At 36.8% G+C, this 127273-nt stretch overlaps 2 protein-coding genes across 3 annotated transcripts; one reads left to right on the top strand and one right to left on the bottom strand.

Annotated features, from left to right (window-relative positions):
* The first annotated feature begins 17346 nt into the window (after window positions 1-17346).
* Window positions 17347-68937, top strand: TSC22D2 (TSC22 domain family member 2). Of its 2 annotated transcripts, XM_037525809.2 has the most exons (4): window positions 17347-19617; window positions 30931-31002; window positions 60293-60344; window positions 61294-68937. In XM_037525809.2, exons 1-4 carry the CDS (start codon window positions 17648-17650, stop codon window positions 61552-61554), a joined length of 2355 nt encoding a protein of 784 aa, XP_037381706.1. In that variant the 5' UTR covers window positions 17347-17647; the 3' UTR covers window positions 61555-68937. The 2 variants fall into 2 exon arrangements, with proteins under 2 accessions (XP_037381706.1, XP_037381707.1); XM_037525810.2 differs by lacking the exon at window positions 30931-31002 and having other exon boundaries at window positions 61294-68936.
* Window positions 68938-72082: 3145 nt separating this feature from the next.
* On the bottom strand, window positions 72083-72576 carry LOC119256898 (60S acidic ribosomal protein P1-like). The gene has a single exon (XM_037524643.1). It carries the CDS (start codon window positions 72461-72463, stop codon window positions 72122-72124), a length of 342 nt encoding a protein of 113 aa, XP_037380540.1. The 5' UTR covers window positions 72464-72576; the 3' UTR covers window positions 72083-72121.
* Window positions 72577-127273: the final 54697 nt, after the last annotated feature.

The raw sequence follows: 127273 nt of genomic DNA, 5'->3' as shown, positions 1-127273 counted from the left end.
GTTGTTATACCTTTACAAAGTTATTTTTGGTTTGGTGACATATATAACTACATTTTTTAAATAAAAGTAATACATTCAGATTAAAAATTATATGTAATCATTGTACAAAATTTCAAAAATATATTTTTTTAAAATTCATGTACATTTACTAAGGTAATGAGTCAATTATACTTCAATGATTTTAGAGAATTTTACCAGAAAATTTCTAGATAATTTGTTTAAATTAACACAAAGTAAATGACAATGGTATTAAAGAATTTGAAAATAATGTCAAAATTTAACTTCTTCATATACATTTTTTTAATTAATAATAAATTTTATTTTTATATTCCCCATACAATTTCAACTCCCCCATTCTGACCCCAGTCCCTCCCCCCCTGCCCCTCACCCCCCAAAAAGTGTCTCTGGTTCATAGTTTTTTGTTGATTTTGATTTTCACTTTCTTACAGTTATTCATTTTCCTGGTCCCTTATTTAAGTTTTCTAGATTCCTGCTATGAGTGAGACCATCCGGTATTTTTCTTCAAAAATATTTTTAATCAAGCAAAAAAGTCTACAATTCCATCACCCAGAAATAGCCACTATTTATTAATTGATTAAACTTTTTTATTTTCTTACATTGTTGTTTATTTTTGTACAATATTTGATTTCTCCCCTCATGTGTAGTCCCCTTAAATTTCCCACCACCACATCACCCATGAACCGTCACCATAATCCCTTATGCTTGTTGCCCCTATTTTGACCCTGCCCCTCTCCCCTGCTGTATGCCTCAGATCTATAGTTTGCCTGCAAGTTTTGTCCCTTTTTTTTAATTTTTTATTTATTTTATTTTTTATTTCATTTCCCTATATTACCCTTATAAGTGAAACCATCTGATATTTTTATTTTTCCTTCTGACTTAATTGACTGATAATCCCTTCTTGCTCCATCAATGTTGCTATGAATGGCATTAGTTTATCTTTTTGAATGCTATATAGTATTCCATTGTATATATACCACATCTTCTTGATCCACTCATCTGTTTTGGGGCATTTAGGTTGTTTCATATCTTAGCTATTGTAAATAGTGCTGCAGTAAACATAGGTGGGATAGCCACTATTTAAATCCTGCTGTATTTTTCCCAAGGTACTTTTCCTATGATTACATATAATTTTCTTTCAAAATTGAGGCACAATTAATGATTTCTTACCTGATAATCTATCATATATGACATCTTTAAAAATATCATCAACTGATGACAATTGTTCATTTTCAAAGAGGTTTTGATTTTTAAAACTAAAAGTCGACTAGAAATAAAGTTCAGTAATAGGGTGGACTATAAAGTTTGTGTAAAATCTTTCTACCCCTAAGGCACTATGCTACAGTAATATGATTAATATTTATAAACTACATAATTACATTCTTAAATAATTTCATACTTCTAGAATAATATTTAACAAAACAAAACACCAGACAGGTGGACCACTTTGAAAAAATTTATAATACCTTAGAATGCTATCCTTTTCTCTTTTTAGTCTTAAGAATTATATAATCATACATTATAAAATGCCAAATCCCGTTAATAATTAATAGATTTTAGAAGTCTTAGAGAAGATCAACACATTTTCTTCTTCTTTTTGTTTATAATTTACACCAGCCCATTTACAATAGCATCAGTGTCTATTGTTTAAAAAAATTGTAGTGTTTATTCTATCATGTTTAACTGTAGATGAATTTTGTATGGTCCAGTGAAACAAATTATGTTCCATGTATCTATCTTTGCTGAAACTCTCAGACATGGTGGCACTGCTTGGAATTTACCTTGGTAAAAACAAATTTACCCATTATACACATAGACCTTGAACTGGGAGGGAGAAAAAGGAAAGAGTAAAGAAAGTGTCCAGGCCAGTTGTCACCATCAGTGCACCAGAGTATAACTAACATAGCATTCTCTTGCTAATAAAGAAGTAAACCAGAAACAGTAAAAATCACCCACTGCTCAATTGTACCTTACAAGGAAAAGAAATCTTTGTAGTCTACCTCTTCTAGAAATGTCCCCTCCTCTATAGTCCGTTGAGGATTAACTGAATTTTTTAAATTGTTCCTGGGTTTGTATATGTGTATCTCTATCTTACTGAAAAACAGTTTCACAGTTTCCTTACACTTAGCATTACTTGTTATGTTTTCTTTGTCAGTTGGTTCTATCGCACTTATCTAATAATTATATTTAATGAAATGATTTCATTTTCTCTGTTATTGTTTCTTTTGTATTTTTAACTGAGGCACTTGAAGTTCTTGAGCAATCAAAATCACAGCCTTAAGCTGGAGCAAGGGTTTCATTAAGAAAAACACTTCTTGGGCCTCCCCGGTGGCCCAGCGGTTGAGCTCTGGGTTGCAAAGCTGCCCGCAGCCTCTGCAGCGCCAGTTCGATCCCCAGCTGCTCCCCAGCCACCGGAGGAGGGTCCCACATGGCGTGCAGACCTCTCCTGCCGCCCGCTGCTCCCCTCAGCAGTGCACTTCGTTGCTTCTGCCTGCTCTGCTTGCTCTGCTTCCTGCTCTGGTGAATTCACTCACCCTCCCGCGCTTCTGACTGTACCCAGTGCTTGCATAAATAAATAGATAGATAGATAGATAGATAGATAGATAGATAGATAGATAGATAGATAGATAGATGAATGAATAAATAAATAAATCTTTAAAAAAAAAAGAAAGAAAAGAAAAACACTTCTCCCTTATAGGTATTCAATTAGTCACTTTGCTACAAAGATTATTAAATGTCCAGATTTTGATGAGCTCCTGGATGAATGCTGGAAGTAGACCCCACAGTAGGTCTTCACAGGTCTCAGTGAGCCTAAGAACAGGTCCTTGAAACAACCCTACTAGCAGTAGGCAGAATTCAGTGAGGCCCAGGAGGTCTTGGAAGCAGCCTTCACCAAAGTGCCCAGAGCAGACATCAGTGAGTCCCATGATGGGACTGAGAAGCAGGCCTACTGCAGTAGGCCCCCAGAGACCACAGCAAAACCCAAGGAAATTCCTGGGAAGCAACCAGACCTGGTAGGAGGTATCACAGTCCCAGACTGTACTATAAGAATAAAGTAATAAAACAGTATGGCATTGGAATAAAAATAGACACACATATCAGTGGGATCGAATTAAAAACCCAGAAATAACACCATATTTATATGGACATTTAATCTACAGAAAAGGAGCCAAGAATATATAATGAAGAAAAAAATTCTCTTCAACATACTGTGCTGGGAAAACTGGACAACCATATGCAGAAAAATGAAACTAGACCACTCTTTTACACCATGCACAAAAATGAACTCAAAATGGATTTAATACTGGAATATAAGACCAGAAATCATAAAACAGAAAAAAACATGCAAAACACTCCATAACAGTGGCTTCAGAAATGTGATGGGGATTTATCTCTAATGGCAAGACAAACAAAAGCAAATATAAAGAAATGGGATTCTATAAAACTAAAAAATTTTCTGAACAGTGAATGAAACTATCAGTAAAACAGAAAGACACCCTACTAAATGAGAGAAAATATTTGCACAAAATACATCTGACAAAAGGCCGATACCCAAATATATAAAGAACTCCTGCAACTCAACATAAAGAAAACAACCAACCCAATCAAAAAATGGGCATAAGAGCTAAATAGAGACTTCTCCAAAGAAGATGTGCAATTGGACAACTGGTATATGAAAAAAATGCTTATCATCAATTATAATCAGGAAATGCAAATCAAAACCACAATGAGATACCATCTCACACCCAGGAGAACAGCCCACCTCAAAACTACCAGAAACAAGTGTTTGTGACGATATGAGGGAAAAGGAATCCTTATACACTCGGTGGGATTGTAGACAGATCCAGTGCCTATGGAAAATTATAGAGGGTCCTCAAAATATTGATAAACCTATCTAATGCAAGCACGCATAGGGCAGGTTCACGATTGATTTAGGCAGAGAGATAAATGAGAGTCCCAGAGTCTTGGATTTTTCAGGCTTTGGATTTTTCAGGCTTTAATGCTCTCTCAGGGAACCAGATACACAGGTACACCAAGCAGGGCGGCTGGCACACAAAGAGACAGGCATAGGCCTGGCAGAGGGGGCTGGGAAGCAGGCAGGTAACCCATCCTCCCAGCCTCCCATGAATCTTTGTACTTTCTCTGGGCTTTCTCTGGCATTTTCTCATGGTCTTGCCTCTTCTATAGTCCTCTTGTAACTGTCATCCTGTAGCCATCCTTATGTCCCTGACCTTTAGGCTTAGGTGTGCACACTTATCCATGACCACACCCATGCTCTAGGTGTCCACAGATAGGCACATGTGCCCCACACCCACACTCTCAAGAACCTCCTGCATTAGTACAATCCAGACCACAGGTGATACCCACAGATGTTAGTGGCACACAAAGCCTGACTAATTCATTTAACCTACAACCTCCCATATGATCCAGTAATTCCATGTCTAGGTATCTATCCAAAGAATACAAAAACACTAATTTGAATGGATATATATATATATATATATGTGCTCTCATGTTCACTGCAGCCCTCTTTACAATAGCTATGTTATGGAAACAGTCTGATTGCCCAGAACAGATTAGTGGATCAGAAAAATGTGGTATATATAATGGAATACTATTCAACTATAAGAAAGGATGAACTTTTGCCATTTGAAACAACACGGACAGAATTGAGGTGATTATGCCATGTGAAATACATCAGAAGGAGAAGACAAATACCGGAAGCTTTCACTCACATATGAAATATTTTTTAAAGAAAATAAAAGAATTGTCAAAACTAATCCAAAACAAACCCTAGAAAAAACTGCCAAATTAAGGCTCCCAGAGGGGTAGAAAAGTTTGGTGTAGGAACAAAACAGGGAAAGGACCCAGTAGCTAGGGTCAAGCATAATGTATGCTTTGATGACCTATTCTTACAAATAATTTTAATGACTTCAAATTACAGGTATATTAAAATTTGAAATAATATTTCAAATGTAATAAGTAAAATATTTTAAACACAGTAGATAGGCATAGAGAAATTCAGTGGAGAATACTTGTATAATGTAAATGAATCATCACTAATAATGTATCTTTCTTGAAAATATGCATTTTTGTGGGATGGTTTGATTTTGATTTTTTTCACCAAAAGGGACAAAGCTGTAGTGTATTGATGGAGTATCTATAAAATAAGTAAGATTGGGGACTGCTTGTGGTGCAAGGGGTTAAGCGCCGCACTATGAAGCAATCCACAACCTCTGCAGCATGAGTTCTATCCCCGGCCAGCCAGGGAGCAACCCACATTGCACAGCAGACCTCTCCTGACTCGCCCGCTGCTCCCCTCAGCAGTGTACTTCGGTCGATTTGCCTGTTCTGTTCCCCACTCTGTCTCTGGTGGATCCTCTAACCCCCCACATCTTTGACCTGTGCCCCAGCTCTTGTATGCATAAATAAATAAATCTTTTAAAAAAATAAGTAAGATTGAATATTTATATCTAGTTAATTGAGTTTAAAAATTAAAGCTATAAAATAGATGTCACAGTAAAACTGCTATGATCATTCAAAATTTGATGGGCAATACAGGAACAACCCAAAAGTTAACATTTCTTTTTGATTTTGCATTTCTCCCCTATTTCTTCAATTTTCATTAGCTTTCTTCTTCTCCAAAAATCCAAGGTACAAATGGGGGATGGTAGTAGAAATTTGCAGAAGCAGTTCATTACGTGGCCATTTAAAGTAAATTTTTATACAAACATGGATCATGGCTTCAGCTTTCAATGAACATGAATGCTGTCAAAGTAGGATTTCAAGTATTCTAAAGTTAAATGCTAAAAGTATTTTTTGTTTTCAGCCACAAAAGAGCTAGCAATTTTGGAATTAAAATATAACTGAATACAAAGTAGTCAAGATTCTATCTGTATCTTTCAATCCCTTAGTTCCTATGAATTAAAAGTAACCCAATAAACTAGGTTAGAATTACCTTTAAATTATCAGTCAAAAATACTTAGACCGTTATTCAAGTCTAAAGTCTTGACAAGTGTCTCCAATTGAACACATTTTTTTTTGGGGGGGAAGGGGGACCCTCAGTGGTGGCCGGGGATCAAACTGGCACTGCAGAGGCTGCAGGCAGCCTCACAACCCAGCGCTCAACCGCTGCGCCACCAGGGGAGGCCCCGAACACGTTTTTTTTTTAAACTTTGTAGGTCAACAACAGTAAAATACAGAGGGAACTATATTCTTAAAATTACGGGTATATTAAAACTTGAAACAATAAATAATCACACCTGCATAAATATCCAAATTCATAAATACATGAAAGACTAGATGGTAACAATTTATCTCAACAAAGTATACACCATTAAATATGTGTAAATAATCAGTTCATCTATGACAGAATATGAATTCTTCATAAAGTCATGTATATGTAAGAACTGGTTTCTTTTTTAATTAATACACGATATTGGAAACATTACTGGCAGGCCTCCCTGGTGGCACAGGGGTTCAACTCTCAACGCTATCAAGCCATCACCAGCCACTGTGGCTTGAGTTAGATCCCCAGTCAGGAGCTAACACAAATGGCACAGCAGACATCTGTCTCACCTGCTGCTCCCCTCAGCAATGTATCTCAGTAGATATGCTCTTTCTCTGGTCAATTTTCTCACCCTTCTCTCTCCCCCACAGGTCTGGCCTATATTCCAGTTCTTGTACACATAAAATAAATGAAAAAATAAATCTTAAAAAAAAAATTACTGCTGATAGTATAATGTAGTTACTCCGTGGAGTGTTATGTAGTTTTTTAAAAAGATACAAAAATACTATCACATCTGTGATCTTTTCTTAGCCACTCTTTCAATGGAATTGGAAATGAATACCTACTGCTTCTTTTTAGTACCATAATGGGGAAACTGAGGGATTAATAGAACTGTTAGCAGTCACAAAACAAGTTTATGTCAAAACTGGAGCTTACTCTTGATTTTAAGTTTTGTTTTGTTTTTTTTTCCAACTAGGTGATATGGATTTCTTTAATTTTATCACAAGTAGTCATATACACTATTAAAAAAGTTAATTTTTAATAATCATTAATAATTTTTCTTAAAGTTGCACAATATCACAGCATTTACATTAGATTTTGAAACATGAACTAATGTTTTAGATTTAAATTAAGTTCTATAATAAAATTCTTTTAATTAGGACATTAATTCAAAATGCATCTTTTCATCCACCAAACTACTATGTTTTGCCTGAATCTTAGGATTCAAGAAAATCTTTACTATTATAAAGAAGACAAAGACTGAATCCCACCCACCAGCCCAGCAAGCTAGGGTCTGCTCCAGAGGAAGCCCCAACCACTGCCCCCACCACCTGGTGAACACTCAGAATAAAGGGAGAAGACCCATTTCCAACAGAAGCACCAATTATGGCAGAGCAAACTTGAAAACAAACAATAGGGAGAAAGAACAGTACAAATGGTCAAGCAAGTCCTCAGGGGAACAATACACAAAAGAAAGAAAACAAATACCTAGAATAAAACCACAATGATCTGAAGGAGCTTTACTTGTTATCAGATATTCTATGGGGACTACACCTGAGGGAGAGTAGGAAGAAACACTGTTTAAAAATGAACAGTGATGTAAAAGATAAATAGATAGATAGATAGATAGATAGATAGATAGATAGATAGATAGATAGAAACAAAGATAGATAGATAAAAAAAAGAATTCAAAATAACTAAGAAAATCAATGAATTGGAAAAACACAAGATAACTCAGAAAAACAGGTCAGAGATACACAAGAAAACTCAGGAAAAAATGCGATGATAAACACAATCAACAAACAGAAGATCAAAATTGGCAAGAAAATAACTGAATTGCATGATGTAAAAAGATCAATGAAGGGCCTCCCCGGTGGCGCAGCAGTTGAGCGCTGGGCTGTGAAGCAGCCCGCAGCCTCTGCAGCGCCAGTTCGATCCCCGGCTGCTCCCAGGTCACCAGAGGAGGGTCCCACATGGCGCCCAGACCTCTCCTGCCACCCGCTGCTCCCCTCAGCAGTGTACTTCGGTCCTTCTGCCTGCTCTGCTCCCCACTCTGGCTCAGGTGAATTCTCTCACCCTCCCATGCTTCCGACTGTACCCAGTGCTTGTATAAATAAATAAATAAATCTTTAAAAAAAAAAAAAAAAGAAACTCTTTAAAAAAAAAAATCAATGAAGGTAAAAATTTATGTAGAAAGACATGGAAATAGAAGAAATCAAATAGAAGAACAAATCAGTGATACTGAAGACACAAATTGGGAAAGAAGCAAGGTAGAAACAGACACAAAGGTAAATACAAAGTATTTAGAAATACTTCAAGAATTTTCAGATACCGTGAAGAAAGGAATATAAGAATCAGAGGAATCCCAGAAGGAGAAGAGAGAGAAAAGGTAATTGCAGAAAAAAAGAAATTAATAATGGAAGAAAACGTCCCAAACTTGAAGAAGTAACTGAACATACAAATATAGGAAGCTAGAAGAACACCAACCTGCCTAAATAAAAGGAGGCCCACAAGAAGACACATAGTAGTAAAGCTTCCAAGAATCTGAGACAAAGAAAAAATAATGAAATTGATGAGTGATAATGAAATCTTCAGATTTCTCTGAAGAAACATTACAGGCAGAAGGTAATAGAGTGACATATTCAAATACTCCAAGACAAAAAAATGCCAGTCAAGAATATTTTATCCTGCGAAATTCTCCTTCCCATATCAGGGAGAAATAAGGACATTCTCAGACAAACTTGGGGAGTTTGCAACAATTAAACCCACCATCCAAGAAATATTAAGAGGAGGTTTTGGTAACTAAACCAACCAGAGGAATGAACAGAAATAACGGAACAAGGAATTAAATAGAATCAAAAAACCTTGAAAAAAGTGGCAGTAACACATTCACATACCAATAATCACCCTAAATCTTGATAGAGTAAATTCTACAATAAAAAGACACAGAGTGCATGGATGGATTAGGAAACAGAATATAAATGTCTGCCTCCAGGAGATGCACCTAATTTTCAAGGATAAACTTAGAGTGAAAATAAAAGATTGGAAAACAACTCTACAAGAAAATGGCACTCAAAAGAAGGCAAAGACAGTCATCCTTATATCAGATAAAAGACTTCCAACTTAAAAAAAAAAGTGAAAAGAGACAGGGATGGACACTATCAATGATCAAAGGAACAATAAAACAGGATGACGTAACACTCATCAATATATACTCACCAAATGAAGGTACACCAAATTATATTAGACAAATGCTATCATATCTGAAGACAGACATTGGAGAAAATACATATGTGGTTGGAGACTACAAAAGCCCACTCTCACCAATGGAGATCAACAAGACAGAACACAACAAGGACACAATTGCCCTAAACAAAGATCTAAACCAAATGGGTTTAATAGACAAATATAGGGCAGTGCACACCCCAAAAACAATAAACACTGTTTTCACATGTGCATGGATCATTCTTTAGGATCCACAGACTCAGTCCTAAGACCAATATGAACAAGTACAGGAAAACTAAAATCATACAAAGTATCTTCTCTGACCATAAATTATCAGACTAGAAATCAACTACAAAAACAAAGCACAGAAATCCTCCAATATATACAGAATGGACAACACACTATTGAAGACAACTGGGTTAATGAGGAAAATCAAAGAAGGAATCAAAAAATACCTTGAGAAAAATGATAATCAGGACACAACTTTTCAGAACATATGGGAAACAGCAAAAGAGTACTAAAAGGAAAGTATACAGCAATGCAGGCCCACATCAAGAAACAAGAAATAGTCCAAAGTAACAACCTAATCTCTCATCTGAAGGAACTAGAAAAAGAAGAAAACTAAAGAGCCAGTAGAAAGAAGGAAATAATAAAAATTAAAGTATGAATAAGTCAAAAAGATCGTTCAAAAGATCAATGAAACCCAAAGCGGGTTCTTTGAAAAAATAAACATAGTTGACAAACCTTCAGCAAGGCTCACAAAGATAAAGAGGGAAAAAATTCCAATGAATAGGTTCAAAAATGAAAGAGAAGTTAGAAAGTTTCAACAGTGATGGCAGATATCCATAAAATAATAAGAGATTACAATGAACATTTATATGCAAACAAATTTAATCTAGATGAGATGGGCAAATTCTTAGAATTATATAATCATCCAAGGATTAATAAGGAAGAAATAGAAAATCTGAACAAACAAATCATAAGCAAAGGAATTGAAACAGTAATTAAAAGTTTCCAAAGATACAAAAGTCCAGAACCAGATGGTTTCACTGGTGAATTCTACCAAACATTCAAAGATGAAGTAATACCTACTCTGCTCAAACTCTTTCAAACAATTAAGAAAGAGGGAATACTTCCAAATACATTTTATGAGGTCGACATCACACTAATATCAAAACCAAACAAAGACATCACAAGAAAAGAAAACTAAAGGCCAATTTCCCTAATGAACACAGATGCTATGATCCTCAATAAAATCTTAGTAAATCAAATCCAGCAATGTATTAATTATTATACACATGGTCAAGTGGGATTTATTCCATGGACACAAGGATGGCTCAACATCCAAAATTCAATAAATGTATTTTACCACATCAACAAAGAGAAAAGTAGAAACCATCTGATCAGATCAATAGATGCCGAGAAAGCATGTAATAAAGTTCAACATCCAGTTTTGATGCAAGTGCTCAAAAAACTTGATGTAAAAGGAGCATAGCTCAATAAAAACCATATATGACAAACCTACATCATTCTTAATGGTGAAAAATTGAAATCTTATCCATTAAAATACAGTACAAGACAAATACATCCGCTTTCACCACTACTTCAACATAGTAATGGAAGTTCTGACTAGAGCAATTAGGCAAGAGAAAGACATAAAAAGAATCCAAATTGCGAAAGAAGAAGTTAAGCTGACTTTTTACAGATGATATGATAATATATAGAGAAAGCCATAAAAAATCCACAGAAGTTGGGCCTCCCTGGTGGCACAGGGGCTAAAGACACAGCACTATGAAGCTTTCGCCAGCCACTACAGCACAAGTTTGATGCCTGGTCTGCCAGGAAGCTAACCCTCATGTTACAGCAGACCTCTCCTGTGTTGCCTACTGCTCCCCTCAGTGTATTTCAGTGGATCTGCCTGTTCTGCCCCCCACTCTCTCTGGTGAGTCCTCTTACCCTCCACACCTACGGCCTACACTCCAGTTCTTGTATGCATAAATAAATAAATCCTTTTAAAAAAATCCACAGAAAAACTTATTAAAACAATTAAACCAGTTCAGTCAAAAGGCAGGTTACAAAATCAACACACAAAAATCAGTTGCCTTCTTATATGTAAGCAATCAGTCTAAAAAGAAATAAATTAAGAAAACCATCCCATTTACAATTGTCCATCCCAAAATTAAATATCTGGAAATAAACCTATCAAAGGAGGTAAAGGAACTATATAAGGGAAATTTCTTTTACACTGTTAAAGAAATTGAAGAAGAAACAAAGGAATGGAAAGATATTTCCTGCTCATGGACTGAAAGAATAAACATTATCAAAATGGCCACCCTACCCAAAGCAATTTATTGATTCAATGTAATCCCAATAAAAATCTCAATGTCATTCTTCAAAAAAATGGTACAAAATTGCTGAAATTCATATTAAAACACAAAAGAATCCAAATAGCCAAATTTCTCCTTACTGAAAAGAGGGAAAATTGGAATACTGCACTCCCAAACTTCAAATTATACTATAAAACTATAAGAATTAAAATAGCATGGTACTGAAACAAAAATAGACACATGCAAAAAAATGGAATAGAACTGAGATCTCAGAAATAAAATCACACACATATAAATAACTAATCTATGACAAAGGGGCAAAGAATATACAGTGGAACAAGGAAAGTCTCTTCAATGAATGGTGTTGGAAAAATTGGACTGCCACATGCAAAAGAATGAAACTAAACCACTCTCTCACACGATACAGGAAAATCAACTCAAAATGGATAAAATACTTGAATGTAAGACCAGAAACCATAAAATACACATTAAAAAAATAGGCAAAACACTCTATGACATAAACTTCAGAAACATCTCTGAAGACTCATCTCTAACAGAAATGAAAACAAAGGGAAAATAAAGAGCTGGGCCCACATCAAACTAAAAAACTTCTGCACAGTGAAATAGGTAGTAACCAAATTGAAGAGACATCCTATTGAATGGGAGACATCCTACTGATGATTGCATGCCATACATCTGATATGGGACTGTTACAGAGGATTGACAAAGAGCTCACGACTCAACAAAATCAAAGCAAACAACCAATTAAAAAAAATGGGCAGGAAACGTAAATAGGCACTTCTCCAAAGATATACAAATGGCCAGCAGGCATATGAAAAAATGTTCATCATCACTTATCATCTGGAAAATGTAAATCAAAACCATAATGAGATACCACCTCACACATAGGAGAATGGCCCCTACTAAAAAAAAAAAAAAAAACCAGAAACAAGTGCTGACAAGCTTGTAGAGAAAAATGGAACCCTCTTACAAAGCTCGTGGGAATGTAGACTGGTCTAGCCACTAAGGAAAGCTGTGTGGAGGTTCCTCAGAACACTAAAAATGGATGTGCCGTATGACCTACCATCCATTCTTAGGACTCTACTCCCAAAACACAAAAACACTAATTCAAAAGAAATTTGCACTATGTTTATTGCAGCACTATTTACAATAACCAAGATATGGAAATAACCTAAATGACCCCAAACACATGAATGGATCAAGAAGATATAATATATATACACAATGGAATAAAAAAAGATAAACTCATGTTATTTTTACCTATATGGATGGAGTTGGAAGGGATTAAATGAAGCAAAATAAGTCAGAAGGAGAAAGATAAAAATGGGTTTCACTTATTCTTAAATGTGAAAATGTTAAGCACTTCATTGTCAAGTAAATTTCGTGCATCTCAATTAGATTATATATTCTTTTATAAACTTATTCATGGAATTTCATTCCTTCTTCATTGTATTTTTTTTTTCCTTTTTGGATAACATTACAAAATGGTCTCAATGCAAGAGGTTATTAAGATATTCTTTCAGAAATGGAACACAAGAAAATCATAGAAATAGATCAAGTGTCACTTGTTTAGACAACTGATACTAATTTCAACAAATGCTTTTGGGAACCTGAAAACTATTCTTTCACTTTGTCTTTTTCCTAACAATTGGGTAACATAAACAGAGAAATGAGCATAAGCTATTTATAAATCCCAGAAAAACTTGTTGGCTGAGATAACAGGCTGTCCAATTCTTAATGGACACAATAAGCAATCTATAAATGTACTGTATTAATTCTAAAGGGTTAGTTCTCTCAGCCTAGGCAGTTGCTTGCTTTTTACTGAGTGTGATTTTCTTTTCTCTATCCCAGAATGCTTACATTAAAATACCACCCCTATTTTAAATGTTTTCATTGAAAAAGTAAGTCAGGTTTGTTGAGTATCTGCAGTTCACATTCCAGGATCTTGTGACTATGAAACAATTTACCATCTGATACTGATATGGTTAGATAACAATGTAGTAGAATTTGGAGGTATGTTCTCAAATGATGAGAAGATATTGCTGAAGTAGTTGCTTTTTTTTTTTAATCAGTGGAAACAGTTTTCAGTTTCTAAGTCATCTTTCCCCTTTTATTACTCTTTCTAAATGTACTCCCCATACATTGCTCAAAGTAAGTTTTTTTGTTTTTTTAAGATTTATTTATTTATTTATACAAGCACTGGCCACAGTCAGAAGCGCTGGAAGGTGAGAGAACCCACCAGAGCCAGAGTGGGGAGCAGAACAGGCAGACTGATGAAGTACACTGCTGAGGGGAGTAGCGGGCGGCAGGAGAGGTCTGTGTGCCATGTGGGACCCTCGCCTGGTGGCCTGGGATCGAACGGGTGCTCAACTGCTGCGCAACCCAGCTCTCAACCGCTGCGCCACCGGGGAGGCCCGCAAAGTAAGTTTTTGCTGGAAGTACTAGGTGTGAGGGACGTGCCAAGCTGGGTGACCTAAGAGTATAATCAAGGATTCCTGCTGTTTCTACCTAAGGTTTTTTGGGGCAGTCACAGAACCAAGACAGCTGTTTTAGGACCACTACTCTGGAAATTTGACAGTTCAGTGATCTCCCTAGCTTTAGTGAGTTAAGGTACTTGTTACGTATAACTCTACACAGGAAGCATATGTACTTGCAGGTACATCCTGCTTTTTATCATTTTTATTAGTTATGTGAAGGCTTTTAATCTATTCTGGACCAACCACGAATTATATAGCTTTTGGCAGTTAAATAATATGATTTTTTTGTCATATTATTTTTTTTGTCCTCAGTAAAATCATTTCAAAGCTATTTGGGTAACAACCAGAATTCTTATTTCTTCATAGCCGCTTTATGCAATAAATTCTCCACATTTTTGAAAGAACAAATGTGCAAAAGAAGCTGGGGCCTTTGAAACTTTGGGGAATTTCACTTTCAAGAGAATAATTTTTTTAGTTTTAAAAACACTCAAATCTTTCAGCACCTAAGTAACAATTTTTAACTTTATAAATCTTATTTTTTGCTGAGGTTTTTTTTTTAACACCTTTAATCAAACCCTTATCAGAAATATAGTCCATTTCTTGATCTCTTCTAAACTGTCTTTATCATCACTTGTATTTTATAACAAATCCTTTTCATGTTCTTTAGGAAGGAATGGTCTTACAAATTTTCCCGATTTTTTTCTTTAAATGTGTAAATTAAGAGTATCCTAACAGGTCCTCCCTGGTGGCTCAGCGGGTTGAGTACAGTGCTGTGAAGCTGTCTGCAGCCTCTGCAATGCAGGTTCAATTCCTGGCCAAGGAAATTCCCACATGGAGCAGCAGACCTCTCCCATTGCACCCGCTGCTCCCCTCAACAGTGCTTTCGGTCTCTGTCTCTGATGAATCCTCTCACCCTCCTGTACCCCTGGCCTGTACCCCAGCTATTGTATATACAAAAAATAAATTTTAAAAAAAGAGTATCATAACAAGTAATCAAGGTTTATGTAATAAGATAATGTAATGGGACAAGCAGCAAATGATATTTATTTTTCAAATAACCCTTCTACATGCAACATCACCCACTGATCACCACTTTTAGCAAAATTATTTCTTTATAAGTTCATAACGAATTTAACCAGTTGATCTAAGTTACTGGTGGAAAACTGTCTCTAACAATTACTGAAATTACAGATTTAGAAATGAACTATTCCATTAACTGTCTCTGCCACAATAGCAGAGATAATGTTACACTTCATTCCTTTACTCTTTCCCACCCGCTGAAGAAATGGGGGATGTTATTATGTGGTCTTATTTCACATCCTGACCTCAGTCACTTGGATTTGCAAGACAAGGCTTCTACTAAGGTTAAAAGACAGTATCTCTGTATATTATTTACAACTAAAGACCTAAAGTTATCTGTAAATTTTAATTATCAAACGATCCTTTATTCTTCAAAGATTATAGAACTGAGTAAAGTGATTAGCTGATTTCTAAAGTCACCAAAAAACGACTACTAAAGTTGTAATTAGATATATCTTAGATTTTACGTCAAATTTCAAACGCTGCCCTCCCCATTTTTAAGAACTGCTTAAAAGAATGGCCTCATCATTTCTTTGGCCATTGAAAGTAACTAATATATGATAAATTCTTCAATACTTTCATAGCTGCTCTCTGCCCTACGACAGGAAAGGGTGCTTTCTGACTTACTCTGGTTGTTCATGGCCCAATCCAAACCATATTACACTCTGCTCCAACCAAGAGTTTTAGTATAAACAAAAGAAAGAAATACAACTATTTAACGTAGTAGGTTCTACATTTATGGAGCCCATAAGCTGATTTCATGCTGAAAGTAAAAACAGTCTCAAGAGCTTAAATGAATTCTTCGGTGCTGGAATCATAGCAAATTCGGGAAAATTAGGAATATGTTGGTAACCTCTAATCTTTTTTAAACTGACCTCACCCTGGGCAAGTAACCATCTCCTGATGCCATTGTTGGAGACAGAACTTCTGGCTGAAAGATCATTTTTCTGACTCAATCTGACTTGCTGTTCTTGGTTAATCACCCCCATTTCTCTCAACAGTTCGCTCCTCTGACTACAGAGGTCAACACTTATTTACAGGAAATACTTTTTAAGTGATTGGGTGCCTCCTCTTTATCCTCTCGCAAATCTTCCCAACCCCCATTCCTATCGCCCTCGCTTCACTAAGGTTTTGCTAAACATTAGACACAGCCCGTGACCTCCAGCCCTCAGTGGCTGGGAACAGACCGATACGGAAACATCCCACGGGCGCGACCGACAGCGTCTCCACACTCGGGAGGTGAGCGTACTTTGCTCTCGAACTCTTCAAGACCCACAGCGCAAATTTCAAATTAAAACATTTTAAATACAAAAACCGCCCCCCTTTTTTTCACCTTTAGCCCCGCCCACCGCCTCCCCCTCCAGCCGCCTCCCCCTCCAGCCGCCTAGCAAAACGCCGCAGGAAACCGGAGGGGGCGGGACGCTGACGTCACGACGCCGGTGCGTCACGGAACGGCGGCGACTGCGGCGCTAGCTGTGGCTGCGGCAGCGGCGGCATTTTAGTCGGCAGCGGCGGCGGCAGCGGCGCGGCTGCTCCTCCCAGCATCCCTGGCGCGGCCATTTCAGCCCCATCTTGGCCGACGGGCGAGCGCTGCGGCCGCCGCTTCAGCAGTTTGAGTTTCAGTTTCTCCGGGGTCTGCGAACCGGGTGCACGGAGAGGAGCCGAAGACGCTACCGCCACTACCTCACCCCCGGAGCGCCTCCGCCCGCCCGCCCTCCGCCGCCCCTCTCTCCAGCGCCGCGAGGAGGCCGAGACAGCCGCCGCCGCCCGCCGCGGGGTGGCTCCCCCTGTCAGGGGAGGACGCGCCGCGCTCCCCGCCCCCGGAGCGGCTTCCGCCGAGACGGCCGACATGTCCCTGGGGCTGAGCTCCGGCTAGAACCGGGAGGGAGGGCCGCCTGCCGCGCCGGAGCCCCGCCGCCCGCCCGCGGCCCTTCGGCTCGCCCCGCCGCGCGGCTCCCGCCGAACCCCGACTCTCCGCCCGGAGTCGCCTCTCCTTCCCGGAGCGCCGGAGCGCCCGCGGCGGGCGCCGGCCCCGGCCTGAGGAGCCGGAGCGCGGCAGCACCGCCCCTCGCGCCGCCGCCGCCTCTCCGCCCTCCCACTCCCACCCCCGGCCTGGGCCTGCTGGCCGCGCCGCGCCGGCTGACCACGGCGGCCCCGCGGCGGGAGGAGGAGGCCGCCGGCCCGCCCCTGGGACTGCGCTCGCCCCGCCGCGGAGGGGATTGAATTGAGGCGCCGCGACTGCGGGAGGAGAAAAGGAAGGAGGAGCCGGCGCGGGAGCGGCCCGGGGGCAGGGACCGGCCCTGAGAAGGAAGCTGGAAGGAGGATGTCTCTCGGGGCGGCCGGCGCCGGCCCGTGACTCTCGCCGCGGCGGGCCCAGACCCTGCGCACGCTCGGACTTTGTCATCGGGGGCCCGTGCTCAGCCCTTCCTGGTTTCCGGCGACACCGCGGAGGAGCCGGCTCGCCTCTCTGCCCTCCCGCCTGCCTCGCCATGTCCAAGATGCCGGCCAAGAAGAAGAGCTGCTTCCAGATCACCAGTGTCACCACGGCCCAGGTGGCCACGAGCATCACCGAGGACACCGAGAGCCTGGACGACCCGGACGAGTCACGGACAGAAGACGTCTCCTCCGAGATATTCGACGTTTCTCGCGCCACGGATTACGGCCCCGAGGAGGTCTGCGAGCGCAGCTCCTCCGAAGAGACGCTCAACAATGTTGGGGATGCAGAGACTCCCGGGACGGTCTCCCCAAACCTGCTTCTCGACGGGCAGCTGGCGGCCGTCGCGGCTGCTCCCGCCAACGGAGGAGCGGTTTCGGCCCGGAACGTGGCCGGGGCGCTGGCCAATACCCTGGCGGCGGCCGCCACCTCGGCCCCCTCCGCGGGGACACCCGGCGGCCTACCGGCTGCGGGCTCGTCTGCGGGACCAGGACCTGCAACCCCCTCGCAGCCTCCCACCGCTTGTAGTTCGCGTTTCCGAGTGATCAAGCTGGACCACGGGAGCGGGGAGCCCTACAGACGGGGCCGATGGACGTGTATGGAGTACTATGAGCGGGATTCCGACAGCAGTGTCCTGACCCGGTCCGGGGATTGCATTAGGCACAGCAGTACTTTTGACCAGACTGCAGACCGCGATAGCGGCCTGGGCGCCACTGGAGGGTCGGTGGTGGTGGTGGTGGCCTCCATGCAGGGGGCGCACGGGCCCGACTCGGGAACTGACAGCTCCTTGACTGCTGTGTCACAGCTACCCCCATTGGAGAAAATGAGCCAGCCTGTTCCGGCCCCGCCGCTGGGTTTTGGCGTTGGGCAGCCACAGCCGCCGCCGCCCGTAGGTGGGGCTGTGGCTCAAAGCTCTGGTTCCCTGCCGCTGTTCCCGGGATCCGGGGCCGGGGCGCACCAGATGATGGCAGCCCAGCAGCCCAGCCAGCCCCAGGGAACTGGGCCCGGCGTCACCCCTGCGGGACCTAAGGGACAGGGCCTACCGCTGACGAATGTAACCCTGGCGCAGCCCGGCCTGTCCCTGCCTCCGCAGCCAGTCCCGGCGGTCGGCGCTTCAGTGTCCCAGCCGGCCCAGCAGTTCGCCTATCCCCAGCCTCCGATACCGCCCGGCCATTTGCTGCCGGTCCAGCCCTCTGGTCAGAGTGAGTACCTGCAGCAGCACGTGGCCGGCCTGCCGCCACCAACCCCTGTGAAGCCGGTGTCCACCGGCGCTGGAACGAGTCCCGCCACAGCGGCTAGCCTTCCTCTGGGAACCGGCCCGAGTGCCTCCGCGGTGGGCGCGCAGATACTGGGTGCCTCTTCCCTGCCCAACGAAGCGGTGGCCCCGGGGTCGGGACCCGCGCAGGGCGGGTCGGCGGCTCCTAGTCAGCCGGCTGGAGTGCCCCCAACTGCTGTGGGAGGCGCGGTGCAACCAGGCCTGGTTTCTGCCGGGGCTGGACAACCCCATTCTGTGCCTCCGCCGCAGATGGGTGGTAGCGGTCCGACGCCAGCCGTGCCTGGTGGCTCTCACGCCGTGGTGTCCGGAGTTCCAATCGTGCCTGCAGCCGTGCCCGCCCCAAGCGTGCCTAGCGTGTCTACCACTTCTGTTACTATGCCAAATGTACCCGCGCCTCTGGCCCAGTCGCAGCAGCTGAGCAGCCATACTCCAGTCAGCAGGAGCAGCAGCATAATCCAGCATGTGGGGCTGTCCTTGGCGCAAGGCACACCCAGTGCACCAACGAGTCTACCACAGTCAGACCTAAGCCAGTTTCAGACCCAGACCCAGCCTTTAGTGGGGCAAGTCGACGATACTAGAAGAAAATCAGAACCCCTACCTCAACCACCACTTTCTCTCATTGCTGAAAATAAGCCTATTGTGAAACCTGTTGCAGATGCCCTGGCAAACCCCCTTCAGTTAACACCTATGAACAGTCTCACCACCTCTGTATTCAGCATAGCTATTCCTGTTGATGGTGATGAAGACAGGTATGGAAATCTTATTTAAAATATTTGACGGGAATGCTTGGCTAAACATACTTTTAGAATGCAACTTTGGGAAAGGAGGTTGTTGTTGTTATTTCAGTTTGAGGCCCTTAGTGCACTAAAATATAAAAGTTGATTTGTGATTTATCAGGTCTTGAAAAGACATTAGTTTTACATTTTTGATGTAGAGGTGTGAAATGGGAGAATTTGGTCTTGTCACAGTAGTTTCAAAGTGCTAAAGTGGACAGGGATGCAGCATTGTTTATTTGAGCAGTTGGGTGTTAGCTTACTCCTCTATTTAAAGGTCATAGCCACTAGTTATGCCCCATAGATACTTGAACACTTACGGTAGAAAATTTCGTGAGTTTTGAGACAGGATAAAATTAGGAGTTTCCCAATTTCGGGAAGCCAGAAGACCCTCTAGTAGAGGATCGTGTGGGTAAGGCATGTCCTTCAGTGTATCTGGAAAGACTAGAGAGATATGGTGAAAAATGTCAGATTTGGCTTTGAAGATCATATCTTCATTCAGCCCTTTAATAGAAAAGGGTAGAAAGGTCAGGAGGCTTCCAGGGGTGACTGTAAGGTTTGTTGTTTTTTTTTTTTTAAGCAAGTGTATTGGAAAGATGTTCTAATCTTCCATCAGTCTTTACTGCTGAAAGGGGAATTATGAGAGACTTTGACAGACAAAAACTATTTCTTGAAATTAAGAGTAATGATAAAAATATGTGTTAATTATAGGCTTCCTCTATTAAAGGATGCTTTTTTAATACTTCAAGTGCAAATTGATGTATTGCCACACCAATTCTCCAATAGTTGATGTTTGGCTATGGTTTAATGAGAATTTTAAGTGGTTTTCAGGAAGTAACACTTGAAATTTGACATAATGCAAATTTCTGAAATCTGGCTTGTTGCAAAGCTTTAAAAGTACAGAGAAAGTTTAAGGTATCTAATAAGTAGACTTTTGCTGGGGGTTTTGTTTGAGAGATTAGTTTTAGATGTGTTAAAAAATCAAAACCTTTTATGGAGTTCCAGAATAATTAGTATGTAGAATACAGTGAGATCTGTTAAAGCCTTCTCTTTCTGTTTTATCCTGAGTTCCTTCACATTCTTAATTTTCTATTTCTAATTAGCCTTGTATTTTTGTTGTATACGTCTGTTGGTTTGAAAAATGCTCACTGAAATTCATCTTCTCTGATTTTTGTAATTCAAAGTTCATCTTTTTTTGTGGGTGACTTGCTTATGGGGGAGTCTTCCACTTGAGAACTCAGCGAAATCACATTTCCATAAGTGAGCTCAGCTAGCTAGTGGCTGAGAAATTTTATATGGATGGTACTACCAAAAAACTGTTTCCAATAGCCATTCTGAAAACAAAAAAATTCCTCTTTATACCTATATTTCACTTTTCATATACAAGGGCATATACCTGAAATGCAGTTTGAGTTCATTTGTTCACCTTTGGTTAATAGTCAGCATCTTCCCTTTTTAGCTACCGGAAACCAATCTTTTCTGATGAGTTGATTAAAAAACCAGTTACCTCTCCACCCATGTTGTTTCTGCCCCATATTTCTTCAAGAAATGATGATCGCCTTAACCAGTCTCTTCTGTTTCCTCCTCCTCCCTCCCCCACACACATATGCATACCTATGAATGAAGAATGTATTTTTCCTCCTGTTCACACCTATATACAAAATATATAATTATATTTCCCAGAATGTCAGTGTGATATGGTGTGAAGTAGAGAGATCTATTGACAGATGGAAACTCTGGGATTTGTATTCTCTGGGTGTGACCTCAAAAATGCATTTAATTCACCTCTACTGTATTAAAAGAGTTGATAATCTCAGGAGTCACATCTCCAAACATGTAAATGTTTGAACTACAGATACTACTGTATCAGTGTTCTTATCAATTGCAACAATTAATCCACTGTAGGGGTTTTGATCTGTGTGCAGTTTTATTTTAAATGTGACACTTTTCTCCCCACCCATTCTTTTAAAATCTGCTTTGCTCATCAAATGTGCATTTCTAAATTTTGTTATAGTCTTCCATTGATTTTTAATTTAACATGCTAATTTCCAAGATGTAATCTTACATACACATTTGACTATTTTATCACTGGACCGATATACCTGGTGAAGGAATAAATCCATTAAGTAGTAGTAGTTTTGAGGGTTTTTTTCTGATGGAAAATCTTTGTAAAAGAGAGGGCATTTTAAAGTTTTATGCTTGAAATTAAATAACATGGTTTTTCCAGGCCTTTGTTTAAGTTACTGAAATGAGTGCGTTTGAAGACATAGTACTAACAAAATCCTAATTTTAATACAGTGATTTTTTAACTGCTTTTTTAAATTAGAGTCTGCGTACAGTTTTATTAGCAGTCATTCATAATGTAAGCTGAAACATTGGAGTAAAAAGTCTTGAGTAATTATGATATAAACGTTATAAACAGATTGACAAATTTCAGCTCCTCAAAATGTAAGTACAGTTGTAGTAATGTTAAGATCTTAGTTAACAGTCTAGGAGAAAAAAGGAAGGAAAATGGAAGGTTAACATTATCTTGTGATTTTATTTGCTTTACCTAATACAAGATTCTCTTGGTTCATTTTGAAACCACTTACTTTAAAGAATCAAACATTATATTACTACACGTTACTAATACTGCCTTTCAACGGGACTAATAGTTGTGTATACAAAGTAAGAAATTTCTTGAAGTTCTCAGTTAACATTGCTTACTGCTATAAAGGGAATAATAATTACATTATTACTATAAAGTTTATATATCATTCTATACATTTTCATTAGTCTGACTATGGTTAGTTGTTGAGTTTCTTCAAATTGATTTTGTGTAAACTGGAGGATATGATGGCTGAAATATAGTTTATAGCAAAATGTATAGCCACTTTTATAGTGAATGTTAGAAATTTGCTTAAACTACCTACACATTTAACAGACGCCTTTTTGGTAAGTGGAGGGAGCCACAAAATATTATGACTGGCCCTTTTGGGAAAGCAACAGTGCAGATCATTTTCCATAGATAGCTCACCAATGTGAACTCTTTAGGCCACATTCCAAGGAACTCTTATGAATGACTGCGATTGTAAACTGTCAACTGCAACCAAGAGACTGTTGAAAACCTGATTATAAGGATTTCTTGGTGGAAAATACCTTGTTAATGGTTTTATTTTGTGTAGTTTACTAATGACTACTGATAAAGTATTATAAATTGCAAATGTTAATTGGTGTGTCCTGGTATGTACTCTTAAGTACAAATTTGGTTTGCCCAGTTACAGATAACACACACATACATGTTTTTATGCAGTTTTTTTTTTCCACTTGGAGTTTAAATGTTATAGATATCCTATTGTGTATCAGGAGGCAAAACTGTCTATCACTGGTACAAAATCTGTAATAAAAATTCTTAGAACCCCAATAGTCTGAACTGCCTTTAGACTTTCAAAATGAAAGCTTTCTTGAATCTCCTTTTTTGGGAAGTTTATGTTTCTTCCATATTGTGGAGGTAATTTAGCCCTTCTTCCTTTATTATAGATGAATATTTTATCTATAGTGCATTTATTAAATGGCACAGTGATTACTAAGAATATAGTTTAGTCATAAACATGGCTCTAAGGAAATTACTGTAGGTTTTCAGAAACCCAAACCAAGAGTTGTGCCAGTAGAAGTATGGCCTCTCTCATCTACAGCAGTATATTGTTTAAAATCTTCTATGTACAAAATGATATAGGCTAAACATTTACTTTTTAGAAAACATAAGGGCTTATATGTATGTGAATAACACACTCCAAATAACTAATTTAGTAACATTTGTTTTATCCTTGAAAAAAAACTTAAACTGAGTCACCTTTGTGAAAAATCATTTGATACAATACTAGTAGTGGGGTGTATGTGTTTTTTTTACTTAATGAGAATAAATGTGGTAATGTTATTCTCTGAAGATGCTAATGGCACTAATTTGGAAATAGTAAAATATACTAGCTTTGTGTATCTAGTACTTGGCTAATTTGAAATGAAGTTTAGTTCTCTGAACCAAAAAAAAAAGATTGGAAGCAAACATACTCTCTAGTGTGTACCAGTAAAAAAGAGAAGCCCCACTAATCAGGTGGCAAAGAAACCAAAATGAATCCCTTTCCTTAGGTATTCCTGATAGAAGAGTTCAGTTTGTACTCCACTATCTAAAAAGTCAGAAGTTGCCATTTGGGGTGATGTTAGAGTTGAGGGTAGTAGCAGAAAACCAAGACATAAGAAATTACATGAAGGAATAGGAGCTCCTGTTTCTAGGGAGGAACGGTGATATAATTCCTTTAAGTAATTGCTTTAGACCGAAATGTATTTTCTTTTCTGAATAGATTCTGTTTACTTCTTAATTGAATTATTCTTTAGTATTTCAGTATGAGGAAGAAAGGTAGATCTTGGTTAAATGCAGCCTGAATAATGATATTCTCTATTTAGTTTCTTAAGAATGGGAGTAGATTTTTAATAAGAAAACTTAGTAATTGAAAATGTTTAAAAGGTACGTCTAGCAAAATTCCTGAATGGGAGTCAGTCCTTTATGTGTATTATTTGCCTTTCATAGTAAAGCAGTGGACTTGTAATTTGAAGCTACTTTTTTAGATAGTGTAATACAAATTACTGCATCCACACAGAGTATGCATACCTGAATCATTGGTGTAATATAGGTCTTTCCTATAATTCTTGTATATACCAAATTATTTAATATTTGTTATATTCTTAATCTGGCATTGTTGAGGGCAAAAATAAGGACTCCTCTGTAAAAATTTAGGAATATACCAACTAGTTGTATCAATCCTCTACACTGTTACATGACTTTGCATAGTATATTTCAATGTATCTACACTTCAAATTTGACTAGTAATACTAAATATATGTTGATTATCTGCTTTATTTCTAAAAAGTATGTGTATAATTTCTACTTGTAAATCATAAATCTCATCTGTGTCACTTTGGATTGCTTAACTTCTCAAATTTAAAACCCCAAATCAAAATTAAATGTGTTTTTATTTCTTATGCTAACATTTGTTTATAAAGAGTGAACTGTCATCCTTTAAGTGGAAATTCTGCAGATAATTGCATTAATAATTTTAATAGTGTTCACTTAAAGCATAGACTATTAGAAAATGTCTTACTAATTTATACTAGTCAGAATAGGCAAGATACTGGAATGTTAAGTTACATAAGGCTTCCATTCTCATAAGCATGCACTAAAATTTGACTAAAGGGTATTGATACATAGAAGAGAAACTGATTAATATGTCAATTGTTGGTAAATAATGCTGGTGTGTTTTAAATGTTATTTTTAATGTTTTAGAATATTATTATTCATTATTACACAAGTAAATTGGTTACTCTGTGAATGAGAGATTTTCTAAAGTACTATTCCTAAATCTTTATAGAATTAGAATTCAGTATTACCAAATGGTTTTGTAAGTTAAACTAAAACATTTCCTTGCTTGATATGCGGCCATCCTAGCCAAGGGATAAGGGAGCTCTTGATCAAATGAAATCAACTGTGTTTAGTTAATGTATTTTAGTATATCATATAAGTAACCATTATAGATATAGAGTCATATATGCCTGGACTGAAATCCAACTGTGCTGTCAAGGTCAAATGCCTAAGCCTAGTTTTTAAACCTCTAAGCCTCTTGTTTACCCATATGAAAAATGGGGATAATACCCACTTTGGAGACTGAGAGGATTAAATGAGGTAAGTGCAAATAATTTGTGAACAATCCATAACAATGATATATTACAAGCATAAAATATAGCAATGTCAAATCCAGTGTCCAAACTGTGCTCCCAGATCTCCCTTTGATCTGCTAAAATCATACCAAGAGTCTTCAGCTTTGATCTGAATGTGTAATTGTATGGTATGGATGTAATTAGAGAAAAGAGACATTGTTTTAGGTCAGGAAAGTCAAATTAAATTCTAATCCTGACTCTTCTACCACTTAGTTGATTTCTTTGATCAGGTTACTTAACTTCTCTTTTCCTCATTAGTAAAATTAGAATTTGGGACTTGGTCAGATTTTAAGGTTCCCTAAATGATGAGTCCCTATATTTAAACATGTTTTTGGAGAGAGCTGCCAACTTAAAACCTTCCTCTTGTCAAACTCCTAGACTGCCACCAGACTTGTGGATTGAAAGTGGTATTGCAGATACTCGTTAAGTAAATTGAATGCCCAAGAAGACATTGAAAACAACCACTTCTCAATCATTCAATGTTGTGCTCTTTTAGTAATAATTACTGGAATATAGGAATAACACTATCCTGCCCTCCAAGATTTCATGCTATATGAAAATAGTTATCAGATGCATAGTTTGATGTACACTATAGGCTCTGAAAAGTAAATATAAGGTGCTAAAATAGGAAACAGTTTAAGATATCACATCAGATTGGTGTGGGAAGAAGTAGTTAGATTGACTTCTGTTTAAGAATTAATTTATTCTCTGCATTTATACAGTTCAAACTTTAATCAAGAGTATAAATTGAAAGTCTGTCTGACACATCTGTCCTCCGGCCACCCAGTTTTGTCCTCAGACTATTATTACCAGTGCACCCTTTTGAGCCTAACTCTTGAACTGAATCTTAAAAGGATCATTCAGACTAGATCATAGATTAGAGAAAAGGTTGGTTTCTCCAAGTAGGGAAGAAGGCAGTTTGTGTAACAATGTGGAAGAATGAGACTATGTCAGATTTGGAAAATGTGAATAATTGATAGGAACCAGAGTGAAGCTTCAATGTCATGGTAAGAAATTGAGATTTTCATCATAAGTTTATGGTTGCTATTAAAGGTTTTTCTTGAAACTCTTGTTAATATGTATCGTGGACCCATTTCCGTATCTTTTCAGTGATTGTTGTATTTGTGTGTGTGTGCACGCCTGATTGTTGTATTTTTAATTAGAATCCTGTGGTAAAGTTATGTATAGGGAATACCTGTGGGAGAGAGGGAGTACAGGCTTTGAGTCCCAAAAGCCAGGGTTCTCAAGCGTTAGAATGTAAGCGTTAGAATGTACTAGTTATTTTGGTATACCTAACTTTTGAGTTTAAGTATTCTGTTTTTCTTTCGGTATTCTATTTTTCTTTACTCTGCCTCTATATTACCTTACTAACAATGAAATATTTGATACATGTCAGTTAATAAGATACTGTACCAAAACTTGATTTTATTTACAGCATAATAAAATCTATAACCATATATTAAACACAAACCAAGCTTAATTGTGTCAGGTTTTATGTATATGTAATCTCATTTGATCTTCTTAGCAACCTGCAAGGAAGTGTTTTCCCCCTGGTTTTTATGGGTTAAGGGAACTGAGGCTTTGAGGAATTGACTCACAGCTGTTAAGTGGCAAAGAACTAAATTCAGACCCAGGTTTTCTGACACTAAAGCTGGTAGTTTTGGGTATCTCCAGACTTAGTTTTCTTTTATTACCTTGCTGACTGTAAGATAGGAGGGAAGGGTTAGTTTACCTGTAGACACTGATCTATTGCATTTACCGAAGGATATTTTTATAAACATTTAAAATCCGTGGATGATAACTTTGGAGATGGCCTTTGTTGTGCCCTCTGTTTATTATAGAGTTCTCTAGTTTCTGTTTAGAGATCACTGAAGTTGTTTTAACATAGAAGTACAAGGTATTCATTGACTTCAAGGCTCATGTACCTTGTCCCTTAAGCTTCAATAATTTTTGTAGCTTAGTTTTGAGGTGTAAAACTGTATGTATGTTTTTCTTATCAGTAATAGTTACTTTACAAAGATAGTATCTCAGTAAAGCAAGCAAATGCCACATACTTTGAATCACCTTTCATGTACTTGAAAATTAACATGGCAGGCTAGTATATAAACTCAAAGAATAAAAAATAACCTGTGGGTTTTGAAAAATGTCTGCAAATAGGAAAACAGCACCTTCATTTAGTGAGTAAAATAAATTCAGTTTAAACTACAGTTCATTCTTCCTAAAAGCTGTTTATTGGCTTTGTATTTAGATTTGTAATTTAACTTGACATCAAATAGGTTGTTAGAAAACTGGTTTCAAATTTTACTGAACAGGTCGAAGAGGATTTATAGCCAAAACTGCATAATGTATTTCTTTATAATAAAGTTTTAACATGTCAGTTACCTCTTAGTGCCTTCAAATTTCGTAAGCTATAGCCTTGAAATGGCCCCCAATAGCAAGTGTTTTCCTTGGGCTGTTAATTTCCTCAATTTTACTCCACCCAAAACCAAAGTCTTTGATGATTAGGCCTTTGGGTATTTAGAAAGGACTCTTTTGAAGTTCTTGATTGGAAAGATTTCACTGGCTTGACTTATTTAATCTATGCTTGTTAATCAATGTTTTGAGACTCATTATTGTTAATATTTGCTAAAAATCTCAGTTTCTGTATAACATCCCAGCGAAAGTATTCTGCAATAACCCTAGAAATCAGAAATTTCCACTTTTATAATAAGAATCTAAACATTTAGAATTTTCTGTAATACATAGATTATATAACCCTGTGTGGCTTCTTCATTTTGCATATATGGAGAAAGTGGTAACTGTCAACTTTTGCAAATGAAGTGTATTTGTTACATGTTCTAGACTTTTATCTGTTTACAGTGCTTTATTTCATAGGTTCTTTTCACATCCCAAAATATATAACTGTAGATATTTTTTTCACTTATACATTTGACTTACAAGAAACATTTTATTATTAAAGTCTGTGCTGTAAAATACTGAAATTTCCCACCTTATATCATCTAACTTCATTTAAAACCATTATGTGGCATATGAATTTTATTCAAATTATATATGTATAGATTTATACCTATTTTTCCAAAGTTGGTGGATCTAAACTTCTTTTAAAGAATTAGCCTTAAAAATACATTGTATAAATACTCTTTAATGAATTTTAAATTAATGACTTGCAGAATAACTTCTAAGTTTACTCTTTGTTATTCTCTTGTATTTGCTATCCATCTCTTTGAGTCACTATTTATTTTAAACCCAGGGTATCCAAACAGACCTGTGTGAATAGCAAACTGGTTCTGTGGTCCTGGGTAAGCCTGGTAATAAAAAAGCTGAATTGAGTTGCTACTTGGTTCAGTTGGCTTTCATTTAATTTGGCAAGCTGATTTCTAAGTACAGTGAAATGGGGGTTAGAGAGAGACCTGACAAATATATCTTGAAAGGTTGTAAACTTTAAACAGTAGTTAATAGTCTCTTAATCCTTTCCTGAAAATAGTAGACTAATCACTACCTTTGATTGCCTTAGACCTAGTCAGAAGAAAAGTAGAAAAAGGTTTGAATGAATAAAAAGGAGTTGAAGTAGGGCAAACAAATAGAAGTACATATTCTAAAGACTCCTAATTAATCAAATAGTTGCTTCAGTGACATTCTAGTGTCCACTGTCTGTCTGCCTTTCCTAATTTGTAATAATCTAAGAGATAGGCTACTGAGTAAAATTTAAATGTTTTCTAAAAAAAAATTTTAATACTGTAGATAACATAACTCAAGCCTTAATCTGAATTTTGAAATTCTATTATTAGTTTTGTTTCATGGTTGTAAAATATTTTTCTTGTTGTACTGGTAACACTGCAGAGACTTTTTTTTTTTTTTTTAGATTTTTTTATTTTTTATTTATTTATGAATACAAGGACTTGGGTGTAGGCCAGAGATGCGGGGGGGGGGGGGTGAGAGGATTCACCAGAGACAGTGATGAGCAGAACAGGAGAATCTATGGAAATGCACTGCTGAGGGTATTAGCAGGAGAGGCAGGAGAGGCCTGCTGAACCATTTAGGTTAGCTCCCTGGCTGGGGATCAAACTCAGGCCGCAGTGGCTGACGATAGCTTGATAACTGCGCCACCAGGGAGGCCCTGCAGAGACTCTTTAAAGGCACTCAGAATTGCCATACTAATCTGAACCTCATTTTGATGTTAAAATAATAGCTGTTTATTGGCTGTTGGCTTATGCTAGGAATTTTATGTATAGTCTCAATTCCTCAGTTGCCTTGCAGGCTAGATATGAATGCAATTTAAGTGATAAAGACAGATCTATAGAGGTTAAAATTTAGCTCTACTATATGTTCAGCATAATCGTTTAAGAGCATAAATTCCAGGAAAGATTGCCTCCTACTAGCTCTGTGACATCCAAGTTACTTTTTTCCCCCACATTTTACAAGGACAGGTTTATTAGGAAAAGGAGAAAGAAAAAGAGGCACCTTCATAGTCAGCATGCAGGAGAGCCGCCCGGGTTATTTTTTATCTGACCCAATTTTCTTTATGTGTGAGATAGATATACATCTATCTACATACATACGTCTACATCTTAGGGTTATTGCAGAATTGTCTAGTGTACAGTAAGTACTTGGGTTATCATATACTATATTATATACTGTATGTAATATTAAATACTGTATTGTACTATGCAATATACTGTTAAGGATAATATATTTTTAGCTTGCTCCTGTTAGTCTGATATAGCATGGGTTAAGAATTTTAGAAGCGATATGGCAAATTTTGTTGATTCCTTAATGTACCGGTTAGGGGTGAGGGAGACTGGAAATATGCTTAGGTGGAAGAAAGGAAGTTTCTTCCTGGAGTTTGACCAGAAGAGCCCTCCAGTTTTTTCTAGTTTATAGCCCAAGGGAATGTTCCCTCAGGAAGTGTTGAAAAGGATGGCGATTATAGTGAATATGCTTTTAACCACTTAAGAGGGTCACAGCTTTGATGTAAGAAAGTTGCCATATAGTTGCAAAACCCCAAAGAAACCACATATTAATAGATTATGACAGTGAAAATTGTTTCAAATCCAATCTAGAAGAGATCTTATTGTTCATCATCAAACCCTAGCAAATTGATCCTACGAAGAATTTTTTATATCATGAAAATGTAGCTTATTTGACAACAGTACTATACCTGAGGACAGCTTTGGGATTTACAAAGGCATCTGATAGAGAGGTGTTGATTGAACCATGGTCATTCATGTACATATTTGTATAAGCATGTACACACACACACACACACACACACACACCCCAATTGGATACCAGTTAGTATTTAATTTTGTTGGTATTAGGTTTAGAACTGTGATCCTGAATTGTCAGGGTCCTCTGGATTTTCTCCAGGTTTTTAATTTCTTTTAAAATGTTTTTAAACAAGCTTAGATGGGTTTCCCCCTCATTTTTGTTAAAGCAATTACACTGTATTAGAAATCTAAAATCTTCCACCTTTTTTTGAAAAGTAGTGATTTTTACTATACTTTCTCAACTTCATTTCCATTTGATTCTTGGATCTCACAGGAATCCTTCAACTGCTTTCTACCAAGCGTTCCATTTGAACACGTTTCAGGAATCAAAGAACCTCTGGGATAGGTATGAATACTTAAGTATAAAATGCATACATGCAAAAGTGTATGCATGAATTGCTTTGCACTGTACTGTTTTTTTCATCATTAACTGATCTTTATTATTTGTTGGGGGGAGGGGAGAGGGGAAATCATATGGTATCTAGCATGGTACAAAGCAGCAAAATAAACCAAAAGGACAATGTATTTTATATAGACTATATACATATTATTCTAACTGTACTTTTAAGAATATTCATATTTTATTGAATTTTATGTTAAATATCTACTTACCCATGTGTATTTTAATATAAAAACATAAACCTATCAAAGTCATTTCAATTTTGAGCTATTTTATGTGATTTTTCTGTAAAAACCTTAGTGAAATTGGAGGAGGGATAAGACTAGGGTATCAAAGTAGTTATTGATTAATTCTTGGACAGAGACTTTAGCGTCAAGTAAGTTTGCTAGAATTCACTAGATTTGTATTACTGTTTTGTAAGTCCCCAAAATGGTTTGTTTTTTTCCACAGAAATATTATATAGATTATTTCTAAGTGTTTTAAATAAAGAATGAAGTCTTGGCATTCATTTATGGCACAAGATGCTTTGGTTTATCTTTCTGCTTAATACACATTTTAAGTAGTGTTCGCTCTATTCAGTTATTTTGATAATTATTAGCATTCCATCATTCTGTGTCTAATTAATAGAAATTAAGCATAAGCGATGTTTTTAAAATTCACACAAAGCTTTGTTAGATTCTTTTAACTCTGCCTGGCAACATATTTGTGTCCTTCAGCATAGTTTGGATACCACTCATGGCCTCTACTCCACCTCTTTCATTAGTAAAGAGTATTGCTAATAAGTACACGTACATGCCATGTTAAGACATGGTCTACATAGCCTAGAGATGGTAACAATCTTTTAATTCTTAGGCTTGATTCTGTGTGTGTCACTTTAAAGAAATTTTTTAACAAAGTATCTTTTCAGTGATATGTTCCTTGCTTACCTAAAAATGTTTTAAAATAATTACTTGTGGAACCAAGAGGTTTTAAAATTTGTAGTACCACAGTTATAAAATAGAATGTTTACTTGTGCTATGGAAATGTAAATAAAGTCATAAAGGTAAATTACAACATGAAACAGCAGGAAGGTTTAATCATTCAAATGCTTTATGAAATGTAGCCAGGGTGAGTACTTTGGGGTGGATTTATAGTTTTCCCTCAGAAAAAGGAAAAACAGTAATATATCTAGAAATGTATTAAGAATAGTTTTCAGATGTATGTTATGTTAGTTTATTTCAAATAGCTAACTTTAGTGAGCTGCTACATCAGTATGAATGATAGCTGTTATTTTCATCAAACTATGTAGAAAGTTTTAGCTTTACATTTTATAATTTGGATCTAATATTAAAAGATTGTTTTGTTGCCTTATAAAACAATCGTAGAAGTTGCCTACTCATCATTTGTTGTTACAGCTAAATACTCCATATCTGTTTTCTTTTTTAGATACCAGAAACATTTAAGGTATCAGAAATGAGGCAAGTTGCTGTATTGTAGTTTCTGATAGGTTGAAATATTGTCTCTACTGGGAGCCTATTGTCCAGAACCAAAGAAGTTAGTGGATACTTCTCTGTAGTGTGTTAATGCCAAAACATTATCAGAATTTATATTCTAGATCAGCGATTCTTCACTTTAAGTTGACTTGTTGGTACTAAGGTAACAGGCCCATCTCAATAGAAATTAAGGATTTGTTTTAACTTTTCAGGTAACTTATTAAATTTACAATTTAAGAAGAGCAGTAGTGACTAGCTTTTTTTGTTCTAATTGTCTGTAACTTTTATTTGACCAAAAACTACAGACTTTTGTTGGTATATTAGCTATTTAAGTAGTGGGAATGTCCTTTTTAATTGAAGACAAAGTTGACAGTTCGTGTTAAACTTCAAAAATATATTAAATAAAACTTCTGGCCTTGTTTGTGTTGGCTGTTACCACATTGCCTTGTTCATTTTTGAATATTAGAAATTTGGGAGTTTTTTTGTTGTTGTTTTTTCTTTTTTTTACTAATTTGGTAAATAAGTATTTTGCAGGGATGATTCTGTCATATAGAATCATTCGGGCATTTAAAAAACTATAAATTTCTACTTTGTTATAAATTTGCTTTTGAGTATTGATGGATGCCATATTTCAGACTCCAGTTTATGAAATCTTAAAAATCATTTTCAGTAAGGGCAGCTTTTAAGCCCTGTGCCAGTTTTTTATCTGCCCTAGAAATCTGAAGATACCTAGTTCTTCCTTATTTGAAAGACCGGAATCTTTTTTTTCCCTCAGGATTCTTTTGGCCAAGTATCTTAACTAAAATATAAGTAACTAACATACATTTCTCATTTTGAGTTAGATTTTCGAATGACCCCTTTTGTTTTTTTCCTTTTTAGAGTTAGCAAATTGAGAAACTTTTCAAGTCTGTTTCTGTCTGTATTTAAATATTCTTTCTGTTGATATTCAGTGCTTTGTTCTGTTACTGGACTAGAGTTTAACATATTTTCAAGCCTTCCTTTCCTTTTTCCTATAGGTGCCATCATTGTTTTCTGTCTTCCCTTTTTGTCATTTACAGTGTCATCATGGGATCAGCCAAATATAAGAACAATGCATAATGATAGCATAAAAGTAAAAACTAAAACAACTCATAGGAAGCCCAAGCTGTTTACATTGACTATTAAAATTAATAATAATGTGGCTTCCATTGTACTCTTTCTGGAGAGTATCTTACTGTGAAGAAGTCAGTTTTTAGGAATAACCTAACCTATTGGCACTTTAGAATAATAAATTTAAAATTTGACCTCTTATTTTTCTTTTTTAAAGAACTTATTTGTTAGCATTGCTGTGTTTAATCAACAAAATTAGTTTAGAGACCTATCCTGGTGATCACTGGGGAGCAGATTCTCATTGGGAGTCCTTTGTTTCCAAAAGCGTAAACTAAAAATTCATAGCAAACAGTTTTGCCCTCTTGTAAATATTTTATCTGTAAAGCCAAAGAGTACTAGAGGGCAGAAACTCTAGCTTAGGTTCACTCAAAGAAAAAATCAGATAGCTTATAAGGGTTTTTTTAACCTTATTGATAAACATGCAATATTGATGCCTTAAGAAGAAATGTATAAATGTAGTTAACAAATAAGAATAACAGTTGCTAAATGCACCATCCCTTTGAGTTGGTTTTCCCTATGATAGCACCAGTATATAGAGAAATTAATAGGGAAAGTCATATACATGGGTTATTAAAGCGAACAAATGAGTATAATTATAATAGGTATTTTAAAAGATTCCTGTCAGTTTCAGTTTAGGGTTTTTTTTTTTTTAGCAGTATTTTTTTTTTTTTTACATCTGTTTAAATCTAATTTAAAAATTACTGCATTTTAAAAGTTCTCTTTTAAATAACCACAAGTATTTGTGTTAGAAAAGGATTCTGGCATTTTCTATCATTTTCCCCTATAAGATTTTATTTTTGAAATTAGGAGCAAAACCAGTTAAGCTGCTTATGTCATAATACCACATGTACTCTCTGAGCCAATTTTCTTTTGCTCATCTAAGAAGCTTGTATATATCATTAACACCCTCCAATACTTGTTAACCCAAAATTCAGCTAATCTGATTTTTGAATGCTCAGTGATAGGACTTTGTAAAAGTCTTTCTATTGAATTGGTAGTTTCTATCAGACAAATATACCATTCATAAATGTGCAGCTCAAACTGAACACCCCTGTGGAACTAGCACCCAGATTATGACACAGAATATTATAAATACTTTCATGATCTCTTCATCCCCCTTCATAGCCCCTGGCCTAGCTTAATTTGTGATAATCACATCTATGAATTTTGTCTGTTCTCTTTCACCCAGTAATATGTTTAGATCTGTATAGTTCTAGATCTAACGTACATACTTCTAAAGAATCACCAGGGTACGTTACTTGTTGGAGATCATTACTGTTTGAATATTCTCCAAATAGTTATATTGTAAGTACCTTGAGGATGTGAACCTAAACTATTTTGTTAACCACCACAAATGATATTCTCTAATAATTTGTGTTTAGTACTTATATAATTTATCATCTGATTACATTTTTACCTTTTTCAATTTAAAGATATAGAAGGTGGTAAAATTAGAGGATAAGTATTCAGTGACTTGTTACCTTAGATGATATCTTAAGGACATGCTTATTAAATGCTCAGATGGCATAAAAGCAGGAATTCATAGCTATTATTAACAACATTTATAAATTTATTGGTTTGTAGCATGTACAGTCATTAAGAAATTGAAAGAACTTGTTTGTACATTCAAGGAGGTTAAAACTTAAGTTGGTCTGGTAAACATTAAATGGAAGAATTAGTTGACTACATCTTATACTATTGATTAGCAAGTGGCAGGCCTGCCACAAATGCTAATGTAATTTTAGGCAGTGTTTACAAAACTAAAATTAAAAAATATGGTGATAAACCTCTAACACTTCATTTCTGTAGGATAGTCACTCTAAATATAAAGCTAATCTACTTTCCTTATACTCTCCCTGGATTCCCATATACTTTCTAAAAGTAGATGGAACCCTTTGAAAATAATCTCCTATCTCTCCAATTAATAAAGCTGTCTTCCTGGCTGTTAATCAGGGATGCTAACGTTGAGTGAGGCTCAGAATCAGTTATTTTTAACATCCCTACTCATTGGGAATGTTATTCCTATTCCCCTTTCTTCTAAAGGTAAAAGAGGTTAAAAATTTGGAGTTGAGCCCCTTCTGTTTTGTCACTTAATTGAAAGTGATAACTATCATTTAAAATTCAAGTACTGGGCCTCCCCGGTGGCCCAGCAGTTGAGCGCTGGGTTGCGAAGCTGCCCGCAGCCTCTACAGCGCTGGTTCGATCCCCAGCCATCCCCTGCCATCGGGTGAGGGTCCCACATGGCATGTAGACCTCTCCTGCCACGCCCACTGCTCCCCTCAGCAGTGTGTTTCGTCAGTCTGCCTGTTCTCTCCGCTCTGGCTCTGGTGAATTCTCTCACCCTCCTACTCTTCTAACTGTACCCAGTGCTTGTATAAATAAATAAATCTTAAAAATAAAATAAAATTCAAGTACTTTATGCCTCTCAAGTGCAGCTGGAGGTACTAATAAAGACTTCATTTGTAGTAGCTTTTTCTACCTAGTTGGTGGGTAGAATTTGATCATTCAGTTAAAGAACTGAGGGAAAAGAACTGTTCCAGTTAGCCAAAATATTGTGTACCACTGTGAAAGTATAAAGCATATGTAATAAGGATAGTTAAATTTGATTAGTGCATCGTACATTTGAAGATGACAGAAAAAATGTTGGATTGGATAGAAATGAAAGATATTAGAATGGTAATGAAGGCCTGAATTAGCCAGTGGCAATCAGAAGAAATGGTTATCAAAGGGTAGAAATTATACTATTGCTTATGATAGGAAGCAGTCAAATTTGACTCTGAAGTGTCAAATGTAAATAATGAAGGCATGATGCACTGTTAGGAAGCATTAGTGAAAGAATCAGTTATGAAAGGAGAAATGTTGATGAGGTGTTTTTGTTTTTAGCTTGCTTTTTGAATGAGTTCAAGAGCTGGTAGAAAGTTAATGTAGAAATACTCAGGGTACAGCTAGGGCTATAGATCTGAAGCTTGGTAGAGAAGATAAGCCTAAAAGAGATGGAAGAATCTTTTTATTTCATTATTGTTGCTATTTTAGAATTCAAGCTTTAGGAAAGGCTGACATTGCCAAGGAGCAGATAACTCTCAAAGGGTTGAGCCAGGACCTTGGGAAACACATGTACATTTAGAGAAGAACAGAAACTCTAAAAGATAAGTGTCAGAGACTAGAAGACTTTGAAAATATTCCCTAACCAAAAACAAGTGGAAAATGTTTGGAACTTTACTTTGAAGCAATTTTGAATTTACAGAAAAATTGCAAGAACAGTACAAAGAACTTCAATAATATTGCCAAGATTCAACATTTGTTAATATTTTTTTCATTAACAGTTCTTTATTGTCTTAACACTTTAGCATCTATTTAATTGTAAATTGCAGATAATCTTATCCCTTTAACTCAAATATATTTTAGCATACATTTCCTAAGGAAAAAATTCAGCAGCAAAATTACCAAATTACAAATTTGATACTCCTTATCCAATATGTAATATATAATTCATTATCAGATTTTGCCAGTTGTCCCAGTGTTCCTTTCATGACCATTTTTCACCCGATCCAAAAGCCAGTGCATGACAACAGGTTACATTTAGTTATCAAACACCAATTTTTCCTCATATCTTACATAAATACATTTGTCTCCATAGGATTATTTAAAGTTTAAATATTCACCAAATATTAGCACCAAAAGAAGTGCTAATGTTCTGATTAAAATAGAAGACAAAAATGCATATTCCTCTCTAGTCTGTATTACAGGGAATGTTGCTGCCTAAAATCCAACTAAAATAACATTCAGATTGAGAGATTTTATAAGAGGACACCTTTTATTTCTCAAAGTTTGGGAGTAGAGGTGGATGAGTGCTGGGAAGTGAAGAACTTGTGTATATTCATGTGGGGTAAATCCCTTAGATACAGGGATTGGGGTATTCAGTTCAGTACCACTTATTTTTTCTGATTTTTGTACATGTGCTAAGTTGTCACTTTAATTATCTTGAGTTGGAACAAGTGATGTAATTTGAAGATGCCTTTGCTCATTACTTGGATTTACTTACAAATTATGTAATTGTTATCCTTTGTTTACTACAACCTCAACCTCTTTCATTTTATTCTGTTAGTTGTGTCAGGTGGCATATATGCTGCCAGGCATCATCTGTGTCTTATTGTTTTAAGTATTTCAGTGGATCCTAAACATTTCTTCTCCTCTCTCAGCTTTTCTGTGGCTAGCTGAAATTGGACAACTTATGCACTGACATTTTCAGCACATGACTGAACTTCAGAATTGGTGATGAGAAATTAACTGCTCACCCATCATTACATACTTAAGTGTTGACCACCTCCTCTTAAGATGGTAAATTCTCTCAACATAAATTACCACAGCCTGTTCTGAGAGGACATGGTAATTATTTTCAGGATAAAATTTCACAAACAGTTGGAAAAGGTGAAAACAGTAGTTAATGTCTCTGGTTTTCATTTTCATTTCACCAAATGGGTTTTAAGTAAATCAAACGTTTGAATATAACAGAAACTTATTTGTGCGAAAGTGTGTAAACTGATTTCCTAAGCCTAATTTTTTCCACAGAATCTAGAACTCTGTTGCAAACCATTTAAAGAAAAAAAAACAACTCTCATTGAACTTGCTCAGAGAAGGAAATTTAAATAGAACCTGAAATTGTTGAACCAGAGCAAACACATCTGGATTTTTATTTTTTTCATTCTAGTCCTCAGCAATTTAAAAATTTCAATTCGTGCCTATACCTCTTCGATGTATTTAATCCTGCAGATAATTTGACAACTTTTGGGGGAAAAAAGAAATATTAAGTTAAATTATTTTAATTTTTTCTCTTCATTAAGATCTGGGTTGGTAGGTAGTGGAATGAGAGAACTGTCATCTGATATTTTCTGTGTGTGTATATGTGAATTCACGCAAGTGCTCCTGCGCATGCTTATACTGATATTCTAAGTTATTCAAATCAGGAAATATTTTAGATTCTGTTATTTATACATTTTAAATGTCTTAGTTTCTGTGTTTAGGTTTTAACTTGCAACTTCCAAAATAGTTTTCATATTTGAAGGAAATAAATGTACACAGGTGGTAATAATTTAGAATACATAAATACCCTCAAATAGCATTTTTATGCCAGTTGTTTCCTGGTTGTTTTCAGTTTGAAGATCTTTGGTTGTAAATACTAAACTATGTAGAGGATGGTCATTGTGTTTTTTTTCTTTTTTTAATTGTAATTTTTGGTTTAGAAATAGGGTATATAACCTGTCCTGGAAGCCAAAAATACCTTTCTGCATACATCTGGTGATATAAAGATAAAGATATTCTCTCCTTAGATCCTCCTATACCCTTTGAAGGGGAACTAGGAGAGAGAAGAGTTGTAGTATTTGACTTGTCCAACTCCTGTTCACAGTAACTAGTAACCATTCAACTGGAAATACCCGTTTGTTTATAGCTGCCTTTTCTCTTTTCCATGTTGCTAACTTGTCCAGGAAATACTGCTAAAATGTATATCTGGGATGGTTATACATAACTTTTCTTTCAAGAAATGAGATACCATCTCTTAAAATTATAATATGTGATGGTATCTTAAATTTTAAGAAAATTTGTGTTTCTTTTATGTTAACTGTTATAGTTAAATATGCTACTGTTAACAAACTCGTGAGGTCTTTACTACATACTTTTGAGTAATAACTGGGTTCCATCAGCTTTGTTTTTCAGTTTTTATCTTCTCCCAACTCCTAACTTTTATTTTTTTATTTTTCTATTTTTTATAAGCTGTTTCTACTCCTTTTGATAGTATGAGTACAAATTATTTGTGAGTAAGCATGATCTGTAAAAAGAATCTATCCTGTTAGATCTATTTTTAAAGCAATGTTAATGAAATTTTTTAAGCTATATACTTTGTATATCTTCCACTAATAGGTACATTTGATACAAAGCATAATATAGTACACACATTTAGTCTTCAGCATAACTAGTCATGACTAGTTCAACCTCAGGTATTTGAGGCCTGTAATCTTGTATGTCTTTTTTTATGTGAATTTCTTGGAACACATTGTCTAGACTTCTTTTAGCTACTTTAGGATTGCTTTCTTTAAATTTATCTTTAATATATCTAGCCTTATTTTCCCAATACATAATCTGTGGAAAGTCTGTAATTTATTGGAGACATGTAGGGTTGCCCCACTTTCCTCTTTTCACCGTTAGGAAAAAAAAGCATTTCTGACCTTTAGAGAAGAGAAGCATTTGATTTATTATGTCTATGATTTCTCAAGGCAGTGTAGTGTAAATTTATTAAAGAAATGTGGTTTGTATTTGAAAGTGAAATTTTCTATCAAATGAAACTTTTTTTTTTTTTTCATTCTAATAAGAAGTTCCTTTAGGAACCCTTATGATTTTGTTTCATTTTGCCTATAAATTTTCAAATAACAACTTGGAAATTGCAAATCATCTACCTTTTGGCATGTAATTTTATTCTATCGTTATAAATTTGCCATAAAGTTAAATAAATGATGGTAAAAAATTTAGCTATTCCTGGGACTATGATTCTAAGAACTTTTAGTAACCGTCTCAGTTAAATGGATTTTTCCTTATCAGTTGAAAAAGAATGAATGAAATGTCAACTATAGGAAAAGTGTTCAGGATTTGTTTTTGATAGCAGTCTTGCCAGAAATTCAAGCTTATGATTGATATATTAGAATCATTTTTAAGTAAATATTCATTTATAGGAGAATTCTAATTTTAAATTAATTTTTAAAGGATGTCTGATTAACCTTTCCATCTTTAAGTACTTCAGCTACCCAATTTTATTTTGGATTTTTTATGAAGATTTCCTATTTGTTTGAATTTACTGATGGAAACTCTTCAGTGTAGCCCCAGTCTTTGGTAGGAACTAATTTTGAAAATGCTTTTGTTGGAAAAAAAACTGATACTGAAATATTATATTTTTTAAAAAATGTATACAACTCATAATTCCTAAATTTACCCTATGTTTATATAGTGCACACACCCTTTATAGTTTTTTCTACAAGTTTCATAGTAAAATAAAGTAGTTTTATATGGCTAGTTTAATTCTAAGTTCTAAAGGCTTTCCAGGCATTTACCATAACATGCTTGTTGTTAGCAAGCCTTTAACAAAGAATCAGGTGGTCTGCCCTTTAGATTCAGTTCATCAAAGCCTTCTGGACCAGCAGTCTACCAGTATTACAGATGCATATATTTCAGGAAACATTTGTTTTACTAAATATGGCTAAGTATCAAATGGGACTTGTCTCACAAGGGAGTAAATCATTAAAATAACATTTTTTAAACTGTGATAGTATTTTGGTTGATAGAAGTCGAGTCAAATAAAAACTTTCTAAAATATTATGATGATCAGATGACCACAACTTTAAACTATATTTTGTCATTCTAAATAATGGATTTTTGCCTTCACCAGGTGATTACATTATAAAGCGGTGTTTTGAGAAGACAATAAAGTTGTATGATTTTATTGAAGTCAAATGTGTTGTGAGATTACATTTGGAAAGATCATATTTGTAAGTTGGAAAAGTCCTAATAGTCCTTTGAATTGTATGAGAAACTTTTAAATGATCATGTGCAATAGAAAATTTTCATTAAAAGTTAAAATCTGTAGCAGCATAACCCCAGCCTCTACATTGGGTCAAATATTTCTGGACATAATTGCAGAGTTTCTTGTACAGTGCTGCCTTTGTATTTTCTATAGCTTTGCACATACTGGTCTTCCTTCTTAATGGCTTCTCCTTTTCCTGACCCATTGACCCTCCCCCTTGGACATTATATTTATTTAGGGGGCTAATTAATGTATAAATATGTGGGGTTTTCTGGGTTATCTTTGGCTAAAATTATAAGTGAGCATTCTTACCAGACGGAAATCTTACTATATTACTCTTCAGCAATTAAAATAGATGCCCAAGTGAAAACTTTCTTGTTAAAAGTTTAATAAATTTAAGATTATATTTTAAACAAAGTTTTACCATTAGTAAATCTTCCTACCCCCCCTCCCCCGTTTTCTTCTATGTCCATATGCAGATAAGCAGTAGGACTGCTTCTGAATAGGATACATTGTTATGTCTATTATGTAAAATACATAATAAAATTTTATTCTTTCCATCATGTTGTCTAATCTTAAAATTGGGGGTATAGAGACAGACTAGGATTTGGGTCTAAAAATTGGATGCTGTTTTGAGCATTTAAATGATACAGATTTTACTGATTCCAGTTACCTGTGCTTTAAGTCCAGAAACTCACATATGGATGCGGACCAAACAGTAGAACTCAGGTGCCATTCTGCAGAACAACAAAGCTGTCTATAGCAGGTTATGGTGTTAAGTGATCATGATCATGATCTTAAACATTAATTGGTTCCATTTCTCCTTGACTCTTTACTAACAAGTATTCCTGATGGCCTGAGAGTCCATGTTGAAATTTAAAGTTTTAAGTGTCCAGATCAAATATGAAATTATTTTACATTAAAAAATACTTAAGTACAAAATATCAGTTGTGTAATCATGGTAAAAACATAAAACTTTGCTATAAAAGAATATTAAAGGCTATTTGATTAAAACACTTATTTACTTAAACTCTTTGCTAGAATTTTTTTTAGAATTCAGCATCGGAGGAGGAATGTGACATAATAATGATCGAAAGCCGAAAGTTTAAAAGTTGTGATGCCCTCACATGGTTGGAGGGTTATTCTAGCTTCTAAGGACTGAATGTTGTCCACAAGAGTGTCTCATCAGGTCATAAATTGGTAAGACTTAATGGATTAGATTTTATGTATTATACCTGATGTTATTGTATTGAGATGAATATTTATGAACAAAATGAGCACATTGTATAAGAGTATAGATTTAAATATAAGGTAAAAATTGGAATTTTAAATACTTGGAGTATGTAATCCATTTGAAGTCTCATGTGGCTGATGGCCATATCTTTGCAGTGGTGTTTAATAAATAGTGTTTTAAATAAAGTGAAATCCTGTATTACCATAAGATTATTTAAATATTGCTATTGCATCTGTTGTAGATGCTTATCATGTAGTTAACAGCCCCAAATACTTTGTAGTTATTATCCCAGGAGATTTTTGAGGAACAATATAATCTTTTATTTTAAAAAGAAGTTACATCCATTTTCCTCATAAAATACAGTCTGAATTTATTTTATTTCCTTGGGGACTTTATTTTCCCTAGTAAAAGACATTTTTCTTCTAAATGTTTCTAAAATAAAAAATTTTCCTGATTCTTAATTCTCTTCCCAATTCTCTGAGAACACTTAAGATTCCAATGTCAAATGAAAATATACTAGATAAACATTTTTGTATGCCCTAAAAATTGAAACATTTCCTTTCAGAATTTTATTTTGCATAGACAAGACTGAAATTTTGTTTACATTCTTATTTTGCTTTGTTTTGCACTGCTGTATTTTGTAGGAAGAATCTTAGAATAATACACTTTAAATCAGGATGTACCTTTAATCTTCAACCTGAAGACCATCATACTTTGCCGATGGAAGAAAAAACCCGTTATAAGTACAAGTTTGTAGAAAAGTGTGGTGCACATAGCCTGTAAATCTATCAAAGATTATTTGAAATTACCATCTAAACAGGCTACCATTATCTATTTCTGTTTTTATTCTTAATCAGAGAGATGATTTTCTCCCCTGCACACACAAGCACATACACTCACACCCATTCTCTTTTGAATACTAGTCTCAATTGCTTCTGATATGATATCCATGACTTTGTGTTAATATTCTATAACCTTACCTTTCTTAAACCAGTATTTGCAATCAATGGTAGTCTTAAAGGAAACACAGAAAAACTAATAGTCTTTCCCTTACTCCATTCTGATTTGTTTTATTATCTTATAATAAAGCTACATTACTTTGGTAATTAGGAAAATAAAATTTTCTTTATGATATCTGTGTGTAATAGTCAAGGGAAGGACTCCAAGAGATTATGAACCCTTTGTAATCTTGGGTAGAACTTTATGTTCAGTTTTCAATGAAAGGTTCAGAACATTTGTCATAGATCCTAAGATTGGTAAGGAACACTGCTAGTGAATATTTGTATTCAAAGAGTAAGGTTTTTTTAGAACCTAAGTCTGTGACTAATGAAAGAAACTTTTAATGAGTACATTGACTCTGCAACTCTTGCTATAAGAGGCTAATTTATTTTAAGTGACCATTACACTGATGGAACACATTAGAGCCTAGGCTACTTTCAGTTAGGAATTTCATACTGTCAGTCTCTGTGGTCAAGTGTTGATTAGATTTCTTCACATAGGTATTTTCTATTGAGTGGTTACTATGTGTCAGGCTCTGTACTAAGTATTTTGTGCATGTTACCTTGTTTAATTTTCACAGCCATGTTATATAGATACTATCAGTAGCCTCACTTTGTAGAGAAGGAAATTGAAAAATTATAGAGATTAAGTAACTTGCTCAGGTCACAGAACTAGGATTCAAATCTTGCTTTCTAACTGAATTCTCAATTGTTATGCGAGTGTGCAGAGTAACCCTAGAGAACTAGAAAGATAAAGTAAGGGAGAATTTTACCTTCTATGAATATGTGAATACAGAAATTTGATTCCCTTTGAACTTAAATAATAATGAATTACCATCTATCATAAAACAATCTTTTAAAGCACTTGCCACAAAATAAATTTGATTAGTTGCCTACCATATAAAATTGTTTATTGCATTAGAAAATAGCATCTATTCAAATTTAATGCTTATGACTATAAAGATGTATATATTAGATAAGTACTAATACTTAATTGATAGTATTGTACTATGTGTAACCATTAAGGACTCACTCTTTAATATTTAAGATTTATAAATAGCAAACACTGGAAAGCATTTTAATAGCTACTTTGGGCTGCAATTATTTCTTGGTGTAGGAAGATAAAGCACATCTAAAACCCCCTACTAAATGCTACATCAGTTTCCTGTTTGCTCTTAGTTTTAATTCTAGTAAAAAATCTCTTTTATGTCTGCTTATGAAACATTTCTGTGGCAAAATTTGTATTACGGATATGTGGGTTTTTTTTAATCAAGCATCTACTTTGTTTGCACAAAGAATTTGCTGCTTTTGGTTCATTTAATTTTATTCTCAGATGACTGCCAAACCTAATAACCTTTCCCTATTTTTAAGTGTTTATAACATAATTTCTGTGTCTAAACACGGTTTACAGTTAAATCCACAGTGATGATATTGGTTAGAACAAAAACAAGTAAAACCATAGCATTTATTTATTCTTAAATTGAAGTAATGTGTACATTAAGTACAAACTTAATTTCCTCAGGTCCTTGGTTAAAAATGTACATCTAAAAAAAAGAGATGAGTCCTGTCTTGAAAACCTTCTTTTAGACATTACATTTGTATCCTAGTTTCTTTAGTAGTAATTTATCTTCTCAAAATTAAAACTATGGAAAGTTTGAAAAATAGAATATGAAGATTCATACCTAAACTAAGTTTTTAACACAATTACTATCTCAGTGTTCACATACTCTCTTCCAGATATATCATGGATAGTAATAGTTGCAATAATGGTTAATAGCTTTTAAATAATTTTTACTATTTCAAATATTTACCCATTTGTACAAATACTGATATATAATAGGTTTTGAATTTTATATTGATATTATGACAGGAATGTGGTATCTTCCCTTCCAGTTTTTCTTAATTCTCTGCTTGTTTCTTCTCAGTCCTTTTGGCATGCATTTCCTTTGTCCTTTGGTTTTAAGTATTGTTGGTATTCTCAGGATGCTTTCCAGACCCTCTCTTTCACATTCCTTATCTTGTTAATAACATTATAGATGGCTTTGTGTGTCATCTGTTTGTCATATAAAGCCATTCACATGCTCTAAGTACTCAAATTTATTACCTTAGCATTTCTCTTTATATTCAAACTTCAATGATCTCTCATAAGCCAGGTAATTACAGAGTACTGCCATTTCTCTATCCTGTGTATTTCTTTATCATCTCCACTCAGGTCATAGTCTTTCTTCTGTGGAAATGTAGCAGTCTTTTTTTTTTTTTTAACTATTTTATTTTATATAATTCTTACATCATTTTTCATTTTTGCACAATATGCATTTTCATTTTGGTTATATTCCCCATACAATTGCACCCCCCCCCTTATTTTGACCCTAATCCTTCCTCTCCCCGTCCCCTACCCTCCACCCCCACCCCCATAGTGTGTCTCTGGTTTATAGTTGCTTGTTGATTTTGATTTTTACTTTGTATTAATTAGTCTTTTTCCTGGTCCCTTATTTAGGTTTTCTAAATTCCTGCTATGAGTGAGACCATCTGGTATTTTTCTTTTTCTTTCTAACTTATTTCACTGAGCATGAGCCCTTCTAGCTCCATCCATGTTGCTGCAAACTGCATGTGTTTATCTTTGTTGATTGCTGAGTAATAGTCCATTGTGTATATGTACCACATCTTCTTGATCCAGTCATCTATTTTTGGGCATTTGGGTTGTTTCCATAGCTTAGCTATTGTAAATAGTGCTGCTATTAACATAGGGGTGCAGGTGCTCTTTGGAATTAATGTTTCTGTGTCATTTGGGTACTGGCTATGTTATTTGAATTTCCTAATTTGGCAAAATGTACCTACAGTTCTTTTTACTTGGAACATTTGTGTGGCCTTTGCTTTACCTAACTGGCACTTCCTGTATTAAACATTCTTTTTTGACTCTACATCTAGTTTGTGCCCTCAAAATATCCTCAAAAATCTTTCCCTGACTTTGCATTTATCACACTTTTAACTTGTCTGTTTTCTATAATCTGTCAACTATTTAATCCTGAGATTGTGCTTCTTACTGTAGCCCCAGCATCTGATGTTTAAATACATTAAAGCCCCTCTGGAATGTGTCACCACAAACTATTTTATCTGGAAAAAATATTAGATATTATTGTATACAGTCAGAAATAAGAGTCAGATATAAAAGCCAGATCACATAATTCCTAAATCAGCGTCTCGTGTATTTCATATTTAAATTTGGATCACTATCCCTTACTAATACAAATTATATAATTAACATGTATTTAGCAACTTGTGCCAGATACTAATACATTATCTCAATGAATACTGATCCTGGTTCTATTATTATCTTCTGGAGAGGCTAAATAACTGTGAAATCTAAGATCTTAAGTCTAAGTCTAAATCTAAATCCACTTTAAAGACATGGCAATTTGTATTGTCTTTATCTGATGTCATTAAACCAGCAAGATTTTGGGCCTCCTCTTTCTGCCTTCAGAATTCTTTCACTTCGTCCCTTTAGACTCCATTGTAATTGTCTACAGAAAATGGTATTGGGCAATTGAGAGAACCCACAGGTACATAGTTATGAAGTATAATTATACAATTACGTCTTTGGCTGTATTTACAAAACAGTTTTTTCCTAAACCTATGATTCTAAGATGGAAAGGTCTTAGTTGAGGTTTTTATCCAGAAGATCCTTAAAAGTCTTTGAAGCCCATTTTATTTTCCACCATGACTTCTCTGACTTTGTCACTGCCATATCCATATATAAAACTGCTGAGTTTCACTCTCATGATTTCAGCAGAAGTAACCTGAAAGTCCACAGAGCACTAACTTTTCTATTCCTCAGATTTTTTTTTTTTACTTCAATTGACCATATTATATAGAAATGGTTATACTTTCTTCCTCCTCACTAAAAACCTGTCACAAGGAATATCACCAAGAGGTTTTGGTTTTTTGTTTAAACTGTCTTTATGAGGGAGAAAAAAAAATTTCTTATGAGGTCTGCTCATTTTTGCTGTGTTCCAGTGACACCCTTCAAATTAGTCCCTAATAGTTTAAATAGCAAGTAAATTTCTTTTTTGTCTCCACATGATAAACCCAACATAGTTTGTGGCGAGCTTACAAAATATATAATTAGGTAATATGTTGAAAAACGTAAGTTTATTTCATCTTTTTCTTTAAATATTTAATATCAGTTATATGCAGAATGTTGCAGTAAGAAGAACCTTAAGATGGACAAATTTCCCACCTTTAAGGTGTAATTCAAGGGGAAATAGTCAATACAGGCACCAAATCAAAATTTATTTTTCTAAGAATCAGAGAAGTGAGACTGATTGGCATGAAAGGAAGAGAGCAAAGTGAATGTAGGTGAGGCATCACACTTCAGGTGAGTCTTTTTACAATCTAAGTTGATTTAACAAATTTCAGGTCATGATATAATATAGATTTTATACAAATTGATGTATGTAAACTATTACAAAATACTGTCATTCACCAAATCTATATTATAAAATTGTTAGTACACATAATTCAAAGACATGGACCAAGATTGAACTGAGAAAATGTTGTTAGCTGTTAGAAACTTTCTGTCACTGAACATGTACCTATTTGAGTATAGTTCTGCTTGAGTGAAAGAAAACCTTACAGCTCTTTAATTTTTGTAGTAATGCTATTTAACTTTATTTTTCTTTTTTGTCCACCAGAATCCCTTTTTTGAATTAGGTGGCTCTAAAACTGATTCTCAATTAGAGTAACCCATGGTTTAGAAACAAAACAAGACTAAAACTAGCCCCATTGTTTGATTTATTTTATAGTAATATTTAAAATTAAAGAAAGGCAGAGTTAGTTTAGGCTAACCACTTTTTTGAAAGTGGTCATCAATTAAATTAATTCAATTCTAACTCAGGGTCCTTTTGAAAAATTTCCCACTGCTTAGATTATTTTTATTCTAAGCAGTGAGACACTGAGATCCTAAACCAGAACAGTAGAACTCTATTAATGTTCAAGCTACAGAAATGCTTTGCTTAATATTAATGTAAGTTTAAATCTCAAGTAAAACAATTTTTACTAGCATAAGTTTTTCGAGTGCATCATATCTTTACAATTTGAGTAATTGAGGATATCAAGTAAATTTAAGGAATAACTATGATTATTTCATTCCTTGGGGTAAAACAAATACAAATATTTGTTTTTTAATAATCATAATTGATTTTTATTTGTGCCTCACTGCTTTTATTGTAAATTTAAGGTATGCTGGGATAGTATAGTATACTTTATACAATGTCAAATTCCAAGTTGATCCAAATAACATAAAGATCTAAAATTTTTAAAGGGCTTAACTATTATAAGCAGCAATCCTTTGAAATATATCTATCTTTGACTCCATTTTATGGATGAACAAACTGATTTCAGTATGTTAAACTTGATAGGATCACCCCATGAGTAAGTAGTGGAATTGAGATTTAATACCAGATTGTCTAATTCTAAAACTTATGTTCTTAAACCATTCTATTATTCTCAAGAATTCTAATTTTTGCTAAGGCTGCTGCTAAGAGATAAGCTGTTTTATACCCAGAGTGTCTGCCCCCAGAATGAAATAAAGAGAAAAACAGTTACACCAGGTGTTAGTACTCTAAAAACCTAGACAACTTTCAACTCGGGCCTATTCACATACTTTCTTTGCATTAAAGATGAGCAATTCAATTATTTGCTCCCAAACCCAAGCCATTCTAAATTTTTAAGACTTCCTACATGGAAAACTTTCATTGATTTATTAAAAGTAATATACACCTGATTATTTTCCCTCATATGATATTCTGTTCATTTCATTCAGGGAGGATGACTGTCTTTGTATTGTCTCTAGTCTAAATCAGAACAAGGCATCTATCTCTTAAAATCTCACGAGACTCATTCTTCTCGGTTTATCCCTATTTTGAAACAGCTTCCTGATAAAGTCCTTTGTTACTATTATTGTTATCCCTGGACATCGGAGACAGATTAAGAAAGTAAACATAAGGTGGCAAGAACATTTAGTTAATAACCTAGGAAAAAAAACTGGGTTTTTTGGTCAAATAATTCTAAGAACTAACCCAGTATAATTCAGGTGTGTTAAATATGTTATCCATAGAATTATGCTTTTTCTATAAAACTTTTTAAACATTTCTGTGCCTTTTTAAGAAGTAGCCATAAATGAAAAGATTAGCTATAAGATGAACAAACTTACATCCTACTAACTAGTATTTAGCATTTCACATTCTGAAAGGAATAATCTTCATTTTCACTCATTTGGTTAAGCCTCATTGTGGGAATGGGAGGATTTGTTGTTCAAAAATAACTTTTGATAGGTAAAATAGTACATAGAATTCTTGAGAAAGAAGAGGCAAATATGAGGTTGTAAGAAATAATTAGCTTTCCCATGAATGGGAATTTCTTCCCAAATCCATCTTCTTTCCTAACTTTTTTCACATTGCTTTTCTCCAATGTTTGGACTCCATTTTTCTTCTCACTATCTAAGCAAGCTCATCTTCTCAGTTTGAGCTACATCCTACATTCTGACAACGCTGAAATCTAGACTCCTAGGAGAAAGATTACTCTTGAGTTCTAGAGGCCTATTTCCTGCTTTGTGTGTTTCTACACCAAGATCTATATTCCAGATACCTCAAAATTCAACAGTCTCAAGTGAAACTTAAATTTCTCATTTTGTCATCTTTATTCCAAGATTCCTCTGCCACTCCTTCTCCCAAAAATGTAGCCACCTTCCAGTGACACATTAACAATCTCCCCACTCAGATTAACCATCTACCCACTCTTAGTTGCTCCAAGCTAAAAACTCCAGTCATGCCTGGCATTTTCTTCATTATAGGTGAGTCCTTTATCATCACTCTGATCTCTTACGAATTCCCTATGCTTCAATTGTAAAAACTATTCCATTTTACCTTGCCTTTATGCCTCTGACCAAGCAGTGTCCTCTTTGCCTTTGCTTGCTTAGGAATTCCCTCTTTTCAAGACCTGTGCTGAAAGTTACGGTCTTTCCCGCATATAAGCCCACACATACAAAAATACATCTGGGTGGTTATACCAAGATATATAAAAGTCTTTGGAACTAAATGATGAAGCAGAAAGCCCAATGAAAGTAACTTCCCTAAAGACATAGTGAATCTGAGATGAGGCCAAGCTGCGACAGGTAACTAATTCCACATCTAGTGATCTTCCCACCAGTGGACACTGTCCAGCATCATATTCTTCCATCCAATATTTGTTAGGTTTGGGCATTGTTCAGTGAAGACAGATTGGAATTTATCATTTTTTACAAATGTCATCTGGATGGATAAATGTTACTGAGATATGACAATATAGGAAGATAATAAACATGAGATATTATGATCTAGGAGTCAAAGTGGGTTATAATTGCCTCCACAAGAATTTAGATAACCTCAATGTATGAATTAGGTACTAGGGAACAATAGCACAATGGCAGGCTTAATTTCAGACTGATACTGAGGAACAGATTAAAAAAATCTTTCCCAGCTTTTTTGAATTTAGTTTGATAGCATTACCAATTTCCATTAGATAGCAATGACTGCTTAGGAAAAGTCAGTTTTGCCGTTAAATGTAGAAAAATGGCTCCGAAGATCATCCGATACAGCTATCTTATGTTATAGATAGAAAAAAAAAGCCCCAAAGACAAAGTAACAAGTAATAAATATACCAGGACTGAGCCTCTAAGTATACAGTTTGAGAGTTCAGACTTCTTAAAGTATATACATTATTTAGTGGGTGGCTACCAGCCTCGTGGTACATTTTGCACAGCACATAGAAATTTGAAAGATGGTAGATTCAACTGTTAATCTGGTAAGTGTCACAATCTCTGTGGCTATTGCCATAATAGTAATGTGGTGTGTGTGTCTTCTGGAAGGATTAGAAAAGCATTTACAGAATAGAGAAATATTTAGCTGATACCTGTAAAAGAATGGGAGGATTTCCACAGATGTGTTTCGAGAGTGAAAAACAGTATGAGCGAAGACTGGAAGCAAACTGGAGTGTCTCAAGAAGTTTAGCATAACCTAGTTTAAAAATTGAAGGGGCATTTGGAATATGGAGAAGAAAGTAAAGATTAGCATTAGAAATAACTGTCCTCCATTAGTAAACTAGTTTCTGATTTTTTTCCCCCTTTGCCCTATTTTTATGCCACTGCTGAATAATTCTGAGTTAACTTTTAGAAATGTTACTTAATTTAACTTCATAAAAAAGGTTGTTTTCATAATAGAACCATTACAGGGTGAAAATGTATTCAGTGCTTATTGGTCTCTGAAATGAAACATAAATCTTAAAAAAGCCCTACATTTTATTTACCATAACATTCTTTTTCATTGTGTTCTTCTTCCAGTTTTGTTCATTTTCATACACTTACACCATGAAAATGTCCTTAGGTAGCAAAACTGCTATTATTTCCTTATAGTCAAAGGAAAAGAATTCTTTTTGTTAACCTTTTAAAGATGAATTATCTTTACTATAAAATGACTATTAAACATAGACCTTACGCTACAAGATCTTTTCTTAATCTTTATCCTTTTCCTAAAACAGCTCAAATAATTTGAACCGTTATGTGCTTTTAATATCTTGTCAAGTTGAAAATTTGCAATTTTTCTCTATTTAAATTTTGTGTTTTTAGGGAAGATAATACTTAAAATTAGCATGAGAAATACAGATCTATTACTAGATTAAATTATACTTTAATCACTAAATTCTGATATCTTTAGAAGTTAAACATTAGCTTTTATTAGACATCATTTGGCAAAATTTGAAATCCTTTCTAAATCCTCCCCTTACTTCTGAGGTGCCAGGGTATCTACAGTCCATTGTCAGCCCTAAATTTTTCCAGGTCTGCAGGAGGTAAATTAAAGTAACCAAGAGTATACTGTCAAATTTTTATTTGCCTTAAGCCCCTTTGCCTCTGTATCCTTTATTCCCCAGAAATGATGTATATAATCATCAAATTACCTCTTGCTGCTGTGTAAACAGTACAATGAAATCTCCTTCAAGAGCCTGCTATAAATGTAATCATCGGAGTATTGAGGAAAATGCCACCTTCTTCCTACCCCTTTCTCACACCCTTTTACCTATCAGTCTGACTCAGAAGAAGGAAAATTTTTTCATTCTGTCAAACCTTGCCTAATGTCAGCCTAGTAAGAAATAACTACCAAGTGCATAAACTCCTTTTTTACCTTAAGTAGATAGGATATTGTTAACATTTTTTGTATTTAACTTAAAATAGTGGAATAGTAATTACTTTCTTAATTTATTTTGAATATTTGGCTGACAGTGGTAAAATGGCTATGCATATCTTACTCTTGTATTCTCCAGTTTGTCAAGAATGAATTTTTACATCTTCTATCTTGAGTGTTTTAATAAATTTTTAGTTTAGTTAGTTTTAAAATTAAGTTTACTTAGAATAGCCCTTTTAAGAATTTTATAACCAGATACTAAATGATATCCCCAAAATGTAGTTTGGAATGGAAAACATCTGGAAAAAAGAAGGTAAATTTAGGGCCTCCCTGGTGGCACAAGGGGTTAAGCACCACACTATGAGGCAATCCGCAGCCTCTGCAGCACAAGTTCAGTCCCGCCGGCCAGGGAGAAACCCACATGGCACAGCAGACCTCTCCTGTCTTGCCTGCTGCTCCCCTCAGCAGTGTATTTCAGTCAGTCTGCCTGTTCTGTTCCCGCTCTGTCTCTGGTGAATCCTCTCACCCGCCCCCCCAGCATCTCTGGCCTGTACCCCAGCTCTTGTGTGCATAAATGAATAAATCTTTAAAAAAAAAAAAGTGATTAAAAAAAGGTAAATTTAATGCTGTCTATACCTTTGGAAAGCATTTTTAATATACATTGTTTACATAGCCTGTTGTATCATAGATGTTTACCACAAACGTCAACTATGCACTTACCAGAACCACAACCACTATTCTGTTTATAACTATACTAAGAGTTATAAACATTATGTACACTATATTTTGAGTGGTTATAATTCACCCTAAACCAAGGAACTAAGTTTTACAAATCACAAATATCACGTTGTGATGGTGCCTATTGCAACAGTCATTAATACCTTATCTTGCAGAATGAAATAGTTCTAAAGAAAGTGGAGTTGTTGGCTCTTCTGTTCCTTTCTTTCCCCTTTTTCTTGGTTCCTGTTGTTACTTTTCCTGCCTTTTGTTCATATCTTGGGTTAACACTGTACAGGGTAATAACTCCTTCATGAGTCGTTTTCATTTTGGAATGTGTCAGTCAGTATTCTCCAAAGTTCAGTGAAAGTAGTCTTGCTTCTATCCCTGCCCCCTAGCTACTTTCCTTCCTAAACAGATACACTTTCATAGATTGTGTGAATATACTTCCAGTTTCTTTATTCATATTTAAGCAAATATGTATTATCTCCCATCACACAAATAATTTACTCGTATCTGTACCTTTACTTTTAAAGATCTCCAAGATACATTGTTCTCTTATAGCACAGAGAAAAGTATCTTTGTGGGTTTTGGTGGGGTTTTTTTATTGTTAAGAGTTTTTTTGTTTTTTTTTTTAGTAAGTTGAATGGATGACTGTGCCATGATTTACAGTCAATTCCCCATTGATAAAAGCCTTGCAACACAGTGGTGTAATATGTAGCATTATAAACACATTACTTCCTATGTATGTAGAAATAACAATAGGATAAATCCCCAGGTGTAGGATGGCTGCCTCAAAGAATGAATAAGAGTGTGTGTGTGTGTGTGTGTGTGTGTGTGTGTGTGTGTGTGTGTGTAAAATTGTGTTAGGGATAAAACAAAATTGCTCTCTATAGGAATTATAACACTGCCACTTGTACCAGCAATGTATGCGAAGGCTCATTTTCTCACAGCCTCACTAACAAAATATTAAAATTTTATATGTCTGCCAGTCTGATTAGAGAGATGGTATTGATTACATTGTAGCTTTAATCTATATTTTTATTATGAACGAAATGTTGAGTATATTTTCATGCCTTTTTTTTTTCATCTTGGTTAACTGTCCATGTGAACTCTACCCATTTTTCCATTAAGCTTTGGATCTTACAGATTTCTAGAAGTACATTTTATTTCAGGAAAATTATTGAAAAGGTTTTCCATCTTCCTATATTTTTAGGCATACTAGAAAGGCCTCTCCCACTTAAAAAGCATATTTAAAAAATTCTCCATAAATGAGTTTTTTTTAAAGGTTATTAATACAAACAATAGGGTTGACTTGAACAGAGGTGGTCTGAGGTGGAGAAAGGAAGGCTTTGGTTAATCACCTACCTTTTTGTGTATATTTTTCACTTTTATTTTGAAATAGAGATAAGGAGTTGCGCCCCCCAAAAAACCAAGGGACCTTGGTTCCAGGTACTCTTCCCCCAGTGGTAACATTTTACATGACTATAGTACAACAGCAAAACCAGAAAATTGATGCTGATGCATTACATAGCAGGCAAACTTTTTAAAACATTTATTTTCTAGCCCAGGAATTTGACCTAAAATTAATTAGTAATAGATGAATTTAAAACATGCTGAGGGCATGGGTGAGCAAGGTTTTGTAGATGCTAAAAATAAATGTCAATCATGATATAAACATTTAATTTGGACTTTTAATAGTTCTTGGTAAAAGCTTTTTTTACACCATTGTAAAACTGGTTACTTGATAAAATTAATAACATTTAGTTTTGCAAACAGCCATTTTACATACTTGCCTGGCATGAATAATAACTTTTATGATCCACAAAAATTGCTTATTTTGCATTACTAATAATGAAACTCTCCATAGAGCATTTTTGTGAGTTTTTTAAATCACAAAATAGTCTTTACATGTGTTGAACTTATGAATCACTAATTAGAATATGTAAAATTTTGAGTTCTTAATTTACTATTAACTTCATCTGGTGATTTTATTCATAATCTTAAGAGTTTTGCACTTGGCCAGAGATTAAATCTACTTGAATTTTATTTGTGTAGGCTCTTTTTTGGAAGGATAATCATTATTTACTCTTAAATTATGTTAAACTATAAACTTTAAATTCCTCTTACAAAAGAGTGATATTTTTATTCTATTTATCCTTCTAAGACTTGAACCATAGATTCATTAGATGAATGTTATGTTGTTGTTATTTTTTTTTTTTGCAGTCAGTGACAACAGTTACTTTCTAAAACAAAACATGCATTGCTTAGTGAAGAGGCAAAACATTATTCAGATTAAAAGTAATGTACTTTAATAATGATGATGTTACTGTAGAACGTATTGTGGCATGTGAGAGGGGGATGACGGTTGTAGATAATTTACTAGAAACAGTACATTATTCTTAGACTGGCCTCCAAGAAAGGTTGTAGCTTCTGCTTGTGAGTTTATGAAGAATCATTTTTACCTGGTTTGGGTGAGGGAATTGAAGTATAAATATGTCAGATTTGCCAACTCAAAGAATTTTGTACTTAATACAAAATATTTGATTTTGTAATTTGGGAAATTCCTATAATTAGAAAATTTTGATTGTAACTCAACCCAGAAAGTATGCGTCTTTGAGTCAAGCCCTTGCTCTTTTTTTAAAAAAAAAGATATTTTTACAACACCTTGCATATAGAGGCATACAATTTTAAGGTATCATCAGCTTTCTAACAGACCAATAGAACATTTCAGTTGTTAATGAGTAGTAAACTATAAGGCCTGTCTAAAGATCAATGAGCTAAGTGTCTTTTCCAAGACGTTACCTCCCTTGTTCTCAGAGTGGTACCTCTTCTAGGAATGTGCTAGATAAGATAAATGGCATATTATGAACATAGTTTAATTTTTGGATCCATGCTTAATATTTGGTGCTTAAAGTTACTCTTCATAATATATACATATAGCTCTGAATTTCTTTTAGATCATTGTAGATACTTGCTTTTTTCCTTTCCTAGTCTTATTATTAGGATACAAAAAGCATGTGTTTTGATTTTAATTAGATTTTGTTTTGATAGGTTTGAATCCTGTTCCTAGCGTTGTGTCTTGGAGCAAGTTACTTGACCTTAGTTTCATCAGTGTAAACAGAGTGTAGCTCTGGCTTGTTGTAAGGACTCTAAGGTGATGTGTCTGCCATACAGTGGGGCAGTGATTAGTGTTCTTTTTGTCTACTTTGTCACTGTTAATTAGCATTTGTATTGGAAGAACAGAAGATAGTCAAAATGTGACCACTTTAAAATAGAGAAGAAATTTGCATTATTTATGTTTTAAACAAGTAGCCATGATATTGCTGTCCACATTATTAATACAGATAAAGAAAAGTTTGTCTCAAAAGATTTTTTAATAACTGTGAAACCAAGTTAGCCTAACTTTCCTTTCACTGATTTGAATTTTTAGGGAGGAAAGATGGGATGATTTGGATGATTTGCAGAATCGCTGAGCTTTGATGCTTGGATGAAGCAGTTAGCCTATTAAGAAGGATGAAAATGTAGAAAACGTGTGAAGCCAGAGGTTTATCTGACCTCTTGTCTTCTCATTGAGGTTGCAAGTAATCTATTGTGGTAAGAGTAAGGAGGCCTGGGAAGAAAAGCTGTGGTGGTAGCCAGTCAGGATAAAATGAAATGAACAGTATGGAACATCAAGCAGTCTTACTTGTATTGGGTGGTTGGGAAAATCATGATGTATTTTTGCTTCAAAAACATAAAAGATACATCATGACTTTTCTGACAACCCTATCTAGCATTGATACTTTGAGTTTTACTTTTCCTGTGAATGTGATTGTAATTTACTTAAACACTAAATTCAAGCTCATTTAGCTCTTCTGAGCATTGCACTTACAAGTAAATAAAAATTTGTCATAAAAATTAATGTAGCCATTCTTCTTGCCTTTTCCCCCACAGAAAATATATATTCCTGTCCATTCTTTCCATAGCCATAGTTTTTATTCATCTGGTAAGGGTTGATAATGGTATGATTTGACTCTAAAAGAGTAGCCCATTGTAAACAGCTTTTTTTAAAAACTGTCCCTTGCCTTTAGAATATATTAGCACAGTATAGTTTAATAGTGACAAAGTCTTGGGAAGCCTTCCCTTAAAGTTTTTAAATTCAAAAAAACTGGATAAAACCATCAAGATAATATATGGTTAATACAATAATAAAAATGAAAATAATATGTAATACTATAACGTAAGGACAAAGGAGCAAACCTGAAGAAAACATTCATTCTGCCTCAGTTGATCTTTCCTACTTTACAAGAGTGTGAAACGCAAACCATCATGTTGATTTTGAACACAATAGAAAATGTGTTGCCCTCTTTGAAAGATACTCTTTAGCCATGTTTTGGGTCTTGAAATAGAATATACTCTCTTAGTTGTTTATTTAAGACTACCAAATTGATATCTTTCTTATAAATCAGGCTATTTAAACCAGCGGTTCTCAAATTTAGTTTTTATCAGAATCAGTTTGGGGGAGTTATTAAACTAGATTTCCTGGGCCACACCTCAGTACTATGTAATGTAGTAGGTCTGGGTAGAACCAAATATTTACATTTCTAACAAGTTCCCAGGTGATACTTGTGCTAGATCCTCACCTTGAGAATAACTGATACAGTCAAACACAAAAATTTCTGGTAACTTCCTAGTATGAGCTTCTAATTGTTTCAGATCTAATTATCATCATGTTGACTATGCAATTGAGCTCCTGTTTGTCAAGCACTATGTTTACTTCCTCACAAAGGTGAAGAAGATTAGGTATGTCCCTAATGGAGCTTGGTCTAGTAGAGTAAATAATGGCAGTATTATTTAAACTCAAATTTCACAGGTGTTTTATGAATTGAGGCATATAAACATTGTTTTAGATGGAAAAAACTGAGGTCTACAAAGGTTAAATAGTTTTCCAGAATTCACTCAGTAAGTATATAGGGGAACCATAATTTGCTGTTCTGCCCTCCTGGTCATGTGCACTTACAAAAATTTGTGAAGATTAGTGGATCATTGGAGGAATGGAGTAATCAGCTCTGCCTTAGGAAATCAGATGCTATCACAAAAGAGTTGGCCCTGGAACATCTTAAAGAATAAGTAAAAGATAGCCAGATGAATTGGAACTGTGACCATTTCCAGCTGAGGGAGCAGTTTCTGCATAGCCATGGAAACCTGAGAGAGCATATGTTCTGCAGACTGCAAATAGTTACATAGGACACTAACACAATAGACCAGATGGAGTATGAGAGGAGGGAAGACCATTGAAGGCAAGGGTCAAGGTCATGCATGAAGGGTTTTGTATACCAGACTTTTAAATAATTAGGCTATTTTTAATTCTTTGTCTTATGGTTCTCAAAGCATGGTCAGGTTGTGGAATCAGAACACCTGGAAACTTGTTAGAAATGCAGATTCCTGGGCCCCACCCTACACCTGCTAAATCAGAAACTGAAGTGGAGCCCAGCAATCTGTTTTTAACAAGACCTCCAGGTGACTTTGGTACATACTAAAGTTTGAGAACCACTACAGTAGGTTCTAGAATTCTTAAACACCTTCAAAATAGCCAAAGGTCACTATAGTAGCAGTAAATGTTTCTCCAGCTGATTTCATTTTGTTAAATTGCAATGCTTAACAAAATTAAAATAGTAGTGCTTTTTAAGGGACACATAATTTCAACATGATCCATTTATTCTTTGCACCAGTTCCTCTGTTGCTGTAAAAGAGGTCTGAGTCAGGATTAGAGTTTATTAGGTCAGCATGCAAAGAATAGCAGTGTAGTTATTTTATTGTTCCTTAGCTAAGGGAATGCTCTGGAAACTTGCTGACTGATTTTATTTTAATTACCCAAAAAAAAGCAATAAACCCTTTTTGTGAGGCTTTGGGGTTTTTACAATTGTCTTGCATTGGTTGCTTGTTAAAGTTTTCCACATTGATCAAAATTTCAAAGATTTAGAAGTTGAAAGTCCATTGATGCATTGATACCAGCCACTTCATTTTACAAATGAGGAAACTAAGGTCCAGAGAAATTAAATAGTTGATTTGCTGATGACTGTAGTAGTAGTAAAACCACGATTATAACCAGATTGCTGTGAATTACATATAGGGACCACTACATTAGACAGGATATTTCACACCATCAATCTGACATAACATTGAGGGGTCAACACCATCTAAAGTAAGAGCTTTCAGATACATTAACACCTAAATTATTTTAAGTGGGATATTCTTTATGAATAGTATTTAAAGTTTTGTATAAAAAGTGTTTAAAAACCTCTTATGTATTGATACCTAAAGTATCAGATTTGTCTTTACAAAGGGAAAAAACCTAGTAATTGTTCTTCAGAGTTTACCAAACACCAAGGGACGACTATAGATCCTTACTACTCCTAATATTTAATATATGAGAGGAGAAAATTATTCAACCTTCTGTGTCAAATCTGTAGAGAAAAAAAATATCATCCGAATTTTAATGCAGTACGTGATCACTGGGATTTCCACATTAAAGGCAATTAGGATATATAGTTGGTAAGTGAAGAATTTAAGAGTATGCTCATTCAAAACTTATCCTTTTAAATAAAGTTCACTGAATTGAGAATTACCAAATAGAATTGGGAATTACTTTTAAAATAACATATTTGTGTCATAGGCAAATTAAAAATGTTGAAACTACAAAGGATTTTTAAAAGTCATCTATTTACTGAGAACCTCGTTTTCAAAATGAGAACTCTGGGTACTGAAATTACAAGAATAGACTTTTACTACTATATTAAATTACTTTCTGGTTTTAAGTAAAACAAATGTTTTTAATTACTTTTAGCTGGAAGGGAAGTTACATTTTTTAGAATAATTTAATGAAATACTCTAATTTTTTCCAGTGCATCTGGGGGAGGTGGTGTAGCCATTGACAACAAAATAGAACAAGCAATGGTAAGTAAAAGCTTATAGTTCCCAAATATCGTTGGTTCTGTGAAGTGCTTGCTTTATCATTTCTAAGAAATAGCTAATGTTTATTTAGGTGACCAAATTATGTTTTTTTAATAATGATGTTTAGTTGAAGATGCTAGAATATTGAGAATTTTTAGTCTTGAAATACCAATGCAGTAAATATTTTCCTGTTTATGCATCTCACGTTTCATGTAGTACCATTGTTAGGGCCCGGGGCGGGGAGGGGGGGGCCATGTAATTAAAGTATATTATGTCCCCCCAAATACTTTAGCATTAGAGATAGAGACAAGAGTTTTAAAATGAAAGGTCTAATTGAAAATTATCCTTTTTTTGCATCATTTATAGGCACTATTACTCAGATTCAGTAAATGCACTTATTTCTGATGATTCTGGTTCTGATTTCTGGTGTCAGTTTTTTGGTTCCCTTAAAGATACTCTGTTCATACTGTATAAAATATTCAATTCGAGTTTTTATAAACAAGATAGGTTGTAATAAGAGCTGCTAGTCTTAAACTGTTAAAAAAAATCTTTAATGGCAGCTTTTATCTCTTAAAGCAGTACTCTAACTTGGGGTAATATCAGACAGTTTAATACCCTTGTTCTCTTTTTCTAACAGATAAGCATGTGATTTTAAACTTTATATTCCAAACTTGTGACAATTTAAGGAGCTACTTAAATTTTAGTGATTTTTGGAAATTGCTCAAAACCTTAAAGGAAAATGCAGGGCTTGCGGCCCTAGTCAGAAACTGGATTTATTCCATTTCATCTTCTTTAGAGGCAAGATGCAGTAGAGACATTGGGGGGGGGAGGGGGGAACAAAAGCAGGAAAACTAACATATAACCACTTCATGCTTATCTAAGTAGGCTACAACTGAAGAGCAATACCTTTCCCTTTCACTGATTTTGACATTCCTAATTTTGTTTTTCACAGGATCTGGTGAAAAGCCATTTGATGTATGCAGTAAGAGAAGAAGTGGAAGTTCTAAAGGAACAAATAAAAGAATTAGTTGAAAGAAACTCTTTACTTGAACGAGAAAATGCACTGTTAAAATCTCTTTCAAACAATGATCAATTATCCCAACTCCCAACCCAACAGGCCAATCCTGGTAGCACTTCTCAACAGCAAGCAGTGATAGCACAGCCTCCGCAGCCAACGCAACCTCCACAGCAGCCGAATGTCTCCTCAGCATAAAGCTTTCTTGCCTCGTTAAGAAAAAACTGAAAGCAATCTATCCCTGTGTGCCACTGGTGTTCTTTCCACTTTATACGAAAGCAAGTAGCCATGCTTCGGTTGTGTGTTTGGCCTTTTCAGTATTAGACAATCATTCTACAAGAGCTTTTCCTCTCTTTGAGATGTCATGCAGCACTGTTGATGTCCAGTTCTATGTCATCAGTACACAAGGAGACTAATAGATGGTGGTTATCAAAGCAAGCAACATCTGCATTCTACCTGGTGCGCATGAGTGGGGTCTTTTAAGAGCTTGGTGGCTCTCCGTGTTTCCTATTACCCGTGGATTTTCCCTGACTCTTCCTATCACATAAATAACAGTTCATCTAAAGAGCCACTTTCTTTCAATATCAGTAACATTTGCCTATATAAGTTTTCATTTATTTGTGTTTTATTTATTTACAGGGCTGCTATTTTCATAATGTACATGAACAATGTCACAGAACTTTTTTAATTTTTTTGAATAATTATAAGTATCAGTAAAGAAACTGAAAGACAGGATTGCATTTAATAGCTAAAACATTTAGGCAATAATTGAACAAAAGAATCCTGGCATATTTCTAACACTAATGGCAATTTACCTTTGGTATTTATTTTCAGTAGTAAAGACCCAGCTTGAATGTAAATTTTGTATAGTGTAAGTATGAAGAACATAGTGCAACTGTACAGGTAGTCACCAGTTATTGTGGTATAATAAATAATTGGGCTATTTTGATGAAGAAAACTGTTCATTTGTTTCTACTTTCTAATAGAGAAATTGCCACGATTCCTCTGCTTTTTGACATTTCGTATGACTTTTTTTTTTTTTTTTTTTTTTTTTTTTTTTTTTTCCGGGTGGGAATAAAAAGCTGTGAAATTGTTCAACCTACTTTGTAACCAAAGAAGCAAAGCTGTGTAATAGAGTTTGTTGTTTTTTTTTTTTATAATGCACATTCTTTATGTATTTTTATTTAGTGTTTTCTCGGTCACAATTTTCTTTGCTGTCTAGCATGATCTGCATGACCTATAATCTTTGAACCACTTTCGTACCTCATGTTTTTATCCAGCACTCTTATTGTAATATGTACTAGTCTGTGAACAATGTTAAATAAAAAAAGAACGAACAGGTAGTACGGTGGAGCTGACCTAGTGTACTCTACACTAGTTATTAAAAAAAATGAAGTGAGCCATCTTTTTGTTCATTTAAAATGGTGTTTTGAATTTCGTATGCAGAAAATGTTTTGTTACATTGCAGATTTTAATGTATTTAATAAATGCAACATGGCAGATTAAGTGCAGTGTATACTGAGTATTTAAATTAAAATGTACATTTCATAAATACAGTTTCAAAAGAAAGCATCATTTTGTGTATACTAACACATTAAGTGTATGTCAGAAATTGATGTATAAATATATATTTTAACACATTTTCTGAAATTAAACTGCAGTTTTGTTGAAATATTTGGCTCTATATGTGTTCAAAATTTAATTTGACTAGATTTGTATCTTCACAGTTCAATTCCTTAAATGAAAACCTGTTACTAGTGACTTCATGACAGTTCTTAGATTTTCATAGTAAAATAACTTAAAGAATGCAAGAATGGTGAGCAATATTTGTACTCAATACTCATCTTATGTCACTGACATTTAAAGAGGAATCCTTGTCTACCAAAACTTTTACTTGAATTCAGAAAGGTGCCTGTAGTAATTAACATGCTCTGAATCTATAACTAGCTAGTGAATGAGGAATTAATGAGAACCAACAACAGCTAGCTCTTTGTGCTAAGAGTATAAATAAGTGTTCTTTATTAAAATAAAAACTATCAGATTAACCACAAACTAAATGCATAAAATCAGGGTTGTTTATGTGGGATTACCAAATATTTTTATTCTGGTTGTACTGCAGAATATATTCTATATAAATAATTTTAATGTTAATGAGTACCATTAAAAATAAAAAGTTCAGTTCATAGGTTTAAAGAAGCAATCCTAATGATGTGGAATAAGATTTTTAAGTGGAGCACCACAGGTGAGAGAGAGAGTGAAGCTTCCATGTCGAAATACTAACCAAATGGCTCATTAGGTGTGCCCTTCAGGTTCTAACTAGTAATACAAGCAGAGAAAAACTAGTCTTAGAAAAAAATGAGGGTTTTTTGATGAAAATGCAGAAATTTTGTTCTGGGGATTGAAACTATCAACATAAAAGTAATCATCACAAAGGAAATGGTGTTATTTTAAGATAATTAAAAGCAATTATTACTATGTTTACATTTAAAAGAGCCACAATAGAAAAGAGAACATGGATAGTACACAGAAGAAATAAATGGCAGTTTCTAAAGTTTCAACCTCTAATAATCAAAGAAGTGTAAATTAACACTTTTAACTAATTGTTGCATCTTAAATAGCAGAAAGGCAATTTAATGTGGAAAATTAAAACACTCCTGTGTACATCTTGTGATTTGGCAATATATATCAAGGACCCTAAATGTTAATAAATTTTTCATTTTAATAAAATGAGAAGATACTCAACTTACGGTGCAGAGTTCAAAAAGTGCAACAGTGCCTGTCCTCTTCTCTCCCATTCCCACCCCTGTTTTCCTGGATCCCTGGAGATCCAACCTTCCCCCATACATAAACCCCAAATGTGAAAGGAAGCCTTTATATCCAAATGTACTCTCGTGAGGCTCATCCCCATTCCAAAGTCGAGAAGAAATTTAAAGTTGAGGAAGCTGTTGTGCTTTTTAGCATGTATATGTTGTATTTGGAAACCACATCAAGCATTCCCCTAATTCAATTGTGTAGGATCATAAATTTCAGTTTTACCTTGGTGAACTAGGGTCACCAGCTCCACATAACAGGAATATTAATTTGAAATGCCAAGTTGAGACACAGCCTTACAGAAATGCCACCTATAATTGTCTCAATGCCCACAGACCAGAATGCCACATAAATTTTGTGTCAGTTTATTTTAGCCAGACAGAAAATGGCAGAAAATTTTCTCACATGGCAATATGTCTGAAAACTAACTACCCCCCCCAAAAAAAATCATTTTAGATCATTGATAAAATTTACAGCTTGCTTACAAAAGAAAAAGGATGACAGGTATTAAGTATGCAGTTTACTTCCATAATCCTAATGTCTGAAATAGCTGGATATTTTCTTCTGAGCTAAGTAGAAATATTAAGGATGCTTTATCATTAAGCTCCCCTCTTCCCCCACAGTTACAGATTTTATTATTCACAGGTCCACAGATGTCAGGTCAGAGATAGTTATTTCACTAAATTCCAAAATAATCACCCCAGGGCCTTTAAAAAGGGGGTAGAGGAGTTCTTAAAATTACCAAAATATCCGTTCTCCATGGAAATGTATCTTTGTAGAACCAGAAATTGCTAGTTTTCTAAAACAGACTTTTAAGATGATCTGCAGTGACGTGTTTAGTTTTGTTTTTTTTTTTTTAAAGAAGCTTTATAACTCAGTGGTAGGCACTTTATGACATGACAGTTCTCTTCAATAATCCAGTTTACAGTTTGAGGAAATACAACATATACAATGCAATAATAAAGACAGTCATAGATGGCTTGACAAAAGTTTACACCTGAGTCTTAAGTGTACATAAGAAAACTACTCAAAGGCTTAAGGCGAGCATACACAAAGCTCTGAGTAGCCACAGAATTGTGTCACAGAAGGCAGATGGACAATGACTGCCACTCCCAGCTTAGTAGTTGGGCATCTCTTCAGAAAGCAAGAATGATTTATTGAATGATTTTAAGAAAGGGGATTGTGGTCAGACTTAGATTTTTTTAAAACTTCTAGTGGCAGGTGGGAGGAAAATTACAGGACTAAAACTGGAAGCTGAGGAATAATTTCTGGGGGAGAACAATTATCCAGAATAGAAGTGAATATGCAGTTATATTAGATAATCTGGTGACTTTCATGAAGTTTTTCAGGTTTTTCTGTACCATTTTTTTCCTCCACAATGAATATTCTATCCCCAACATCTTTCTTGCTCCAAATCTTTAATTTTCTTCTAACAGCTATATCTCTCTGAAATCAAAGTCTGTTTTCTACTAAAGGAATTTCAAGAATTAGCAAAAGGATGAGGGTAGGAGGAATAGAGGAACGTGACTGTCACTCCATGTCTCTGTGTAAATTCAGCTCTGAAAAACTAAAAGTCCTTATATGGTGAGTAGGACTAGCATGACCCAGGAGCTTGAATTCAATGCCTATCCCTTGTTTCTCAAAAAAGACAATATGGATTCTGTCCCTGTCACAGATACTGACAGCACAAGTCACAGTAGGTTTTGCTAGGCTTCTGCCTTTCATTCTTTGACACAGGTTGATTCAGAAGCTGTTTTCCATATAAATCTGTCTAAGCAAAACAGGACTTTTCACCCATCTCTCCCACCACAAGCCAAGTAATCTGTGTTTCCACCCCAGTCCATGATTCTACTTTGCTGGTAATCCATGTTTCTATTTTCTAGCAATACTAATAGTTTATTGTTTAGTAGTGTGTATTGGTGCCCTATTTTCTTCTTTTTTGGATGTTCCAAAGTGCATCCTTGTTTCATGTATTTCTATAATAGGTCTGTTCTATAGCAAGACCTGTCTTTGAATGCACATACTTCTTCTGTTAGTGGTACAATTGGTGTTCACTGTTAAAAAATGCTTAAGTGAGATGCTATACACAGCAAATTAAAGGTCATAGATAACCTCTTTATAATAGAAGTATCATGAATAAAGTAAAGACAGCAATGTTCAGGATTTGGCATGGGGAAGTATGAAGCTGGTATTTTGCACAATCCTCTTGATTGTAGAACTTAACATACCTAGATGATACAGCTTTATTTTTCCTTCTCATCAGAGAAAATGATGGATTAGGGAATTCGGTGTCTGCTCTCATAGGTTAGTATAAAGAGACCGTCTAAGTTTATGAACTAAGTAAGACATTGCCCAGAGAAGCCAAAGTTCCCTTTGAAAGAGGGTAGGAAAAAATATGCTAATGTAGGTCATAAAATAACCAATATTTTTTAAACGAGGTAAATGCCACAGTCCAATGCTTACATTTGAAAAATTGAGTGCAGCTTTTCACTTTGCTTGTTTGCATGCCTAATACACTACTCTACATAACAATTTTACAGCATCCTTGCCCACTGCAATCCGAAATGTTTTCCAAGTCACAGTTCTGCTGTCACTTCACAGGCAAGCAGTGTATCCTAAGATAGATCATTCCCAAGGAAGTCCATGGACAGGGAGGGAACATTTACCCCAGACTTGAACGTGAAATAACATCAGAGCATTGTCCAGTTCTAGTGTCGCTATGTATATATTTTAATCAGGTGACAGATGGATAAAAATAAAGTATGTAAAGCTTTGTAAAACCCCTAAAGCGAAGGTTTTATTTTGAGAAATTTTGGATTTTATTTTTTATTTTATGAAAATATTACAATTCAATTCTATTTCACTTTTGGTGCTGTACCCTGTACTAGATATTTGGGGATAGGAAAATGAATGGGACATGATTTTTATGCTCTAGGATCTTATAGTTCAGTGTAAAAATAAAGTCTTAAGTGCCATATTGTTTATTCAAAGTACATGTCATAGTTTGTGGACCTGATAACATTTGTTGAATAAAAAATTCATGTAAAACAACACTAATATTGCCATGCTATATGAAGTCCTTAGACATTTCCAGGAAACAACTTTAAATCGCCAACAAGCATTAACATCGTCAACTAATAGTTCTAGAAGGAGGGGAACTGATAAAAACCCTCCCTTCTCTACGTTGGAACTGTGAGATGTCCCCTAAAAAAGAGTTCATCTGAGAGAGATTTATGCATATCTTTACTGTTCTGTGTTTGTATATATAATGGAGTGGATTTAAAACAAGCTTAACTAGAATAGGATATGTGTGTCGTAAATTATATCATCTATTGTCTTATTAGCAATACGCTGATTATCTTGGCTGACAACATCAGCTACCATTAAGTGAACTAAGTTAAGAATAACTCAGGTGACTTATGCCAAAAATAAATCTGTGATAAAACTGAGAATCTAGAAACAAACACAAATACATATTGAGCAAATTATAAAAGTGGCATTTCAAATCAGTAAGGGAAGAATGGATTATTTGACAAATAGTATTTGGGACAGCATAACCACAAAGGGAAAAAAAAAATAATTTTGTTCTCTAACTCACAAAAAAATTAATTCTGGCTAGACTAGAACTGAATGTTATACTTTTGAGTCATATATTCCTTTTAGAAATTGAGAAATTTTCCACCCTCTCCTGTGAAAATGTTCATAAGCAAAATGTTTCACAAAGAGATTATGGAGAGATATTCAACCTCAGCACAATGAGGGAAATGTGCATTAAAATGTAAGAAATCTCAGATTCAATTGGCAAATGTTTAAAATATATATAAACCAAGAGCTGGTAAGGAAATCCCATGTTGCTGGTGAGTGTATAAACTGGCCATTTTAAGACTTAAAATTCTCATGTCCTGTGACCTAACAATTTCAACTTTTAATGAAATACACTCTACATACTTGTGTTCACCAGGCAGCTTGTACAATGATGTCAATTGTACCTTTGTAAGAGTATAAAATTGGAAAAACAAAACCACCAAGAAGATGGAGCATGGTACATATTACGAAGTGCCTGGCATCACTAAAAAAGAATGAGAATCCTACATATACTGACATGAAAAGATATTTAAAATCTTAAGTTTTTTAAAAGTTTGGGAAAAAGTTGAATGACAATACATGTAATGCATATGCCACTGATGTTAAAAGACGTATCACACACATTCACACACAAACACTATATAGTACACTTTTTAAGTACCTGTTGGTGTATAATAAAAATGTAGAGGGAGGGTCTGGAAGGATACTAACCAAACTGTAAACTGTAGCTTGAAAGAGTGCATTAGCTTTAACTGTAATGTTTGATGTTTCTGAGTATGCATTCATGTATTGTTTATGTAATGACAAATTAATAAATAGAAATAAAATAAAATAGGTGTCTGTCTGCTAATGTTTCTTCTGGTGCTCTGGATCTCATGGTCTTCTGCTTTCTCCCCTCCCCTGCTTGTTTTTCTCTTTCTCCCCTATCTCTTCTACTTTGCGCTCTCCTCTGGCATCATCACTTCACTATTTGTATAGACTCAATCAATAAATGATCAATAAATAAGAAAGAATCCTGTTAGATCAGTTTAGCAAGAATCTCTCTACCCTTGGTATCTCCCCTTAATAATTTTCCATCCACCAATCCTTCCCTCAACTTGCTCCTTGACTACAAATTCCCACTTTTCCTTCCTGTATTTATAATAGAGCCAGTTCTTTGCTGAAGTCTATTTTGCCCTATTGCTAGTGTGCCTGAATAAAATTGACTTTTACCATTTTAAAAAGTAAGTAAATAAGTAATCCTCTTTTAGCTGGCAATGTGCCTCCTCCATTTGCTTTTTCTGCTACTTCTTTTCATTTCCAGTTACTACTTGTCACACCCAGTGTGACTGGGGTTCTAGCACTCCCCAAACTATTCTCATCAGTCACCAGTGATCACTTTGTTGTTAATCCTATCTGTTTCAGCTCTTAGGTTATTTAATGGTTTTACCTAATTTCTGTTTACTACCATTTGTTCAGTCTAGTAGATATTTTTGTATCTATCTTTCTGCTTTTTTTAATTTAAGGAATTTCTATTGTAAAAAAAAGTCATAATTTTTATTAAAAATTCAAATTGGATTGAAAAATCTTTTAGTAAATTAATCTGTACTGACTTGTTATTATTACTGTCATATAGATGCATTTCTACCATATTATTTTGTGTTTTCTCCTTAAAGTATTTTCTGGATTCTTCCCTTTTTCTGGCTTTTATTAAATTGATCATTTTCTCATTTGTTTTTATCCCTTTAATGGGTAGGAAGTTGTATATTCCATGTCCATTCTTTCAGTGGTTTATCTCACCAATTTTTTCAATTATCCCATTGTGGCAATTTTCAATCATGTACAAAAGTAAACAGTATAACGAATTCCTATGTAACTATTATCCCATGCAAACAAATACCTACTCATGACCGTTGTATTATTTACACTTGTACCCACTTTCTCCATGATCCTCTGGATTATTTTGAAAGAAATGCAAGATATAATATCATCCACCATTTACATATATTATATTTCAGTATGCCTGTGTAACAATTTTTTTCAATAATCATTACACCATTACTTTGAATTCAGGTCAAGATAAGGTCAATTACAATTATAATTACAATTTTTGTACAATATTTTATCCATATTCATGTACAGTAGTATATTCTTCCATCACATAATGTCTGGTTGTGTCTAATTTGTGATGTTAGCAGAATTGATAATCATTGCCTAGACCCATTAGCCTATTAATTCTATCATTTCTTCTCACTCATTAGTAAAGCATTTCTCAACAGAGAAACTTGTCCTGATCAACTGTTCAGTTACTTTGAGCTATAATTCATATAAAAAAGCAGGGGTTTAATTCTTTCATTTCTTGGTTGTCAAAATACTGAGTCAAATACCTAGAATGGAATAAAAATAAGTAGTGATTGAGGAAGACTTACTCTAATAGTTTGCTCTGAGAAGAAGGAAGAGAGAACTAAGTGAGTTGATTTACGATGCAATGTTTCAGGTATTGGTAGAAACCAGGAAATAATAGCCTCAAAAAGTATGAGGCCTGGACATTTCCTGGAGACCTGGCTGAGTTTGGAGTTACTTCTGAATCAAGAATAACTTGAGGGAATGCAGGTCAGAAGTCCATATATGGGTAGAGTGGGGGCTGGTTCAGAAGCAGCATCAGCAGCAAGAAAAAGAAGGTCAAAGTACCCTGAGGATGAAAAGTGTGAGAGTTCACAAATGAGCAGTGGACTTCTATGTGTTTACCTTCCGCCAGATGGAGACTGGACCCATTCTCTTTACAAGAGCAAGTCAGGATGTTTCCTAAGTAGTTCAGCCTGGCATCAGTAACATATAGCTTATGCAGCATGACTTCTAAGGTCAACCGTGAAGATCAGCAGCATAGTACCCATGTGTTCTATTGTCTTTGCCAACCTTGTGTTGACTCTCCATGAAAATCAATTTCTTGGGCCTCCCCGGTGGCACAGTGGGTTGTGCGCAGCGCTGTGAAGCTATCTGCAGACTCTGCAGTGCGGTTTCTATCCCTGATGGCTGGGTAGATACCCACATGGCGCAGCAGACCTCTCCTGCATCACCCGCTGCTCCCCTCATCAGTGTTTTCGGTCGTCTGCCTGTTCTGTTCTCTGCCTTGTCTCTGGTGAATTCTCTCACCCTCCCATGCCTCTGGCCTGTACCCCAGTTCTTGTATAAATAAATAAATCTAAAAAAAGAAAAAGAAAAAGAAAAAATTGCTTAAAAAAAAAAATCAGTTTCTTTACATTCCCATGATTCTTGCCCTGAACACAAGAGGCTTTCATGTTATGACATCAGCTTAAGAATTGAGATGGTTGGCACAAGAACCTACTGCTGTCAACCCTCCCAGTAGCCATTGGCTCACCCACTTTCCTCTAGCCAGCACTCTTTCCCTTTCTTCTCCCTTGTCCCATTCCATGATGTCCCTCCTTGACTGTCCTTGTTTAGTACTCATTGAGAAGAATTGAAAGGAACCCCTTCCCAGGAATATCAATTTCTTTTTAAATGGGACTCCTGAAGGCTGCCCTGTCCTTGTTCTCTGGAGAGAATGAACAAGTGATGACTTGGTATTAACTGCAGAAACAGAGCCAGCCCCTTTCTTCCAGCAACTTTCAGTTCCAAACCTGTAAGTCTTGGAGTTTTCACTGACTTCACCTCCTGAGCCCATCCCATTCAGCATTAAGTAATGGCTGTGCTGACAGCTGACTCCTCCAGGAATGCAACTTTCCTGGAGGTTTTCTCTGCTCAGATAATCATACCTTGGGAGGAAACACTGGTTGATACAAGCCTCTACCCCTGGATATTCAGGAATGTCAGCATGGGAGGTAGGGAGTCTCTCGTGGGCAGGAGGGGAAAGGGCGGTAGGTTTCTGGGAACTACAGGCAAGACTTAAAGTGAATAGGAAATAGGGGGCGGGAGGCAGGCTGAAAGCCAGAAGCTGCGTGGAGTGGTGTACACCTGGATGGGCCCCTGGTGCCCTTGATATCTGGGAAACTTCAAACCAGGTCACCCTCGAAGATAAATTCTGAGAGACAGGGACTAACATTTGCATTTCTGGCACCTAGTCATCTGTGAAGGAAGGAAGGAAGTCGAGTTCACATTTATATTCACATGCTTTATTCTTGAGTTTTCTGATGTGTAAATGTAATCTGAGAAAACTAAACCCTAGACTGCTTGTGAGGATTAAACAAATGAAATATGTCCTTGCCCATAGAAAGCTTGCTTAGACATCTGGCTGAGGCCATGCTCTATTTCCTCCTCACATTTTGACCAAAAGTTCTGGGAAATGATTAGACACATTTTATTCTTTTTTTATTTTTGTTTTTTGGTTTTTTTTAAGAGTTCAAATTTTTATTGAACGTGTTACAAAAGACCTTTAGTCAAAAAGACCAAAGCCCATGTCATCATCAGACTCCTCACATTCTTTCTTTGCCTCTACTTTTTTCTCCTCAGCTGGAACAGCAGCAGTGGAAGGAGCAGGACCACCTGCAGGGGCAGCCCCTGCAGCTGGGGCAGGCCCACCAGCCCCTACATTGCAGATGAGACTTCCAATGTTGACATTGGCCAGGGCCTTTGCAAACAAGCCAGGCCAGAAAGGTTCAACACTTGCACCCTCTGCTTTAATGAGCGCATTGATCTTACCCTCCGTGACTGTCACCTCGTTGACGTGCAAGATGAGAGCCGAGTAGATGCAGGCGAGCTCCGAGACCGAAGCCATGGTGCGGGCGAGGGCTGGACAGACGCTGCCGGGCGCGGTGCTAGTCGCCGGATGAAGTGAGGGGCTCACCCCAACGCGGCCTTAGCTTCCTCGGAAGGACCGAGCACCTTAGCGACAGCCGAGGAAAGCTGATTAGATACATTTTAGACCTTGGGATATGATAGTATCTATGATAATCCAGCTCATGTAATTTAAAACACCTTATCAAAATCTTTTTAGTATATTTTAATTGCATTTCCATTATTTTGCATCCTTGTTAGTATTTTGACAGTACAGGATTTCCCCCTCAAGTGTAGTCACTATAGCACTCTCTCCACCAAATCCCCGGTGAGTCCTCCACCACAGTCCATATTGCTCCCCATCTCTCTCTTCCCTCTCCTCCTCTGGAGGCCACAGATATGACCAGCTTTCAAGGGTTGGTTTTAATATTTGTTTTTATCTGAGCCTTTGTGTGATTTCTCTATATTCCACCTGTAAGAAACACCAACTGCTATTTATATTTCTATTTTTTCACTTCACCGGTTTTATTTTTTATTTATTTTATATATTTTTACATCATTTTTCATTTTTGCACAATGTATGCATTTTCATCTTTGTTATAGTCCCTGTAAAATTCCCACCACCCTTGTTTTGATCCTACTCCTTTCTCCCCATTCCCGCCTTCATAGTGTGTCTCTGGTTTATAGTTACCAGTTGATTTTTATCATAATTAGTCATTTTCCTGATTCCTTATTTGGGTCTTCTAAATTCCTGCTATGAGTGAGATCATCCGGTATTTTTCTTTTTCTTTCTGGTTCATTTCACAGAGCATGAGCCCTTTCAGCAATATCCATGTTGCTGCAAATGGCATGAGTTTATCTTTTTTGATTCCACAAAATCCCTTGAAATTCATGTAAATGAAATCATGCAGAATTAATGTTTTCAGCCTGGCATATTTTGATCAAAGCAATGTTTCTGAAGATTCATACATGTAGAACATCAGTAATTAATCGCATTGTATTGCTGAGTGGTATTTGGTTTTTTGTTGTTTTTTTATTTAAGATTTATCTATGCATACAAGACTTGGGGTGTAAGCCAGAGGAACGGAGGGTGAGAGGATTCACTAGAGACAGAGTAGGGATGAGAGCAGGCAGCTCTACTAAAATACACTGTTGCGGGGAGCAGCAGGTGAGACAGGAGAGGTCCGCTGCGCTATGTGGGTTAGCTCCTGGCAGGGGATTGAACTTGTGCGGCAGTGGCTGGCCGTAGCTTCATAGTGCTGAGACTTTAACCTCTGTGCCACCAGGGAGGCCATGCTGAGTGATATTTCATTGTAGAGATGTGCCACAGATTATCCATTCTTGTTGAAGTATATCTGGGCTGCTTTCTAGTGGGAATTATTACACACACGCACACGCACAAGCACAAGCACGATAAGCCTGCATGACATTTGTGGACATGTTGTTTTCATTTCTCTTGGATAAGTTACTAGTAATGGCTTATATGGTAAATGTATGGTAACTTGATTTTAAAGGCTGCCAAAATATTTTCCAAAGTATTCTTTTTTTGTGAATTGTCTCTCCAAATCTTTTGCTCATTTTAAATTAGATTGTTTGATTTCTTATATCTAATTATAATATCTTTGCATGTAAAATTTCTGTATATAAATGTTTATCAGATATAGATATTGAAAATATTTTTCTCCTAGCCTGTGACTTGCCTTTTCATTTTCAGCAGAATATTTTAATTTGAAAATTTTATTTTCTTTTTTTCAAAATTCTACTTAAAATGCTGATTCTTGTCTAATCTAAGAACTCTATGCCTACCCCAAAGTAATGAGGATTTTTCCTTTTGTTCTATCCTAGAAATTTTACATACTTAGCTTTAACATTTAGTTTTATGATCCATTTTGATTACTTTTGCCCTTGCATATGAATTTCTTTTGCCAGTACTATACTACCTTGATTTTTATAGTTTTATACTGCAGGTTTTGAAATAGGATAGTTTAAGTCCTCAAATTTGTTCTTTTCTTTCTAAATTGTTTTGACTGTTCTGAGTTATTTACCTATCCATTTAAAATTTAGAATCAGTTTATTGGGATTTTGTGGAATCTGTAGATAATTTAGGAAGAATTAAAAATTCTTCCATCATAAAAATAATGAGTCTTCTAATACATGAACATCAAATTCCTCCACATTTAACTCTTTAATTTCTCTCACCCATTAATTTGTAATTTTCTGTGTACAATTCTTACATTTCCCTTGTTAAATTTATTCTTAATTATTTTATTCTTTCTAAGCCTTTTGTGAATGAATTTTTTTCAATATTATTTCAGATTGTTCTTTACTAGTATATAGAAATGCAATTGATTTTTTAAATTGATCTTATACCCTATAAACTTGTTTATGGTTCTAGCAGGGTGTGTGTGTGTGTGTGTGTGAGGGGAGGGGTTGATGTTTGGGAGGGAGGGAGGTTCCTTAGGATTTTACACACACAGGACTATGTCATCTATGACTACATTTTACTTCTTCCTTTCCAATCTGAATGTTTTTAATTAATTAATAATTAATGAATGCTATTTTCTTTATTTCACTGACCAGAACCTCTAGTAAAATGTTGAATAGAAGAAGACACCTTGTCTTATTTCTGATCTTGGGAGGGGGCATAGTGGAAGGGGAAGCATTCAAGTATTCATTCAGTTTCCCACCATCAAGTATATCATTAACTATGTTTTTTTAATAGATGCCCTTTATTTCTTTCTAAAAATGCCCTTTCTCTTTTTTATTTCCCTCTTCATTATATTAATGTTCTCATTCAAACCCTTGTGAATATTTACAACAGCTCTTTTAAAATCCTTACCTGTTAATTCCATTGACTGTCCTTTCTGGGTTTGTTTCTATTTCCTTATTTTTCTCTGGATTAAGGTTTACCTTTTCTTGTATTTCACTTATCCAGTAATATTTGAGTGAGTGTTAGACACTGTAAATTTTACATTCTTGTTTAGTAGATTCCTATTACAAGAATCTAGTAATTTGTCCTCCTTAAAAGAATGTCAAACTCTGCTCTGACAACCAATTAAACAAATTAAAGATATGCTTGATCTTTATGAGGCTGATTTTTTTTTTTATTTATACAAGCACTGGGTACAGTCAGAAGCGTGGGAGGGTGAGAGAATTCACCAGAGCCAGAGCGGAGAGCAGAACAGGCAGGCTGACGAAGTATACTGCTGAGAGGAGAAGCGGGCGGGGCAGGAGAGGTCTGCTGTGCCATGTGGGACCCTCGCCGGTCACAGCCCAGCGCTCAAATGCTGTGCCACCAGGGAGGCCCCCTATGAGGCTGATTTTTTTTTAAAGATTTATTTATTTTTATACAAGAGCTGAGGTACAGGCCAGAGGTGTGGGAGGGTGAGAGGATTCACTGAAGACAGAGCAGGGAGCAGAACAGGCAGATGACAGAAATACACTGCTGAGGGGAGCAGTGGGGGAGACAGGAGAGGTCTGCCGCACCACGTGGGACCCTCGCTGGCCAGCCGGGATCAAACCTGCACTGAGGAGGCTATGGACAGCTTCAAAGCACGCTGCTCGATCTGCTGCACCACTGGGGAGGCTCTGAGACTGATTTTTAATGTGTTTAAAAATCAGGTAGACCTAGAGTAGCCTTTATGCTATAGCTAATTTAGCCCCACTTCTAAAATGTGACTTCTCTGTGATCTATAGAAGACCCAGATATTTAACGAGGATTTTACAATCTGATTGATTGGAATTCAAAATGAGCTCTGGGGTGTTTGTTTTTCATGTCCCTTGTCTAGTAATATATAATTTTTCCCACATACATATAATTCGGCATTAAGCAATATACTTGAGGAGACCCTTATGCAACTTGCTGAAATTATATCCCTATTTAGTTCCTACCTCACCAGCACTCTGGCCTATAAATTCCAACCACATTAGCTTTTCCTATTTTCATTCTCAGTCTTTTAATTCAGTGACACTGCTGTGCCCTTTTTAATTTTCCCTCTCCATGCAGTGATCTAGAAATTACCTCCGCACAAAATGTTAGTGTCCTTCTCATTTATGTTCCTTCTGTCAGGGGTCATAGTTCTGTATTGTCTTTTGTTCATTGATTGGAAAGAGGTGATTCATATATCTTCTCCAGTTTTCTAGTTGTTTATGATGGAAAGTTAAATCAGGTCTCAGTTACTCCAGCATTGACAGAGGTAGAAATTATATTTTTTTCATTCTGGAAATTTACAAACTAATTCAAAACTAAAACTTGTATATAGACCCATTACTCCAATTTATCAAATATCAGGATGAGTAAGTTCTGAGACTATAATGTATACAATGGTGATGATAGTTAATAACACAGAGTATATGCTTGAAAAATTACTGGATAGACCTAAAGCATTCTCATCACACACACACACAAAAAGGTTAACTTGATGCATATGTTAATTATTATGATCTTGGTAATCATTCCACTAACGTGTGTGTGTCCACATGCATGTAAGTGTGTGTGTGGTTGTCATGTTCTAGATTTTAATTATCTTTGTCAATTATTTTAATTATCTTTGTACAATTATCTTTGTCAATTATTCCTCAGTAAAGTTGGAAAAACATGCAAAGAGACAAGAGACAGGTAGTTGTGACAAAGAGGAGGAGGCAGTATGACCATGGAGGCTGAGATTGGAGTGATGTAGCCACAAGCCAAGGAATGCTGGAGTCAATGGAGGCTGGAAGGGTCAAGTAATAAATTTTTCCCCTAGTGTCTTTAAAGAGAGTGCAGCTTTACCAACACCTTGATTTTGGATTTCTCACCTCCAAAACAGAAAGAAAATAAACTTCAATTGGTTTAAGCCACAAAGTCTGTAGTAATTTATTATAGAAGTCACCAGAATATAATACATTCCTTTTAATTCTTTTTCCTTGCAGAAGTATTTTAAAGCAAATCTCCGCTCTACTATTATCATTTAACCTATTCTCTCTTTCCTTCCCCACTCTCTGTAAGTAGGCATTACCTCTGTAGTTCTGCATAGACTGACATTTCACATTATTGTCCAAAAGCTTCCCATATGGTGCCCTGAGCCCCATTATGTATAATTTAGCAGATGCACAGTCAGTGTCTGATTATACCTAAGTGCATTGTTAAAGAGGTCAATTTTCAAATAATTTACATAGTCCCTGCTTACAAACAATTTCCAGACCAAAAATTACTAAGATAAAGAAAAATTAATGATGCTGAAAAAGGGGAAGAAACAGATAACCTATAAAGGAAAACCAATTAGGCTAACATCATACTTCTCTTAAGAAACACTCTGGGGAGAAGAGAAAGGCATGACTTATTCAAAAAACTCCAAGATGAAAAATGCCAGCCAAGAATACTTTATCCTGCAAAGCTCTCCTTCTTATGTGAGTAAGCAATAAGGAATTTCTCAGACAAAAAAAACTTCAGAAATTTACTACTCCACTGCAAGAAATATTACAAGGAGTCTTAGGATCTAAACCAAGAGAGGAATGAACACAAATAACAGAACAAGGAATGAAATAGAGCCACAAAATGGCAGTAACAGACTTCCACATGTCAATAATCACCCTAAACATTATTGGGCTAAACTCACCAATGAAAAGGCACAGAGTAGCATACTGGAGAGAAAATAGAATCCAACCTTCTGCTGCCTTCAGGAAACCCCCTATATGATCAACTTACCTATGACAGAGGAGCAAAGAATATGCAAGTTATACACAAGGTATGCACAAGAATATGCAAAGTATACACAAGGTATACAAAAATGGTGCTTGGAAAACTGGACAGCCACATGAAAAGAATGAAACTAGATTACTATCTCACAACTTACACAAAAATCAACTCAAAATGGATAAAAGACTTGGATATAAGACTTGAGCCATAAAATATATAGAAGAAACATAAACAAAACACTCTATGACATAAACCTTAGAAACATCTGAGGATTCATATTCAGAAGAAAGGAAAAAAAGGAGAATATAAACAGCTTGGAGTATTTCAAACTAAAAAGCTTCTGTATAGCAAAGAGACAGCAACCAAAATGAATCAATGAGAGAAAATATTTGTATACCATACATCTGATAAGGGACTGATATCAAAGATCTACAGAGTTTACACAACTCAACAAAAACAAAGCAAACAACCCAATTTAAAAAAAAAATGGCAGAAGAGCTAAATAGACACTTCTCCAAAGAAGAAATGCAACTAGCCAACAAGCATATGAAAAAAATGTTGGATATCTCTTATCATCGAGGAACCGCAAATCAAAACCACAGTGAGATACCAATTCACACTGGTGAGAATGGCCCTTCTTTAAAAATCCAGAAACAAGAACTGTCAAGAATGACAGTATCTAGCTGGAATTTACAATTTATCACTGTCTTATTTTTATGGCAAGTATACTAGTTTATAAAGGTTTCTGTAACAAATTAATAAATTAGAAATTCAGTGTCTTACAGTTTAGAAGCTAGAAGTCCAAAATCAAGTGTTAATAAGGCCTGCTCCACTGAGACTCCAAGTAGAATCCTTCCTTCCCTCTTCCTAGTGCTTTGTGGAAACAAACAATCCTTGTTGTTCCTTGGTTTGCAGCTGAATCCAGTCCAATTTCTGTCTCTGTCATCATGGGCTGTTTTCACATCATCTTCCTTTTATCTATAGCTGTTAGTGTTCAAATTTCCTTCTTTTTATAAGGTCACCAGTCACACAGTATTAGGACTCACTGTAACAACCCCTTTTTAACTTGATTATCTCTGCATTGACTTGATTTCCATATATTTTCACATTCAGGGGTATTGGTGGCTAGAAGTTCAATGTCATTTGGGGGCACCATTCATCCATAACAGCAAGGAAAATTGGGTTCCACTTATTGGTGATATAGAGCAGTAGAATCTAATCCCATAGTGACCATTATCAATTGAAAATGTATAAGCTCTTCTTTAACATAGAGAAATTACACATGTTTCCTTTTCTTCTTGAATTTGTATTTTCTATTTCACTCCCTCACAGAATTATAACCAAATACAGTGGTTCTCAACCACAGATGATTTTGCTACATAAGGGCTTTTGGCACTATCTAGATACATTTATGGTTGTCATAATTTAGAAAGAAGGGGATACTACTGGTATCTACATGGTATAGATCAGAAAATCTGCTAATTATCCTTTAGAACACAAGGAAGTGCTCCCCCAAACAACACCAGAGAATTATCTGCCCCATAATGTATTGTGCTGAATAAACTCTGACTCCATGTATATAATCTTAAGCCTGAAAGACTTGATAGGCCTATTCTACTTACTGCAATAAAAATGCTTATAAAAAAAAACCACATTTTTGCTATAGATTGAATGGTTGTGTTATCCCCCATCCCAATTCATATATTGAATTTGTAATTCCCAGTGTGATGGTATTAGGAGGTGAGGTCTTTGAAAGGTGATTTGGTCTTGAGAGTAAAGTCTTTGTAAATGGGATTGGTTGTCTTGTGAAAAAGACTACAGAGAGCACTTTTATCCCTTCTACAATTTGAGGACACAACAAGAAGATAGCTGTAGGGCCTCCCCTGGTGGAGCAGCGGTTGAACGCTGGGCTGTGAAGCTGCCTGCAGCCTTTGCAGTGCCCTTTCGATCCCCGGCCAGGTGAGGGTCCCACATGGGGTGCAGACCTCTCCTGTCGCCCTCTGCTCCCCTCAGCAGTGTATTTCGTCAGCCTGCCTGCTCTGCTCCCCGCTCTGGTGAATTCTTTCACCCTCCCGCTCTTCTGACTGTACCCAGTGCTTGTATAAATAAATAAATAAATCTTTAAAAAAAAAGAAGAAGAAGAAGAAGATAGCTCTAGAAGCAAGCCCTCACCACACACTAAATCTACCAGCATCTTAGTTTTGGAATTCCCACTTTCCAGAGCTAAAGGAAGTAAATTTCTATAAATTATAAATCATCTACTCTAAGGTATTTGTAAAGGCCGGACTGGCCACAGTGCAGGTTTTCTGATCCCATGCAGACCAGGTAAAGGAGGAGTCAGTCCTCAGTAGTTTTGCAGGTTTTTTATTTGGGGTTCACCAGGCATATGGCAGGCAGGGGTGCTGGCTGGGGGGCTGGGAGGCTGGCAGGCCTCCCAGCCCCCAGCAAGTCTTCACTCTATCTGGACTCTCTGGCATTCGTTCTGCTGCTTCTCGGCTTCTCTCTCGGCTTCTGCTTCGGCTTCCACTGCTGCTACTGGTGCTGCTGGCGTCCCCCCTTGACGCCGCCCTTAAAAAGCAGTCTTAGCTCAGCTGAATCCCATCTACCTATGCCCACACCGTATTCCAGGTGCCCGCCATCAGGCATGCATTCAGGACAAGGATCCATCATCTATCCTGATGGCGGAAGGGCAGAAAAGCCTGATATTTTCTTTACCCTACGTCCACCCCCTCAGGGTTTTCTGCCATACAGTCTATACATAAATATATACACACAATTTTCTAAGCAAACAAACAATGCAGCCATGGCCCACAAAAGCAAATACATCGAATATAACAAAATACAATATAACAAAATACAACAGAACACAAATAAGTCCAGGCAGGGCACCAACCTAGTGCAAAAGACAATTATTGGTACCAGCAGATGAGCCACCACATCTGCTGCCAAAGGCACCGCTCATACGAGGGAGGGGAATCACTCACGGCATCTACTATATCACACCAGGAGCCGTCGGGCTTCCTGGCCTTCTCTAGCTGTCGTCTTGGCTACAAGCCACACACAGCATCCACCCCCAGGATGCACTAGCTCTGGGATTGGCGATTCTATTCTGTTGGGGGTAATCGCCAACCCTCAGGGTTTCTGTCTGCAGTCGCTCCAACATTCGACCTTCATGGCCACCAATGCGACTCACAGACCCCTGCACTCAAGCCAACCCACTGCACAAGCACATGGGTTGGGGATCCAAACTCTACATTGGGCTTGGGCTCCACCCCAAGCCACGTTCCCCACCCGTCCCCCAAGGACAGGTTCCTCAGCTCCTCACCCTCACTCAAGAACGAGCAGGGCATCACCCACAGGTGATTTTACGAGACTCACAGTTCTTCAGCATACTCAGGCTGCTTAACAGCCGCTTAGGGCTTCTCAACTTAGCATCAGTACCTGCTTTTGCCTTCTTAGTTGGCTTTTCTCCTCCACCTGGCTGCTGGGCATGCACAGGCTGCTTTTGGCCATCAAGGCCCACTGGCCACCCCCAGATTCTCAAAAAAAAAACCATAACCTGCCAAGGTCCTCCGCCTTCTAGCGGGATTGTCAGTCCAAGTTTATCAGTCCATGTCCATCAGTTGAAGTCCATTGGCCTCTCCTTCCGTCAGCAACGGCCTGCTACCTCAGGGGTCATTGGCTGGTCCTTTCCGGTGTCGTTGGCTGGTCCTCTCGGGCGTCTCCTCCATGCGAGGTCTCGTCCCACAGCTCCTGGACCGAATCCACCTTCTGTGCCGCCATGGCGCCTCCAGCGTCATCACAGGCAAGCAGCCTTATCCTTAGTCCCTCCAGGTCTTCGGAGGGCTCCAATACCCGTCTGCATGGATTGTAAAGGCCGGACTGGCCACAGTGCAGGTTTTCTGATCCCATGCAGACCGGGTAAAGGAGGAGTCAGAGTCCTCAGTAGTTTTGCAGGTTTTTTATTTGGGGTTCACCAGGCATATGGCAGGCAGGGGTGCTGGCTGGGGGGCTGGGAGGCTGGCAGGCCTCCCAGCCCCCAGCAAGTCTTCACTCTATCTGGACTCTCTGGCGTTCGTTCTGCTGCTTCTCGGCTTCTCTCTCGGCTTCTGCTTCGGCTTCCACTGCTGCTACTCGTGCTGCTGGCGTCCCCCCATGACGCTGCCCTTAAAAAGCACAGTCTTAGCTCAGCTGAATCCCATCTACCTATGCCCACACCGTATTCCAGGTGCCCGCCATCAGGCATGCATTCAGGACAAGGATCCATCATCTATCCTGATGGCGGAAGGGCAGAAAAGCCTGATATTTTCTTTACCCTACAGTATTTTTGTTATATTAGCCTGGATAGGCTAAGACAATTTTTATTACAGACAGCCATAAAATTTTAGATTATATTCTTTTCTCAAGTTGTCATTGTCATTCTATCAAGACCAAGTTTATTTTTTAAAAACAGACTTATGACAAAATGATCATCATCACTTACTACTATGAAAATGAAAATCAAAATTATAAAGAGATACCACCAGACACCTGTGAGAAAGGCCCTTATCAAAAAGACCAGAAACAGGAAGTGTTGGCAAGGATGTGGAGAAAAAGAAACTCACATATATACTCTCTGGTGGGGGGTGTGGAGTGATCTAACCCCTTGGAAAACAGTAAGGAGGCTTCTCAAAATATTAAAAATAGATCTACCAGGTGATACAGTAATCCATTTCCAATATACCCAGAGAATATAGAAACACTAATTTGAAGGAATATATATGCACTCTTATGTTCCTTGCAGCACTATTTACAACAGCCAAGTTATAGAAGCAACCAAAGTGCCCAATAACAAATGAATGAATAAAGATGTGATATATATATGGAACACAGTGGAGTGTTACTCAGCTGCTAAAAAGATGAAATCTTGCCATTTGTGAAAGATGGATGGAACTGAAGGAGACTGGATTATGTTAAGCAAAATAAGTCAGAAGACAAAAACTGGATGATTTTACTCATGGTGGAATATAAAAAAACAAGAGAAGGCACAGAGAAACTAAACCAAAACAAACACTAGAAATCTTACTGTAGAACTGGGGCTATCACAAAGGAGGATGAGAATGAGGAACAAAGATTGGAGGACACCTGTGGAGGCAACAATCACAGACGGGGCAGGTTTATGGTTGATTCAAGCAGATAGAAGAGAATCATGGAGTCCTCCATAGATTTGACAGGACTTTAATGCTGAAGCTGGGGACCGGGTACACAGGCAGACCAGCAGGCAAGGAGGAGGGGAGGCAGGCTACAACTGAGCCTCCCAGCCTTTGTCATCTCTGCACTCCTTCTCTGGCTTCTCTCTAGCTTTTCTTCTCTCTCTCACCTCTTATCTCCCTCTTTATCTCTCCTATCTCTTGGCCTAGAAATCCATATTTATACGTATGCATGCCCCATGCTTTTTGGTTTCTTGGTCCACACTTCCAAGCACCCTTTTACAATAACAGGATATCATGGGTGGGTAACGAAACCTGGGAGGAAAGCAAAACTGCAGGTGGCAGCTGTAGAGGCTAGCAAGGGTAGGCGAAAAAGAGCCTGACTTACTCCATTTTACTTTTAAAACCCAATGGACTTAAGTGGAAGAATCATTGGTACTTGGGTTCTGGGTATGGTGTGGAAAAAATACGTAGAACTATGAATCTCTAGCCTTAAAATATATACTGTTTTGTAAATCAATGTTAGCTCAATAAAAAAATAAATTATTAAAAAACAATAAAACAATTAAGAACTTAAGATCTGTTGGTGTTCAAAAGCATTAGCTTGATACATAATACAGAAAAATGTCCATGATCTATTGTCTACTGGAAATTATTAAATAACATCAATAATAATTTTGGTGTTTTAAAGTTTTATATATGTTGCAGGGTAAATGATTGTCAGGCTTTCCTGCCCTCCCGCCATTAGGACTGATGATGGATCCCTGCGGTCCTGTATGCATGCCTGATGGCGGGCACCTGGAGTGAGGTGTGGGCATGCGTAGGTGGGTACACCTGGTCTGAGACTGGGCTTATAAGGGCGGCATTGCAGAATGGAACTGCCGAAAGGGAACAAACAAGAGACCAAAGCAGAATGGAACAACCAGAAGAGAGAAAGAGCAGCACCAGCAGAGAAGCAGAGACCACGAGAATGCCAGAGAGCCCAAGAAGAATGAAGATTCGCCAGGGGCTGGAAGGGCTGCCAGCCTCCCGGCCCCTGGCACCCCTGCCTAATGTGTATCTGGTAAAATGGCAATAAAACCCTGAAAAAGCCACTGAGGGCTCCAGGTCTCTCCTTTACCTGTCTGCTTGGGTCACAGCAAACCTGCTCTGTGCCTTCCTGCCACTACATATGTATATTAAAATGTCAGAAAAGTTAGCAATGATTACTTTGGAAAGGAGGCAGAGAATGTTGAGGTGTGAGTGTTGGAGAATTTTCAGATTTTTATACACATTTTCACTGACTATATTTACAATGCACAGTCATTTTTCTAAGTTACAAAGATTTTATTTTTAATTACAATCAACTGGAATGTAGTTTAAGAAGTAGTAAAACTAAGCTGATTGCAGTGGTTACTTTTTGAAGCAGGGTCTCTACTGCATCAGTATAGGGGCAGGAAGGGCACAGAGCAAGATCTCTATGATCCAAGCAGACGGGTAAAGGAAAGTCCTAGAGCCTTCAGTGGCTTTTCAGGCTTTTATTGAGCTTTTATCAGGTACACGGGGCGGGGGAAGAGGGGAGGTAGCAGGCAGGAGGCAGGCCTCCCAGCCCCCAGTGAATCTTCTCTCCTTCTGTTGCTCTTTCTCATTCTCTGCTGTTCTCATTTTCTGTTCTCTTCTCCTGGTTCCCCATGACACCGCCCTTCTAGGCCCAGTCTCAGCCCAGGTGTGCCCACCTATGCATGCCCACACCCCACTCCAGGTGTCTACCATCAGGCATGCATGGATCCATTATTAATGCTAATGATGAGGGGTGGGGGTGGAAAAGTATGATAAGTTTTCACTCACCCTACAATCAGGATGCTTGAAATTTGCCTGGTTGAGGATGAAGAATTTGATAACTCTCCAATGGCCTGTCCCAAGCCCTCCAAAGCCAGGAGTTGGGGGCCCCAGCTAAGGAGTAGATAAGGTGTGCAAGCAAGTTTCAATTAGCACTTCTTGACCATCTACTGTGTGCTAGAGCTGAAGTGTACTCTGAACTCCAAAGCAAATTTTTCAGAAGAGAATCTGGTGTTAGTTCACTCAAAATGAAAGTATGGGACTTTCATTACATTCAGAAATGTATGTGTAATTCTTAGCTCTTTAGGAGCTTGTTTGAATTGCTCTGCTCTATAAAATGATTATGTTTTACAAATTATAACCTCCACATTTCTTGACAAAGTGTTTCCCAAACTGGTTTGATTCATGGGCCCCATGGTGTAATGGTCAGCACTCTGGACTCTGAATCCAAACTGGTTTGATCACAGGAATCACCAATCAGCTAAGTTGACTATGGTGGTTACTTCTGATGTTTGCTAAAATTAAGTTTCCAAGACCTTCACCCACCAACCCCCACCCCTGAAACTTCTTAGGTCCATTTAAATCAAGGTCCGTTTAAATGCAAGGTCCACTTAAATCACCCTGGATTTTTATGAACAGGTAAGTTTGCAAAATGTTACTTTAGTTAAATAGCTGAGCCTTAAGTTTTTACAACCAGATGAGCCCTAGAGACATTCTCATCAGTGGCTCTCAACTTGAGCATTCATCGGAATCACCTGCAGCATTTTTAAACCACAACTGCTGGGCTCTACTTGAATTTTCTGATACAGTGAATCTGAGGTGCAACTGAAGAATTTACCTTTCTATTAAGTTCTCACATGATGCTACTACTAGTCCAAAGATGAGATATTGAAACCACTGATCTAGCCAGTTGCTTTATTTTTTTTCTTTAAAACAAAAGCCACAGTGGGAGGTACATTTTATGTCACAACCTAGTATCCCACATGTGTTCATCTGAGAAGTTCCAAAGGTCAATACTTAATTCCTACTATGAACAATTCACTCATATATTTTTTTAATTCACTCAAATTGCATAAACCAACAACAAATTGCAACCTGAAAACCTGGAAAAACATTGAATCTACCAAATTTTTTGACAGGGGCAGTTCAGTTCTCTCCACACTTTTCTGATCACATGCCATTTAGCTAAAACATTTTGAGCATATACTCCCAAAGTGCATACATTTATAAATTAGATACTTTTACCTTCTTGAGCTATCAAATAACATCACCTTAATCAATGCCATTTTATTGTAACATTGATGAGGAAAAAATTGATTCCTGGGCCAGGGTTCCTCTCTGCATGCAGTTGCTTATTCGTCCCACATCTGTGCAGGTTTTCTCTGGTTTCCTCTCTTATCCGCAGGATATACACATGAGGTTCATTGCTGTGTCATAATTGTCCAAGTCTGAGTGAACATGGGTGAGGGTTGCTGATGTGTCCTGCAATGGAAAGGCATCCAGTCCAGGATTAGTGCCCACCTTGTGCCCTGCACTACCAAGACAGGCTCTGGCCATCCTTAACTCTGCACTGAAAAAAAGCAATGAAAATGATTTTTGGATATTGGAAGTGTTTGGGGTCTTTTTACATTTGGAGATGTTTTTGTCACAGGGAATATGCAGTACAAACTTGACTTGTTTATATCAATTAGTCTATGGTAAAACTGTTTTTTTATACACTGTTTTGCTTAAAGTTATAGTTTGCAAGAATCCATGAACAGAGTTAAGTGAGGACTTACTGTATCAAATATTAGTAAAGCTTAATATTTTTCTAAACATTTCAAATGGGAAAAAAATGTACATAAAAGTGCTAAAATTTCATCCAGCTCCCCACAGGATCACCTTTCCACAGGATCCCGGAGTTAGTGCTCTACCTTCCAGGATCTGAGAGGTTGAATGAGGAGCCCATGATCACACAGATGGCTTCCAGTGAGGTGATTTTGCTTGTGATTAAAGCTCTTAAAAAGTGAGCATGTGCTTCTTAAATGACAAAACAGTGTTATCTTTCTTTTTTGTTCCAGTTTTAAAAAAAGTTCCCAAGTATGATTTAAAGAAATGTGAATATCCATTAGACTTCTGTGTTATCTCTGCTAGTGGCACTTTGGAATGTTTTAGTTTAGTCATTTTAGACATGACATTTTATTTTTCATGAAGGATCCAATTGTCAGGTATTGAGATATCAATTCTTTGAAGAAATATATTTTGAGGGGGTCTGAGGGGGAAGGAATACATTTTATAATACACAACAATGTGGTTCATAACTGATCTTTGATGAGGGGTTTTAAGTCTGTTGCTAAAAATCTGTAACGGACAGTTAAAAGAATTATCAGACATTTAGAGAAATCCAAATGAGGATTTCAGTGTAGGTTTTGTTTTTATCAAATGAACTTAAGTTATAGTTCAAGTTTGAAAGGAAGGGCCTGTCATTGTTGTTCCACTCTTACATCTTCACAAGCTTTTTAGCATGTATATTTTGAACATTTATTTTTATGGTCAAGTCAGGATCAGAGGCCATGGATACTGACAATTTATTTGTCTGTTTTCTTCCTTTTCCATGACTATATTGCCTCATCACGAATACGGGCAAAACCAGAAAAAGCCCACAAAAATAAGTGTTTTCTGGAATAACACAGAAAATAAGCATTGCTGTTTTGTTGAGTAAAACCAATTTTGCATAGTCTATTTTGACCTAAATAAAATGTGAATTTTACTTTAAAAATACAGGAGTGTGAATACAATGGCATTTTTGTTAAAAAGTTTATCAAAACTTTTCTATGATACAATTTTACAGCAGTCTTAAGTATGATAGACAAATGGTGATCATTCACAAACCTATGACACGGGTTTTTCTAAAACAGCAGACCTTGTTTTAATACTTATTTTACTTTCTTGTTACAACAAAAACTGCCTTGGACAGTTTGCTAGATACATCTTCTGGATGATGAGACCCCCCAAGGAGAAGTTCAACCCCTTAAGGGGATCTGGCTCCTAATTTTATTGTATCAAGTTCCTGGTAAAGAAGGAGAAGTGAACTGCAGACACAGGCCATTTCCCCCTCTTTGTGGTGAGTTGCAGTGTGAAACTTTTGGAGCTCTCAAAAGGCAGGAAGAAGGGTTTGCTATTACCTTGTATTCCCAGAAGGGAAATATTGTCTTTGTTCCTATCATAAAAAAAACTTCATAAGAGGTTAACTAGGCAGCCTGTATGTGACCCGCTATGATGTTTCTCTCTCTCTCTCTTTCTCTCTCTCCCTCTCTCTCTTTCTCTCTCTCTCTCTCTTTCTGTCTCACACACACAAACACACGTGTATGTACACATACACACAGAAAAAGAGAGAGAAAGAGAATAGGTTTGATTAGCACAATGTTCAGAACAATTGAACCTATATGGTCACTAGAATCACTTATCATTTCCAAATAATATTAATGAGAAACTCTAAATTTTTACCCGATTCCTTCTGAATGTAAGTATCTTGCCCCCCAAAGATCACACTTCCAAAATTGAAAAGAGGGAACTTAAAAACCTCAAGTGGGGGTCTTCTTGGTGGCGTACAAGTTTAAACACAGCACTATGAAGTTGTCCGCAGCTTCTGCAGCACAAGTTCAATCCCCAACTGGCCAAGGAGCAACCCACTGCTCTCTTACCCGCTGTTCCCCTCAGCAGTGTATTTCAGTAGACCTGCCTGTTCTGTTCCCCACTCTGTTTCTGGTGAATCCTCTCACCCTTCCCCGCACCTCTGACCTGTCCCCAGTTCTTCTATGCATAAATAAATGAATCTTTAAAAAAAAAAAAAACAAAACCTCAAGTGATTTCTTCACATGGAATAGGAAAATCTTTCAAATTTGGTGGAAAAAGAAATCAATCTTCATTTAAAAATTAAATTTTGAGGTTTAATAAAAGCAGAGAAAATTCCAAGTTTAGAGAGGGGGTTTCTTAGAGGTAAAACAGCCTTGACAACACTCTGTAGATTGTTGACCCTAATTCCCTGAGTGCATAGGTGCAAGAAGTAGAATCAAAACAATGAGGTCCCCAGAAAGACAACTGGACTCCCTACCTCTCCTGGGCTTCTGTCTCACACTCCAGTCAGTCTTCACCCCTTGGTGTTTCACTCTGTGTAAGCCTGTCTGTGTCTCCTTTCTTTCTTCCTCTTTTTGCTTTCCTGCTGTTTTTCTCTACTTCACCTCACCCCATCTTCTAACCACCCACAATGTAGCATGAAAATGTATTTACTTTTGTTAAACACATTAAAAACATGCATGTTTCCTAATTTTAATTTCAGAAGTCAATGATCTTAACCCATTGTGCTTCCTTTTGAAATACTGTTTGCTTTGAAACTGTATATTATCTTTGGTTTGTGATGATTTATTCCCTAAGAGGTGGGTGACTCACTCATAAGTGGAATAAAACTCTACTTGCCCCAGTTTGGTTGAAAGAATTGCTCAATTTGGTGTCAAGAAGACATGGAAAACCCTTTTAGTTTTGTTTGGGCTCCACCTAGTGGTTGCAATTAGAACACAAGCCCTTAATGGAACTGGAAAAAAATACTCATTTTTCCTTTCTTATGTATATGAGATCAAATTTTTCACTTAGAAAATGTTTTCAAGGGAGAAAAGATTGTGGATGTACAGTATCCTATAGTCATCACTTCCCTCAGGGACACTGGAGGGAGTCGCTACCTCAGAAAACAATGTTGAGGATTTGAGGACTGGCATCCCAACAAAGAGGAGAGAAAGAGAGTATTTGAAAAGATAGGAGAAATGGTAAGTCAGGAACTGTGCCAGGGGAGGTACCTTCTGGGCTTTCCTGAGGCCCTGACCTAGGCTGGAGAGTACATACTTCTCAGAGAGAACTTACATGACTCAAAGGATCAGAGATGGACATATGACACAGCAAACCTCTCGTGTCTCACCCACTGCGCCCCTCAGCAGTGTATTTCAGTCAGTCCACCTGTTCTGCTCCCCACTCTGTCTCTGGTAAATCCTCTCCACCCCTTCACCTCTGGCATAGACCCCAGTTCTTCTACACAAAAAAATAAAAGAAAATAAAAGAATCAGGGTGGCCCAGCAACTAGTTTTGGCAGTCGGAAGAGTCAGTGACCTGTCCCTACGCAATCGGTTGGTGCCCAGAGTTGTCAGCACCTGACCAGGGAAGCTAGAAGAGGGATCTGTTTATCCACAATGGTATCTCCACTGCTACAATAACTGAAGAATGCAAATGCCACACCCATATCTCTTGCAGCCTACCTGAGCAAAGCTCCTGCACTGGGGAGCTACCCATCCCTCCCCACACTCCACCGACAGCCTGCTCCCAGCATGTGTAGCCAGAAAATGCAAGTAACCACAGTGGACACAGTCTGTTGAGTAAGGCAATACTGGGTTTTTTGTGCCCATCTTGAGGAGCCCTCCTGGAACTAGCTTAATCTCTAAGGAGTCCCTGCTCTGCTGGAGAGTGCAGGCCCACCCACAAGGTAAGTCACTAGTAGCCTTATTTTAGTGGGCTCCTGGCTGACTTTGGCAGGTGTGAGAGCCAGACACAATTCCCTACCATGCAATGTTCAAGTCAACTGCCAAGTATGTAGTCAGAAACTGCCAGTCTGCAGAATAAAGGGCAGTAAGCACAGCCTGCAGAATAAAGGGCATCCTGATTGCTGGTGGCCAGGGGTGAAGAGTGAGGACTGGTACTCACCTCCACCCAGCATGCTCTCTCAAGCTTCCCATGAAGTTCAAAACTTGCCACTGCTAGAGAGTACAAGACTCCTGGCAAGAAGACCTAAAACATAAAATTAGACAGGCAAAAATACACAACATATGTCAACTTGAGAACTCGAGAAAATATGACACCAAAAGGAGAGAACAATTCTCCAGAATCCAAACACAAAGATATAAAAGATCCTTACTTTTTATCAGAAAATTCAAAAACATCATGAGATAGAAATTCAAAGAGAGGAAAGAAAAAGAAAAAAAGTAAGTCAAAGTGATACAAGAAAATGCTGAAAAGTTGGGCCTCCTGGGTAGCGCAGGCAGTTGAGCGATGCGCTGTGAAGCTGTCCGCAGCCTCTGCAGCGCCAGTTCAATCACAGCCAGCCAGTGAGGGTCCTGCATGGCGCAGCAGACCTCTCCTGTCATGCCCACTGCTCCCCTCAGCAGTGTATTTCATCAGTCTGCCTGTTCTGTTCCCCACTCTGCCTCTGGTGAATCCTCTCACCCTCCCGCGCATTTGGCCTCTACCCAGGTTCTTGTATAAATAAATAAATAAACCTTTAAAAAAAAAAAAGAAAATGCTGAAAAGTTAATCAAAGAGATAGAGCAAAACTCAGAGAAATGATTAAATGTTGTGAGAAATACAACTAGTAAAAGTCGCACAAAATATAAATTGAGGGCCTCCCTGGTGGCACAAGGGGTTGAGTCTCAGACTATTAACCTATCACCAGCCACTGCAATGCAAGTTCAATCCCTGGCCAGGAGGTGACCCACATGGCGCAGCAGACCTCTCCTGTCTCTCCCGCTGCTCCCCTCAGCAGTGTATTTCAGTCAGTCTGCCTGTTCTGTTCCCCATTCTGTCTCTGGTGATTCCTCTTATCATTCCTAACTCTGGCCTACACCCCAGCTCTTGTGTGCATAGAATAAATCTTTTTAAAAAATATATAGGGCCTCCCTGGTGGTGCAAGGGGTTAAGATGCTGCACTATAAAGCTAGCCACAGTCACTACAATGGGAGTTCAATTCCTGGCCAAGAGCTACCCACGTGGCGCAGCAGACCTCTCCTGTTTTGCCTGCTGCTCCCCTCAACAGTGTATTTCAGTCAATCCTCCTGTTCTGTTTTCCACTCTATCTCTAGTGAATCCTCTCACCCCCACACCTCTGGCCTGTACCCCAGTTCTTGTACACATAAATAAATTTCAAATATGTGTGTGTGTGTATATATATATATAAATTGAAAGATTTAACAGAAAATGGAAATTGGAAGATTTAAAAAAGAAAAGAAGGCAGTTGCAGGATACAAAAAGATCAATGAAGTTTGAGAAAGAGATGGAAGCACTCTAGATCAAATGAAGGATCAGGCAAGTGTCCTTAAAGATGATAATGCACAAAGATCCCAGGTAAACAAGCAAGAGAAGTATAAAAAAAAAAAAAGAATTAACCAACTCTATTAAGAAAGGCAACATAAAGGTAAGTGGTAAGAAGGGAAAGAGAGAAAGAAGGGAATAGAGAACTCACTCAAGAAAATAAGAGGGAAAAACATCCAAAGCCTGGGGAAGGAAATAAATATTCAAGTCTGTGAAACTAAAAAAATCACCTGCTTCTCAATAAATGTAATGAGACATGTACCAAGACACATAGTCATAAAACTGCCGAGTATTCAAGACAAAGAATATGAAAGCAGATGGGGATGGGGAGGGAACAGGTAACTTAAAAGTAGATCCATCAAACTTACATCAGACTTCACTCAGGAAATTATATGGATAAGAGGAGAAAGGAATGACTTGTTCGAAATATTTTTAAAACTAGCCAGGCAAGTGGTGGTGCAGGGGTTAAAGTCTCAACACTATCGAGCTATCCCCAGCCACTGCAGTATGAGTTCGATGGTTGGCCAGGGAGCTAACACACTTGGTGCAGCAGACCTCTCCTGTTTCATCCACTGCTCCCCTCAGCGGTGTATTTCGGTAGATCTGCCTGTTCTGTTCCCCCTCTGTCTCTGGTGAATTCTCTCACCCCCACCCCCACACCTGTGGCCTATACAAAAATGAACAATGATATAAAAATATATAAATAATAATAAAAAAATTAAAATAGACCTAAGATCCAGCAAAAAAAAAAAATGCTAGAGACAGCCATAACTTTATCAGATAAAATAGATTTCTAATTAAAAGAGGTAACAAGAAACAGAGATGGACATTGTATTAAGATTAAGGGATCAAACCATCATGAAAATATAACACTCATTAATATATATGGACCAAATGAACAAGCATCAAAATATATAAAGCAACTATTATCAAATTTGAAATCAGATGACAGCAACACAATGTATACAGGAAAAAGCAAAGCAAAACCACAATGAGATATCATTTCATATCTATGAAAATGGGCCATTTTCACAAAAAGACCAGAAACAAGAAGTGTTGTTGAGGATATGGAGAAAAGGAATCCTTGTACACTGTTGGTGGGAATGTATACTGATCCAGATCTTAAGGCAAACAATAAGGAGGTTTCTCAAAATATTAAAAATAGATGTATAATATGACCCAGCAATCCCACTGCTAAGTATCTACCCAATGAATGCCAAGTCATTAATTGAAAGAGATACATGCACTCCTGTGTTCTTTTCAGTACTATTTACAATAATCAAGTTATGGAAACAACCAAGGAAAGATGAATCCATCAAGAAGAATTTGTATATTTACAAAAAATGGAATACTACTCATCAATTTAAAAAAAAGATGAACTCTTGTCATTAGTGACAACATGCATGAAACCAGCAGGGATAATGCTAACCAAAATAAGTCAGAAAGAAAAAAGCAAATATCACCTGGTTTCACTTATATGTAGAATATAAAGAAACAAAGCAGTCAGTCAAAACCAAATCTGTCTGCAGAAATAAAGTTACCAGAGGGGAAGAGGGAGGATGGAGAGCAAAGTATGGATGGGGCCCAAAGGACTATGGTGGAGGGCTATGGGTGCCTTGGTAGTGGGTGTGGTATGATACATACATCTGAGGAGTTGTAATCCTATGCCTCTGAATCACATACAGTTTTATAAACCAGTGTTAACTCAATATAAGTTTTTTAAAAGAATGAAATTATTTTCAAATAGAAAAAAATATGAAAGACCGGTTGGCCTATGACTTTCATTTGCTAATTTTCTTCTTTATGAGAACCAAGAATTGAGAAGAATTCTTAATTTTCAAACTGAATTCTCAAATTACTTTTTACTAGTGTCTGACAGTCACTTATCTTCATGTATGCCTATTGCCCTGATGTAATTGCAGTGTTTAATGTAGTTCAAATTTTGGAGCTGAAAAAACATAGCATCAAAGTCCAACTGTTGTATGACTCTTATTTTGTTAAAAAAAAAACAAACACATGAACAAATAAATATCCTTCAGACCCCATGGCACAACATCACATTTTGAATGAGTGAACATATGTTGTGTAATTGAAATAGAGCAGAAATTGGGGGATATCACAGTCTATGGGGTTCCCACAATTATAAGGCTTGGCTCAAGCTCAGGGTGCAAAAACAACAGGGCTTGTTTAACAAATGGAAGATTGGAGAAAAGTGTTTGTTTGTTTTTTTTTAAAAGAGGCACATATTTTTATTTATTTATGATTTATTTGTTTGTTTGTTTTGTTTATACATGCACTGGGTACAGTCAGAAGCGCAGGAGGGTGAGAGAATTCACCAGAGCCAGAGCGGGGAGCAGAGCAGGCAGAGGGAGCAAAGTACACTGCTGAGGGGAGCAGCGGGCGGCAGGAGAGGTCTGCGCACCATGTGGGACCCTCCTCCGGTGGCCGGGGAGCAGCCGGGGATCGAACAGGCGCCGCAGTGGCCGCGGGCAGATTTGCAACCCAGCGCTCAACCGCTGCGCCACCGGGGAGGCCCGAAAAGCGTTTTTTTTTTTTTTTTAAATATTTATTTATTTATGCATACAAGAACTGGGTACAGGCCAGAGGTGTGGGGAGTGAGAAGATTTCACCAGCAACAGAGTGGGGAACAGAACAGACAGATTGTCTGAAATACACTGCTGAGGGGAGCAGGGGGAGAGACAGGAGAGGTCTGCTGCGCCATGTGGGTAGCTCCCTGGCTGGGGATCGAACTCATGCAGCAGTGGCTGTGAATAGCTTCATAGGTTGCATCTAAACCCCTTGTGCCACCAGGGAGGCCCAGAAAAGAGTTCTTAAGGCCACAAAAGGCCAGCTGTCCTTCCCCAGATCGTTCCACAGTGCCCAGTAGTCCAAACCAAAAGCTACTCACGCAAGATCACATCATCCCTCCAATGAGAGCCTAAAACTGGGGCACACCTGTAAATGGTGGACCAGGATCCAACTAACCTGTGGCTGCTGGGGGTGGTCACAGATGATGCTGCTGAGCCAGCACCACAGCAGCATCTCTCCTGAAGCTGAAGTCATGTCTCCTCTCTGAAGTCAAAGTCTGTCTCCTCCTGAAGTCCAAGCCAAGTCTCCTGAATCTGAAGTCAAAACCTTTCCTGAAGCTTCTTCCCAGATGAGTAAAACCTTCTCAACTACTCAAGTCTTACCCAGAAGCCTCAAGCCTCTGAATTTGTCCCTCCATCAAGGTGAGCATCCAGTCTCTCTGAAGCAGGGAACCCACCTTGCTACCTGATTGGTGTATTTTCCAAACCAGCTGTTACTAGAGTTAATTGGTGTCAGTGAAAGCCTAAAACTAATTGCTGCTGTGCTACAGATGGGGAGAGACTCCATGAAGTCATCTGGCATCTGAAAGTATGTGCAGGAATATTCTGTGAGATGACAAGTAGTCACTGCTTTTAGGTCTGAGAAAAGGACAAAAAGGGATGGTCTTAAATGTCACCAGAGAGAGACTCAGGGTTAAAAAACAAAAAAGGACAAGTAAAGGGTTCTGGAGGGAGGAGGTATAATTCTCTGGACTAGTTTTTCTGGAATGTTACTGGTGCTATCCTGTGCAAATTCACAAAGAGGGGGTATAGTGCCAGCAAGACATGGAGCAGATACTCTATGAGCTAGGCAGATGGGTAGAAGGGAGTCCTGGAGCCCTCGGTGGCTTTTTCAGGCTTTTATTGAGCTTTTTTTTTTTTTTAAAGATTTATTTATGCATATGTAGAGGGCAGGAACAGGACACAGTGCGGTTCTCTGATCCCATGGAGACCGGGTAAAGGAAAAGTCAGAGTCCTCAGTGGTTTTGCAGGTTTTTATTGGGGTTCAGCGGGTACGTGGCAGGCAGGGGTGCTGGGGGGCTGGGAGGCTGGCAGTCCTCCCAGCCCCCAGCAAATCCTCACTCTATCTGGGCTCTCTGGCGTTCTCTGCTTCTGCTTCGGGCTTCTTCTCTTTTGGCTTCCGCTGCTGGTTTCTCGGCTTCTTAGTTTCTTTGCTTCTCTTCGGCTTCTTTCTCAGCTTCTGCTGGCGTCCCTGTGATGCCGCCCTTAAAAGCACAGTCTTAGCCCAGGTGAATCCCATCTACCTATGCCCACACCCTATTCCAGGTGCCCACCATCAGGCATGCATTCAGGACAAGGACCCATCATCTATCCTGATGGTGGGAGGGCAGAAAAGCCTGACATTTTCTTTACCCTACAGCATACAAGAGCTGGGGTTCAGGCCAGAGGTGCGGGGGGGTGAGAGGTTTCACCAAAGACAGAGTGGGAAGCAGAACAGGCAGATTGACTGAAATACACTGCTGGGGGGTGGGCAGCGGGCGAGTCAGGAGAGGTCTGCTGTGCCATGTGGGTAGCTTCCTGGCCAGCTGGGGATTGAACTCCTGCTGCAGAGGTTGTGGACAGTTTCATAGTTTGCCTCTTAACCCCTTGTACCACCAAGGAGGCCCCTTTATTGAGCTTTTTACACCATTTGTAGTCTGGCACCCAGGCACACAGCAGGCAGGGGTGCCAAGGGGCCAGGAGGCTAGCAGACCTCCCAGCTCCTGGCAAATCTTCACTCTTTCTGGACTCTCTGGTGTTCTCTTGTGGTCCCTGCTTCTGCTGCTGCTAATGCTGCTGCCGTTTCTGTTTCCTGTTCTCATTCTTCTGACATCCCCGTGACGTCGCCCTTATAAGCCCAGTCTCAGCCCTGGTGCGCCCTATACATGCCCACACCCTACTCCAGGTGCCCACCATCAGGCATGACTTCAGAACTGCAGAGATCTATCATTAATAATAATAGCGGGAGAGAGGAAAATCCTGATAATTTCCACTTACCCTACATCGGGGAAAAGCAGTCATTAAATTCTCTTTTAATCCATGATTATTTTGTTAAAATTATTCAACTTCCCAGGAACTTAAACTGAGGTCAGCAGGAGCCCCTGTGGTTATTAATTTACCTAACAGAGAAGAATAAATGAAATGGTGGTCCTGAAAAACTCCCTCAGTGGGCTTATGTAAATACATGGGAGTGGAACCAGCCTGAGGCTAGGTTAAAGTACAGTACAATTTATCCACTTTGATTTTGGGTTTTAGATAGGTCCGTGGTCCCTGGTTCCAGTTTTCCTACAAATTAGTTCCTACAATGAACAAATATTAGCACTTTAATCAGGAAACACACACACACACACACACATACAAAACACTTCCTTCCAAATAGATAGCAGTGCTTTCTTATACTTAAGAAGCAAACAGAGATTAACACGACGCCTATCAAAGCTTATGAAAATTTGTTGTATGATCTTTTTTGTTGTACATTCTTTCTGTTGCATATTTATTCAACTGTTGTAAATTCTTTTCATATTTCACAGTATGCATGAAAATAAATTTCAGTTAAACAATAAATGTTTAAGAACACACACAGAGAAGTCTCAAGGAAAAATATAAAATATTTGTAAACCTCTAGATGAGAAAGGCCTTCTTAACATGACACCAATGGCAAAATAATAAGGTAACAATGGACCAATATTTATATCCATAAAAATGAGAAAACACCAAGCTAAATAGTACTTCTGGAAAATATTTAAAAACATAAAAACATTACTGATGGTGGGACAAGGTCAATAAGAGATCTTAAAACTAATTTAAAAATCAAATGTCTTATTTTTTTTTAAATAATAAATTTTATTTTTATATTCCCCATACAATTGCAACCCCCTCCCTTCTGACCCCAATCCCTCCCCTCCCGCCCCTCACCCCCCAAAAAGTGTCTCTGGTTCATAGTTTTTTGTTGATTTTGATTTTCGCTTTCTTATAGTTATTCATTTTTCTGGTCCCTTATTTAAGTTTTCTAGATTCCTGCTATGAGTGAGGCCATCCGGTATTTTTCTTTTTCTTTTTGGCTTATTTCGCTGAGCATGATCCCTTCCAGTGCCATCCATGTTGCTGCAAATTGCATGTGTTTATCTTTTTTGAATGCTGAGTAATATTCCATGGTATATATGTACCACGTCTTCTTAATCCAGTCATCTATTTTTGGGCATTTGGGCTGTTTCCAAAGCTTAGCTATTGTAAACAGTGCTGCTATAAACATAGGGGTGCAGGTGTTCTTTGGAATTGATGTTTCTGTGTCCTTTGGGTAAATACCTAGGAGTGGAATTGCTGGATCACATGGAAGCTCTATGTTTAGTAGGTCCAGAAATCTCCACACAGCTCTCCATAGTGGTTGGACCAGTTTGCACTCCCACCAACAGTGCAGAAGAGTTCCACACACTCGCCAACACTTGTTGTTGCTAGTTTTTTTAATATGTGCCATTCTCACTGGTGTAAGATGGTATCTCATGGTAGTTTTGATTTGCATTTCCCTGATTACAAGTGATGTTGAACATTTTTTCATATGCCTGTTGGCCATTTGCATTTCCTCTTTAGAGAAGTTCCTTTTTAGCTCTTCTGCCCATTTTTTCACTGGATTATTTTCTTTTTTTTTTGTTGAGTCTCATCAGCTCTTTGCAGATTTTTGTGATCAGTCCTTTATCATTAGTGTTGGGTGCAAAAATGTTCTCCCAGTTGGTGGGGTTTCTCTTTGTTTTTGTTATTGTCTCTTTTGCTGTGCAGAAGCTCTTTAATTTGATGTAGTCCCAGCTGTTTATCTTTGCCTTCACTATCACTGCTTTGGGTGATGTGTCTGTAAAGATGTCTTTGATGTGCAAATCACGTAGTGTTTCGCCTATATTTCCTTCTATATATTTTATGGTTTCAGGTCTTATGTCTAGTTCTTTAATCCATTTTGAGTTGATTTTTGTGTATGGTGTGAGGTAGTGGTCAAGCTTCATTCTTTTGCATGTAGCGACCCAGTTTTCCCAGCACCATTTATTGAACAAACTTTCTTTGCTCCAATGCATAATCTTTGCTCCTTTGTCAAAGATTAGTTGACCATAAATCTGTGGGTTTATTTATGGATTTTCTATTCGATTCCATTGGTCTGTGTGTCTGTTCTTGTTCCAATACCATACAGTTTTGATGATTATGGCTTTGTAGTAGAGTTTGAAGTCTGGGAGTGTGATGCCTCCATTCCCTTCTTTTTTTTTTCAGGAGAGCTTTGGCTATTCGGGGTTTTTTGTGATTCCATATGAATTTCATCAATAATTGTTCTATTTCTTTGAAGAATGACATTGAAATTTTGATTGGAATAGCATTGAATCTGTATATTGCTTTTGGTAGGATGGCCATTTTAATAATGTTTATTCTTCCAATCCATGAGCAGGGGATGTCTTTCCATTTCTTTGTGTCTTCTTCTATTTCTTTTAACAGTATTTTATAGTTTTCTTTGTACAGGTCCTTTACCTCTTTTGTTAGATTTATTCCCAAGTAGTTGATTTTTTTTTGTTTCAATAATAAAAGGGATGGTTTTTTTGATTTCTTCTTCTTCAGATTTATTGTTTGTGTATAGGAAGGCTACTGACTTTTGCCTGTTGATTTTGTATCCTGCCACTTTACTGAACTGATTGATGAGTTGAATTAGTTTTTCTGTGGAGTTTTTGGGGTTCTCTATGTATATTATCATATCATCTGCAAATAGTGATAGTTTGACTTCTTCTTTTCCTATTTGGATTCCTTGGATGTCTTTCTCTTGTCTTATTGCTCTGGCTAGGACTTCCAGTATTATATTGAAGAGCAGTGGTGAGAGTGGACATCCTTGTCTTGTTCCAGATCTTAATGGAATTGCTTTCAGCTTTTCACCATTGAGAATGATACTGGCTGTTGGCTTGTCATAAATGGCCTTTATGATGTTGAGGTATGTTCCTTGTATCCCAAGAATTTCAAGAGCTTTTATCATGAATGGGTGTTGCACTTTGTCGAAAGCTTTCTCAGCATCTATTGATATTATCATATGGTTTTTATATTTCTTTTTGTTGATGTGTTGTATAACGTTGATTGATTTTCGGATGTTGAACCATCCTTGTGTCCCTGGAATGAATCCTACTTGGTCGTGGTGAATTATCTTATGGACACATTGTTGGATTCTGATAGCTAAAATTTTATTGAGGATTTTTGCATCAGTGTTCATTAGGGAGATTGGCCTGTAGTTTTCCTTTTTTGTGTTGTCCTAAATCAAATGTCTTATTAAGATAAAGAAGATGAACAGTAAAAGCACACAATATAAATGACCAACAAAAAATCTATGAAAATGTTTCAATATCATTCACAATAAAAAAAAACAGAAATTAAAAATAAGCTGTTATTTTTCACATTTTGTATTTGAAAATATTAAAACCTTCCCTTTTTACCCCACTAAGTAAATTGCCACAAAAGTCATCATGGGAGTGGTGAATAGGGGCCACCCCAGCATTTTTCCAGGTTGGGGACCATTGACCATTGTCGTAGTGATGGGCACACAGAGAGATCAAAAACCTATTATTCTTGATGACAAAGGGGAGGAAGCAGTTCTCTTGGCAGGTATTTTAATAAAGCACCAATCCATAAAACAATTGGAGTATATTGGAAATATTATTAATACAAGCATTTTGGAAAGCTGACAGTGTCTATTAAAGCTACTCTTATGCATACCTATGACTCAGCACTTCTCTTCCTCGGTATACATACAACAGACATGAATTTTTAATGTGTACCCATGTTCAGCAAAAGTAATGAATGTTCAAAGGTCAAGAGCCCTTCATGATAGTGTGTACCCCAGCTTCTGGGCCATATGCTAAACCGAGATGAGATAAGAATTATGTATATGACAAACTTTCATATTTCCTGAAGGTATGTTCTTTGCAGAATTCCCTGACTAAATATAAGGACCAGAAATGCCAGCTCCAAGAACAAAGATATTCCTCCCATACTAAACAATACTATGTAACTTTACCTAACTGTTCCCTCTAGAAGACACTAGATTTGCAGTCTCCTTTTCTTGTCACAAGGAAATACTTGTCCTTTGTGTACTCCATCTTGGCAGTGTCTTTTTTTTTTTTTTTCAGAGAATAAACCCATAAAGAGAATATACCCATTGAATTCAGTTACAATAAAAACACTCAACAAAGGAGGAATAGACATGTGCTTCCTAAAAAGACACTGACAAAAAACTCAGGCAAATGACATTTTTAATAGTGAAAAATTGAATGCTTTTCTCCTAAGATCAAGAACAAGCCAAAGAACAACACTATGATGATAGCACCAACCATAGAAGTTAAGCAATAAAATGAAGTCAAAGAAATACAATTGGAAAGAAGTAAAATTATTTTTGCAGATAATATGATCGCATATGTAGAAGTTTTAAGGTCTCTGCCAAAAAACAACTTTTGGATTGTTGGGAAAGTCATGTTGTATTTTTTCTATGTTTTCTATGCAACCCATTAGAATAAAAGACTCCAGTAAATTTGAAGTATACAAAAATCAATATACAAGAACTAACTGCATTAATTCCATGTAATTTCAGTGAGCTAACAGAAAATAAAATTAACGATTTCTATTCATAATAGAATTTTAAATAATAAAATGCTTAAAGAGTAAATTTAACAAATGCCAGTTTTATACCTTGAAAACTATAAAACACTCCTGAAAATATTAAAAGGCAAATTAAATAGAAAGATGTCCCATTTCATGGATTGGAAGACTTTAATATTATTAAAAAGACTATGTTTCTCAAATTAATCTATAGTTTCAATGCAATTACCATCAAAATATAGGGAAATTCTTTGCAGAAATTAAAAAATTCTTAAGTACTCCAGGGAACTTTGGGGGTTTTTAAAATAATTTTTTAAATTTATGTCTTTTACATCATTGTGTATTCCCCATAAAATTCCCACCACCAGTTCACCCATGAAGCTTCTACATAGTCCCTTGTGTTCTTCTCTCCCCTGTTTTGATCCCTTTTCTTCCCCCTCGCTTGCAGAATGTCTCTTATTTATGGTTGCCTGCTAGTTTTTTTTTAATTATTATTATTGTTATTTTTCCCCTTATCCCTTATTTGGTTCCCCTATATTCCTCCTAGAACTTTGAACAGCCAAAACAATCTAGAAAAAGAGAACAGTTGTGCAACTCACTTCTTGATTTCAAAACTTACAACAAAGCTACAGTATCCAAGACAAAGTGATATTGACATATACTAGACATATAGATCAAAGGGAGTAGAATTGAGAGTCCAGAAATAAGCCCTCACAATTATAATCAATTGGTTTTTGACAAGGGTGACAAAACAACTGAATGAAAAAGAATACTCTTCAATAAATGATGTTGGGACTAGTGAATATCCAAATGCAAAAGAATGAATGGATATCTGACCCCCCACCTCACAACACATACAAAAATTAACTCAAAAATGGATCACAGGGCCTCCCTGGTGGCGCAGCAGTTAAGTGCTGGGCTGTGAAGCTGCCTGCAGCCTCTGCAGCGCCGGTTCAATCCCTGGCCACCAGCGAGGGTTCCACATGGCATGTAGACCTCTCCTGTCACACCCACTGCTCTCCTCAGAAGTGTATTTCGTCAGTCTGCCTGTTCTGTTCCCCGCTCTGGTTCAGGTGAATCCTCTTACCCTACCGCGCTTCTGACTTACCCAGTGCTTGTATAAATAAATAAATAAATCTTTAAAAAAAAAATGGATCACAGATCTAAAATAAAAGCTAAAACTTTTAGAAGAAGCACAGGCATAAATCTTTTACTAACTTTGTTTCTTAGATATTACACTAAAAGCACAAGCAACTATACAAAAAACAGACAAAGTGGGAATATAAAATGGTGCAACTGCTTTGGAAAACAGTCTGGAAATTCTTCAGTTAAACACAGCTATCATATATTTCATCAACTCTACTCCTAGGGATTGAAAAGCTTCAGAATAGGCTTTCCCTAGATTTTCCACTTTAGCATGTGGATCATTTTTAGTCAAAGGCAATAAAGATCCTGGCAGGCTCAAGAGAAACTTTTTGCCACTCTCTTAACTAACTAAAAGAATTGAGATAGGGAATACTTGTTCATGAGCATTATTACCAGAATAACATCTTATGACCCACCTCTATAGGAGGGCAAACATTTAATTATCAAACATCTTATTATCCTGTGAATTATCTTCCTTCCCTTTGAAGTCCCAGGCCCCTATCCCATCCCTAAGCTCAAGATGGCATTTATACCTATTTTACATTTCAGACTTAGTACCCCTCATGTCTATGTGGGTTCCCTATAGTAAGAAGATAAATTTGTTTCTCTTCTGTTAACCTGTCCTTAATTTATCAGATTGTCTCATCTAAGAACTTAGAAGAGCAGAGAAAAAGGTTTTCTCCCACAACAATGTATACCCAAGGGAAATCTAAACATATGCCCACCATGCACATAATAACTTTTACATGAATGTTTATTGCAACATTGTTCATAACATCCAAAAGGTTAAAATAACCCAAAGGTTGATCAACTGATGAATGAATAGATAAAAATATTATTATATACATACTAGATTTTTGGCTATAAAAATAAATGAAGTATTAATATATACTACAACATAGATTAATCTTTAAAACATGTTAAGTGAAAGAAGTCAGATCACATAAGGTATTATTTCATTTAGATTAATGTTTCAATAGATAAGTTTATTGAGACAGGAAGAAATTTAGTGTCTTCCTAGGGTGGGGATTGGAATGATTTGAGCTGTTGTCTAAGAGATCAGTTTTCTCTTTGGAATAATATAATATTCCCTCAATAAATTGATTGTGGTGATGGATGCACAACTCTTGAAAATTTTCTAAAAGCTATTTAATTATAAACTTTAAGTGGGTGAAGTTTTTGGTATGTGAATTATGTCTCAATAAATTTTTTAAAAGACTGTCATAGCAACTTTATAGAAGTTGCTTCATAGAAGCAAAAACCCTGGAAATAACTCGAGTCTAGAAATTGTACTACAATCACATAATGGAATAACACATAATGAAAAAGACAAATTCTGATTTTATACAGCAATGTAGATGAATTTAACGAACATTAAGTTGAGTGAAATAAGCCAGACACAAAATAGTACATACAGTATGATTCAATTTACAGTATACTAAGTTCTATACAGATAAAACCACTCAGAGGTAATAGAGGCCAGCAGTGGTTACCTTTAGGAGCATTGCCTGAGAAGAGATATGAGGCAGCCTTCAGGGATATAGTTAATGTTCTGTATCATGATCTGGAAGGTGAGTCTAAAAAAATCATTTATTTGAACACTGAATATTTGATCACTTTACTATGTAAGACAAATCACGATTTTTTTTCAGTTTTAAAAAATAGATAAATAAAACAAAAAGTACCATCCACCAGTCTAATTAACCCAAGAACTTCCCCATCACTAAAGCAAATGGGTTATAAATGCTTCTTTTACCTGATATTATTAACTTTTCCCCTTTAAGGCTGTTTCAATTGTCAATTGATTTCCAGCAATAGTTGTAATAAATAGAAGGGGGAAGAGAGGAGAGGAGAAGGCAGAAGAGACCCTGGGAGATGAAATATCTCCTGTGCTCTGAGTCCACCTGCTTTCTAGTGATCCCAGTTTTGTTTTTCATTCCATTCAAGTTGTTTCTATCCATATTTCAAACTTTAGGCAATGAATAAAAATTTGGAATTACCTTTTCCTAGGCCAAGTCATTCTGTTTCCTCCCAGTTCTTTCCTGCTTGCCTATCCACTTTTCCTCCACTTGAAGAAAAGATCAAACATGATTTTGTCCACTTCAGGACAGAACACAGAGTTCTGACTCTATAACCTCCCCCACCCCAGGCTCGCAAGACAGTAAAATAGCAAAATTAAGATACCACAGGGGCCCAGAGGCAGGAAGTAAGTACACTGTGGCTTCAGGGAATGTCCTGATTCTAGTACGAGCACAGGGTCACATTGGGTTTTATAACATGGTCCTTTAGGTGTCAGATCTTTAGATAAGAAAGTTCTTCCTCTGTGACTATGGCTTTCTCTTTCCAGTTGAAGACAAGGAGAGGAGGATGGGGGACACAAACTGGCAAAGATCCTTTTTGAGGGGTATAAATATAATTCCTTTGCCCTATTGCAGTTTTTCCCTCCTTACTCTTCTATTGCATCAGATTTGTAACATCATACACATACTCGCTGGAGGCAGTGTGGAGTTAATGCTGGCTCTGGGATTAACACCATAAAACAAACAAACAAAAGCTCTCCTGTTTACCTCATAGGAACGCTACTATTTTTGAATATTTACATTAAGAGAAATACCCTGACCAGATAATATATGTGAAAACTTTATAAATTGCAAGAGATCACACAAAATGATTCTTTTAATTATATTATGGAAAACACCTTCCTCCAAAAGTGTTGTTGAAAAGAATCTAAGAAACTCCAAATGCTCCATTCTGAAAACTGAAAATAAACCAATGGAAAGTCAAGGAGATAGTGATGTTTGTTAAAACTAAAATCACACCTAGCTGTAGCTTTCAGGAAATTTGAAAATAAATATGCACATATCATTCAACCTAGTATTTCCACTCTGTTTTTTTAAAGATTTATTTATTTATACAAGAACTGGGGTACAGGTCACATGTGTGGGAAGGTGAAAGGATTCACCAGAGACAGAGCGGGGAACAGAAAGGGCAGACTGACTGAAATACACTGCTGAGGGGAGCAGCGGGTGAGACAGGAGAGGTCTGGTGAGACAGGAGAGGTCTGCAGCACCATGTGGGTTGCTCCACAGCCAGCAGGGATCGAACCAGGACTGCAGAGGCTCCAGACAGCTTCACAGAGCTGCGCTCAACCCTCTGCACCACCAGGGAGGCTCTAGTAATTCCAATCTTCAGAATTTTATATAACACAAGTGCTCAGAGCAAATTTAGCTGTCTTTTCTTCCTTGTAAATGTTTCATTCCTATCACATTTTAAGAAAATAGAATGCTGCTGCATTTTACCCCATCCCCTTTATTTCTTATACTTGGAACAACAATTGCCTCCCTCAGTCAAGTGCCTCCTTGATACTATCTAACAGACAAAGGCATAAAATCAATGAAAAGCTGGAGCAGCTGCTTCCCATTGCTATAGGAAGAGGTCATATTTCTTGTCTTAAATCCCTCAAGGACATTTCACCCCTTTAACTCCTTCAGAGTTCCCAAAGCCCAACCTTGGTATTAGGTATTTGGCTGTACTCAAAGTTCTTTCAGTCCTATAATAATATCTGAGCAAAATCTGCTTAATAATTCTTCCTAGAAACAAAATGTCAAGGTCCAACCCTTAAATGTAAAGGAAAACCCTCAATACAACTTTATCTGTCACATTCTGATAGTGGTTATCAAAATACTCTTGCTTCAAAAGGAGCAGCTTGGAGTAGGTTGATGGAGAACAGATTTTCTGTCTAGCGACTCAGGTATTTATACTCTTTGCATATTTTATAAATTAACAACTGCCCCTGCTACCCATCACCCACTATTTCATAGGAACTGAATAGAGTTAGGTCCCAGGATGACTAGAAATAAATGTTCATTACAGGCCCTTCTTTTCTTTTTTTTTTTTCCCAAAAATTTCTGGGAAGAAGTGAGGAAAATTATAGTAAGGTAATTCCTTTTCTTTCTTTACCCCCCTTCCTATCCCAAATTAGGCTTCATTGAATGAGCAAAAGATAGAGGAGAGAATGTTGTACTTTTCCTCAGTTAAGATAAAATATCATTATGATAGTAAAGTCATTACTGAGAAATTACTATAAAAATCTAAAATTATGTTAAGATTATATTAAAGATTATTATTCAGGACATCTGCTAAAGAAAGGTAAGTAAAACTATTCAGGACCATTTTAATAGGTGTAGGGACCAATGTAATGGGGTTTTGCTGTGGGAGAGAAATATTGGGCTCCACCCCAAATACAAAAGAAAAATAGGAATTTATAGCAAAGGAGAAAGGCAGGCATCACTGGGTGGAAAATTACTAAAAGAAAATATCAACAGCTGGGGGATTGTCCCCACACTGACTAGACATGAGCCTTGCTGAAGGCAGAAGAGAGCGACCAAACATCACCATGGGGGATGGTACAGGATAAGGAATCAGAGATGCAGTTTGAGGAATTCTGTCTAAACTCACTTAGCAGGATTCTTTCTAAAATTGGGCAATGAAAAAGTGAACATTAAGTCCAAAAGTCAGTCAGGACCTAGTTAAAAAGAGATAACATATTTGAGGCTGCTGCACCAGAGATACCACACATCGGTGGCTAATCAAGAAATATTTATTTTCTATGGGTCTGGAATCTGGGAAATTTAAGAAAAAGGTGAAAGCATATTCTGTGTCTGGTGAGAGTCTGCTTCCTGGTGCACTAATCCCATTCATGATGACTCCATCCACCCTCGTGTCCTAATCACCTCCTAAAACTATCACATTGGGGGGTTAAAATTTCAACAGATGAATTTTTTAAGAACACAAATATTCAGTCCACAACAAAAGAGTTCAGAGGAGCCTGATAAAAGTTTGGTCAAAGAGTGACACTTGAAAATGGTAAAAAAACAAACAAACAAACATTGGGCATCTCCAACAGAAAACTAAGCAGCACTGTTTAGGGTATACCTTTACAAGTTACATAATTCTAGACTTTCATTGTATTTTAGCAATTGTGGATAGGTCATAACAATACAAAGTGGTGGAAATATATGCAAATATATTCTGTCTTATGAATTCTCAATAGAGTTATCTCTTCATAGGAAAAATCAATTTCTCAGCGCATTTGTAAATTCATTTCAATATGCCTTTGTTCTATAAATGTGTGCTTCTCTGATTCACCATTGAGCTGGCTAACATCTTACAGATTTCTTCATTAATAATGAATTAAATAGTCAGGAAGTGGGAAAATTTCCTCCTACCCCTGTGGGTTCTTCTTGGGCTAGTCTAGTAGAAAAAAATAACATCAGACAAATTAGTAGGAGAAAAAAATAAATTATTACACACATATGAAGAATTACAGACATGGGTTTCAAGGTTAGTGAGGTGAAGTGAAGCTATATATCCTGAGCTAAGGGACAGGATGAGCGACTGGGCCATCAAGAACAGAGGACAGGGTTCACATAATGAGGAGAGGGTGATGCATGGGATGAAGACTGGGTGCTCTGTAACTACATGTTTGTATCTACATGTAGATAACCTTTCTATTGGATAGTTCTGATAAAGATAAAAATATTTCTGATAAAAATCCTAGTTCTAGGTAATAACCCCAATTTTCATTCTTCTAAGGAGAGTGGTAAAATTTCCGAAAGACCCCGAACTGTTAAGGAGTGTACACTCTAAAAGGGATCTAGCCATCCACATGCACAAAACAAAGGAAGTAGATTCTTAGTGTGAAAGATTTCTAACAGAATTAATGTGCATAGACAGAAAGAAGGAGGGATTTTTACTGGGACTTCCCAATAAAACTCCTAAAATTACCCATCCCCTGTGGGCAAGTACTCAGCCAAATAAACTCAGCACAAAGCTTGCCACAAGCCTAAGGTAACTCCTGGTGGGGAATCACAACAAAGGGGCTAGGCAGATCCCAGAGAGCTGGGACACAAGAAGAGACTCAAAATTCAAAATACATTATATCAAGATAATGGCTACCATTATCTCTGTCACATGCACCTGCCCACATGTCTCCCAAGTACCTCTTTTAAGGATCTCCAGATTCCTCTCCTCCACATGTTTCCTCCAAATTCTTCTTCACATGTATCTCCCTTTATTTACATATCCACCTCACTCCTTCCCGGTTCAAGAAGTCTGATTCATGGCATACTGTTATTTGTAATCCAAGGCAACTGCTTGTAAATGAGGGTGGAGAAAATTGTTCTCATTCTGTGCTTTGGTGCTCCTCCCCATATTGTGGAGAAGCATTCTATAACAAAATGTCTTGGGAAATCCTATTCCACATCTTGGGGAAGCACAGGCTTCAAAATAAATTTTTAACACATGTTCATTTTATATCTACACAAGAGTTATATTTTATTTATAATTTTAGACTTTTTTTAACAATTTTTTTTAAAGAGGCACGTATTTTATTTATTTGTTTGTTTGTTTGTTTATACAAGCACTGGGTACAGTCAGAAGCGCGGGAGGGTGAGAGAATTCACCAGAGCCAGAGCGGGGAGCAGAACAGGCAGAAGGACCGAAGTACACTGCTGAGGGGAGCAGCGGGTGGCAGGAGAGGTCTGCGCGCCATGTGGGACCCTCCTCCGGTGGGCGGGAAGCAGCCGGGGATCGAACCGGCACCGCAGAGGCCGCAGGGAGCTTCGCAACCCAGCGCTCAACCGCTGCGCCACCGGGGAGGCCCTATAATTTTAGACTTTTTAAAAATCACCTTAAAAAGCATAATTTTCAATAAGAAAGCTAAAGGTATCTACCCTTCAGTGAATTCTTAATAAAATATTCAAAGAATTGCTTGATGAACTATAACAATAATCCTTAAGTGAATAGCTAAAGATCACAGGTTATAAAAGAGAATTCCCAAATGCAAGTGTAAAGAAAAAAAAATGAGTAAATTGAACTCTGTGTAGGTCTATAACCTATGAAAGAATGGATCAGAATGAAATATACCAACCAAATGAGGAAGATGTTAAAGAAGCTTGTTGATATTGTTTATATTGTTTCTGGACTCTGGATTAAAAACAGAGTTGGGTTTTTGGTTTTGTTTTGCTTTGCTTTGTTTTTAGAATTTCTTTTTTTTTTTTTAATTTTTTTTTTAAAAGATTTATTTATTTATTTATACAAGCACTGGGTACAGTCAGAAATGCGGGAGGGTGAGGGAATTCACCAGAGCCAGAGCGGGGAGCAGAGCAGGCAGAAGGACCGAAGTACACTGCTGAGGGGAGCAGCGGGCTGCAGGAGAGGTCTGCGAGCCATGTGGGACCCTCCTCCGCTGGCCGGGGAGCAGCTGGGGATCGAACTGGCGCTGCACAGGCTGCGGGCAGCTTCGCAACCCAGCGCTCAACCGCTGCGCCACCGGGGAGGCCCTGTTTTTAGAATTTCTAAACCCTTAGTCTAATACCTCATCCAAATTTTGCATAAGAATTTGATGATATCTCCCCACTCCTGGTATAATTCAGAACTCTTCTGTGGAAGAATGCTTCTACTCAGGTCTATGCCAATTTTCACAGGAAATACAGACAAGGTTACTGTAAAAATTGTTAAAACCCAAGGAAATATTCTACCATAAGTGAGAATCAGTGAATACAAGTACCAGAACTTGAGATACTTACAAAGACAAACTTAAGGAGAATAAAATATCCTTAAAATTATTTAAAGTATTTTAAGTAATAAAAACCAAAGAAAACAGCAAGACCTGTAAAAAACAGGTAAATTTGAATAAGAACTAAATAGAAATTTTAAAAGAGGAAAAGACATTAAACAAAAGAGGTAATTTTTAAACTAGAATATTGATATGAGAAAATGACCCAAAACACCACAAAGAGATCAACATAAGGGACTATGACCAACAGATTAAGAGACAGAGACAGTGAGAAAAGACTAAACATACTTTGGGGCCTCCCCTGGTGGTGCAGCGGTTGAGCGCTGGACTGCGAAGCTGCATGCAGCCTCTGCAGCGCCGGTTCGATCCCCGGCCGCTGGGCGAGGGTCCCACATCCCGCGCAGATCTCTCCTGCTGCCCGCTGCTCCCCTCAGCAGTGTATTTCGTCAGTCTGCCTGTTCTGCTCCCTGCTCTGGCTCTGGTGAATCCTCTCACCCTCCCACGCTTCTGACTGTACCCAGTGCTTATATAAATAAATAAATAAATCTTTAAAAAAAAAAAAAAAGATTAAACATACTCTGAATAGGAATTCTAAGAGGAAAGAATGAAATGTGAAGTGACAAATAACAAAAGTTCCAATCTTTACCAAAGACATAAATCCCCAGAGTCAAGGCACTGTGATAAGGAGAAGTGAAAATAAACCCACTACTCCAAACACCTTACTGAAACTGAATACACTAAACGCAGTCTTTTTAAGACTTCCGAATCCTGATGATGGGGTGTGTGTGTGTGTGTGTGTGTGTGTGTGTGTGTGTGTGCGCGCGTGTGTGACAAAGAAAGGACAATTAACTGATAGTTGACTTTACAACATTACAACAAAAAAGATCAGGAGATAACAGAATAATGGTTTTTAACTGCTGAGGAAAAAAATTTGTAAATCTTGAAATCTATTCAAGAGAAAGACAAGATATATTTTCAAGCAAATAAACAAAAAGACTGAGAGAAGTTATCATTCATTGTTAGTTGCTGAAAGAAGTACTAAGGAATGTACTACGGGAGGAAGGAATTGAAACTGATAAACATGGAGCACTCTGAAAACTTTATGCGCTCATAAAAATATTAACTAATTGAGACAAAAATAGTAAGAAACATTAATATGGACATGATTAAACTCAATGCATTTAAAGATATTTGTTCAAAATGAAGGTAGAAACAAAGATTAATTTTAGATTATATCAAATGAAAGAGCTTCTGCACGGTGGAAGAAAATATCAGCTGAACAAAATGACAACCTACTGAGTGGGAGAACATCATACATTTAATAAGGGGTTATAGTCAAGATATGTAAAGATGCATGCAACTCAACAACAAGGAACAATCCAATTAAAAAATAGGCAGAAGGGCCTCCCCGGTGGCACAGCGGTTGAGTGCTGGGTTGCAAAGCTTCCTGCAGCCTCTGCAGCTCCAGTTCGATCCCCGGCTGCCGGGTGAGGGTCCCATAGGGCACGCAGACCTCTCCTGCCACCCGCTGCTCCCCTCAGCAGTGTATTTCATCAGTCTGCCTGTTCTGCTCTCGCTCTGGCTCTGGCGAATTCTCTCACCCTCCTGTGCTTCTGACTGTACCCAGCACTTGTATAAATAAATAAATAAATCTTTAAAAAAAAAAAAAAAAGGCAGAAGATCTGAGTAAACACTTCTCCAAAGAGGTCATGCAGATGGCCAAGTCACATGAAGAAAAACGTTCATCATTTATTAGAGGAATGCAAATCAAAATTACAATGAGATATCACCTCACACGTGTGAGAATGACTTACATCAAGAAGACTAGTCATAACAAGTTGTCAAGAATGGAGAGGAACCCTTATACAATGTTGGTGTAAATGGAAATTGGACAAACTGTTTTGGAAAACCGTGTGAATCTTCCTCAAAAAACTAAAATTAAACTTACAGGCATCTGAAGAATACGAAATCATTAAATCACACAGTTACATGCACCACAGTGTTTAACTGCAGCATTATTTACAAGAGCTAAGATCTGGAAATAACTTTAAGTGTCCATGGAGAGAAGATAGGATAAAGTTCGGATAAAGAAGATTGGATGCACAATGGAATATTATTCAGCTATAAAAACAAAGAGGAAATTTTGCCATTTGCAGCAAAATGCAAGGAATTCAAGGATAGTATGTGAAGTAAAATAAATCAGAAGACAGAGACAAGCATTGAATCACTGCATATAACCAATATATGCAGTGCAAGGAAACTTAGAAGCTAAACGGACAAAATAAAAATAAACTAGAGGACATTAACAGCAGCACTAAAGTACCAGAGGAATAGAAAATGGGAGCTGGAAGTAAGGTTGAAGGGTTTCTAATGGATGTTGGTGAGTGTTTTGAATTTAAAAAGGAAAAGATAAATGTTTGTTTAGATGAAACAGTTTTAATAGTTGTTTTCATAAATTAATCCTATCTTTCTAATGAGTTCTTAGTGTACATAACAAAAGGAAATGTGAGAATAAACACTTTTAATAGCAAAACAAAAAAAAAAGAAATCAACAAAAATTCACTTACAAATACAGTTTTGAAAAATGGATTGAATTTATAAGATTAGTTGTGGAAATTGAACACTGGGTGGCACCCAATCATCATCAAAAAATATTAATGTAGTCATATTTTTTTAACTTAATGCTAATGGAAAATTTCACAAAACAGAGAAACTATCCTCTAAATCTTTAACTGTATCTGCAGTCTTAAATTTTACTTTGGAAGTAATTTTAAAGTTATAAAATGTTACAAAAGCAAAAAATAGTACCAAAAGCAAACTTGTGAACTTTAATTTATTTAATTTTACATTTCGCACCTCTCACTTTCATCATTCTCTTCTCTACTTTTCTATTAACCATTATTTTCCTGATCCACACAATTTGCATATGTAAAGCAAGATGAAATAATCATAACAATTATGACAAGTTAAAATACATGGTAAACAGAAAGCAACATATAATGATAGTAAAATCAATACGAAAGCATTGCTAATTTTAATATATGTAAATTAGTTGTGTTATTTTTAGAACTACATAAAAACATGAACAAAATCCAGGTATATGGTACTTAAAATACACAAACCCATATACGCACATACATACATACACAACATGAAACATAATAGAGTTAGTCAAAAAGCATTATTAAAGATTGAGATGGATGGTACATAATTTAAAAAAGTATCAATATTTTATTCCCTGAACATACAGTTAACATAGCTTCAAATAATCTACACCAAAATTGTACAGAAACATTAGAAGAAATTTATAAACCTGTAACCTTCTATCAAAAAGTTAAAAAACTAAGAATCTAAATTTATTCAACATAATTAACAATTGACCAAAGGAACAAAAACTATGAACACTAAAAACTAGAGAATACCCATTATTATGTTCAATCATATATAGCAAACTCTTAATAAGTAATCACATAGCATAGTAACTGGGAATCTAAAATACAATTGATTCAATGGAAGGGAATTTGATAATATCTAATTGCATTTATCCTTTGATTGGGAAATTCCACTTCTAAGAATGTATCTCAAAAATACATTTGCAAAAATATAAAAACTATATATACATATGTAAAAAGTTATATATATATATGCATATACATATATATGTAAAATGCAAGTTATTCTCATTAACTTTGTAATAGCAAGAGACTGTGAAACAACCTAAATGTTCTTAAACAGATTACAAGTTAAATAAATCATGACACATCATGAGCAAGCAGCAGGAAAAGGAGAGGAATATATCTATGTACTGACATGGACTGATGTGACACATCAGGATATAATTTAAATGTATAAAGCAAAATGAAGAAAAATGTATGTTTGCAATGCTATCATATACCTAAGAAAGTGGGGTAAGATAGATTATGATGATTGATAGATTGATGATAGATGACAGATAGATGGGTGGGTAGATAGAAGAATAGAATAAAAAGTTTTTTTTAAAAAGATTATCTATAACCCAACAATTCCACTCCTAGGTATATGCCCAACAAGAAAACAAACACACAGAATTTGAATATCAATATTCATGACAACATTATTCATAATAGCCCAGCAATATAAACAACCCAAATGTCTATCCAACTGATGAATGAGTGAACAATTGTATTGTAACCATATAACACAATATTTTTCAGTCATAAAAAGAATGAGGTATTGATTCACACTACAATATGAATACGTCTAGGGTGCATTGTGGTAAGTGAAAGAAGTCACGAAAGGCCACATAGCGTATTATTTTTATGAAAAGTCCAAAATAGGCAAATCTAGAAAGGAAGAAAGTAGAATAATGGAGGAAAGGCAGAGGAAATGAGGAGTGACACTAACAAGTATGGAGTTTCTTTTGTGGAAAATGAAATATTCTGAAATTAGATCATGATAATGGTTGCACAACTTTGGAAACATAATTCTAAGACACACTAAATTGTACACTTCAAAGGAGTGAATGTTATGATGTATTAATTATATCTCAAAAATTAAACCTTATCAATAGAGAGAAGCAGCAGAGTAGAAAGGACAGGAAATCTGTCCTTTCTATCCTAAAAACTGTCCTTTCTATCCTAAAATCTGGATTTCTCTGAATATCTTTTGTTTAATAATTTGATTTTAAAATGACAAAAATGTTACATAGTTATAAAACAAAATGAAATTAAAAGCAATCCTGAAAGGTCTAATTCCAGCAAAAGTAATGTGGTTCCACTCCACAGGGAAATTTATGAAAATTGCTTTAGAAATTCAATTTTCTAGAAGTGGTCTTTAGATCAAATAGCCAATGAAGAAACATTTATTTTAAAAAAAACCTACTAAGGGCCTCCCCAGTGGCACAGCGGTTGAGCTCTGGGTTGCGAAGCTGCCCGCAGCCTCTGCAGCGCCGGTTCAATTCCTGGCTGCTCCCCGGCCACCAAAGGAGTGTCCCACATGGCGCGACCTCTCCTGCCGCCCACTGCTCCCCTCAGCAGTGTACTTTGGTCCTTCTGCCTGCTCTGCTCCCCGCTCTGGCTCTGGTGAATTCTCTCACCCTCCCGCGCTTCTGACTGTACCCAGTGCTTGTATAAATAAATAAATAAATCTTTAAAAAAATAATAATAATAATAAATTAAATTAAATTTAAAAACCTACTAAAACTCACTAAGAAGTGAATCAGGCATCTGAACAATGACCTGCTCCCTCTATAGTTACAGAAACTGTACTCTAGTTGGAGGCAGCCAACAACATAAGATTCCCATCTTCAAACTAGTTCCTGCTTGTGGAACTCAGACTCTGACTTGGGTTTGACACACTGAGTGCACTAGGGTCTAACTCCCCTAATTACACATCATTTATGAAGCAGAGATTCCATGCTCAGACAAGGTAGCCAAGTATACCACAATAGAACAGAAATTAAAGAAACAGAAAATAGGGTGAAGAAATAGAGAAAATTAATGAACCTAAAAGCTGAATCTTTGAAAATTTCAACAAAATTGACAAAATCTTTAGCTAGATTGATCAAGAAGAAAAAAAAGGACATAACTCTCAACCTTACAGAAAAATAAAGGATTACAAAAAGATGCTGAGAAAATTATATACCAATAAATGAGACAGTTTAGATAAAATGGACAAATTTCTTAAAAGACACAAACTTTCTTCCTCAGAGTCAAGAAGAAAAAAGAAAATCTCAGCATACTTAAAAACAACTAAAGAGACTGAATTTGTTATTCTATCTATAACTTTTATTTTTTATTTTTTATTTTATTTTTTTAAGATTTATTTATTTATTTTACACAAGAACCAGGGTACAGGCCAGATGTGCGGGAGGGTGAGAGGATTCACCAGAGGCAGAGCAGGGAACAGAGCAGGCAGACTGATGAAATACACTGCTGAGGGGAGCAGTGGGTGCAACAGGAAAGGTCTGCCATGCCATGTGGGACCCTTGCCAGCCAGCCGGCCGGCCAGGATCAAACTGGCACTGCAGAGGCTGCAGACAGCTTCACAGCGTGGTGCTCAACCGCCTGCGCCACCAGGAGAGGCCCTATAACTTTTATTTTTTAAAGATTTATTTATGTATATAAGATTTGGGGTGTAGGTCTGAGGTGCAGGGGGTGAGGAGTCACCAGAGACAGAGTGGGGAGCAGAACAGGTGGATCTACTGAAACACACTGCTGAGGGGAGCAGTGGGTAAAACAGGAGAGGTCTGCTACACCATGTGGGTCATCTCCCTGCCCAGAGATTGAACTCATGCTGCAGTGTCTGCAGATAGCTTCATAATGCTGAGACTTTACCACTTGCGCCACCAGAGAGGCCCAAATCTATAACTTTGATATATAAAACTTTTCACAAAGAAAATACCAGATCCAGATAACTTCACCAGTGAATTCTTTCTCCCCAGCTTCATTGACATGTAACATAAGTTTAAGGTACACAACATAATGATTTGATATTTGTAATTTGATATTTGTATATATTATGAAATGATTACCATTCAACTGGTGAATTCTATCAAAGATTAAAGGATAACTAACACCAATTCTTCATAAACTATTCCAGGAAATAGAAGAAGAGGGGACTCTTCCCATTTCATCCTATGAGACCAACATTAACCTGATAACAAATGACACAAATACAAATACATCTCAAGAAATGAAATCTATACCAAGGTCTCTTATAAAAACACTGTAGAAATCCTCAACCAAAAATACTAGCAAACCAAAACCTCAATCTAAAATAAATGCATTTGAACAAAGAAATAAGTTCAGGAAGGTTGCAAGACACAAGGTCAATATACAGAAACAAATTCTATTTGGATATAATAGCACTGAGCACATAGGACATTAAGAAACACGTTCATTTACAATGAAAAATAAAGAATTAGTACTTGGTAATAAATATAACAAAAGTAAAAAACTAGTACTCTAAAAGCTACAAACACTATTGAAAGAAAACCTAAATAAATGAAAAAAGTACATTTTCATGAATTGGAAAGCTTTATATTGTTAATATGGCAACGTTTCCCTACTTGATCTATAGATTCATTACAATCCCAATCAGAGTGCCAAGTGACTCTTGTAGAAATTGACATGTTGATTCTAAAATTCATATGGTATCTCAGGGATATATGAGACATATGGGATATATGGAAACTCAGAATATCCAAAATAATTTTGAAATAAAAATTTGAAATATAATTTTTGAAATTAAAAATAATAAAAAGTTGGATGACTCACACCTCCTGATTTCAAAACTCACTACAAAGCAAGAGTAATCAAGACTCTGTGGTACTGAAATAGAACTAGCCATATTAATCAATGGACTAGAAATAAAAGTCCAGAAATAAACCTATATTTTATGGTCAATTGAATTTAAAAAAAGGATGCAAAGATCATTCAACACGGAAATAATAGCCTTATTTAAAAATGGAACTAGGAAAATTGTATAGCCACACACAAAGAATAAAATTGGATGATTACCTAGTACCATAGAGAAAAATGAATTCAAATCTATAAAAGACCTAAATGTAAGTGCCAAAACTATAAGACCCATAGAGAAAACATAGTGGAAATTTTTCTTAGGCTTAGATTTTACAATAAATTCTTAAATATGACACCAAGAGCACACACAATGAAAGAAATATGAAAATTAGACTTTATATAAATTAAACAACTTGTGCTCTGACAAACACTATCAATAAAGTTAAAAGGCACCCCATAGACTGGTAGAAAATATTTACAAATCATATGAAAAAGGATTTGTATCTAGAATTATATAAAGAACTCTTACTACCCAATAAATAAATAAATAATAAAATGTAGTTCTTAAGGTAGATCCAAGATGATGTCAGAGAAAGTGCCTTGTTTTGGTATGCAGAGGATCATTTATGTTAACCATCAGAAATAGCATCCAGAGAATTCTATTATATGGGGTGAAACTGGAATACTACTTGGTCATCATACACTGGGCAGATTGCACCAGGAGGTATGTGGAGGAGATTCATCCTTCACTGAAAAAGAGGCAGGTGGCGAGAAGTCTGGATGTTGTGGTCTGGGTTGGAGTATGAAATACAACCTACAAGCAAATATGATCCAAAAGGAGTCAGGTACAGTGATAATTTCATCAGATAAATAAACTTGTAATTTGAAAAGGTAACAAAAGACAGAAATGGATATTATATAATGATTAAGGGAATCAATAGATTAGGAAGATATAACACTCATTAATATATATGGACCAAACAAACAAGCATCAAAATATATAAGGAAGCTATTGATAATGTCAAGTCTAAAATGAGACAATGGCAGCAACAAAATGTAGTAGGTGACATCAATACCCAACTTTCACCAGTGGACAGATCAAGCAGACAGAAAATTAAAAAGAAAACAGTAACCTTAAATGAGGCCACATGGGCTTAGACCACATGGGCTTAATATACATTTATAAAGCACTGCCCTTCGAAAATGCTAAATAAAATTTCTCAAGGGCACATGGAACTATCTCCAGGATAGACCACATGCTGGGTCACAAAACAACTGTCAATTCATGAAGATTGAAATCATGTTAAATATCTTCTAAGATTACACAGTATCAAACTAGAAATCAACCAGCAATAAAAGCAGGAAAATCAGGCCTCTCCAGTGGTGCAGCGGGTTGAGCGCAGCACTGTGAAGCTGTCCACAGCCTCTCCAGCAGCCTCTGCAGTGCGGGTTCAATTCCCAGCCAGCCAGGGAGATATGCACATGATGCAGCAGACCCCTCCTGTCTCGCTCCAGTCACTCTGCCTGTTCTGTTCCCCACTCTGTTTCTGGTGTGAATCCTCTCACCCTCCCATGCCTCTGGCCTGTACCCCAGTTATTGTATAAATAAATAAAGCTTTAAAAAAAGCAGGAAAATCCTCTGATATGTGAAGATCGAACATAACACTGCTGAATGACTATTGGGTTAATAAGCTAATCAAAGAAGAACCAGAAACAAAGTTTAAGATACAACCTGCCAGTACCTATGGGACACAGCAAAAGCAGTACTAAGCAAAAAATATATAGTAATGGAGGCTCAAGCAAGAAAGAAATGATAAATTTCCTTACATGATAAAGTTCCTTATATCTTAAGGAAATAAACAAAAAAAATCAGAAATTAGGAGAAAATATTAAAAATTAGTCACAGTCAGTCCAAAAGATGAAACAAAAAACTTGTTTCTTTGAAAAAATTAACAAAGTAGACAAACCTCTAACTAAACTCACGAAGAAAAATAGGGAGAACACTAATAAATAGAATCATAAATGAAAAAGGAGAAGTTACACATCTCAGAAATACAGAACATCCTAAGAGATTAATATAAACCTCTGTATTCCATAAGTTGAATAACCTAGAAGAAATGGACAAATTCTTAGAAAAATACAATGAAATCAGAAATAGAAAAGTTTAACAGACCAATTACAAGTAAGTATATTGAAACTTCCCAAAAAACAAAAGTCCAAGACCAGATAATCTCACTAGTGAGTTCCAATAAATCTTCTAAGACAAACTAATACCTGTCCTCAAACGCCTCCAAAAAGCTGAGAAAGGGAGTTCTCTCAACATTACTGTGATAACAAAAGCAGACAGACATCACAAAAAAGAACTTGCATGGGTGCAAAAACCCTCAACAAAATCTTAGCAAACCAAATCAAAAGGATTATACATCAAGACCATGTGGGATTTATTCCACAGGGGCAGGGATGTTTCAACATTCCAAATCCGAATTCACCAAATTAACAAAAGGTAAAAATCATATGAGAAAGTATTTAATAAATTCAATATTCAGATATGATTTTTAAAAACTCCAAAAAGGGGGGGGGGTAGATGGAACATGTGGACTTCTAGTGAGTCCGAACCTCAAACGCGACGGTGAAGGAAATCAGATATGGGGGACTGTCATGTCCAGCATGCAGCAAATCTTTATTGTCTTAGTGCTCATTATATACTATTTTAATTGTAGCAGGTGTAACATCAAAGCATACCACATAATGATAACATGTATGAGTGATTAGTCTATTTTCTTACTATTATTTATTTACTTCAGACAGTAGGATACCAGGTGGTTAGTTCTCACACACATAATCTTATCGCCTCCTAGCCAGAGCCTGGGAAGTTCGCTCATTTTTTGTTGTTGTCAACTGTGGAAATGTACGCAGTTCACTTCCAGGCTCTCAACACCAAGTCCTGTCACCGACAGGTTTTCCTCAGAGACGCCTGTGTTTTCACATGCCTTAGGGACTCAGGTCAAGGCCCTTCTGCTCACTGCGCAGGATCTCTCCATTTTGTTATTCTCAGACTGTGGAGATGTAGAAGCCCGACTCCACGCAGGTCACTTGCCAGGCTCTCAACACCAAGTCCTGTCACTCAGAGGTTTTCCTCCGAGACGCATGTGTTTTCACATGCCTTAGGGACTTGGGTCAAGGCCCTTCTGCTCACTGCGCAGGGTGGCGGCCTCCAACAGGAACATACCTCAACAATATTTTAAGTTCTATATGACAGCTAATATCATACTCAGTGTTAAAAAGTTGAAAGTTTTTCCTCTAAGATCAGGTACAAGACAAGGATATTTACTTTCACTACTTTCATTCAACACAGTACTGGAAGTCCTAGCTAGAACAATTATGCAAGAGAAGGATACAAAAAGAAATCAAATTGCAAAATAAGTAAAAAAAAAAACCACACTATTTCCAGATAACATGATAGAAAACACTGAAGATACCACTAAAAACCTGTTAGAAACAATAAATCAGTATGTTAAAGTGGCAGGTTATAAAATCCATTTACATACAAAATCAGTTATGTTCTTATATACAAACAATAAACAAGATGTTAAAGAAATAAAAAAAAATCCCATTTACAGTCACAGCCAAAATAATTACATACCTAGGAGTAAACTTAACAAATGAGGTAAATGACCTGTACAATGAAAACAATAGGACATTGTTGAAAGAAAAAAAGACACAGAAAAATGGAAAGATACTCTCTGCCTATGGATTGATGGTTAACATTGTTTAAAGAGCCATCTTACCCAAAATAATATACATATTCAGTGCAATCCATATCAAGATTTCAATGACTCTCTTCAAAGAAGAGTTACTTTGAACAGTTACTGAACAGTTACTGAAAGGTTCAGCAACAGTTACTGAAATTTATGTCAAATCACAAAGCCCCCACATAGCCAAAATGATCCTAACCCCAAAAAAGGAAGAATGGTGCTATCACACTCCCAGATTCCAAACAACACTGCAAAGCTATAGCAATCAGAACACTATGACATACAATAAAAATAGACACCTGGACCAATGGAATAGAATTGAAAGCCTAGAAATAAACCCACATTTATGGACAGTTAACTAAGATAAAAGAGTGAAAAGTATACATTGGAGAAAGGAAAGTCTCTTCAACAAATGGTGTTGAGTAACTGGATAACCACATGAAAAAGAATGAAATTAGATCACTATTTCACACCATGTACAAGAATTAAAATGGATCAAAGACTTGATGTTAGACATGAAAGCATGACATACATAGGAGAAAATGGGCAAAACATGTTCATAATGTTAGCACCATAGATGTCTTTAGAGATTCAACTCTAAGCAAGGGAAACAAAAATAAAAATAAACAAATGGGATTATATCAAACTGAAAAGCATTTGCATAGCAAAATAAACTATCATTAAAACAAAAAGACATCCTACTGAATGGGAGAAAATATTTGTACAACATACATCCAACAAGAGGCTAATATCTAAGATTTATAAAGAACTCATTCAATCAACAACATTAGAAAAAAATTTTAAAAATGGGCTGAAAAGTTAAGTAGACACTTCTCTAAAGAACACATACAGAGAGCATATGAAAAATTGCTCATCATCACATATCATCAGGGAAATGCAAATAAAATTCATTATGAGATACTGTCTCATAACTATGAGAACAGGCCATATGAAAAAAAACAGAAATAACAAGTGTTGGTGAGGGTAAGGAAAAGAAGGAATCCACATACATTGTTGGTAGGAATATACACTGGTCCAGGAGCTATAGAAAACAGCTTGGAAGTTTCTCAAAATACCAAAAATGGATCTACTATTTGACTCAGCAATGCCACTTCTCAGTATCTACCCAACAAATGCAAAAGCACTAATTTGAAGAGATATATGCACTCTTACGCTCATTGTAGCACTATTTAAAAATATACTTATTATAGAAACAACCTAACTACCCAAGGACAATTGAGTAGATTGATGCTGCATGTTTACAACAAAATACTATGCAGTTATGAAATTGGATGGACTTTTGCCATTTGCCACAACATGAATGGAACTGGAGGGCAATATGCTGAGCAGTAAGAAGAAGAAAGACAAATAGTGGACAGTTTCATTAATATGCAGAATATAGAGAAATAAACAAAAGGTGAGACAAAATCAAACCAAAACATACCCTAGAAAATGACTGTAGAATTGAGTCTATCAGAGTAGCATGGGAGGGTAAAGAGCAAATTGTGTAGTGGGCCCAGTGGGCTATGGTGGAGAATTATGGGTGCCTTGGTGTTGAGCATGGTGTGGTAACATACCTCTGAAAAGGTACGATCCTATACCTTTGCATCACGTACAGTGTTGTAAAACAATGTTACCACAATAAAAAAAAAAGTTTTATATTTAAATATAAACAAAAAAAGTCACACAATATTTTAGGGACAAAGAGATCTCTTCCTAAACTTTTTTTTTTTTTTTTTTTTTTTTGGTGGGACCCTCGCCGGCGGCCAGGAAACGAACCTGTGCTGCAGAGGCTGCGGGCAGCCTCGCAGCCCAGCGCTCAACCACTGCGCCACCAGAGGAGGCCCTCTTCCTAAACATTTTTACCCAAACAAAGTTGAAGAAAATTGAGCAAAGAATCTGCATAGATTTTTTTTTTAAAGATTTATTTATTTATGCAAACAAGCACTGAGGTACAGGCCAGAGGTGTGTGGGGTGGGGAGTGAAAGGATTCACCAGAGACAGAGTGGGAAACAGAACAGGCAGACTGACTGAAATACACTGCTGAGGGGAGCAGCGGGTGGGTGAAAAGAGGTCTGCTGTGCCATGTGGGTAGCTCCCTGGCCAGGCATCGAACTCATATTGCAGTGGATGTAGACAGCTTCATAGGTTGCATCTTAACCCCTTGCACAACCAGGGAGGCCCCAGATATTTCACTAAAGAATATGTTCACATGGCCATATATGCATGAAAATCATTAGCCATTAGGTAAATGCAAATCAAAACCACAACAAAATACCATTTTATATACAGTAATGGGTGGAATAAAAAGATAACAATAGGGCCTCCCTGGTGGTGCAAGGGGTTAAACGCAGCACTGGGAAGCTATCTGCAGCCTCTGCAGCCTGCGTGTGATCCCTGGCCAGCCAGGGGGAGCTACCCAAATGGCGTCGCAGACCTCTCCTGCCTGTTCTGTTCCCCACTCTGTCTTTGGTTAATGCTCTTACTCCCCGCACCTCTGGCCTGTACCCCAGTTCTTATATGCATAAATAAATAAATCTTTCTTAAAAAGGATAACAATAACAAGCACTGACAAGGATACAGACACATTGGAACCCTCACACATTGCTTTTGGAAAGGTAAAGCAGTGCAAGACAATTTGGAAAATAACATGGCAGACCTCAAAAAGTTAAAGACGTAGTTATTATTTGACCAAGCAATTATAATCACAGGTATTTCAGGTATTTCAGGAGACATGGAAACACCACACAAAAATTTGCATATAAATATTCATAGCAGTATTATTTAAAATAGTCAAACATGGGAATGATCAAATCTCCTTCTATTGATGAGTGGAGCCACAAAATGTGGTATATCCATATAATGAAATATTATTCAGCCTTAAAAAAAAGATGAAGAGCTGATATATGCCACAATACGGATGAAGCCAGTTACAAAATAACACATATTAAATTATTCCATTTATATGAAATATCTATAAATAGCAAATATGTAAAGATAGAAAGTAAATTCTATTAATACTTAGTTTATGCCTTGGGGTATAGTTCAGTGATGGTAGCCAGAAAGTGTTAGTTTTCTTTTGGGGATGATAAAAATTTTGTGATTGTACAATCACAATGGTTGTACAACTGTGAATATACTAAAATACATTTAATTGTAAACTTTCTTTTAAATTTATTTATACAAGCACTGGGTACAGTCAGAAGTGTGGGAGGGTGAGAGAATTCACCAGAGCCAGAGCAGGGAACAGAACAGGCAGACTGACGAAATACACTGCTGAGAGGAGCAGTGGGCAAGACAGGAGAGGTCTGTCTTGCCATGTGGGACCCTCGACAGCCAGGGATTGAACCAGCGGTGCAGAGGCTGCCGGCACCTTTGCAGCCCAGCACTCAACCGCTGTGCCACCAGGGGAGGCCCACATTTAATTGTAAACTTTAAATACATAAATTGAATGGTATGTTAATTATATCTTGATATAAACAATATTTAAATTTTAAATATTAAAGAAAGCATATCCTGATTAAAATCAAATGGAACAAATGTGTAACTATGTATCAAATTAATCACAGAGAAAAATTTCACGTGAATTAAAAGCTAATAATTTTTTTTGAAGATTTATTTTTTTATGTATGCTTACAAGAGCTGGGGTACAGGCAAGAGATTCAGGGGGTGAGAGGACTCACCAGAGACAGAGTGGGGAACAGAACAGGCAGACTAATTGAAAATACACTGCTGAGGGGAGCAGTAGGCAAAGCAGAAGTCTGCTGTGCCATGTGGGTTTTTCCCTGGCCAGCCAGGGATCGAATTCATGCTGCAGAGGCTGTGGATAGCTTCATAGTGCAGTGCTTAACCCCTTGCGCCACAAGGGAGGCCCTAAAAGCCAATAATTTGACTCTATATTCCTAATGATGGATTACCTATGGACAAAAAGGACTGCAAATAAATTTTAAATTTTTCAATAATCATATTCTTAATAATAAAATTATTGTATCTGGAAACTATTGTGTATTTGGTAGGATAAAACAATTAAGCAACTACATTAGCGTCATTAGAAACTAGTATTTTCAATTTCAGAAAAAAGGAGAAAAATCTAAAAGGAAATAAATGAAAATCTGTCATCTTAAATTTGAATGGGAAATATCATGTCATATATTCTTTTAAGAGTGTATCTTTTCTAAGGCCTCCCCTGGTGGCGCAGGTGGTTGAGGGCAGCGCTGTGGAGCTGTCCACAGCCTCTGCAGCACAGGTTCCATCTCAGAGAAATGCATATTAAAGTAAAATTGAGACAAATTTACTTTATTAGAGGAACAAAATATAATCAATGACTGGCGAAATATTTTAATGAGACTGAAGGAAATAGGAATACACACCTTGTTTATGAAAATTTAATTTTTTTGAATTTTTTGTGGTCAAAAGCTCTACCATTGAATCTTTTTGGATAGTGCTTTCACCATACTTAATACACACTTGCACACACCATACACTTCTGGAGAAATTCTGTATACTTCCATACAAGGAAATAATATATCAATGCTCACATTGGTTACAGCCCAGACTGAGTCAGTGAACAAGTAGAAACAGACTCAGCATCTCTCAGTCTGCACAAATGTGGCTTACTCATAAAGGATCTATTCTACCTATAAATTCAAATGAATGAATTACTTAGAATGGAAATCCCCAATATGTTGAGTGAAAACTGAAGTTGCATATGAAATATAGTTTTAAAGGACAGATTTAAAGCAAATATTTAAGGCAATATGTAGATATTGATGACATTATATATCTTTCTTTTTCATATTTAAAGTTTTTATAATGAAAATACTTTTTAATGCAAATTTATACAAATCTATTGAAAACACAATTATTTGTAGAGCTATTCATTCATCCATTGACAAATTGATCATTTATTCAGTGCTATATTAAACAGTGTTTTGGAAGGTAGATTAATTAATAACTTGAAATCTCCTAACAATTTAAATGAAAACTGTCAAATGTTTGAGACCCTATTTTAGAATACAAAGAATGTTTGACTTCCAATTTCCATTTTCTTTTAATATTTTATTTATTTTTGCATAGAAGAACTGGGGTATAGGCAGAAGTATGGGGGATGTGAGGATTCACCAGAGACAGAGTGGGGAGTGGAGTAGGCAGATTTACTGAAATACACTGCTAAGGGGAGCAGCAGGCAAGACAGGTCTGCTGCCCCATATGTGGGTTAGCTCCCTGGCAAGGGATAGAACTCAGGTGTCAGCAGTGATAGTGCTAAGACTTATCCCCTAGGCCACCAGGGAGGCCCCAATATCCATTTCCTATAGATCAAGAACATGTTATTCCATTATTGACATGCATAATAATTTTCTGTTCTGATGATGCTATAAATTCAATAGCAATTCTCCAGTCTTATCAGTTATGAGCATAAAATGTATCATATAACCTCAAATCTCCAATAGTGGAAAGCTTAAAAAAGAATGGATGCTGCTAGAACAATGCTTTTTATTTGATATGATCATAGAAGATCCATAATCTCCCAATTCTCAGACTCAGATGGTTTCTTCAGCAAGGTAGTGCAGTGAGGAATGATTTAGTCTGTGCTAGAGTGATAGAATTGGCCACCTAATACACGTTTCATTTTTCAAAAAATTCCACATTTGGGGAATCTCTTGTAACTACTTCATGGTTTCTAAAAGCAGTTAATGTCCAAAGCTAGAAGAACTTAAGTTTTCTTAAATATACATGTGAATGAATGGAGGGAGGTAAACACAAAGTAAAATTTTAAAAGATGAGGAGGCCTGATAGGGGAACAGCTGGATA

This window comes from Talpa occidentalis, unplaced genomic scaffold (assembly GCF_014898055.3).
Source record: "Talpa occidentalis isolate TD23 unplaced genomic scaffold, MPIMG_talOcc4v2.1 talOcc4.4, whole genome shotgun sequence".
In the NCBI taxonomy this organism is placed as follows: domain Eukaryota; kingdom Metazoa; phylum Chordata; class Mammalia; order Eulipotyphla; family Talpidae; genus Talpa; species Talpa occidentalis.
Note: the sequence above shows the minus strand (reverse complement) of the source record. Positions and strands in the feature narration are given on the sequence as shown.

Excerpts from the sequence above, each read along its gene's own strand:
- TSC22D2 (XM_037525809.2), top strand. The coding sequence starts at position 17,648 with ATGTCCAAGATGCCGGCCAAGAAGAAGAGCTGCTTCCAGATCACCAGT. Across the intron at positions 19,618-30,930 it reads GTTGATGGTGATGAAGACAG|GAATCCTTCAACTGCTTTCT; the intron begins GTATGGAAATCT and ends TGGATCTCACAG. Across the intron at positions 31,003-60,292 it reads TCAAAGAACCTCTGGGATAG|TGCATCTGGGGGAGGTGGTG; the intron begins GTATGAATACTT and ends AATTTTTTCCAG.
- LOC119256898 (XM_037524643.1), bottom strand. The coding sequence starts at position 72,463 with ATGGCTTCGGTCTCGGAGCTCGCCTGCATCTACTCGGCTCTCATCTTG.